Here is a 144,179-nt window from a genome sequence, read left to right as displayed (position 1 = left end):
TTAGTTCTAGCATACGGGCGTCATAGATGTCCCTGGGTGAAAATCCCTAAACCTCCGAGGCCAAGAGACGCCCCAACGTCGAGACCGAGTGAATACATTAGCGCTCGAGTGCCGAATACCAGGAGGCCGCGTCTCCCACTATGTCGTGGTCGGTTGGGAGGGGGTGTGGCCTTACCCACCTGAGGGTAGGGGGCATTACTAGGCTGAATTTGACCAGCTCGTGAATGGGTCCGCTATCGACGTGCTGGATAGGTATTGGCAGACTATTGGCCAAGCGGATAGTGAGGTTTCTTACGCTCACTTGGACTGTACTGCTAGGAGAGAGACGGTGCCATTTGGAGTGTACTAAACCTTGATGATGATCCCAGAGATGAACTGTACTGATATGTGGACTTATTGAGCAGGAGTTGCATACTCATTCATTCATTCATTCACGATCCACTCGGGTTGGTGGTGCGCAACTATTTGTTACTTGTACCTTCGCAATGGCCAGGATTTCGGTTGGGGTGCACGACTAACCTGAGATCAGGAGTTTACCACATTGAGTCTGACTATCTAAATTAGGTATGGGACTAGTTTGGATAAAAGTCCTTTGTGATAGACCCCATAGTTTGCGATACTACATACTATCATCCCAACTTCACTCCAGCATAGTCATTTCATTTGCACCACATATTGCATTGCATTAGTAACATTTAGCATTTCAGGTTACTATGTTTTAGTATTTAGATATGGCTGACGGTATTCGTGAACTCATTCAGAACTATATATTGCATTGCATCTTCGACATCTGATATTTAGTTCTTTATAACTCCTCATTTGCATAGCTGATTTATATTGCGTACTCTAATATTGTATGACTCATGGACTTGTCAGTATTTCTGATATTGTATAATTATGGCATAACAATATGATGATGATGGTGTGATTACGGATGCATGTAATATGGTTATGGTTGTGGTATGATTTCCTTGTAGCATATTTATCTTGCTTGCATGTAGGACACACTGCACACACGTATGTACTCACCAGGCTTTTTTCTTAAGCCTCCTACTTCCCATTTTTTTCAGGGCTAAAGTAGCTTTAAAGACTTTACTTTCTCGATGCATTGCATCTATTTTTCGATTTGGCAATGTTGACATTGTGTACCTTTGGAAAACATTGTACTTGTAACAATCAGGATTTCTATTAGAGAGTGTTGCTTGGTATTTGATCATGGATCTTCATGCTCAAGTATTACTATGTATATAAAAAAAATCAGTAAAAAAAAAATCTTCCTTGTGGTGCGCCGAACTCAGGACTTGGTGAATGGAAGTCGAGTGTCGGATTCGAGGCATCACGGAAGCTGTCCGTTCCTGGGTTTGGGGCGTGATAGACTGACACTTATGAATGTATTTCATGGTTCTTCTTCCGTTCCTAAATTTATTTCTCGCAAACTATTAACTGTAAGTTGCCCCTCATCTTCCATCTGCTTTGGTGTTGTTTCAGGATTTCTGACCATTTCAGAGTCTATTTCTTCTACCTAGTTGACTGTAACCATGTTTACTGAAGCCTCTTCCCCCAGTCCTTGAAACTTTTCTCACTTTTTCTGATTAACTTTGATTGGAATTTGAATTCCCTTTCTGTAGTTTAAGCCAACTAGTTCTTCATAATCAAAGCCCATATTTGTCATGATTTTCCTACTTGCCGAACTATATCTCTCAAGATCTTCGAATGTTAATTTTCCCTGCCTCACATTACCGTCGACTGTTTCTTCTATCTTTACTTCTGAGGGGGGCATGGAATTCAATTGGCATAGGTATTTTGCGCTGGGCTTGACGTGAAATCTTTTCGGGATGAGAGGGAATGGTTTACTCCTTTCAGCATATGGGAGTGGCACTGTATAATTAGACTGTAGAATTTTCAACTGTTCTGATGATAATAATGTTAACGGTGGTTGTCCCGGCTATCGTAGATGCTTTGGTACAAAATAGAACTTCTTTCTCGTCTTTTCTGTTCAAGACGATTTTGTCTCTTCTTCCTTCACTATTTCTGTACAAACATTTTTTGGGGCCTTATTCTCACTATTTCTCTTTTCTTCTCTATTATCAAATTCATTATAATAACTGGCATCTGCGAAGAAGGCTTCAACTTCTGTATATGGCCTCGCATCAGCTAGCACTTTGTGTTGCACCCCGTCTTCACAGTATTTGAAGCACTAGTGTAAGGTGGAAGGTATGATGCCATACTGATGCATCCATGGTCTTCCCAGGATGAGATTATATGTCCTCACTACATTTATAACGTGGTAGACAACATTTGTAGTTAACTCTCCTATTTCCAGTGTTATTGTGATCTTACCAAGTGCACATTGTCCGTCTTGGTAAAAGCCTTGTATCATCATTCCACTAAGGCGCAGGTTCGAACGTCGATAACCTAATTCATTCAACATTGTTAGTGGTAATAGGTTTACCGCAGACCCATTATTGAGCATTATTCTCTTGACCTGTTTACATCGAATATGACCCACGATCATCAATGACCTATTATGTTCCCCATCATAAATTAGGTCATCGTCGGAAAAGGAAATAACTATCATACAATCTCCCTATTCCTCATTCTCAATCTTAGTCAGCAATAGTTCTCTAATATCATTGTCAGATAAAGCTTTAATCAGGCTTTATCGGGAGTCTTCTGATAATCTTAGAGCATCATAGACACTCAGCTGAGCTGGTATGCCTTTCAGGTGGCTTATGATGTCGTAAATCACCTTCCCAGTTTCCTTTCAGGAGCCTTTCATTTTTTTTCTTTCCCCAGTGGAGTCGTCATTTTGTTTCGAACAAGAAACAAAAGCATTTAATTTGGGGGATTTCATTCACTCAATAGTTAACAAAAGAAGATAAAGAGATAATCACAATATTATTCATTCAGAATTCGTTTACATCATTTCTCTCCTTTGATTCCAAAGTAAAATGTTTACAGAGTTATAATACAAAACCCAAAATGCGAATATTGAATCATGATCTTTAATATGCTTTGGTGTATCGGCATCAATATGCCGGTATGACATATGTCTTGATTGCTTCTTTGATCTATTCTGAAGCTTTTCATTGATCTAATGGTTGCCGAAGAAATCATACATATGTCGCTGCATATAGGTAACATTGTGCCTGGAAAATAGCCAATGTGGGCTGGCATGCATTGTGTGCTCACACATGTTGTGCGCTAGCATAGTTGTGCGCCACACAACGCTTGTTCCACACGACAAATGCGGACGCTACCTGTATTCACCTAAGGTCCACTTCTCTCCTTCTCCTTCTTTTGAATCTTGTGCTAATGACTCATATATAGGGGTGATGGGGTATATATAGCCTTTTCACACATGTGAATGTGCAATGTGTCCATTGTGCACTGAACCCTATTACACGGTTACTTCTTTGTGCGGGCGCCTCTGTGCATGATCCTATGTATGCACCCCATTGTGCGGACCACCCTTGCGCGCTGCCCTTTGTGCGGACCACCCTTGCATGCTGCCCTTTGTGCAGACCACCTTTGTGCACTACCTTTTGTGCGGACCACCTTTACACGCTACCCTTTGTGCAGAGTTCATTGTGTGGCCCTTTGTGCAAACCACCTTTACACACTGCCCTTTGCGAGGGCCACCTTTGTACGTTGCCCTTTATGCGGGCCACCTTTGCGCGTCCAGCCTGATGTAGCGCACAATGCTCCTGCGCACAACAAGAGTCTCTCTTTTTATGCCTCAACACCTATTTTATCATGTTCCAATTTAGCTCATAAGGTTATGAAATGATCAATCAAAGTTTACTTATTAAGGTATGATCATCTAGAGGCTAGGTTGTTTTGAGTCTAAGGTTAGGGTCACGAAGGCACCTCAATTTATCTATTCCTTCACTCCTTGATTCTCCAAATCTCTGTGTGTCTTTGGTCTTTGGCTTCCAAGGGCTTAAATGACTCATTGACACATAGACGCATGTGATTGACAAATAGGTGTACAAATCAGTGCACTAACATAGTGGAGGTAGGAAGAGAATTTAGAAAGAAGGTTTAAGTCAATCAGAGGGTCCGCTCATGACCCATCTGAGGTTTTATTTGTTTGAAAAGTTCCCAACAATGCCGACATGTTGCTCGACCTTGGACATAAAAAAAATCCAATAAAGAAGTCACTGAAGTTAAGAGCATGATTGAAATCAACGACATCCGATCATCCATTTTATAGAAAAAAGGGTGTCAGGTCTCTCCTTTTTCTTCTCACATCTTAACTCAGATCTCATTCTACTCTCTATATCCTAGCTACTCTAGCAATAGTCATCTTTATTTTATTTATTACTATTATTTTTCTTACTTTCTTTCCTTTATTTGCATGCTCAAAGCCTTTAGTTCTATAAAGTAAGATTAGGATTACATTTTTATGTTATTTGCCTACCCTGAATCTCTAGCTCTGTTAAATAAGGATAGGATTGCATTCATCTGTACTCCTGAATTTTATTTTCTTTTTGTTTGCAAAGTAAAGGTATATAGTTCATTTTTTCTTTTCTTACCTCATTGTTGGACCCATGTGGGTTATATGAAGCACAATTAGATGTAGTAATATCAAAATTTTGCCGAATCCCTCCAAAAAAAATTTTAAAAAAAAAAACACCGTAAAATAGAAACCGCACATCATGCGGGCAGAAATGGGTATCTAACCCCTTCCTTTTATGTTACTGAAGCCCTTAATGATCATAGAGCTAACCACTGGATCACTTGATTTAAGAAATCTTGCGATTCTCCAAACCCAAAAATGATTCCTCGATTTCTAGTAGGCATAGGTTTTGAGCTTCATTTAGTTAGTGATGACTTCAATTAAGCATATTCCATTTGAGTCAATACTATACCCCATTTGTACAATGGAAATAAGAAAGTGAGAGCAATCGCCGGCAACGGGGACGTTCCCAGTTTGGAAGGCTCCGACGTTGAAATTAAGAAAAATATGATGCATGTAAAATTTGTGGGCCCCATCATGATGTATGAACTTGATCCACTCTGTCCATCCATTTTACTTGCTCATTTTATGGCATGAGGCAAAAAATAAAGCACATCCAAAGCACAAGTTGACCACACATAGGAAACAGGGATAATTGAACACCTATCATTAAAAACTTCTTAGGGGCACAAAAGTTTTGATTGAAGATTATATTTTTGTTTTATCTTCATCCATTTCTATGTGATCATATGAATAGAGTAGATGACAGATATACATCCCTTTGGGCGATGAGCCACATTTCAGCTTTCAATAGTAAATGTCATTAGCCACTTTGTTTCCTATGGTATGATCCACTTAAATTTATAATTTGCATCATTTTGAGGCTAGTGTCCTTAAATGAATTGAACTAGTAAATGGTAAATGAGTTGGTAAAATGGATGGCCCATGTAAATCAGACACATACATCATGGTGGAGCTAACAAATTTAATGAGGTACAATCCATCCGATTTCTATGCATGCAATCACTTTTAAGGCATAATTAACTTACAATTTCCATCTCTTCCAAACTCACGTGAAGAGTCATCATTGCTAATTTACAGCTATTTACCACACGATAATTTAATCCAAATATGCCCCAAAAAAAGTATGACTGAATCGCTGAAATGTTCTCATCGAAAGGTGGGATATGTCGCTTTATGAAAATAGTCTTGGAGTATTATCATCTTCCATCCATGGACAGGTAAATTAACTAGAAGATGGATGTGACTAAAGAAGTACACTGTCAGTGCAATCCCAGCCATTAGATTAGTGCCCTTACAATAGATATTAGGAAAGGATGTGGGTCGAATGTTTAAATTCAGCTATGAAAACTGACCCATTTATGAGCTCATATTAGGAATGCATTTGATTCCAAATCACAAATCATATATACTTGGTAGCTTGTAATTGAAATGTACTGGAATTGTAATGCCCTGAAATTCGGGGTCGAGCATAACTCAGCTCCCGAGTTTCAAAACATCACTTATGCAACATATTTAATGAAAGATGTATGTTGTCTATATTAGTGCATAAAACATGGAATAGATTAAGCCAAATAGCAAATATAATTCAGGGATAAGTGAAGAAAGCAAGCGGAAGACTTATAGAATCATATGTGTACATGTGCACATCCCTGAAATACATACACATACCAGGTCGTAAATCAAGTGTTACTATCAAAATTATAAGTATCAAATTACATCATTTAATTCCCAAAAAGAAATCCCAGCATCCCGTGCATCAGAACAAGGCTCACTAGAACCCGTCTGAAAACTGCATAAAAGAGAAAGCAACCTCATCATCATCCATCTCCCGCTCTGCCTCAGAAGTCGCATCAACATCTGCAACATCAGCAACTAAGACAGAGTCTAGTGGGTGTTTAAACACCGCCCCAGAACGTGGGAGTGAGTGATCAACTCAGTGGAACAATAAAGCACAGGTTAATATGTTATCAATTCAATCAAGCAGTAATGATAAAGCAGAATAATCAAACATGTCCTAACGTGTACACCCTCTTGTTAATGCAAGGATGTATGCAGAATGATGCGTGCCCTCACGCGTACACCCTCAGCGTCTTCACCTTACGTTACGCATGACATCACCTCAAAGTGCGCCACATCTACAAAGCACATGTAAATGCGGTGCATGAACATGATTACCAAGTTATTATTAGTCCTTTTCATACAGCAGGATTGGAAAGCTAAAGTACCTTCCTCATATCACCATCCAAACAGTGATCCATACTAGGGTCGTCAGTCATAGACATCTCATACGATCATATGATTTTAGGTCGTTGCAAAGGGCTCGTCACCAATCAATGCACGCCTATCATACCTTCGTTACTACACTAAGGCTCGTCACCTCAATGCAGTATCCAGGCATGCTCGAGGTCACTACAAAGGGCTCGTCACCAATCAATGTAGGCCGATAGCACGAATATAGTGTCTCATACCACCATAATCGGCTCACGAGTTTGGTTGCTCACTGGTCACTATGGGAAGGCTCGTCACCCCAGCGTAGGCCGACAACTCGACCACGGTGTCCCATACCACCATGTCCGGCTCATGAGTCTTAGCGGATCAAGGTACCATGGTTAATAGGATTTCATCGATAAGTCTGGTACCCTAGATTCAAGCAGTAGCGTCTATACATGGTGAACATACATCGGACAATCGGGTTACTTGACGAACTCGACTAGTACGAGCGCACGTTGGGTTGAACGACATAAAGTGCGCAAACACTCCGCGTGGCCAAACCACTACCGACAACTCTAATACGACTCGGGTTCGTCTAATCACGTCCCACGTGGCGAAAGCAACCTCAACCACGAACTTAAGGCCGATTACCGATTTCCTAGACTAATGCATAGTCCCACACACATTCCACTACAACAGGTATTCATATCTACAATTTAGAATAGTAATGAAACAACAATTCAAATCATATAGTATGTAAGCATCTGAAGAATATCAACTTAACATGGATTTAAGCATAAGTAAGACTTGAAATTAAACAACAAGGAATATAACTTACATGAAGGAAATCATACACACTAGTGGGAGAGTTGAGAATCGCTTCTCAATGCCCACAAATAGTATAATATATTACACTTTAGATCATTCAGGCATTTCTACAAACACTTAGAATACATAGTTCAACATACATGACGTATGTTGAAAACACGCATTTGGACAATTCCTTTTACCAAGGAGTTGTCGCACATACATCTAGCATAAGTACACGACAAATAATCATGGCAATCACATGTTCATATTTTATATGCATACGATACTTTATACATACACATAGAATACACAAATCTCAATGTAACACATGCATATCAGGAACGCAACATAAACATAACATTTGACATGTGAAAGCTCATCCATAACAAGAATAAACCATTCACTAGCATTGAAAGCCTTGAAAACCATAACCTATACGATTAAAGTCCGCACCTTAATCCAGAAAAGAACACCGAACTGATTTCAGACGATATGTCTTCGTCAACGGCGACAGAATAACCTAAGGCAAGAATAGAAATGAGCTACAACAACACAAAGACTATTCTAAGCTCCAACACAGATTAGGGTTAGGTTAACTTACCCAAAGATGAACTCAGAATCGCCGGAATAACGATTCAAAGTGAAGGTTAAAGGATGAAGGAGAACAGGAAAGAATCTAAGATGATTTACCAACTTCTCTCTCACTTTCTCTCTCTTTTCCTCTTTCTCACTTAGCTAGGGTTAGGAAATTCGTATGGAAAAGAGAGCTAGGGTTTTAAGGTCTATATATAGGCCAAACATTGATGAAAATAACCCCAGGGCCAAGGTATACTTAGGGTATAACCAAAACCGGCCTCTCACGATCCAACGAAGCACTTCCGGTGGGCCTATAACCACGAAAGGTCAGACTTAAGCTCACTGACCATGGATCTTGGTCAGGCTGAGTTTTCGTACCGACCGGATCTTCAGATCAGCCATGGCGGACCACACTCAAATCAACGGTCACTGAATCTCGATCAGGTCCACAAGCACAAGGACATGCCTGGGCCACCTTCCCTGATCAGAGGGTGAAATTGGGTCAGAAACCAACGGTCAAATTTCTTAAAATCATCGCGTAAGCGACACGACTCAGATTTCATAAAATCACATTTACTTTCCAACCGTTCTCACACTCTTCACTCCGAACTCAATCAAATCGACCCAGAATATCACCTAGACTTGATTTTTGAGGTGATGACCAAGTCCAGCCAGGCGACCGCAACAGCCTAAGATCATCGCTATCGGACTTTCGACGTGCGGTCCAGGTCCGATCCAGAACTTCCAAAAATTCTCCAGAACAACTGGATTTAGCGATGAATCCCAGATTTCAGAGTAACATAGCGCTAACTAATCTACAAGTTTAAAGCCATGCAGATCGAATTTAAAGTGATTGATGCGAATTTCACAAGCAATCGAGTATAGCGCTAATTACCCCAAAAATAACTACTGGGGAAAGAAAAGCACAAAATTTTCAGGGTCATTACAGGAATCTAAACAAAGATGCATTGGACATGAATTTGTATTTAATTACTAAATTAACTTTATATCCCTAATTAGTGTATATGTGATATTTGGCAGAATCATTGTGATAAACCTATTGGAATATATGCTTTGACTAACGACAATGAAATTCTGAGCCTTGTGTGGCCAACAAACATAGTATTACAAGCGAGCAACTCGCTAGCATTTGTAATTGTCCTGGCCAACGTTTGAATTGTTCAAATTAGTCTATTGATGTAATTTTAGTGATGCAACTAATGATTTGATTGTTTTCGGTATCATCAGTATGCCAAATGTGTTGTGTGGTTCTGTTTTCGGCTATATTGGTGTGGGCTATAAGCACATTGATTTTTTCACCCTACTTGTCAATCACGTGAGTCCTTGTGTCACATAATTGGTTGAGCCTTTGGAAAGTGAAGACCGAAGACACAAGTGAAGACAAAGCATCAAGGAACAAAGAACAGGTAAACAGGTGCCTTGGTGACCCTAACCCTTGACCCAAAACAACCCATATACCTGTAAATGATCTTGACCTAATAGGAATACCTAATTGATCATCCATTAGCCTTAGGTAAAGGTCGGCATCGAGTCAAGTCGGACTAGATTGGGTCCAACTCGACTCGGTCCAAAATTTTCAATGCACTGACCCAAACTCGATCTGATTCAGGACCGAGTCCAGGTCCTCTAACTCTATCCGATCTATTGCACTGTTGGCCTGACCCGAACCGAGTCTGACTCGGTCAGGGAAACCGAGTCGGATCAGATTGGGTACGATTCGGATTGAATCTTCTATTTTATTTTTTTTATTTTTTGAAAATTTTTAAAAAATATGATTTTCACCGTTAAAAAATTGGTAAGGCCCACCATAACTTTTATTTTCCATCCAATCTGTTAATAAGATCACAACTACATGGATGAAGAGGAAAAAAAATTTCATATTGATCCGAAACTTTTGTGACCCTTAAAAGAGTTTCAATGATAGACGTTCAATCCCCCACTGCTTTTTGCAGTGTGGTCCACTTGATCTTTAAATCTGTCTTTTTTTTTACTCAAGCCTTAAGACGAGCCTGCCAAATGGATGGATGGTTTAGATATAGCACATACCTCCACGAAACTTGCTGACGTTAATACACCAGCTGGCCTGGTGCATGGTACACCTGCCAATTCCCTTCCAAAATTAAATTGCGTACTAAGTTACTCAGTACGCTCTTATCGTACTGAGTAAACTCTATTGGGCCCACTGTGAACTCATGTGGTTTATCCATGCCGTCCATCCATTTTTTCAAATCGTTTAAGGGGCTGAGCCTAAAATTTAAGTATATTAAAATCTCAAGTAGACCATACCAAAGGAAACAGTGGAAGTATTGATTTCCACCGTTGAAACCTTTCTAAGGCCCCCGGTGATGTTTAATTGTAATCCAAACTGTTTATAAGATCACACAGACATGGATGAAGGGAAAACACAAATATCATCTTGATCTAAAACTTATGTGGGCCCCCAAGAACTTTTTAGCACTACACTTCAATTCACGTTGTTTCAGGTGGTGTGGTCCACTTGAACATTTTATATGATTAATTTTTGGTTTAAAGCCCTAAAATTATATGATAAAACAGATGGATGGAATTAATATAATGCATGAATGACTGTTGGCCCTACAGAGTTTACTCAGTACGCAATCTGCTTCCTCCGCTTCCTTTATCTTCTTTCTTTTCTTTATCAGAGCTCGATGCTCAATGCACCTTAAGCCATGAGTTGAAAGGACGGATTGGCTTCTCCCCCTGACCACCAGCCAATTGATGCTCTGTGGATCCCACCATGATGTATTTATTTCATCCATGCCGTCTATTTATTTTTTTAGATCATTTTATGGTATTAAACCAAAAATAAGGTATATCCCAATCTCAAGTGGAAAACATTACAGGAAACAGTGTTGAATGAACATTGTATGGATCAAATCTTGGATTAGATTGGTCCGGATTGGCCACTGATCTGAACTCAACTTAATGTACAGTTGAATCTAACTGGGCTTACTCGATCCGACCCTATCCTGGCCTTCAATTCGAATCGGATTTGGTCGGATTCTACCTAGCTATAGCCTTAGGAGACTAAGAGAAACATGATAAATAAAGCTAGAAGAGATGTGAAGCTGATATGTAAATAATAGCCCAAAATAGCAGTTTTCGATGGTTGTTCGATGGCATCGAGCTGCCATAGAAGGGCCTTCGATGGTATCGAAGGCCCCCTCGATGGCATCGATCGAGAGTCAGAGCTGTCCAGCAACTATATCATATTTGTTCTGATTTTCTCGATAGCATCGAGGCTACCTTTGATGGCATCAAAGGCCTCCTCGATTGTATCATTTGAGACTCAGAAATATCCAACAAGAAATGACATTTATTTCTACTTTTCTCAATGGCATCGAAGGTTAAGTTCGATGACCTCGAAGGAACGCTCAATGGCATCAAAGGTACCTCAGATATTTCCAGCAAGATATCGACATATATATACTATTTTCCTGATAGCATTGAGGAGACCTTCGATAGCATCGAAGGTATCTTCAATGGCATTGAAGGACCTTCGATGGCATCGACAAAGCCATTTTTATCCATTTTTTTACCGTTGGAGCTTAAACTTTTTATAAAGGGCATTCGATTCTTAGGCATTTTCATGGGTTTTTGGTGCAATAGAAGCTTAGGTGAATCCATGTTCATATCCCTCATACCAAGCCTCTATACCATTGAATTCTAAGCAATCTTCCTTAAGATTAACACTCTTATGAGGATTCCAACTTCCATCTTAAAGATGTGCTTGAACTCTTGCATTTTTTAGATATTAGACTTAATCTATCTTGGTATACCAGTGTCTAAATCTTCTAGAAGACCCATATAGGTGATTTTCCTAGGAAAACAACTTCCTATTAGTTGTAGGAGATTCAACTAACTTCACATCACCTTAGTCACCATGAAAGAGCATCACATGCAAGGTGGTTGATCTTAGAGCTGATGCCTTGGTAAAGAAGAGGTAACATGATAGGGGGAGTATCAGGGAGCTAATTAAAGCATGTGAGAGTGGTGATCAAGTAACCCAAGAAGGCTCTATAATAGGGGCTCAATCTAACAAGTAAGTTGTCAATTTTAGGAGCTCATTTACTCTCTTTCCTTGTGTCGGATTGAGGGTAAGAGTTTGTTATCCAAACTCGACTAAGTTCTTGTGTAGGACCTTAGCCTTTGTGTAGGGCCTAAATCCTAGGTTCTTGTGTAGGACCTTGGCTCTTTTGTAGAGCCTAAATCATATACAATTGTGTAGGACCTTAGCTCTTGTGTAGGGCCTAAATCTTCAAGTCCTTATGTAGGGCTATAACGGTTAGAGGTTAACCTGATTTAAAGCCTCTGATAGCAAAATCTGGTACACTAATGGGTTGAGTGCATCTGCCAAGAGTGGAGTAGGCAAGTAGTCGAACCATTATATATGATTGTATTTAGGATTGTCAGTTGTGCACTTGTTTAATTATACTTGTGTGTGTGAATGTTTAATTATATATGCATGACTAGATGAATGCCTAGTGTTGATAGTTAGCACATCCCACACACTCATATACACTATTATAGACTAGTTACTTATTTACAAATCTATTATAGTCTATGTCATTGGACCGTCTATTGGCTTGGAAGCCTTAGAGTTATATTGTCTTGCTTAGTTTAATTATTCATTAGTTTAAGTTAGGTAATTGGGTTTACAAAAGGCATAAATTTTAAATGGGTCCGAATCACCCCCTCCCCCCTCTAGGACATAGTCTTCATTCCCTAGCTCTGTCAAGCTTCCGCATGCGCAATCGTGGTAATGTCATTATGTCACAGGCTCAATTTCAATTGGTATAAGAGTAAGTGGCTCTTGGAGGGCTTAATCACTTTGACTTGATCCAAGGAGATTAAAATGATGTCTAACCAAGAGGGATGTGTCGTCACATGACCATCATATTTTGACAGGTCTAACTACACCTATTGGAAGGCTAGGATGAAGGTATTTCTAAAATCCCTTAACCATATGGTTTGGGCTATTATCGAACAAGGATGGACGATGTCCATGGAACAAGTCGTGATTATTAGTAGAACCCTTAGCAATCATAAAGACAAATCCAAATGGAGTGTCAATGAGAGAGTGCATTATACCTATAATGTCAAAGCTCTCAATGCTATTTATCATGCGGTTTCCCTCGATGAATTTAAATTCATATGAACTTATGAAATAGGGAAGGAAGTGTGGGACATCTTGGAAGTCTCCCACGAAGGAACTAACATAGTAAAAAGATCGAAGCTTTAGCTCTTAATGACCAAATTTGAAAACATTAGGATGGAAGAGTCTGAAACTTTCATGGAATTCTACTCCCAACTGAATGATATTTGAAATTTCATCTGGGATTTAGGAGAGAGGATTCCAAAAAGGCGTATATATAGGAAAATACTTAGATCCCTACCGGAGAGGTTCACTCCCAAGATTACCTCAATAGAAGAGTGTATAAATATAGATTAAATGAAACTAGAAGAACTTTTAGATTTCCTACAAACCTTTGTACTAAACTTTAAGATCCCCTCTAAAGTAAAAATAATAATAATAATAACTAGTCATCCTTAAAATATCTCATATGAATTCATATAAATATAAAGAAATTAAATCTGAAAGTGATAGTGTTGAGGAGGATAAGGAGGAGAAATTCTCTAAAACATTTAAGAAATTCCTCAAGTTTTTCAGAGGGAAGAGTTGTGACAAGAAGGTCAGGAAGGACAAGAAGGTGGACAAACATAAAGAAGAATATATCAAACCACCTAAGTAAGTCCAATGTTATAACTGTGAGAGTTATATACATATTGTCTCCAATTTTCCTAGCAAAATAAGATCTAAAGGCAAGACAATGGCTGTAACATGAGATAATATAGAGGAGTCCAAATCCACTTCAAATGACTCTTCTAGTGTGGAAGACCTAAGTCACTTACGTGTCTTATTGGCACACACCACACAATCCCTTCGTAGCAGTTTGGGAGACCATAACTCCACAAGAAGACCTTAAAAGGTCCCTTTGGGGTTGTATTGATGAATCAAAGGATCAAGCCTCTTTCATGATCTAATTGTAAAATCTGAGGACTATAGCCTCATTTTTCTTGTTAATTTAAGCTTTAAAGTTGTTGAATTCTAAATATCACATGTTTATATCTTAGATTATCATTGGTCATTCTTGTGTTTCATTGGTATATCTTTTGAATAACCATAATAAGCATATTCCATTATTTTAATAATAATATGCACCCTTAACCCTTGTTAGTATTAGCATTATAATTGATAAATCTATGACTTATAGAGTTGTTTCAAATATGATTTTATTGGTAACTCTTTGTCAAATACTAACAAAAAGGGAAGAAAGATCAAGTCCCACCAAAACAATTACATCTCTTTTACAGGGTTTGTTTGTTGTTACATGTTTAATCAGGGAAGCAATTATGGGGGAGCATTGCAAGTGTTACATATCTTATTATATCGAGTGGTAAATCATTTATATTTGACTTGTAATATTTTCGAGTTGTTTCGATATGTCACTAGTATGGAACATGACATAGTCTTAAGTTAGGTTTTTGTCACGTAATTGATAAAAGGTGAGATTATAAGTGCACTGATTTTTGCACCCTATTTGTCAATCACATGAGTCCTTATGTCACCTAGTTGTTTGAGCCTTTGGAAAGCAAAGACCAAAGACAAAATCGAAGACAAAGCATTAAGGAGCAAAGAATATATAAATAGGTGCCTTGGTGACCCTAACCCTTGACCCAAAACAACCCATATACCTTTAGATGATCTTGACCTAATAAGAATACCTAATTGATCATCCATTAGCCTTAAGAGACTAAGAGAAACATAATAAATAAGGATAGATGAGGTGTAAAGCTATTGTGTAAACAATCGCCCAAAACAACATTTTTCAAAGGTTGTTCAGTGTCACAAGTTTTCATCGAAGGCCCCCTCGATGGCATCGATCGAGAGTCTGAATTGTCTGGCAACTAAATCATATTTGTTCTGATTTTCTTGATGCCATTGAGGCTACCTTCAATGGCATCGAAGGTAAGTTTGATGGCATCAAAGGCCTCCTCGATTGTATCAATTGAGAATCAGAAATGGCCAGCAAGCAATGACATTTATATCTTATTTTCTCGATGGCATCGAAGGTTGAGTTTGATGACATCGAAGGAAAGATCAATGGCAACGTAGGTACCACATATATGTCTAGCAAGAAATTGACATATATATCTAATCTTTTCAATGACATCAAGGGTAGAGCTGGGCATCGAGTCAAGTCGGACCAGGGCTGACCCAACTTGATCCATTTTTTAAATAGACCTCACCCAAACTCACTCAACTCGGTACCGAGTCCGGCATGTCAGAACCGATCTGAATCTGAGTTTGGCCTAGACTAATCCAAACTAAGTCTGACCCAGTAAAAAGCACCAAGTCGGTTCAAGTTAACACTGATTTAGATCGAGAGATGAGGTAGGGAGGGAGTGGAGGGGAGAAAGAGGACAATGGTGGTGAATCCAGTGATGGTGTGGGTGGCTGTCGTGAAGCTGTCGGGCTTGGAAGAGGAGGGTGAGAGGGAGTGGAGAGAAGAGAGAGAGAGAGAGAGAGAGAGAGAGAGAGGAGGGTGGTGATGGTGGTGGGTGGTTACCAGACTTGGAAGAGAAGGATAAGGGAGGAAGAGACAGTTTGGGATCGGTTCAGGGTGGGTCAGTTCTGGCGTATATGGTTAGATATATTTAAAATTTAGGGTTTCTTATTATATATATATAGAGTCGAGTCGATTTTAGATTGAGTCGAGTTTAACTGAATCAAGTTTCAAGTCGAGTCAGGTCGAGTTATTGGGTAACTCGAACTCGACTCAGTTTGAGTTTAGATTTGGCGAAGGCAACTCGATTCGGACCAACTCACCCATTCAGTTCGGGTTGAGTCAATTCCAAACAAGTCGGACGAGTTGAGTTAAGCGAGTTGAGTCGGTTCTAAAGGAGTCGAACGAGTTGAGTTAGGCGAGTCGAGTCGGTTCGTGCCCATCTCTAATCGAAGGTGTCTTCAATAACATCGAAGGACCTTTGATGGCATCGACAGTCCCATTTTCTGTCCTTTTTTTACCATTGGAACTCAAAATTTTTATAAAGAGCATTCGGTTCTTGAAAATTTTCATGGGTTTTTGGTGCAATAAAAGTTTAGGTGAATCCATGTTCATATCCCTCATCCCAAGCCTCTATACCATTGAGTTCTAAAAAATCTTCCTTAAGATTAATACTCTTATGAGTATTCCAACCTCCACTTTAAAGATGTGCTTAAACTCTTGCATTTTTTAAAGATTAGACTTAAGCTATCTTGACATACGAGTGTCTAAATCTTCCTAGGAAATATAACTTCTTATTAGTTGTAGGAGATTCAACCAACCTCATATCACATTGATCACCTCGAATGAGCATCACATGTAAGGTGGTTAATCTTGGAGCTGAAGCCTTAGAAAATTAGCGGCAACATGATCGAGGGAGAATCAAGGAGCTTATTAAAGCATAGGAGAGCAGCGATCAAGAAACCAAAGAATGTGATACAATAGAGGCTCAATCCGACAAGTAAGTTGTCAATTTTAGGAATTTATTTACTCTCTTTCTTTGTGTAGGATTGATGGTAAGAGTTTATGATCCAAACTTGACTAGGTTCTTGTCTAAGACCTTGGCCTTTGTGTAGGGACTAAATCCTAGATTCTTGTGTTAGGACCTTGTGTAGCGTCTCACTTTCGTGTAGTCAATTATACGCACACCTAGACATATATATCCACATCATAAGGAATACAACATAATGAATCGGTATAAATGGTAGAAGTAATTAAATTTCGGGGATGAAATTTTATCTAAGGGGGGTAGATTGTAACACCTCGACTTTTCAATATCCGAGTACTAAAAATTCCTGAGTGTTACCATGAAATCTAACTTAGTATATACATATGTACGATACCAATTTAACTATCTTAACCTTACGCCTATTCTCCAATACGAATCAGACCGTTGAGAATGATCTTCATCCAAGGGTCAAGTCATCCGACCATTAATTTTAAGACAGGACCATCGTATATCTAAGTATCCTCACCTGTTCATCATAACCGACTGCTCAGTCAAATACGCATTCCTAAATAGATACATCTGACTGTCCTCTTTGATTTTGCACCACCCGATCGTAGTAAACTAGATACTTGATCTCTACATCCACTCATACACATATCAAGTTGAGATTATAATCCGTTCATCTTGTTCATCATCTATGAATATGCTTAACCAACCATCAGAACTACAATATCAGGAGGTGACACATGTGAACAAGTCACTTGAATCTAGCAGTACCCATGCTCTACCTCTTGATCACTTCAAAAACTCACTTGTGTTCATCCATTTACAAAAATGACTGTACACTCACCTACATATATGATTAGAGTATTAACCACCAAGTTTTCTTATTTTTGACTTGTCATCTGGCCGTCCATCATATTTGGATCTGCCAAATTGGTCATCCAAACATCAGAATAAACTACTCAATTCGAAGATCTTAGTGTATGTGTTTAAACTACTAGATAATGTTTCAATTAGATGTATATAAATGTTGCATTAAACCTTAGAATAGTATAATCCATTAAAATGGTATCTTAGTCATCTTTCAGCGATCAACGCTTAAACTTAAGCGTTAGAAAGAGTGTGAAAAATAACAAACATTGGTGAAGTTTCATCTTATTTGCACGATGCAATTAGGAGGTACGGACAACAGAAGTTGTAACGAAGGGGAAGGGTAAAGTTGTAAATAAAAAACCAAAACTCATATACACAGCAGTGTGCATCTCATAATTTTGATGAAAAGTTTTTACGGTGAGTTTTCACTGATACGTTTCTGCAACACTGCAACACCTAGCTCACCTAGGACTTATATATGTCTTATATTTGGGCCCATAGTCGAACATGATGTTGGGAATTTACGTTTGGATACATCGAAAATATAAAAAATAAATCAAAAAAATATTTCACTAGGCTGAATCACATATAAAATACGTTATCCTTAAAGCGTGTTTCGCCCCCTTATCAACTGTTGATGGGTTACAGGCGAATTGCTTTCAGGATTCCAGGATAAGACAAGCCTTCTGGATCCAGCGTGCAGCAATCATGATAAGTCCACTGTGGAACAATTTTAACGTAGTAGATTTCTTCTGGTAGACTCAAACGGTGTAGATGTTCTAAGTATTTTAGAATGGAGCTATGGATTCTCATCTAGTGCTACTACAGCCACACTGCCCATGCCCACGCCCACACCCGTACACGTGCAAGTGCCCGTGCCCGAGCCCGAGCGCGAGCACGCGCCGAGCATCACCTCCTCCAAAAACTCTAAGTAAGAATACTCTTCACAAGTCCACATATAAACTACAAAAGTTTTCTTCTCATTTCCGATGTAGGACAAAGCACACACATCGCACTTTTTAATTCAAAAATTCAAAAAGCGTTTTGGCGAAAAAATCCTAAAATTTTGAAATTTTTGAATTTTCATTTTTATTATTTTAAAAACTATTGATATACAACAATCCCCCATTGGTTTTTTAAAACAATGAAAACTCTGCCAGAATAATAATAGTTATTATGCATAAAAAAAAAGATATCTTGCGATTTAAATCTTTCCTTAGTGTAAGTATTTTAAAGTTATTTCAAAATTTCTGGTTGCCGCAGCATTGAACCAGTTATTCCTATATGATATAACTGAAAATACCACACACATAATAGCTCCTGCATTAGGTGTTCCTTTAATCTCACTTAGCACTTTTAATGGCCATGTGCTTATCCTGTTTTATGAACGATCCCGAGATAACTCTAACTCTCATGAGAAGGCACCACTTCTACATTCACATAGGTGAAATTCTTCCAGTGTTTCCGTTAAAATACTTGTCCTATTTAATTGGACTTCATTAAGAGTTTAAAACTCATCCCTCTTTTAAAACGGCCAACACTATCATCCTGGATGAGGTTATTAATTTATTTAGTGCTGAAAACTTATTACTTATCAGTGAATTGTTGTTACTCATTAAACCCAATATTTAGAGATTTTCTAATTTAGGGTTGGGTTTCTTTCAATGGTGAAACTTTAAGTAAAGAGTTTCAACCCTATCCCTCTAGATGTTGTCCTTACTACCTCTCTCATTAGAGGTTTAGTAAAAGGATCAGCCAAGTTATTACTTGACTTTACATATGAGATTGCAATGATTCCATCTTGAATTAATTGTCTTACATAGTCATGTCTCAAACTTATGTGTCTGGACTTGCCATTATAGGTACCGCTATAGGCTCTCGCTAGAGTGGCTTCACTATTACAATGAAGTGAAACAGCCGGTATAGGCTTCACATAGAATGGGATTTCTATTAGAAGATCCCTTAACCACTTAGCCTCTTTGCCTATGGCAACCAAAGCTATGAACTCAAATTCCATAGTTGAGTGCGTTACGTAAGTTTGTTTCTTGGATCCCCAAGATACAGCTGCACCTCTTAGGGTAAATATCCACCCTATAGTGGACTTGTTGTCCCCTGCACTCGATATCTAACTTACATCGGTATATCCTTCCAATACTACTGGAAATTCTGAGTAAAACAGCCCTAGTTCTTTGGTTTCTTTAAGATAACCTAGAACTCTACTTACAGCTTTCCAATGTTCAACACTTGAATTACTCATAAACCTACTTAGTTTACTCACAGTCTATGCTATATCCGGTCTTGTGCATTGCAATGCATACATAAGATTGCCTATAGTACTAGCATACTCTAGTTGTGCAACTGCTCTTCCACCGTTTTCTTTTAACTTGATACTTGGATCAAACGGGGTCTTTGCCTCTTTAATTTTCAACTGATTAAACTTATTTATTATTTTCTCAATATAATGAGACTGGCATAATGCGAAACCCCCACTATATTTTTTTTACTTTGATACCTAATATGGTATCCACTTGTCCAAGATCCTTCATTTTGAAAACTAAAGAGAGAAACTTTTTTGTTTCAGTTACACCTTCCATTTTATTACTGATTATTAACATATCATCTACATATAAGCATATGATTATAATATAATCATTACACACTTTTAAATATGTGCATTTATCAGCAATATTATGTTCAAAACCATAAGCCAGAACTTTAGAATCAATTTTATCATGCCACTGTTTTGGTGTTTGCTTTAATCCATACAAAGACTTAACAAGTCTACATGTTTTTCTTTCATTTCCTAGTAGAACAAACCCTTCTGGTTGCTCCATGTAAACCTCCTCATCAAGATCACCATTCAGGAATATTATCTTCACACCCATTTGATGGATATGAAGATGATGTATGGATACTAGGGCAAATAAGATCCTAATCGATGTTATTCGAGCTACTAGTGAATAAGAGTCAAAATATACAATTCCTTCTTTGTGTCGGAAACCTTTAGCAACTAATTTTGTCTTAAAGGTTTAAATTGTACCATTTGTGTGATATTTTTTCTTAAATACCTACTTATAACCTATTGGTTTAGAACGTAGAGGTAGATCTATCAATTCTCATGTTTGGTTAGACATTATGGAATCCATTTCATCATTAATGGCTTCTTTCCAAAAGGCGAAGTCTCTTGAAGTCATAGCTTTACTAAAGGCATTTTCTTAATCACCTTCTCTCTATCACCCTCAACTAAATGAAAAGAGAGTCATTGAGAGTCTATTTGATTAGGATCAAGACTCTTTTCTACTCTTGCTTTTTGACTCCTACGAGGTTCACTAGGAGTTTTCTCTACTATTTGTGTTTTTTTTTATAGTTTCATTAGGAGATTGAATCTCAACATTCTTTTTCTCCGTGAATACAGAATTCTCAAAGAACTCTACATCTCTAGACTCTATGATTACATTGGAGTCTAAGTCTGGAAGTCTATAGGCCTTACTATGTTATGCATATCCTACAAGGATGCACTTGATAGCTCTTGGTCCTAACTTAGTTCTTTTAGGTTCTGGTGTTCTGCTGCATGCAAGACACCCCCACACTCTAAGATAACCTATGTTTGGTTTTCTTCCTTTCCATATTTCGTATGGAGAGGTCTTGGTTTTGTTATAAGGATTTCGGTTTAAAACATGACATGTAGCTAACAGGGCTTCTCCCCATAAGTTTAATGGCAACTGTGCTTGTATTAGCATTGAATTGACCATTTCTACTAATGTCCTATTTTTTCTCTCTGCCACACCATTTTGTTGTGGTGTATAAGGTGTTGTACCCTGATGTATTATGTTGTGTTCTTCACAATGGTTAGAAAATTCATTAGAGAAATATTCTCCTCCTCGGTCACTATGAAGCATTTTAATATTTTTATCTAATTGATTTTCTACTTCAGATTTATGGATCTTAAATGCATTAAATGCTTCATCTTTTGATTTTAACAGATATACATATACATATCTTGAACAATCATCTATAAACGTTATAAAGTACCTTTTACCTACACGAGTAAGAACGTCATTTAGTTCACATATGTCAGTATGCACTAGGTTTAATATTTGAGATGATCTCTCAATGCCAGGAAATGGTTTCTTGATTATTTTAGACCGTATGCATACTTTACATTTATCTTTGTCACTATCATTGTATGATATTAGGCTGTTCTTAGCCATGAGTTTTATGGTATTGTAGCCAATATGGGCTAGTCTTCCATGCCATAGCATTACAGACTCAATCATGTAAGTAGAAGAATTCTTTTCATTCAGAGATAATTTGATCATCCCATTACAAGCGTATCCCTTACCCACAAAGTTCTCATTCTTAGACAAGATCAGCTTGTCTGATTCAAATACAACCCTAATCTCAGGTTTGCTTAAGAGATCCCCTGAGACAAGATTCCTCCTTATGTCTGGGATATGCAGTACGTTGGTCAAGATTACCTTCTTTCCAGAAGTAAAGAGTAATTCCACGGTTCCTTTTCCTACAACTTTTGATCGTCCTTCATTTTCCATTTGAACCTCTTGACCATTAGTCTCGTCTTCATAGGTTTTGAAGGCAAATCGATCGTTGCATACATGGACCGTGACACCTGTATCATACCACCAACTCGAAATTTTCTCTTGAACTAGGTTCACTTTTGTGACCATGGCTACGATTTCATCGTCTACTGCATTAGCCTCTTTCTTAGGCTTTTGTTACTCTCTCAAACTCGGGCGAAATGCTCGATCTTGCCGCAGACATAGCAAGCTCCCTTAGGTTTGTAGTTTTTCTTCTTTTGGGTTTTCTTGAATTTCCCTTGATCTTTGTTAGGTTTAAGGGAATCAGCTTTCTCATAGGTATTATTTTGGGATGGTCATTCTACTGCGTTCACCTTGGATGAGGATGCACCATTAGCGTCATCCTTTTTATTTCGATTACGGGATTCTTCTTCAATTCGAAGATGCTTTTGGATTTGTTCCAGGGTGAACTCTTCGGATTTATACAGTAGTTTCTTCCTGTAGTCTTTCCAGCTCGGAGGCAATTTTGCGATTATAGCTCCAACTTGAAAGATTTAAGAAGATCAATTTTTATGGATTTTATTTTGTTTACATTAAGCTACAGTTCTTGGATTTGGGCAAGTAGTGGTAGATTGTCTACCATCGTGAAGTCGAAATACCTGGCAATTAGAAATTCCTGTGTACCTTCTTCTTCAGCCTTGTATTTGTATTCCAGCGCGCTCCAAATTTCTTTCGTTGATGTGGTCCCCGTGCACAAATTGTACAAATGATCAGAGAGCCCATTGAGGATGTGACCACGACACAACAATTCATCTTCTTGTCGCTTGATTCTAGCAGCAACTTGTTCTGGAGTGTCAGTGTCCTTTGCTTCAGGCAAAGGCTGGAGAGTCGGGTCTAGGATGTAGTAGATCTTCAGAGTGGTCAGCAGGAATTTCAGTTTGTCCTGCCATCTAGTGAAATTTGAACCATCGAATAGGTTCAATCAGATCAGATCCTAGTTCATCAGTTTGACTGATGCAATACTTTCGATGTCCATAGAATCACGCTTTAAGATTATTGGGAATTTACGTTTGGATACACTGAAAATATAAAAAATAAATTAAAAAAATATTTCACTAGGCTGAATCACCTATAAAATACGTTGTCCTTAAAACATGATTCGCCCCCTTATCAACTGCTGATGGGTTACAGGCGAATTGCTTCCAGGATAAGACAAGCCTTCTGGATCCAGTGTGCAGCAGTCACGATAGGTCCACTGTGGAACAATTTTGACGTAGCAGATCTCTTCTGACAGACTAGACGGTGGAGAAGTTCTAAGTATTTTAGAATGGAGCTATAGATTGTATCTGATTTGATGGGAGAGCCGGTGTGTTGAGATGATGAAATCGGACTCAAATGGTCCAGTTTATATAGGCATCAGGTAGTGGACCATTGCTAGACTGCTATCAATGGTTCAGAATGTTTGGATTACGTTTCTGACCGTTGATCATTAACTCCAGCCGTTTCCGATCATCGGATCAAAGGATCTGACTGTTGGATCATCATGGTCTGTCCGTTTTCAGACCGTTTGGCTTTCAAGGCGGAGAGTCATTTTTAGAAACTACTGAACGTTTCGGATTTATGATCCGACCTTTCTTAGTCTTCTATAAAACTCAGACCATTTCACACCCACTGCACACAGGCATAGACCAGACCCAGTGTAAGGTCGCGAGGGAGCGACCACTCTGCGACACGAACACGATGCGCACGTGCAAAGTGCAAAGTGTGCCATTTAGCGCCACTACAGCCACATTGCCCACGCCCTCGCCCGTGCCCATGCCCGTGCTTGAGCCCAAGCCTGAGCCCGAGCACGTGCGCGTGCATGCGTGTGTTTCAGTGCTACGCACTAGAACATGCAACCCGAGCATCACCTCCTCCAAAAACTCCAAGTAAGAATACTCTTCACAAGTCTATATATAAACCACAAAAGTTTTCTTCTCATTTCTGATAGGACAAAGCATACACACCGCACTTTTTAATTCAAAAATTCAAAAAGTGTTTTGGCGGGAAAATTTTGAAAATTTTGAATTTTCATTTTTATTATTTTAAAAACCATTGATATTCAACACAAGATCTCACAAAGGTGATGAACGTAGTGGATTGCTCATCAGATATCATGTTTGACCCTAGTGTTGCTGTAGTCATTTACAGAGTTAAAATTACACTTGTACTACAAAATTACACTTGTACTACATCACGGGAATGTCAAAATTATACTTGCACTGCACCACAGGAATTGATTTCCCATGAGGATCGGAACTAGTCTAACAAAATCTCACTACGGCTTAAAAAGCATGTCGCCTTTGATCAATGGGGCCCATCTTTGTATAATCTTAACACTACAACAAAAATTGGATTAGCCGAGGCTTTATATGGCTAATTTACTGGCGCTAATTAAAATGGGCATCGATTAGCGATCGGGTATATATACCCGTACCCTAGCCCTGTTTTTCTCCCCTCCTGAGTCTCTCCCTCTCACTACCCCCGACACTCTCTCTCTAACTCTCTCTCTCTCTCTCCCTTTAGATGCAATGACAGCCTCAATCCCTAATCTATCGTATTCTACATCCTCAATCTCGTCCCTCTCTCGGCGCCCTATCCTTTTGTCTCTCTCCCTCCCTCCCTCCCTTTCTCCTCCCCGATCCCGTCTCTCTCTCTCTCTCTCTCTCTCTCTCTCTCTCTCTCTCTCTCTCTCTCTCTTCTCCAGCTTTCTTTTTGTTTGAAAAGAAGCAACGCCTTTAGATCTGGCGATCTGTGATCACTACCCCTGAAAACGTCGCTCGATGCCACTGCACCTGAACATGTTTGCTATGTCCGCTACACTCGATCGGTACTCTCTCTCTCTCTCTCTCTGCACCTCATTCCTCTCATGCATCTCCCGATTTCTCCAAATCTCCCAAAACCTTAGAGATTTTAGTTGATTTCTTTAAATCTTCTAAAACCTTATTCACATTCCAACTCTACAACTGTCTGAACAGAAGAGACAAGTCAGGTGGTTTTTTTCCTCTCTCTTTTTATCACTAATGGATTTATTTTTTTACTTCACTGGATTTGGGATTTTACATGCCACTTATTTCTTACATAAAGCATGCTTGTATAGAATTTGAGCTATGAGCATGTCATATGTTTGACGAAATTCCTGAAACAAATGTGTGTAATTTTTATGTTTGTTTTTCTTAATGGTTTGGTAGGTCCTTTTTTTTAATGGTTTGGTAGGTCTTTTTTTAATGGTTTTGTTTTCATGCTTTGTTTATCTGTACTAGTACAGTACAAACATGCATCTCTTTTATTCTCCCATCATGCTGAAAACACTTGCCCCAATGAGGAGAAACAATCAGGCCAGAAACTATAGGGGGCTTAGGCTCTTCAGGACCTGCTACAGGTGAGGAGGCATGGAGCACATCGCTATGCCTACACCATGGACCAGAGCACGATTACACAAGGAGACCACAGACATAAAACTTTAGCTATGAAATCATCAGAATTTCTATTTGGTATATGATTGACAAAGCATGATCATACAGCCAACCCCAAAATGGTGGGATGAGGCTAGGATGATGATGATGGTGATGTAAATAAATAAAGAAAAAGAAATTGAAACAAAGATTAGTGACTAACCAGGGAGTGTTGGTGTGAAAATGGAAAATCTCCAACTGTCCTATTTTGGCAAACAAATGTCTGTGAATCAGAGATTAGGATTGTTCAACCAATCTAATCTTGGGATTGTGACTTAGCAGTAGTGAACTACACAATATACTTGTTTTGGTTAAGTTAAGCTTGTTTTGGTTTTTGCAGGGCATAATTGAAGTGCATAGAAGGATTTTTATTTTTTTTTTCATTCATCAATTGCTTGAAGGTGGTGTAAAATATTCGTTTCTTTGGTGAATGATTTTATGTTGGTCTGCCTTTCAGGAACAACCCACTCCCAGTTTTTTGTATCTTTGATATTAACTTGTCAATGTCATTGTCAATTTAATACAAAATCCATGTTCCCCTGCAGTGTTGATGAGCAGGTAGCCAAGGACATATAACTGCTAGATTCCATTGCTGAGAAGTAACCCCAAATCTTCTCTGAAGAATGCAAGTATTATTGAAGTAAAGAGTTTGATTTTTTTCATCGGAGTTTGAAGATCAGATCATAATGCTGGTTGATTTACTTAATGCCTTTGCCATTTGGATGGATTGAAGATTTTTGGGGTCCTAATGCATTTGGTTTATTTTGACTTTTGTTACTGAAATATTTATTGGATGTTGCAGGTTATTAGCACATGGGATGACCAAAAATGAGTGATGCCCCATTGGTTTGACCTGGAAAATTTATTATAACTAACCTTTTCAAGTAATTGGATGATTCATATGATCCAGTAATATTTGTTGTTTCATGTCTACTTGTTGAGGCAAGGCTTTTAAGATTAAATGGTTGTAGCTTGTTGGGAAGTAATGGGATTTTGGTTGTTAAGCTATTAGCGGCTCTTACTTTTTTAGTTGGAGAGCATTCTGATTACAGTATATCTGCATCCAACATGACTGTTCATTTTCTGAAATCTCAAAAAATGTTTATATTTGATCACTTTGGTCTTTTTTCTTTTTTCTTTAGGTGAAATTGAGCAAGTTTGAGTTGAAGCTTATTGAGTGGTTTGGAGTGTGTTGAAATGCATTAAAGCAATTGAAAATGCTGCTTAGTTCTCCTGTTTAATCATTGTCAACTACATATTGAATTCATCTCATCCATTCATCTTGTTTGTTTGCAGGATACATAGTTTTGCTAATTATGTGGACTTAACAATTTTAAGTAAATGGGTTGGGCTTGGATTGAGCCCTAGTCAACTTGTTCTACCCCTATAAGTTATCAATGGGTTGAGTTGGATTGAGCCCAGCTGATCTAATGGTGGCTTATATCTCTGCAGTTTCTTCAATTTACGTGTTCTTGCCTTGAATTGAAATCTCATGTCACTAAAATTTGCTTGATTCTGTGGAAATCTTTAGGAACCCTGAAGAGATCCCATGGGGTACGACTAGTGCTGAGTATGTTGCAGAAAGGAGGTCCATAGCAAATAATGATGAGGGATTGCTATGTGTGCAGAAGACCATGTTATGAATGAGCCGTTCTAAATCCTATTTTCCCAGATAGTTCTTCAAACTTTTTATTCCACTTGCTAATGTTCCTTGATACAAATCATGCAATCCCTGTATTTCTATATGGAGCAGCAAATGAGCAAGCAAGGACCCTTGATTCAACCAATAGAATTGCTAGACAGATGAGTATGTATGCATTCTCCTTGTCACTGGTGGAGTATCATCCAAATGCTCCTTTTGGTTATGGCTTGTGTTTTTTAAACTTAGCAATGGATGGATTCACAAATGCAACTCAAGATTCCATAACTGCAAGGTTTGTCAGTTCATGAGTTGACTGTTTCTCCTCTTGTTGGTGAACTTGTGCTTTCTGAAAATATTATCTTTCTGAAACAGAACATTATTTACTTTGATCTTGCATCTAACTTCAAAATTTCTTTCTCCTTTTCTTGTTACTATCAGAATTTTCTATTCATACTTATCAAAGGAAAATAAAAATATTTTTTCAGAGATGATGAAGCTCTTTAATGTTTTATACCATTTCTAAATGGCACATGACGCATAACATTACTATCAGAATTTGTTTTTATTCCTGAACTTCATCTTGCAGTTTTTGGAATGGGTTGATGAAGTAGCAAATGGATGACAAAAAACATCACTGTGGGGCCTTGGTAGGTTTCCACCATTGACATCATTATCCCCACTGTTTCTACATTGTGGTCTACTTGAGCTGGATATGCTTTAATTTTGGGTCCGTCATTATCCCCATTGTGGGGCCTTGGTAGGTTTCCACCATGGGCATCCAAGATTTTCTGTTTCTTTGCTTTACCTCTGTCTCCCTTTTCATTTTTTCTATTTTCAATGGCAAGAGCTGCAAATGCATAAGATACTTAGAATGGTAATGTATATCTTCCTTTTCTCTCTCTTCCCATCTGAGCCCATCCACCTGAAAAAGGTGAAAGAGCTTCCACCAAATCTCTTGTGCAAAGGGGTAGTGAATCAACAAATGATCTCCTGTTTCTGCATCCCGATGGCACATGATGAACCCATTCAAAATGATCAGCCTCCTTTTCCTTAAGTTTGCTTGGTAAAAAGATTTATATAGACAAAATACCTTGTAGGCAGATCTACAACAAAATTCACATATGTATATTCTACCCTCAACCATTCTCTCAAACTGGAGTGTCACTGAAGATGACTAAGTTTCTTTTGTCTAGATTTTTTTTTCTTCTTTTCTTTGGAAAAAATCTGTGATCTGATTGAAAGATTAAATGTCAACTTTTTGTTTTCACAGATTTCTAAATAGATTTTCTACATTATTAACTTGGAACTGGAAAAGTGGAGTTTATTTCTCACTTTGAAAAATTAAAAAGATATAAAAGCATATTTGAAGATCAAAAATTTCAATTCTTCAAGTAATAATTAAAAAAAAAATGAAAGAAAGAAAGAAAAATGAAAAATAAAAAATTGAACATCTCAATGAGCCTTGATGAACAAAAAAGGTTAAGAGAGAAAAAAGAAACCCTTCGTAGTTTACACAAATATATAATTAATTCCCAATACATGAGCGCTTTCTCAATGGTGACATGGAATTTTGAAACTCACCATCTTACTCCATTGCTGCCCTCAAATGACCTTACCCAGTTTATAACCTTTTCCTCCTTTTCATTCTCCCATGCATTGAGGTCTTTTGCAATGCTATCAAGAACAGGACCTTAATAGTAACTCATTATTGTTTCTTTTCATTATTCACCACCACCACCACCATCATGGCCTTTCTCTAGCTATTCATGGTTGACTACATGATTTGATTGGGAAATATTTGATAATCAGCTGCCAGTTGACATAAACTCTCTTCCTTTACCTTCGCTTGGGACCAACTGGCATGTTGTTATCCAGCAAAGTTCTGGATAATGTTCACCCCTGTTAGGTTTTAAAAAAAGCTAATGCTCACTTTCGTTATGATTCATTAATGTTTCTTTCCATTAATCACCATCATCACTATCATCACAGCCTTTCTGAGCTATTCAGGGTTGGCATCATGGTTTGCTTGGGAAATTTTTGATGACCAGCTGCCCACCTGATATCAGCCCTCCTTTACCTTGGCTTGGTACCAGCTGGCATGTTGCTACTGGGTGAAATTCTGGATTATGTTTACTTTTGTTACATTACAAACATGAACCGTGTAAAGTAAGGAAAAAAATAAAAGAAAATACATCTATAGCCTTTTAGATACCTTTTTTTTTTTTTTTTGGTTTCTATTTTTCCTACTTGTTGAAAGAAATATTTAAATCATGAATAAGAAAAGGAAAATTAATTTATCAATAAGAAAGAAATATTAAATTTTTTTCTAGTTGCTAATTAGATAAATTTTACTTGATATGTCCAAATAAGTTGATCAGATCTAAGCATATTTCGCTTTTAAAAATATTTTAAAAAAAAAAGAAAAAGAAAAAAGCAAGCATATTATTATTTGGTATCTCTCTTCACAAGTTTCAGGTTGATCTTTGTATCTATGATTTTTCCTATTCATGCTATTTTTGCTATTTATAGTAGTGGCTACTAATCGTTTGGTGGCTTTATTAATTTTTGTTTTGTTCTTTATTCTGCAACAAATGCAGAGCTGTATTGCAAAATTGGTTTCTTTAATAAATTTCTCCTGTTGAAAAATTGGAATTCTTGTTTTTATTTTTTCTTTCTTGCAATGTGTATCTGCTGATGAAGATAACTAGGTTGGGTAACTATAAAAACTGATAAATATATTTTTTATTTGGGGTTCTTGTAGTATTTTTTTTTCCTTTCCTCTGATTGTTTGTTATGATTCCTCTGAGTACCTATTTTCTGCTGACACTTGCTAGCTGAGGAGCACCTTCTTAAGATCCTAGCTAGTCATCCATCAGTCAGGTCCCATCATGAACATTCTGTGGTTCCAATGCAGGTGCCAATGCTTGGGTATTGTGTCATTTTGAATGAAATTCTCACCAAATGCTTTAGTTACTCAGTTCTATCATGACTAAAATTCAGTCTCATGCATCAATCAAAATGAACTATTCCTGGGATCTAAATGTATTTTTCAGTCTCTCTATCTACAACTAAAAATCAGGCTAATTAAAATGTAATGTTTTTTTCATGATTGATTGGTAAAAGTTTTGTGAGTAGGTGCTTGCCTGACATCAATCTTGATATAATCTTTGGACCATGTGGTGCATTATTACAGGGTTGAATAAAATATCTAAATACCAGGCATCTTTTTTCAACTAGATCACCTTTTTTTAGAAAATAGCTATGGTGTTGTTGCTTATATCTTAGTTATCATCTCTCAGAAAATACATTTAGCAAAACCTAACCGGTCACATGCTGGGCACTACCAAAGATAATGTATTCCATAGAAACCAACGAATGGATAATCCTTGCAAATGATTGGAAGACTCCTTCAGGGCGGCAATAATCCAAACAATCTGTTGCTTGCAGGGTTCAACCCTATCAGGTACCAGGCCTAAGATTTCAAGCCTAGGCATTGTCCTCAGGCCATGGCAAAAACTATAGAATTTTGGTTTTCTAATTGTTTTTCTGCAAATCAGTTAGTGATTTTTTCCATATTTTGTAACTCTTTCTACAAAAAATCAGTAGAGTGATTTGGGTGATCTCTTGTTTTGATTGCAAACAGTTTTGCACTACAACATGTGGTTAGATGTAATCTTTTAATTATTTATCAATACAGATGCACATTCAGTTATGTTGCCCACATATCTATGCTTGGCCCTGGGGGGGTAACAATGGTGGTTGCACCGATGAGAACACAAGCTGTGAGAGGTGGGCCGCTCTCGGAGAGTGTATGAAAAACCCAGAGTATATGGTGGGATCTGCAGAGGTTCTAGTGCTTGTAGGAGGATCTACAAGGTGTGTTAGCTGACTATTTTGATCATGTTAGCGGTTGTCATAATCTCACTGGGGTTGCTACTAGTGGTGATCTCTTCTGGTGAGTCTGGTTATTTAAGCACCTAGGATGTTCTTCTTTATTTCTAGTCTTCTATCATTACTGACTTTTTCCTTATTTCACTTTCCATTATAACTAACAGTTCTTCCTTATTTTTGCACTGCCAGTGGGTACGCTTTTTGGAAGATGGGTCTGTGAATTACATAGTTGGTAATGGATCTTATTTCTAGTCTTCTATCATTGCTGACTTTTCCTGAATATCCAGTTTATAAAAATATTTCTGGCAACAGGAGCGAAGCAACCTGACTATCTAGTTACTACTGCTGATGTTGATTCATACCTTGCCATTGAAGTACAGCCCCTTGATGACAGGAACAGGAAGGTATTTCACTTGCATACGTTTAGTGGATAAAACTCCCTCCCCAGTGATTTTTTATTCTCATTTTCAAAATGTTTCTTGTGGTTAGCTATTTAATTTACATTTGGAACTTCAAACATTGTTACAATGAGGCAAATGCATTTTAGTGGCTGACCACAAGGGTATTTTGATGCAAACATCAATTGGGCCCCCAGTACCACCACTCCTGGAAGAATAAGTCATGTATCCTAGCCATTTTGTTTTGTTTTGCAGGTCCAGTGGAGCTTGCTGTGTGTAAGATGATGAGCACTGAAGAATGAGGAAATGAAAATCTGGAAGAGGCTTTACCTTTAAGCAGTGAAATGAAAAACTTGCCTTCACATCTTGGTATGCCAACATCCATACAACCTTGTTCTTAATAAGAAGAAATGGTTGGTCAGATAAATTGATGAAATTAGAAAGTGTCTGAATTTTCTTTTGATCTCTTTCATATTAATTTTTTCATGTTTACATTCATTTGGAGTTTATTAGTTCAATTCAACCACCTGGAAAATCAACATGCTTTCTTTCATCATTGCTCTATCAGATTCTGGCAAGGATGAGTACCACCCATTCATTGCTTTTGAAAATCAAAATATGGCAGAAAGCAGGTATTTTTTTTTTGGGTTAGCTTGTTAGTACAACATCCACTCTGTCTATCAGTGTTGTCAGATCACTTCTGTTTTCTTACTGTGTATGTTGAGATTACAGAAAATATATTGTTCTAAACATTTGAACTCTTTTAACATGTCGATAGTTTGATTCTGCTTACATATCAGACTAGATTGCTTAGGGTATTCCAACAATGAATTTACTGTTGGATTCTGCAGTTTTACATTTACTGACGATTACTTGGGGTATTCCATGTACAATTTTTAAGATTCTATCCAAAGATGCTAGTTGAGGATCCAAGCTACTATTGTTGGATATATTATGTTATGAATTATGATGCCCCATTGAACACAACTTCTTTTTGATTATTTTTTTTTACTTGTGCGCAGGATTTTAATCAATTGTGCCTAAATTTAGGCCTACAAACTAGCACTTCAGCCTTTTGACGCTACTCGCGCTGAGAGTATCATATAGAGGATTCTTTTTTTAAATTATTTAAGACCATTTTCAATTTATTGTAATAAATATTACATACATTTTTTTTATTATGAAGTAATATAGATTTTGTTTAATATTTAGTTTAAACTGTATTGTAACATTTTTTATGTTTCAAATATTTTTAAAAAATATAGGTTTTAATTGAATTATATATATATAAATAAAATTTATTGGCCTACGCTGGGCCGACGAAAATCTGTTGAAGGACTTTTAGCGGCGCTTGTACAGATCTTTGTCGGCGCTTTTCCGTATCTAAAAATGACTTGGAAGTCACCTTATAGCGGCGCTTAAATGGACTTCTAGCGGCGCTTTTCTCATAGCGGCGCTTCTGTCAGAAATACCAGCGCCAGCAAAAGCGTTGGTGAAACCAGAGCCGCAACAGACTCTACTATTAGCGGCGCTCTGAGAAGCGCCGCAAAAACTTTTACCAATATACCCTACTGGTGGCGCTTGTCTAGCATCGGTAAAAGGATATGCGGGCGGTTTTGGCCTCCAATTAAAGGGACAATCAAAACTGATCATGGGTCATGAAAAATCGTGCGATCAAACTGTGAATTAATGTCCAAAAATGGGCAAGGAAAGCCGTATAGTGCGCGTGAAGTACGCTTCACACACAATCCATTTCTGACTCTAACTGAAGGAAGGAGAGCTTTGGCAAATCAAAGAGAGTTTCCCTTCCAATCTTAACCATCCATACAAGCTTGTGCGTAGGGTACAAAATCAACAAGTTTTCCACCGTATGTAAAGACGTCATTTGAACAGATATTCTCTCATTTTCTGCATTGAATCCTCCTACAAATTGGAGAGAAATCTTCACCAGTTGATCTATGGGACCCACGTTCCTCTTTCTACCTAAGATATGAATAGAAGAACCAATTTATAATGCCCGAATTCTTTGGTCTTTCGCAAACAGATGCATCGGAAGCATGAGACCGCCTAAAGCTTCCAATGACGAAACCACCAGTTAAACTGCTATAGACCTCTGATTTCTATGATCCTCAAGTTTCCATTGCCAAATCTAGACAATTTAGCAAGTCCCATTCGAAGGAAAACTCAATAAAGTGGAATCCGTCATGATAGCACGCACCATCTTCATCATCTGAACCAAAACTAGGAAAATGCTAGAGGGCCCCAAAATGATATCAAAGACATTCATTAGGTGGGACTCCTGATCAATATTCATCCCTTAAAACCCCATAAGAAACCCTCTGAAAAGAATTAACTAATTAGTATAAAAAAGGGAAAAAAATCTACGTAAGTATAACGTGCGCAACTCGTTTACGCCCTTAACACTCAGCCTTACGCACAGACCTTCTACCCTCTTAAAAAAATATTATAAAACCATCCCTTGTGTAAGGAAAGAGGTCATGGCAACTCAGGAGTGAAAGGAGAGGAAATAGTGAAGTAGAGAGAGAAAGAGAGAGAGAGAAGGGAAATGTTGTGCATAGGTGACTCACTAAGTCACTAAACAAGTCCGGATTCAAGTCATGCTTACACAACACTGCTGAGGTATTCTTCAAGCCGAATTGAACAAAGTCAACTCAATGGAAGTATTCACTGGACTCGTTTTGCCAAGTTGAGCAATGGTGCTGACCAAGGTAGGTCACCTTCTTACACAACAACTTGTGTTAAATTTTCTAATTAGAATGATTATTTGTTTTACCAAGATGTAGAAGAAATATGAAACCCTAGGTCTTAAGCTGAATCATGGTATTCGATGTTAATTATGTAAGAAAGATAATTAATTGATCTAACCATCCAAATTGTTAAAAACTAGGTTAGAATTCAAATCCTACAGAGTATACTCACACTCGAGGTAGAAACAACGTTAGAGGTGAGGGATTCCTTTAAGCTTACACTAATTTGAGTTGATATGACTTATCTTGTTTTTGCATATTTTCATATTGCAGTGATTTTCCATGCAATTGATTGATGGACCATTATGAATTATTTATCTTTTTTGGAATTATGGTTAGGTGTAATTTTAATTATTCGTGATTTTTATGAATTAATGTGGTGATGGATACAAGCTTTGCCCTTTGTCAATTTTAAGAACGATACGAGTTTTCATTCTATATTGAGTTAAGTTTTGCTCATCCCCCTTATTTTGTTGAGTTAGCCATTGCTACTCTTCTCTTTTATTGAGTTAGCCTAGCGCTACTCTTCTATTTTATTGAGTTAGCTTATTGCTACTCTTCTCCTTTATTGTGTTAGCTTTATGCTACCTGTCTTTATGGCTTGGGCACATGTCTTGGAATTTCAAAACCCCCACGGTTCAATTTATTTCTCCATTGATGCAAGTGATGTATTAGAGGTTTCACATCTAGTGATTCATATATTTTATCATAGACGTAATGCACTCTAGGTAGTGACTCTCTTGGTCGATGGGTAATTCTATGAATTTTAGGTAGTGGTGCACAATTCGATATAAGTAATCCGCAATGCGTGTTATATTACTTCCGGGATTAGATATCGTAAATAGTTGCTCCATGAATAAATTGTGTCACGTAATTCATCTGATTCATGTGTTGTATCGCCTTGAGGTGTTCACGTAAATCCAAGATAGCGTTTGACACGCCAATGAATCTGCGTAATGTGAGAATACAGGGTGAGCCAGATTTTCTATGAATTATATTCCACATTGTGATGATCACTACGTATGATGGACCGCATACACTTTGCTAGGCATGCATTCATATATATTGGTTGTGCATACAGATAACACTCGTAGTGGTGGAGTACGAGACGTATCAGAACCCTTATATTACTTTTATAAATCTCTTGAGTTATTGTTAATCTTAAAGGATAGTCATCACTATGAGTAGGGCATTGACCCTCTCAAACCATACAGATGTTGCAGGTAAATTACAGGTTAATGATACGGACGATGACCGTTCTGTGAAAGATAAGTTCGAATAGCGAAGAAGAATGTCACATGATTTACTTTTATTTATTTTTCTGCTGCTTACTTTAAGACAATGTAATAAGCTTTCATTGAGAGGCCATTGGAAAGTTAGTTAAACTCTTTTTACTTTAACGGAATAATAAATACAGTCCATTTTATTCTCCTGAATGGTTACCTTCGTGAATGTAACTGGATGTGATTTATATATATATAAAAAAAGGTGCGATTTTAAAGCATCCAATTTTTACATTATTAACACATGGAATTCTCGGGCATGAGTATGTACTCGGGCTGTGAAAATTCAGGATGTTATACCTTGGCTCTTGTGTAGAGCCTAAATCCTAGATACTTGTGTAAGACCTTAACTCTTGTTTAGGGCATAAATCTTCAAGTCATTGTGTAGGGTTGTAAAGGTTAGAGTTTAACCTGATTTAAAAACTTCGATAGTGAAATTCGGTACACTCATGGGTTGAGTGCGTCTGCTAGGAGTGGAGTAGGCAAGTAGCCAAACCATTATATATGATTGAGTTAGGGATTGTCATTTTTGCACTTGTTTACTTATAATTATATGTTTAAATGTTTAATTATATATGCATGATTAGATTAATACCTAGTGTTGATAGTTAGCACATCCCACACACTCATATACATTATTATAGACTAGTTGTTTATTTGTAAATATGTTATAGTCTATGTGATTGGACCCTCTATTGGCTTGGAAGCCTTAAAGTTACATTACTTTGCTTAGTTTAATTGTTAATAAGTTTAAGTTAGGCATTTAGGTTTACAAAATGCATAAATCAAGCTTTCGTACGCGCAGCTATGGTAATCCAATTACACCACAGGCTCAATTTCATGGGCATGCCAGAATTGAAACTGTGGCTCGATTCAAACCGAACAACTATGACCCCAAGTGCCAAGATATGCAGAAACATAGTGTATGACCGAGATCTGATGAGATCGGTCATCTATTCAGCCACTCGCTCAATGTGTAAACAAGATCATGCGATATTTAGAGGGTGGGGTTCGTCTTCTGATGATGGGTCACACCTTTGCCTTCCATATGAAAGGACTTTGCAATACAGATAAATGGAAATGAGAAAGGATTCTTATAGTCAGTCATGGAGAACAGCTGTAAAACACATTTTCGAATGATTAACCGAATCCAGTGTGCAAGCATGACTCAAATTATAGCTAAAATTACCAGCCACTTGATTAACACTATGGATTACACTATAGAATGTAAATAGTAGGCTGAAAGTAAAAGATTATAGTAAGAAATATAATTTTCTTGACGGGAAAAGTAAAGGATTACACTATGGAATGCAAATTGACTGGTATTTAAAAGGATTATTGAAAGGTAATGTTTGGTTTGATTGGGTGGTATGAGACAAGATTTTCTCTTGCATTCCTCTTTTATTTATAACTTTACCCTAGCTCTCTAGATCCTTCTCATGTTCTAATGATTGTCAGAACCATTTGCCACTACTTGACTTACTCTGTTTCCCCCTTTGCCATCTGCCATCTAACTGTTTCTTTACAAATGCTTCTTCATTGACCGCTTAGCCATCGACGCGGCATTATCTAATACGTCGCGGCTGTTGTTTGCTAAGAAATCTTTTCAAATTTTCAAATACGCCACACGGATTTTGTATAAATCACACGTAATCTACACTGATTGGCTCTTAAGAGGAATGACGATAATGGGATGAACAACATGTACCAACTTTACACTAGCAACACCTTTATTGCATGTGAGATTCTCCGCCCTTTAAAAAGGAGTTAAAAAAGCATGTATTTCATTCCAAATCACAACAAGAGGGAGGGATTTGAAAACCCAAAATTGTATTTCAAATACTTCCAATTCCAAATACAAGCGTGTTTAGATTACTGGAAACCACAGTAAAGTCAGACTCACATCATTACAACTTTCATTTGATTAGATACAACCAACTGTCAAATCACTTAATCCTTTGGAATCTCGGCATGGAATAGTTTCGTGGGCCCCACCATGATGTTTGTGTTATATCCACAAGGTCCACCTAATGAGACAAAAAAAAGAGGCAAATACAAATTCAAAATGGACCATATGACAGGTAGTAGTAGGTATTAGATCTCTGCCATTGGAAATTTTTTGTGATTCTTAGAAGTGTTGGATCTTCCACATTTTTTGGAACATGCCCTAAAAAAATATTGCAAAATAGATAGACCATGTGGATATAACACATATGGACAAAATTATATATAAATATATTTGACCAATGAAAGTATTTTACATGTTGGTAATGAAAATGGAAGAGTATTGCACATGGATAATATTTTATTTTTCTTCTGAATACAATGGTAATGGTAATTATTACTTTCTTACTACCTATTACACTATATTACTATGATTTGATGTGATCCAAACATGCCCTTCACTTTGCCAAATGACTTTTGAATTCTAAATACACTCTAACCCATGCCGCCAAATAACCCCCGAGTCCGGCTAAGATGCCTCACCTATCATTTTGAACAAGAGAGAGTTCGATACAATAGATAGTCCACAGGAATTAGGAATTTGAAATTACATGACAGCATAAAAATGAAAATTTAACCGCCTAAATTATGCTTATTTGATTAACTAACTGTTGGAGCACAAAAAATTAGGAGAAAGAAGTAATAAAAGAATGAAAGACGAGACATGAAAGGAGAAGATTTCTGCCCGTGTAGTGCAAATGCATTGCACAACGTGCAATGAATAAGTGGCGCAGATCAAGAAGCGGTCCATTGCGCAACACACAATAAGCCCTCTACGTGACCGCGCAAAGTGCTATAGTTGAGCGAGTCCACTAGTTCACATGTGTGGTGGCTTATAAATACCCCATTCCTCCTTTATTTGAGACATTCATAAGTGCGGAGCTCCAAAGGAACCAAAAGAAATCCAAGACTTCTTTAAGATCTTCTCCAGGTATTTCGTGAAAGAAGAAGAGAAGAAGAAGAAAAAGATGGTGAAAGGCACCTGTTGCACGGCTATGCAACAAGCACCCACTGCGCGGCCATGCAACACACATATTGCATACATGATATGTTCTGCAAGGGTTCTTCATAAAAATGACTACATGGGATTTAATTATTTCTTTTAAAACTATTGTCTAAAGTCGCATCCCAAGTATATCAGGAAAGAATAAAGGATCTTCGAATTCGCACAACTCCTCTGTCATTAAGACGAACGCGCTGCAAACCGAAATGCTGTTGAAATTACCATTTGAACTATTTTCATTCATACTATTGTTGTCTTCATCAAATATACTTTGTATTGGAATAAAGGGAAATACGATGATGTAAATGAATTCCAGAATCAATAAAATATTTAATGATGATTGTTGTTTCAATTTCTTTTGTTATTATTGAATATAGATATCCCAATCGCAATACATTCATTTCTTGTTGAAATACTAACTACGAGATTTGGTGAACATTCACTAGATGCAGTCCAAAGTAAAGGAAATCCATTCATCCTAATTTAACAAACATGTATCCGCATATCAAGTTATCATTGTTCAAACAAAATATTTTAGAGGCCAATTGTTGCTTATTGTTTTCTGCAGTTTGAATGTGAGCATGCCAGATTTGAATTTGTGGCTCAATTCAAATCAATCAACTATGACCCCAAGCACCGAGATAGGAAGATATGTGGTATATGACCGATATTGGATGAGATCGGCTACCTATTTAGCCACTCTCTTAGTATGTAAAATAGGATTAGGCGATATTCAAAGGGTAGGGTTCATCTTCTGATGATGGGTTACACCTTTGTCTTCTATACGAAAGGACTTTTTAGTACAGATAAAAGAGAAACAATGAAGGGATTCTTACAGTCGTTCATAAAGAACAACTGCAGAGCACCTTTCTAAGAGAAAGAATCGAATCCAACGCATGAGCTAGACTCAAATCATAGCTAAGATTACCACCTACTCGATTAACATTACGAATTACGCTATAGAATGTAAAACAACAGGTTTAAAGTAAAGGATTACACTAAGGAATGCAATTTACTTGGTAGAAAACTAGAGTGATTACACTAAAAAATGTAATTGACTGGTAATTGAAAGATAATGTTTGGGTTTGATTGGGTTGGTGTGAGACCAAATCTTCCTGCTGGATTCCTCTACTATTTATTGCTTTACCCTGGTCATCTAGATCCTTCCCATATTCTGATAGTTGCTATAACTATTTCAGTACTACTTGGCTTTCTATAATCCTTCTTTTATTTTTTGTCCTATAACCGCTTCTATACGATTGCTCATCCATCATCCACTTAAACAATGATGTGACATTGTTTGATACGCTCCAGCTATATTACTATAAAATCCTCTTTGTATATCTTTGCAAATTTTCAAATATACTACATGGATGCGTCCAAACCACACATAACTCACTCTGATTTGTTCCCATGGGAAATGATGACAATGAGGATGAACATTGCCCCCCATGTCGCTCACATTTGGAAAAATGTAAAAGCAACGTATGACCCCACACCCCCCCACCCCCCCCCAAAAAAAAATGCGGGAGTACCATTATATATGTAGCGGCATTACAGTAACCGTCTCTAGCCGATGCATCCTCACATGTCAGACGTAACCACCCTTTTTCGAAATAAAAAGCAAACCCTGCTTTGACACGTGTATCTGCATCATACCAAGCAAGGCCATAATGATGCCCTAATAAATGCTCCACTGCTTCAACCGATATAAGCATCGTTTTGATTATTCTTTCATTTCATGCTTATTTTCTCTTCAGAGTATTTCAATTTTCTTCTCATTCTCATACTCTAGTAATGGCTGCCTCATCATCTTCTGCTCCATCATTCCACCAGGATGATCTAGTCATAATAATGGATGCCCATTCTGAAAAATATTTCAATAATATAGTCTTTTAATCGCTTATGAGGGATTATCTTTGCATGGGACCAGCCTTCTCCCCTATAACTGATGTTGACGAAGCCAGCATGATGGATTCTCTATTTCCCATCTATCTAGGAAAGATTCTACTGATTCAATCCAAATCAATCTCCGAACCCACTAATGCCCTGAAGAATCCTCGATCCTGGCCGAGACCACTATCAAAATGGGATATTTGGTTTGCTCATGTCTCGTCTCAATATGAGACAACATAGAGAAATTTGGGTATTTACGAATGCATCAAACTATCTATTCACAATTACCCATCAAATCCTACCCTTCTCACAGCAACTTCGATATTTTGGAGCTTATCCACCAACACATTTTTCCTCAAGTGCGTCCCTTAAGTCTGACGATTTTGGACATCACAGCTCTGACACAACTTATTCCTTTCAATGAAGTCATCTTCCTTGGTTTCATTAAAAAAGAAACTAAACAATTCAAGAATAAAGTCAGTAAGGCTTATTCTCACTTCATACAGACGTACCGCAAGCACAAAGGACCGGTCAATTATGAAGAACATACGACCTTCCTATTGCTTTGGATCTGCAGAAATCTACTCTGCATGAATGCTTTGCAGGTCACAAATAAATACGTTGAAGTGGCCGAGGTGCACGCACAAGGTCGAAAACTTGCTCTGGTGCCTTTTGTACTCGACCACCTGTACAGAGGTATCTTTAAGATTACCACCAAAGGTCTATATCTTGCAGGAGGATCACTATGACTTCTTTAGATGTGGATCTACAAATACTTTTTTCCTTCCCTTATACATCATTCCCTTCACTCCGATGTTGTTTATTCTTCCCACGGCAAATGCATTATCATTTCTCCCCAAGAAACCTAGACATTTTATGTATATATGAATACTTTATTCTTTTCTTTAGATAGGGGTAAACTGAGTCTAGCGTTCATCCCCATTCATGATAGAGAATGCGGCCCAACTTGGTTCACCAGCTGATAAGAGAGTGAGGATGATCTTGCGGCATCTCAGATAGACCTTGCTTAAGAGAGTTATCTCATCTATAGATATCTCCCTTATGGTAACACGATCAACACTGTCAAGAATGCTAAAGCATGCATCGAGCTGCACTGTCCAAATCTAATCGCTTGTCAGTTTAGTTTCGTCCAATGCATCTCCCATCCGTTCACTCATATGGCCTGCAATCAATGTCCCTTCACTCGGCCGATCATCCATCAAATCAATCTCTATCATTCCCTCAACTCTACTTTTAGTTGGCCAGTCGAACTCTCAATCTTACCCACTATCCAAATCAACCCCAAGAAATGGACACATTCGCACTTGGTGGGATGGCCATTATCAAAAGCTGATCAGTAATTCTCTAGAAGCGATCACTGCCCAACTTTCTTCTTCCATAGAGCTTTGAGGAAAGAAAAGAGTAGCACCCCCATCAGCCACAACTCCCAGCCAAAAAAAGAATAAGCTGAAGACCAAATCAGCCACCATTTCTTCCATGTAAGTTTCGCCGACCGAGACAGCTCCTCAACTAAAGCACCAAAAAGTTACGGTGAAGGTACCTGTCTCCCCCACATCTATACCAGCTCAACCGCCTCCATATCTACTCTGAAGAGGATCCTTGACTTAGGAGCTACTCTCAGCCCCCCTCCTCAACATCTTGTTCTAATCTTTAAATGCTCTAACCCATCTTCTCAATGACTCATAGCAATTCGGCCACTGCCAACCTCATTGTCTGGACGACATCATTAGGTACTTCCTCAGTTGAGGATGTATCGTCATTTGAAAAATACTTCAAAACCAAATATTGGCCAAGGTTCTTCGGTGAAGACTACTCTAAAGAAATTGAGGAACGTTTGAAATATCACCAGGAAGCTCATTATAAAAAATACTGGAATAAATGGTGGCATGATAGGGAAAGATTAAACAATCCCGATATTTCATTTAATGAAAAATACCCTACTCCCTATCATCCCAGTCCATCACCATTCCCCACTTCTATGCAAGCAATAGTGATGATTATAAAAAATTCCTCAAATTATGGATAGATGATTCATCACTTATATCATCCGTTCTAATTTAGGTGGAGATTAATTTCACTTGTATACATGCTCTTAGCCTTTTTCATCCTACATCAGCTAAATATGTCTTTCTTTTATAGTTACTCGAGAACTACCGACCGAAGAGAAGCAACTCATTATGGCACAACCACCACAACAACGTTAGCTACCGATCAATGTTCCTGGAATCCCTAACATGTAGATTGTTGAGTCTGAGGATACGATAAGCACTGAAGCTCTTCCTTCTCATGCTTCTCCCAAAGCTACGACTCTTGCTACATTGTCTGAATATATGGTCGACCTTCCCAAAATGCCACCTACTGTTGTCAACTGAGAAGAAAAAGAGGACGAGCACCCCTTAAGTGCTACTCCTTAGGACTTAAACAGAGAATCATCTCCTCAACCTACTCCATCCTCTATTTAACAACCTCCTCTAATCGTTGAAGAACCTCTTCAAGTAGATGAAGCACCTAAGGAGATTATCCATGATTAGGTAGTAGAAGAGACTCCTGTAGTTAATGTCTCTCTACCTAACCCAGTCCCTGCATTAGCGCCAACAATCATGAATGATGCCTTGGCCTCTTCTGCATCTACTAAAAACACACTTTTAGTTGAGGTGACATTCTCTCCTCCCTCAAACGAGCTCTTATTGATGACCTCAATATCGTCGAGTCTCCTTCTCTCTCCACTAAATTGCAGAGCTTCAAAGAAGAACTCTGTGTCCTTGTATAGTGATCAATGTATAGTTATCAAGCTCACCCCTGCCTATGAGATGATAAACGGCCCCCTCTTTTACATCAAATGAATGCCGAAGATTTGGTAGCAAACTTCTGAGCAGTTTCGGTATTCACCCCTAACTCTAAGAAAAGGTAGTGCCAGAAGTTTCCATTGAACTCGGGGGGTTTACCATTTATCTATAGTCAAAGGTAGTTGAGAACTATAGCCGTAAAAGGGAAAACATCCCAGTACCTTTTTCCCATTGAGCTACTTCCATAGACCCTAATGAAAGATGACGGCAGTGGACAATGTCACTCGAGATGGTTGATATGCTCACTCATTTGATTGATGTATATACGGCATTCTCTTATTTGGATATGAGTGTCATGGCCAAATTACCAGCCCTCGAGGACTTATTGGGATTCTTTAAAGAGAAACATGAACTTTGTGTTATCATTAATCACTTTAAGACTGAGCACGTACTAGTGGAATCCCAGATGACCTCCACCAAGGATATTGCAAGAAAACTCTCGGGTAGTCATACTGAATTGAAAACATCTAAGGCTGAGTTGGAGGTAATGAACGTAAGGATCATAGCTTTAGAGGTAGAGTCGGTGACTCTGAACAGAAGCTACGAGGAGAAGAGTGCTAACTATGATCAAAAGAAGAAGACGGTCGAGGATTTGGCAACATCCGCCAAGGCACAGACAACAAATATCATTCGAATTTGTCGAGCGGCTGTCAAACATGAAGTCACTTTACGTTCGGCGAAAGGTCGGTTGGAAGAGGTACAATCTTCCGTCAAGACTTCTATTTATCATCGATCATCTTACTTAGTATTTTCTTTATTTTCTACTTTTCATAACTAACTTCTGACTTGACCTCCGGAATTCGAGGAGTCATGCATGATCCCTCAAAATAAAGGCCAAGATGGCTGCATGTTCCTAATTTCATGGGACATGAAGCATCTTTACTTCCACAACCACTCCAAACGTGGGCTCTTGATGTTCGTCCCATTGTAGTCGTACTCTACCATGACCAATCAAAGTAGGTTACGTGTGATCTATATGGATGCGCATGGCATGCTTAGAGATCTATAGATATGTACAGAGATTTCTCGATAAGTGGAGCCAGGACATATTAGGTGGTGTCGTGTATCGCTAGAGCAATCAAGAGGAAAGCGGTCAGACTTGAGCAGTCGCATGACAAGTGGTAAAACAAGAAGCAAAGGAATTGAAATGTGGAAAGCATCTAGAAATTAGTTAACCATTGGAACGTGAGAAGGATCCAGAACAATTAGATCAAAGCTATAAATAGAAAGAGCATGTAAGAAAGAAAGGGGTCTCATACCAATCCAATCAAACCAAACATTATCTTTCAATTATCCTGTCAATTTACATTCCTTAGTGTAATCCATTAATTTCCTTATTAATCTAATTAACATTCATTAGTGTAATCTTTACTTCTATGCTCGTTGTTTTACATTCCGTACTATAATCCATAGCGGTAGCTGGTAATCTTAGCAGTAACTCGAGTCTACGCTTACACGCTGGACTCCATTCATCTATCAAAAAGTTGTTCTCTAGTTGTTCCTTACAATCCACTATAAGAATTTTATTTCCATTTCCATTTCATCTGTATTGAAAAGTCATTTCGTACGGAAGGCAAAGAAGTAACCCATCATCAGAGGATGAACCCCACCCTCTGAATATCACCTTATCTAATTTTACACTTTGAGTGAGTAGCTGAATAGGAGAACGATCTCTCCAGATCTTGGTCATACACTACGTGTCTGCCTACCTTGACGCTCGGAGTCATTGTTGTTTGGTTCAAATTGGAGCTGCAATTCCAATTTTAGCACACCCGCGCTCTAGTGCAAAAAACAATAGCAAACGATTTTTTAGCATGCTCAATGGGATAGTGTCTCTAAATTACTGATGTGATATCACCAGCTATGCACAGAAGGAGTGCCCATATTGTCAGGGTTGAGCCTTCAACACCGACTGCACCACCTTTAACTGAAGATGTGCCTATCCTTACACCCCCTAGGACATCAAATCTGAATAATAACCCAACCAGAGACCCAAGAGGGCCGTCCACGTCCCGAACCATGCTCCCAAACGAGGTGTCCATTATGCTTCAAAATGTTCAGATGAGCATTTAGATGGTGCAAGAATATGAAAGAGCCCAAGTGGAGAAATTTTGTATCTAGGCCAAGAGCACCAATCGGTACATGGCTAGCCAAACTGAAGCCATGCAACAACTATTGGCTTTGATAATGGAACGAACACCATTGGCACCATAAAACAATGTTGACAAAAGCTTGGTCAACAATATAGTTCCGTTGCCACCTATGTTGCCACTACAGCGTAATCCATCCCCAATTCCTGCCTCAGAGGTGAGAAACGTGTCACCTCCAATGGATAGGTGACCTGAGTGGGAGGTCAAGCATTTTATGCCTGAGAACATGAACCATGGACCACCAGGTGGATTTAATCCACAATAGGGCCTTAGATTCCAAGATAATCCTAATCACTTTGCTCCGAATCACTCACCAGCAGTAGAGCCTCATTGGGTGGATCGCGACTAGATATCGCAAATTGTCCAGGAAGTGGCTGGCCATATGCTCAGCCACAACACCATTCCGGATTATCATAAGTCATGCCCTGAATGAATAGATCGACAACATCCATTGCTGAGGAACTATCAACTAGATTTTACTCTGTTCTCAGGTGAGCCCGGTCAGTCAATTATAGAGTATGTCGGTCGGTTCACAATGTAATGCGGTGAATTAGCCAACAATGATTACTATAAATTACAACTATTTGGTTACTCACTGACCGGAGCGACCTTCACCTGGTACTCAAATCTACTACCAGACTCAGTATATACTTGGCATGAGATGGAGGAGAAATTCCACATTCAATTCTTCTCCAAGAACAAAGAGATTAGTATGGCTAATCTCGCACGATTCTGACAATTACCAAGGGAATCATTTGAGAGCTACATCATGCAATTCAAGTGGGTGAAGAGCCGTTGTAAAGTTGTCATGACCGAGGTCAAGTTTGTGCAATTAGCGCAAGATGGGCTTAAGTACAAGCTCCATAAGAAATTCATTAGTACGGAGTTTTTCGATTTATATGACTTAACTAAAAAGGTCACTCATTACGAGGAGCCCCTACAAGATGAGGCTAGGCAGAAAGACTAGTCTTTGGGGATGTATTACAATGACCCCAGTAACGAGATTGCAACTTCTAAAGTAGTGGCTAAGAAGCTATTAGTGTGTTCATCATTGGTCAAAGCGGAATTGACCGCTCCGACCACATAAAAGGCCCAAAAGGTGTATACCTTCGATATTACTTAAGCTGAAGAAATATTTGATATTTTATTGGCTGAAAAATTCATTAAAATTTCCATGAATTATAAGATACCTTCAGCCGATGAATTACGAAAGATCGAGTACTGCAAGTGGCATGGAACTCGGTCCTAGTCAACTAATAAGTGCGTTGTATTCAGGAACGTCATTCAAGACCACATCGACCGCAGACTACTAAAATTTCTATAAAAAAAGGGTGAGGAGGCAATGTTGATTGACACTAACCCCTCTAATCCAATATCGAAGTGAATATGGTCACCGCCAATCCGAGAGACCATTTACGACCGAAGATCGACCTCAACCCAGATGGTTAGTGAAGAATGCCTAGCCGACCCACGCAACGGTGTCGATGGGTCCCTCATCTAAGAAATGATCCATTTAATACTGTGTAAAAGGACCACTTTGCGACCGAGAAATCGAGTCTTGGTCGAGAGACTCTCATAAGAAAGGATGGGAGCAGAACTGTGTGGATATCTAACCAAGTAATGGCCACGGTCGAGTCCCAGTCGTCACTCATGATGGGGTCCACCTTAGCCAAGGATGGTCAAGCCTCCTACTACACATGAAGGGGTATGGAAGCGGGTCACTCACCTAAAGTTTCCAGTAGTACTAGAAACTCTGATAGGATCCAAAAGCGTTGTTGGCAGAGACTGCGGGCCACTGTAAGAAGAAGTGAAGGTGATGCTTCCTCGGCCGAAAACAAAGATGTCCCAACCTTTCTAGAGGGTCCCGATTCCTAATGAACAGTTAGCAGTAAACACAGTTGAAGTAGTGCTACCAACTGCGATACAGGAGGGCTCAATGGCCATTGACAATGAAGGTTAGTCGATGAATCCCAAATAGGAAGACAACTGCAGTAATTTGTCGGATTACCACAGTGAAGAATGTTTCCCAGTGAATGAATGGCTAAGTAATGAATTGACATCGACCACTGATACAATAAAAATTGCCTCACCCAACCTATCGACCGAGCCCGAGGCCGATAAATCCTTTAATCAGGTCAAAAAGATGTAGCTTGAAACACTTGGGGGGCAATGTTCAAGTGGTGATATTGTGTTTGGGTCATTGTCACTGGTAACATTTCATTACAACATGATTTTCACGTTATCATCCAGCTTTCAAGTCAGGCTGACTCAACCAAACACGACGACTGGTGACATAGAGGAGTATACTCCCTCAGTGATTCTACAACATGCTTCTTTCCTATTTGAAGTTGGTGATGAAAGCGAGCCTAAGGATAGTAAAGCACCCCAAGTTAATACGGTCACTATTGCAGCCAGGGATGTATCCGAAAGGGTAATTATCGACAAACATACTCACAACATGACACAACACCTCAAGCCGTTGTATATATCAGCCCACCTAGACGGGTGCCCGGTTACCAGGATTTTAGTCGACAATGCGGCCGCGGCAAACTTATTGCCATGGAGAATGATGACCAAGTTGGGAAAGAGCACGACCGATCTGATTCCACCAGAGTAACTGTCAACAATTTCGTTGGCCATGTTACAAATACACATGGTGTCCTACCAGTCGACCTCACTGTAGGTACCAAAATAATTCTAGCACCATTTTTTGTGGTGGATACTTCATCTAGTTATAATGCATTACCAGGGAGGGATTGGATTCATTCATTTGCATGCATCCCATCTTCTCTCCACCAATTTGCAATCTTCTGGAATCAAAATAAAGTCAAGTTGGTTCTAGCCGACAATAAGCCCTTCTTAGCCTATTTGAATGTCAATGAGGCTTATTACTATGGGGAGGAAATGGGCCCCATCAAATTCACTGGGAGAAATAAATTCGGTCGCCCCACTGGAATCATAATAAAGAAGAATCTAGATAGCATTGTGCAAGCTATCCCGGATATCACTCAAGTTAATGATACCCAGCCAAGGGATATCGTCCCATGCTAGACGGTCTCATGTTGCACTCTTAAGGAATTCCCATGATTGAAGTGTCAAGAAATGAAGCAGATATGGTCGACCTTATGGCCAGAATAAGGAGGGTTGAAGATAGCCTGATGGAAGTAGATGATGGTTGTTTTGTGAATATGGCCGAGGTGGAGGAGTCGACCGATGAATACAGCAATGGATTTGAATAAGTTCCAGAAAAGTTAGAAGACTAGTCAAAATCAATCTGAGAACAGAACAGGACCCAAAACCCACAGTTACAACCTCTTAAAAGGGAGCAGTTGGTAAAGATACTCTCTAAATTTGCTGACTGCTTCACATGGATTATCATGAAATTTCAGGGCTCGATCGATCTTTGGTTGAGCACATACTACCTACAAAAGAAGGTTACCGACCATACAAACAATCGCCTAAGCAGATGACGGCTGAAGTCACTCTCAAGATCAAGGAGGAAATCGAACGATTCCTGAAAGTAGGTTTTATTTGACCAATCAAATATGCAGAATGAATGTCAAATGTGGTCCAGGTAATGAAAAAGAATGGTAAGCTAATGGTATGTATTTATTTTATAAACTTAAACCTGGCTACTCTTAAGGACGAATGTCCCATGCCGGTAGCCGATCAACTCATCGATCAGGCTGCTAGACATAGGATTGTATCCTTTATGAATGAACATTCTAGATACAATCATATTTACATTACATTAGATGATGTGTTGAAGACGGCATTTAGGTGTCCGGGGCTGTTGGGAACTTATTGTTGGGTAGTGATGCCCTTCGGATTAAAGAATGCAGGGGCCACATACCAAAGAACAATAAATGTTATCTTCCATGAAATGATCAGCCACTTTATGGAAGTTTATGTGGACGATGTAGTAGTAAAATCAACCGATGCGATTGAACATCTGACCCACTTATGTAAATCTTTTGAGTGAATGAGGCTCCATAAACTAAAAATGAATCCCTTAAAATGTGCTTTTGGGGTTTTGGCCAGTAACTTCCTAGGGTTCCTCGTGCACTAAAGAGGGATGGAAGTCAATCGAAACAAGGCCCGTGTTGTGATCAATGCTCAGCCGTTAGGAAATAAGTCTGAGTTACAAAGATTTTTAGGCCAAGTAAATTTCTTGAGGAGGTTTATATCTAACTACGGAGGCAAAACTAACATTTTTTCTCCGCTGATAAATTGAAGCAGGGATCTGAATTTGTGTGGGAGGCAGAACACCAACTGGCTTTCGATAAGATTAAGGAATACCTTATGAAGCCGCCATACTAATGTCGTCGATTAAAGATTGACCGCTCAAGCTATATATGGCAACCTCAGTAGAGTTGATCGCAGCCCTGATAGCACAAGATGACAACATGTGAAAGGAGAGGGCAATTTACTATTTGAGGAGGACGTTGCTTGATGCCGAAAGATGATACTCCACCATGGAAAGGTCATGCTTATCATTGTATTTCGTGGCCACTAAGTTAAGGCATTACTTATTGGCCGAGAGAGTGAATGTAATAGCAGTTACAAATTTAGTAAAATATATGTTGAACTGGCTAATTTTAAGTTGCTGAATTGGTAAATGGGTATTGTCTTTATCTGAATTTGATCTCGATTATATCCCACATAAAGTAGTAAAGGGTCGAGCCATAGTTGACTTCCTGGCTGACCACCCCTCAGACCTTAAGGAACAAATTTCCCCACGTATCCCAATAGTGAGCTGTAAAGAAAAGGAGTTGTTGGGATTTTACTTCAGTAGCTACCAAAGAAAGAAACCATGCTAACCATGGAGGAGGTCCACAAAGGGACTTGTCGGGCCCACCAGGCTGGGAGAAAGATGAAACTCACACTAAGATGTTACAAGTATTTCTAGCTGACAGTGATGACTGATTGCATCCAGTACATGAAGGGTTGTGAGGCTTGCTAGAGGAATAGACCGGTCTAACATGTGCCTACAACCGAAAAACATTCCGTAATAAAGCCATGGTCATTCCGAGGGTGGGCAATCGACTTGATCAGTCATATTCACCCACCATCGACTCGTATGGACTTATTCATCATTGTAGCGACCGATTACTTTACTAAGTGGGTAGAAGCGAAGCCCATGGAGTCGGCCACCGATAGATTATTAAGTTTATTGAGACTAATATCATCCATCATTTTGGGATCTAATAATTCATCACCATGGATCAAGGTGCCGCATTGTGGACCAAGGAAGTGCGGGCGATGACCGACAAATACAACATAAAAATCCTACACTCAACCCCGTATTATGCCCAGGCTAATGGTCAGGCTGAGGCTAGCAACAAGGTAATTAGGAACATCCTTAGCAAAATGATACGAGAAAATTCATGAAAATGGCATACTAAGCTATCTAAGGCTCTCTGGGCCTACAGAACGTCGCCCCGTATCAGTACTGGGGTAAGCCCGCTCACATTGACTTATGGACATGATGCAGTCATGCCCCTGGAACTCATGGTACCATCCCTTCAGACTGCATATCAAGCTAAGTTAACCCCTCCAAAGTTCATAGAGGCGATGTTAGCCAACCTCAAAGAGCTCGATGAAGTCCAAATGAGGGCTTTGGATTTGATCGTTACCAACAAAGCAGTCGTGCCACGCACATATAATAAAAAAGGTGAAAGGAAAGTCTTTCAGGGTGGGTGATACGGTCTAGAAAATGGTTCTACCGATCGGTCAGAAGGACAGAACTCTCGGTAAAAAGTGGCCCCCCATATGGGAGGGGCCATATATCATTGAGCAAGTCCTCAAGGGAGGAGCTTTGTCCTAAGGGATATGAACGGGAAGGTTGTAAAGGCTTATATAAATGGTTGATTCTTAAAACTTCGATTCCTTTCCCTTCACTGTGGGAAGTCGTTAAAGGATCGGTCAAGCAAAGTTAGCAAAAATAAATTAACTTATTAGAATAAAAGCCCAGGAATGTGGGCCAACTGATTACACAAAAGAAAAAAAAAAGATTTGGCAAGTCAGGTGGTCGAGCTAGAAGTGGGCCAATTTGAGCTTTTCAAATCTCTTAGTGACTGATGCCTTCGCCTTCACCGCTGCCCTTTGTCTTTTGCTCCATGAGGCTTGCTGGGCCGTGAGCTCTTTAAAGGAACAGACGATATACGTGAGACGTTAGTCGAGGGCCGTGCATTCAAAATCGGCTGATCTCTTTGTGGCCTTACTGCATTCCACACGGCCCCAATAAAATGTTATTTGTGACCCAATGAAAGTGACAAAGTCCTTATTTTCAGGCTGATCACGGTCTGGGTAAAGCCGATGGGCCTTGATGAGGTCGGCAGACATGTTTTCAGATACAACCTTCATCGACTGCAACATCTCCTTATTAAGACGATGTTCACGGGTAAAGGTGGGCATCGAGTCGAGTCCGACCGAGTTAGGTCCAACTCGACTCAATCTGGTTTTGCCAACTACCTGACCCGAACTCGATCCGACTCGGGACTGAGTCCAGCAGGGCTAACTCGATCCGAACCAATTCCTGGCTTGCCTGACCCAAACTGAGTCCAACTTGGTTAAGGAAATCGAGTCGAATCGAGTTAGGTACAATTTGGATCGAGTCTTTCGTTTTATTTTTTAAAAAAAAAATTAAAAAATAAAAAAAATATGGAAAAATTCCTGATCCAGGGTGGGGCCACGACCGAGGTCCCAAGCCAGGGTGGGCCACCAACAGCCTGCACAGCTGCACCTGAAGTCTCGAGCCAGGGGGGGCGACCGACAACCTGCACGGCTGCACCCGAGGTCCCAAGCTTGAATCAACACAAAAAAACATATAAAATTAACCTACCTAATGAATGGACGAGGATGACCAATGAAGATAGGGTGTTAGGCTGCTGACTGGCCTAGATTCTGATCAAGTTCGGTGTGGCGCCAGCTCGGGTAGGTTTTTTTAAAATTGACTTTATAGTACCCAATTTCAGATTGGATTGGGTTTTAGATCGGTTTGGATCCGATCGGATCGAGTTGCTACGTGACCCAAACTCAACTCAGTCGAGCTTTGGATTCGAGCGGGTCTACTTGATCCAACCCAACCCTGGCCTTTGGTTCGGGTCGAGTCGAATCCTGCCCACCTCTATTCGCGGGTCCAACATAGTCAGTTCTTCCAAGCCACCTCATGGTAAGATGAGAGAGTTTTTTATTCAACACTGAGGGCTAGTAAGTGCGACAGTGAAGCAGTACATCACTCGATCTCCCAGTTAGCCTTGGAGTAGTCCTCTCCAAGTTCCTAAGTTCTAAAAGGATCTTCAGAATTTCCTGTGGGGGTCTACAATTTTCGAGCAATCCATAAACATCCCTGAGAAAGGGGTAAGGGTCATGTAGGAAGGAAGAATGGGAGAAGGAGTCGAGCCCCTCGACGAAGATCTCCTGCATTATTTGGATAGTTAAAGAATGGTGAAAGAGAATCCATGGCGCTCGGAATAGCGTTAACAGGGGTGCTCATTCGTGATATGCTTGTTTGTGATACATTCTGAATTCTAAAAGGTTGCCCTTGTAGGTATAAAGTTCAGCAATTAATGCACATTAGATGAAGTGTGACGGTTGGGAACCCGAGACTCACGGCTGGTGTGTTGGTTCATTTTCAGGATTGTGGGGGAATGTGGCGAAATAAATGAGATCCCCTAGAAAAAATGTGGCACCATTACTATGGCCGACTCAGTATATACATGGAAGAAAAAAATGACTAAGTATTGTGCGGCCGAGTGATAACGCAGAAAGCCCGGCCGATAGCTAGGAGCACTGTCAAACGTCGTTTAGATAAACACTCAAGCTACATTACTAAAAAGGGTACAACCTATGCTCTAAACAAAACAAAATGATTTTATTGGCATCAAAATTTATTTGCTATGCTGCAAACCATCGACCAAATCTCACCAGGGGGAAGCATAACAAAAAGTTTAACAACGATCAACCGACCTAGGTCTTCAACCCTTTGAACTCCTCAAGGATAGCCTACATCTCTGCTTCATTCTTCTCCTTTGATGAAGCCCAGTTGACCCCTTTTTTTATAATGAGTGGCAGGAGATGGAGCAACTCATCAACATGATGGGCTCTTAAAGAAACCACGTCTTCAGCCGCTCTCCTGGCACTGAACCTTACCTTCGACCATACCTGATACAGGGTGATCTGTTCATCCAGGAATGTAAGGTTTCTTGATTGCCCATCTCCTTGGTGAAGTAGGTGTACTATCACTCCTTCAATTCCTCCATTAGCCCAACTCGGTAGGACTGCAGCGTCATCGGCATAGTTCGGTTGAATTGATGTGTTTGAACGCATTTATAACACCCTAAACCTTTCAATACCTGAATATTGAAAGTTCTCGACTGTTACCATAACATTTAACTTAGTATGTACATATGTACGATACTGCTTTTGCTAATCCTAACCTTACATCTATTCTCCAACATGAATCTGACCATTAAGAATGATCTTCATCCATAGATCAAGTCATTCAACTGTTGATTTTAAGACAAGTCCATCATAACCAACTATTCAGTCAACTATCCACCGATAGGTAAAGATATCTGACCGTCCACTTTGAGTTTGGACCACCTGATCATAGTAAACTACTTAATATCTACATCTGCTTGTACACACATCAAATTGAGATTTTGATCCGTTCATCTTGTTCGCCACCTATGATTACGCTGAACCCACCATCAAACCTGCAATCTGAGAAATGACACATGTGAACAAGTCACTTGAATCTAACGGTATACATGTTATGCCTCTTGATCACTCTAAAAACCAACTTGTGATCATCCGTTTACAAAACTGACCATACACTCACTCACATACATGATCAGAGTACTAACCATCAAGTTTTTCTATTTTTAACATGTCATCTGACCATCCATTATGTTGGTTGATATATGTACGTTCCCTTAGTTAATTTGGTGAATAATTCTTTATTTAGAATTATTTAGACATAAGTTCTTTTGTAAGAATTACTTAGAGATGTGCCTATAAACATGAAGAACCATTAGATTTCCCAAAACTCTAATATCAACAATAATTACAAAAATACTATTAACATAGACCCTTGAATTATAGATCACATGGTTCCCACAATCCGTTTGATGTAAAATTTTATGTTATACCTATGTATCATAAATTAAACATATATATTAAATTTTAGCCCTTAAATCATTGTAAAAATAACCCAATTGACAAATCAACCCCTTAGCCATTGATTTTAGTGTCTATTGAGTGAAGAAATCTCGTGGGTAGTCGTAGTAGAATATTTTCCATCATATGAATGACTTGGATTGCCCATCATATAGAGCAAGTGTGATATATGAAGACTCCACTTTAGTGCGCTTTTCCTTAAGCGCGAAGTTATCCTGTCAAGGCCTGCCAACTCCTTATAAATCTGAATCTTCCGATTTAACCACTTCCTTCCGTTCATCGCAACTCAAATTTAAATCACGCTTTGATCTCATATGACTATGAGGTTATACAAAATTTAGGCCCTGATTTATGATCCTACACCGTTGAAGGTTGAAGCCAATTCCTTTTTTTGGTCAAAAGGTGAAATTTTATATTTAGGCTTTTTCCACCATCAATCAATCACCAAATTTTGTCTAACCATTAGCCTATCCTGACTATAATTTTCTCCAAAATTGGGCCCCGATCATTAAATATGGACCATTAATTGAGATTAAGTTCATTTTGGCACCAGTTAGGAGAATTTTTAAGATAGGCTAATCTAAATTTCGGATCATCAAGAAAATTATATACCCTGACTCTATTTGACGGCCCTGACATAATGAATGAATTAGATTTAAAGAAATATCCTCAAAAAAGAAAATTTTAGAGAAACCCAATCTAAGTGGGATGTGAAACACTCCCCTCTCACACACTCACTCCTTTTAAAAAGGGGTGTGCATTCCCCTCTCCACTCACACACCCAATCTCCCAATGCCCAAGGAGGGAGAGAGAGAGAGAAAGAGAGAGAAAGAGAAAAAAAAAGACAGAGAAAGAAAGAGAAAGAGGAAGAGAGAGAAGGAGAAGGAGAAAGAGAAGGAGAAGCCTAGACGCCCTCTTCCTTCTCCATATGTATGGTGTCTCTCTCTTGCTCAAGAGACGTCGTGATTCATATGAAAACTTTTTGTGCAGAAGCTTTCTTACATAGATATCTACCTAGAGTTTAGATCTAAGGCTAAGGTGAGGGATTCCTTTAAGCTTACATTAATTTAAGTTAATATGATTCATCTTATTTTTACAGACTTCCATATTATTGTGAATCTTCCATGTAATTGTTTAGTTTAGCATTATCAATTATTTATCCTTTGGGAATTATGGTTAAGGTATGATTCTAATTATGTATGATCTTTATTAATTTGTATGGGGCGATGGATACAAGCTTTACCCTTGCCTATACCAATTTTGTTGAGTTAGTCATTGTTACTCTTCTCTTTTGTTGAGTTAGTCATTATTACTCTTCTCTTTTGTTGAGTTAGCTTATTGCTACTCTTCCCCTTTTATTATGATAGCCTTGTCCTACCTCCCTTTATGGCTTGGGCATGTATCATGGAATTCCAAAACTCTCATGATTCGGTTTACTTTCTCATTGGTGCAAGCGATGTGTTAGATGTCTCACAACTAGTGATTCAAATATTTTATTGTAAACGTAACGCGCTCTGGGTAGAGACCCTCTTAGTTGACGCGTAATTTCATTGGTTTCGGTAGTGGTGCATAAATCGATGTAAGTAATTCACAATGCATATTATATCACTTCGGAGATTGGATGTCACAAATAGTTGCTCAATAAACAAATCATGTCACGTAATTCATCCGACTCATGTATTGTGCCACCTCGAGGTGTTCACGTAAATCCACAATAGCGTTGGACACGCCGACGAATCTCCGTAGTTATGGGATGCAGGGCGAGTCTTGTTTTCTATGAATCATATTCCACGTTGTGACTATCACTACATATGATGAGTTACAGACACTGTTATGCATGCATTCATATATATATTGGTTGTGCATACTGATACCTCTCGTAGAGTAGAGTACGTGATGTATCAGAACCCTTACCTTACTTTTATGAATCTCTTAAATTATTGTTAATCTTAAAGGATAACCATTACTATGAGTAGGACATTGACCCTCTCCAACCGTACAGATGATGCAGGTAACGTACAAATTGAAGATCCAAAGGACCATCTCCTAATGGAAGATTATGCTGAATGAATAAAAAAATAGTTTATGATTTAGTTTTATTTATGGATTTTCGCTGCAAACTCAATAATGTAATAAGCTCCCATTAAGAGGGCATTAAAGAATTATTTGTCTGCTTTTTACTCTAATGTAATGATAAATATAGATGATTTTACTCTCTTGAATGATTACCTTCATGAATGTAATTGAATGTGATCTAAATGAAAAAAATAGCATGTGATTTTGAAGCATCCAATTTTTACATTATTACCAACCGGAATTCTCAGGCACAAGTAAGTACTCGAGCAGCGAAACTTTTGGGGTGTTACAACATTGCAACCATTCGTACTACCCTAGTTCGTGTTTTTCACTTATGGTTACAGATTCCTCTTTAGCTAAGGCCTGTCGTCGAAGGTATTCCAAATTCACTTGGTTGGCAAAAGTTAGTTCGTAGAATAGATCTCCCATAATGTACTAATGCTTCAGCATCTGAACAAGCTTCTTAAGTGTGGCATCTGATTCGACCACAGACGAACAACACATGATAAAACCATCAGCATCAAACAATAAGGTGGAATGGGAGTATTATTTCAAACCCCTTTCAAAAATATCCTTCAAGTAACATTCAACACCTGCAATGAGGGAGGAAGAACTAGAAGCCATCAAGGTAGGGCAGAGATTGTAAGGAAATAATAATGGGAATTCGAATAGATATCAAACAATGTTTAAATAGGCATTACTAACACCCACGATATGGAGTGATTGTGGTGATAAAAGCATCACACGATTCTGAGTAATTAGGGACATGAAGCAGTTAAGGCATAAAGTTCGAAAGCAACCCATGTCCCGCCAAACTTTTAGGAACAAGTCAGTAATCAGTTACACACAACAAAAGTGAAAATAAAAGTGAAGGGGCGATAAGTTATGAAAAGTGCATGGCTTAGCTGCCATTTATATATATATATATATATATATATATATATATATATATATATATAAGTAGAATGATTACATTTAAAATTTGAAAGATAAGAAATGTTACAGTGATTCTTTAACCACCCCCAATTGGCCTCTTACAGTTTGCAATGCGCTTCCTTCTTCGCTGACGATTTAGAAAGTCGACCAATATTTGTTGTTTGAGAATGCACAGTAGTGGCCAATTTGATGACATCCTTTTTGTGTTGAAGATGTTCTGCATGCCTTCCCGCAAACTCTTGCTTCGGCACGATCAACTCTGCCTCAAGGGCCGTGATCCTGACTTTTAGATTTTCCAACTTGACCTGGGAAGTTTTCAATATAGCTGCTGAGGCACAAAAAATATTCCATCTCATTGCATGTCCATTGTATTGGTCAGAGAATTCCATGGTACAGATCCTTTCTAGGGCTGTGCACTCCTTATTTTGGTAAAAAGGAGTGAATGGGGATATTTTGGTAAAAAGCAGTGAATGGGGGTATTTTGGTAAAAAGGAGTGAATGGGGGTATTTAGGTAAAAAGCAGTGAATGGGGGTATTTTGATAAAAAGCAGTAAACGGGGGCATTTTGGTAAAAACGAGTGGATGAGTGTTGCCATATAGGAAGAAGTGGTTGTACACCACTATTTAAGGGAGAGATTGGTGAACACCACTATTTAAGGAAGAATGTTGGATGTTGTGTGAAGAAAGAAGTGGTGGTGATCACCACTATTTAAAAAGTGAGGGGCCTGGGATGCTTATAAATACCCCACCCTATGCCTCATTTGAAGGGTTGTTGGTTGGAAAATAAGAAGTTAGAAGACAAGAAGTTGGAAGACGAGAGTTGGAAGACAAGAAGTTGGAAGACGAGAGTTAGAAGACAAGAAGGAAGGAGGACAAGAAGGAAGGAAGACAAGAGAGAGAGGGTTTACGCGACCCCGCGCAATAGAAAGAGTGTTTGCGTGACCCCGCGCAATAGAAATAGGAGAGAGAGGCACTTGCACCACTTCTTGTGGAGCATTGTCTTGAAGGAGGGCTTTTATGCGACCCCGCGCAATGGAAATTGAATAGAGAAAGGACGCACCACCTTTTGTGAAGCTTTGTCCTGGAGGATGGATGGTGCGCCACTTCTCTTGGAATTTTATCTAGACACAAGGCTTATGCACCACTTCCAATGGGACTTTGTGCTAAGGAATTCCTCCATGCGCCACTTCATGTGGAATGTTGTCCAAACAGAAGGCTCGTCGCGCAACCATTTCTGCAAAGAAGCCCTTTGTGTGAGTCCGCACAACCATTTCTGTAAAGAAGCCCTTTGCGCAAGCCCACGTAACCATTCCTGCAAAAAGCCCTTGCTGTGGAGGCATGTCCAAGAGAAACTCCATGCGTCACTCCTCTCTCCCTTTTATCCTAAAGCCAGGCTTTTCTTGTCTTGATGGAAACTCCATACACCACTTATCTCTCCCTTTTGTCCTGAAGGTAGGATTTTGTTGTCTTGAAGCTCTCCTCCATGCGTCACTTCTAGTGGAGCTATGTCTTAAAGCTTGGCTTTTGGTGCCATTTTAAAAGGGACTTTATCCTGAGGCTTGGCTTTTGTGCCACTTTGCATGGAAGAATCTCCTGAAGATTGCCTCTTGCACCATTTTCCATGCTCTCTTATCTTAATGCAAGCCTTCTGCACCACTTTGCATGGAAGAATGTCCTGAAGTAAGACTTGTGCACTCCACCTTGGATAAAATTTGTGCACCCCACTTATGATGGAGGGACTCAAGAAGCTCACAGAGGGAAAGAAGAGTTTGTTTGAGAAGCTCATAGAAGGAAAGGAGGAATCCCTCAGTACGACTGGAAGGATGACTGGAAGGATGATCAGAACATATCGCATGGCCAGATCAAGGGTTTCAAGTCCGCACAAAATATTCGCCTTGGCAATGAACATCAAAAGCGTCGAAATGCCGCCAAAATCGCCATTGGGCTATCTTCTCTATCATTCATTACTTTGATTGATTGTACTTTATTTTCAAAATCAAGGGAATCCGAGGATGTAAATAAATTCAGAATAGATATCTTGTGATCATTGTTCTCTCATCGAATTCTTTGTTATCATTGAATAACTCCCCCAAATCAAACGCATTTTGTTTCTTGTCGAAACAACAGTGTTTTTGGTTGCAAGCTCTCGTGTGATGGTGTGTGCAGAGGCCCTCTTGGACTCGGCTGTAGCTCGTTCAGCCTGAAGTCAGTCGACGATGACACCAACATGGTAACACGTCTTGAATAACCCTTGGAGTTCTTAGAGAGTGGATACCCTGTCGACTAGAGCATGGTCCGACCAAGAGAAGATGTGATAGGACTCGACTAATCGGTTGAGCTTGTCGGCCAACTCAGTGTCAAGAGACCCCACCAAACCTCTCTGCGGGAGGTCATGGAGCTCGGCCTTCACATCTTGCAGATTGTTGAAAGGAGAGGGAGACTCGGCCATAGTCGTTTCCCCAGTGAAAGCTATCTCAAATGAAGAAATGATATCATCCACAACAGGGAGATCTTCACTAGTAGAGACAGGAGCACCATCTATAGGTATAATTTTTGGAACATGCGGCAAATAGAAGCGGACTTAGTAGCCTCGATAGTAGTGGTCTCAGCAACCTCTATCGTGGCAGTCTCTTCGATCTCGACTGCGATCTCCTTGGTCTCTTTGGTCTCGACCACAATCTACTTAGTCTCGATCATGGTCTCCTTAATCTCGACCAGTGCTTCAGCTACTACTGCTTCCACGATAGTAGCCTCGGGCTTAGCTGGAGCGGGAATCTCCATGATGGTTGTGGGGGCCAGTCCGGCAAGGAGAAGCATCAACTAAAGTGGAAGCCTCTCGACTGATGGTTGAGGGGGAGGCACCTCGCCCACTCTCTGACTAACTGGCACGAAAGGACTATGGAGGATCTGAATCATATATTCTGAGTTAGTGGGAAGGTTACTGACTTTGGGTGGACTGTGCGTAGGGAGGCCTTCAGCACTGACCATTGCCTCTGAATCAACGGTTAGGATCTTGATGATTATGGAGTCAACAACCCTTGATGTTGGTTGTTGTTTTTGTGGCTGGCCCACGACCACCTGTTTCTTGGCAACTGTCAACTCCCGAATAACTATAAAAGTAACAGAAAAAAGTAAATTGATGTAAAAGGCAGAAAATTTAATATAGATGAACATATGAGTGAACGATCTCCACGTAGGTTAGATCGGACAACGTAGACGACGGGCCAATCCCTAACGGCCTGAGGATGTTTTATTATGGTCGCCAATGATCGGCTAGAAGTAGGGAATGGCGGTGGATTAGGATGACAAGGAGTGAGATACTTCTCATTGAAGGGAAGATCGGGATTATTCAATCTCTCTCTATCCCTCCACCATTTATTCTAACAGTTATTAAAATGCGCCTCCTGGTGATGATTTAGGCCCTCCTCAATCTCTTTCGAGTAGTCAACAATAGAGAGACCGAGTCAGTACTTAATTTTGAAGTAGGTTTCGAAAGAAGATATGGCCTCGGTCGAAGAAGTACCGAGCGGCCAGCATGGCCCCGCAGATGCTTGCAGTGGTCGATCCTCTATTATTGGAGAAGGTTTGAGAGGATAAATGCGTCCAAAAGATAGCACTGGTACTTTAAGGGGTGGATTAGGCAGAGCTCCCAAATCGGAGATCTTCTTTAGGGCTGAGGATCGAACACCGGAGCATCAAAATCTTCCATTGTGACCTCTTGGCTTGCTAAGACAGCAGCCTCGGTCGTTGAAGCTAGAAGAGGAGAGGAAGTGGTCAATCTGGTCTTCGGCTTGTTTGTTATCTTGGCAGGTAGGGTGACCAAGGGAGCAGTTGTTCTCTTCTTACCCTTCACCTCTAACTATGAGGCAAAAATGGCCAACAAGCTCAGCAAGATCCCTGTTGTTCAGCAACCTAGCATAATGCCACTCCCACCACTTTAAGTTATCAATTGCATGCAGTGAATTATGATAGTTGGGGAGTTTGAGAGCAATCTCCACCTTGCGAAATGAAGAATGGAGAGAGAAGTGAAGGCCTGCATCAATCACCATAAGACGACCATATGGCAATTGGTTACATGACTTATGAGTGAGAGGGCCAGGGTTACACTAGACGAGTCCAAACTGTCAAGCGAAGAGTGAAGGGTAATATTGCTTGACCCCAGACTTGGCGTTCGTACCTTGCTCGAACGTGCCACCATATGGTAAGTCACTATAGAGGAGGTAACTTCCCCTTGGCTGGTGCAACCAACTAGTTGATTCCTCATCATCTGGCTCAAACTGGCCAATAAGCTAGCCTGGCCCATACTTTTCTCCCTCGAAGAAGGGCATGAAAGTCTTGGTTCACTTTGTCTTGTTCAAAGAGAAGAGGGCAATGAGATAGAGCTCGCGTGATAGACTCTACTAAAGGAAATGGAGAATCCTCTCACCAAATGAAGTGTAGGACTTCCCCTCATGCATGGAATGATGGAATAGGGTAGGGCAGTAAACATAAAACCACATCTGCAGGAGCCACAACGGCCCTCTTGCAGAGTACAGGCCCTTATGGGTGATCTCTTAGATACCCTGATATAAGTGGCCGAGCACAAAAGGCGCTAAAGCGATCCTATAGCCCTGGGAAAGCTTCTCGGCCAGAGCAACATACTCTGTGGTGACCTATTGAGCATTCACACATAAGAGATGGCGGCAAATCCAAAGAAGAAGAAATGTCACATGCTCATTCACTTTGACCGGCTCATCGAGCTTGCAGTAGGCCTTCATGAAATTTATATAGGCCTTGACAATCTTACTTAGGAAGTCCTTGTGCTACCCGAAAACAGATCCTGGGTAAAACGCCATGTTAAAAGGCAACAACTTAGTCATAGCCAAGATATCTATTATGGTCGAGCTCATCGAACCGTAACCAAGAAGGAAAGAGTTGGTCGACGTGCTCCAAAATGCCTACATAGCAAGAAGAAGAGTCAAGTTTGCTTGATACTCTCGGATGGAGAGTATGATGCATTTGTAGATGTCAAACCTTCTCTAAGATTCATCATACTGTGAGGATATTTGGACGAACCAAGCTTCCTAGTCTGGAAGGGGCTCCGGCCATGTCCAAGGAGTCTTCAAAGAATTTACGGGATCAGGGATGGATGCAGATCAAATTAGTATGTTTTTCCTAGGGCAGATGGGGAAGAATGGATCCAGTGGCCTGATTTCCTCCACTCCTATCTCGGTGGAGAAGGTAGGACCCAGACAGAGGTATTTACTGCTTAAAGGTGATTTAAATACCATTTTCTTGACACTTTTCTCTACAAGAATGTCCATCACAGCCATGATGTCCATTCAATCGAAAGAAGGGGTGGATGAGGAAGAAGCAGCCATTATAGATCGGAAGAGGAAAACGAAGATTTTTAAGGAAGAAAGTCACAATTAGGAAAGAAAATGAGAGTGTAAGAATGAGAAGTTTCGAAACAGCGCTTATATCAGTTGAGGAGAGAGAGCATTTATTGAGTTATTATTATAGTTTTGATACGATCATTGACAAAGACACGTGTCGACACGGGGTTTCTCTGACACCTCGATTAAACGCGACCGATACTGACATGATGTGAGGAGTCGATCAAAGGCGATTAACACCCAAGTGCATGAACGTCATAAATGCACCATTAATGAGGGGTCTTATGTCGCTGTCACCTCTCTGTCAAAGGTACAATGACGTGGGGGGCAATGTCCGTCCCCATTATGGCTGTACCCTGCCACGACCAATTAGAGCAGGTTACGTGTGATCTATACAGATATGCAGAGCACGCTTAGAGATATGCATATATGTGTGGAGATTTCTCGGTAAGTGGAGCTAGGATGTATCAGGTGGTTTCGTGTATCGCTAGAACGGTTGAGCTCTAGCGTTTGCATGGCAGGTGGTGAAAAAGGAAGAAAAGGAATTGGAGCGTAGGAAGCATCTAGAAATTAGTAGTGGAGAACGGTTTGGTAACTATCGAAACGTGGGAAGGATCCAGAACAATTGGATCAAAGCTATAAATAGAAAGACCATGCAATAAAGAAAGGGGTCTCATACCAATCTAATCAAACCAAACATTATCTTTTAATTATCTTGTTAATAGCATAATCTATTAATTTCCTTGTTAAGCCAATTTATATTCATTAGTGTAATCTTTACTTTCTATGCTCGTTGTTTTGTAATCCGTAGCGGTAGCTAGTAATCCTTAGGCGTAACTCGAGTCTATGCTCGCACACTGGACTCTATTCATCTATTGGAAAGTTGTTCTCTAACTGTTCCTCACGACTGACTGTAAGAATTTCTTTTCCATTTCCATTTCATATGTATTGAAAAGTCCTTTCGTACGTAAGGCAAAGAAGTAATCCATCATCAGAGGACGAACCCCATCCTCTGAATATCATCTCATCTAATTTTACACTTTGAGCAAGTGGTTGAATAGGCGACCGATCTCTTTAGATGTTAGTCATACACTACATGTCCGCCTACTTCAGAACTCAGGGTCTTTGTTGTTCAGTTTGAATTGGAGCCACATTCCAATTCTAGCCCGCCCACACACCAGTGTAGAAACAACAGCTAACACCTGAATCATCTATTTAAATTGTTTTGGATCCCAGCCAAACTTGCACTGAAATCATCATAAATTGTCTAATTTCCCACCCTTGCTATCATGGCTTCCAACTCCTCTTTGTTCCTCGATGGTGCAAAGAGTTATCTGCAAGGGATATTTAACTGGAGTCACGCTGAGTTCTGTTAATCTTCACTGCTTCTCAATGTCAATCACTTTGTCGGGGAGACCGTAGAAGCGACCAAACCAGATACTATGCTGGAATACCTCATGTAGACGTTAAAACGTCTATATTTCACTAGGAATCGCTATTTTCAGCTCATTTTTTAATATGAGCAACTCACTGGGTATTTGTGGCAATAGGTTGCAGCCGGGGAAGATTCCTTGTAGGTCAATGAAACTTATAAACTAGCTTGGAATGAAAGATTGCAATGGACCCGAACCCATCAACTTAATCGTACTATGCTCTGTATATTACAAACACAACACAAAAGGTTGTTAGAGGAAATTAAGGGGAGGGAGCGCTCCTTCGCCAAGGATCTGGCTGTTCACAAGGATCTCTTCTTGATTCACAAAAGGCTCAGTCGAAGGTGAGCCTGGCTGGAAAAAGGGAAGCTAAGAATCGAGTCTCCACTCATGGCATATGCATCAACCAACTTCTACATCTTCTTCCTATCCTCATCGAGAAGGGAGCTGATTGGAAGTCGAACTAGGTGCAAGCCTTGGCCAAGAAGTAATAACTCCTTGAAGAGTTTAAGGGGATAAAGGACAACAATGCCTAAGCGATTGAACTGCTCGACTACTTTGTTTCCCTCTTTTTTCTTCTACTTTCGTAATGCAGCCGATGGCCAGCCTGCTCTTAAATAAACTTTAATTTCATTAATTTTCATGTTATTTACATATTTATCAAGATTCATTTTGTGCCATATCGTAAAATGACATTCCTCTTCATTGGATTGTTGTTCTAAGATATCATTCCTCTTCCTTGCCACTACAATCGGTCACAGCTTAAGATATTTATAGCAATCAACTGACATGAACTACTCATTACTATGACATGAGGCTCATCTAATCACTGCCCTTGGCCAATTGAAGTTGTGATGTTATCTGCCTTGTTGATATCCCTTATCGACCAAACTTTTTATTTGACAACTCTGCCACCCAACACTTAGTTTGTTTTTTTTTTTTGGTAGTCATTTGTTCACTAGACTGTGGTGAATGCACGCCGCTTTCTGAGGACACCTTATTAATTTCTGTTACATTTTCCAACATTTTAGGAATTGAAACGACAACCCAGCCACTTAACTCGAGTTTCTCAACCATCATACCCTATCCAATGCCAGCATTTATTACTCCTACCAATGCTTATAAAAGCATCACTCATCTGGATCCACGTTGCATTTCTAGCTGCCACTTTAATAGTGAGCCTTGACTTCCATGGCTTTTATCATATTTTTCTCGCAATCACTGACCATTCTAAAAGAAATTCTCGAGGAGTGGATTGAATACTTCTCTCGCTCTCCTCTCCTTCACAACATTTATCCCTTTACCAAGGATGTCGCTGAGGCGGTAAAAACTGACGAACCTTTACGAAAAATCCTAGAGGTTCTTTCCAACTTACAACACTTTGGGGACATCTACTCCAAGGCCGATTTGGAGTTGCAGTGGTGCACCACCCTTATGGAGGAACAATCAGCCATCCATGCTAAAAGCATCACTCATCTTTCCAAATGGATGAATGGTGTAGCTATAATAATTATATCATTGTGGGGCCTATAGAAATCGGTCTTCGACGAAGCCGATTAAGTGCGGCCCGGGCCTCACCAGTGGTAATGCTGCCTTTACCGTGGGGCCCAACTTAATACATGTATTTTATATCTACAACAACCATCCATTTTGCAAGATCATTTTAGGGCAGGAGCCCGAAAACAAAGAAGATCCAAATCTCAAGTAGACCATACTATTGGAAATAGCAGTGATTGAATGCCCTACCATTAAACTTCTTAAGGCCCATAGTAATTTCCACCATGATGTTTTTTGTTTCCATCAAGCTCATTGATAAAGTGGCCCATAAAAAGCTTTAAATGGTCATTCACCATTGTTTTTAGTAGCGTAGTGTACCTGTGTAACACCTCGTGTTTTCAGGACCCAAGCATATGACTCGTTTCCTAAAAACCCGGGTGTTAACCTATAGAGAGCCACATTCCATGTATAAATTTTTTTTTTCTTTCAGAGTTATCAGTTTAGCGTAGAATGGATAAAGCAACATAAAGGAAAATTTGCAATTTACATTTAGAATATACAAGAGGCTTCCCATAATGACTTCTACAAACAAATGTCTCAATACTTACAATTTCAAAATGAGATAACATCGCATGTGAAACAAACACATCATAACAAATCTTGAGTTGTAAAATCACGTAACAACTCTTACTAATACAATCATGCATCCTTGATGATTGCACCCTGCTCCTCATTAATATGAACATGAACATCATCTAAGCCACCTGCTCTACCTGTACAGTTATATATTTGATGAATGAGTGGCCAGCTCAGTGTGAATTCCTCTCAAGATTACACACCGCCGCATTAGGTAAGCATAGTTATAAAAAAAACATAACAAGGCATATAAAACATAACAAAATGCAGTCTTATTTTATGCATGGATGTGTGAATGCTTCATCGACCCGGGAATACTCATCCGTTCGGCAGTTGAGCTTGTCACTCATGCAAAGGCTGGCTAATAGCGAAGCACATTACGTACCTCATATTGACTGTCCATCGTACATCATGTACATAAATCGATAGTCGTTGGTCTGACAGCTAGCGAAACAATACCCCAATAACTCGGAGGCACGTGCTACAGCATCCAGAAATATCCACCCTTCATCGTAAATATGTCATATATGCATGATTAGCCAAGCCATTATTAGTCTAATTACAATCAGCCGGTTTAATAAAGCTCAAGGTCACTATGGGGAGCTCGTCACCGAGTGTAGGCCGACAGCTTAGGCATAGTGTCTCATTCCACCATCCCTGGCTCATGAGGCTACCATCTTAAGATGTTTAATGGAAATCCGTTAACTAGTGGTCAATCATATTTTAGTATATGGGGCTTACCATTACATGATTGCACAAAATAATATGTCAAACCCGTGTAGGGCAAATACCAAAACAAAGACACTTAAGGCGATTATCAAAACTACGCCACATAGGGTAATTATCAAAACTAAGCCACATAGGGCAATTATCAAAACTAAGCCACATAGGGTCAATATCAAAACCATGCGATAAAATACCATCCTTAAAAACCACTTCAACACAGCAACCCCTGGATGGCAGACTTACATCAATAATCAATTTATACCACCACTCAATAACCACTAAGTTGAAGGTCCATTACAATCACAGCCAGTCGAGTTACATCCCAAGTATGGGTATACATTTATAAGTAAGGGTTTCCCACTGATGTACCAGTTTAAGTCCCATAAGCAATCCACAAATAATCCACAAATATAAAATAAATATGTAGGATAAATATTAAGCATGTAATATAACAATTCAATTCCAACAATTAATACATGTGATTATAAAATGAAGATATCAATTATTAATCGAACTTAAAATACAAACTATCACTTAAGCTGATGGGAAAATGGAAAACTCAAGGGGAAGAAATCATCACCTTATATTTTAAATTGCCTACCAGCATTACTAGGGAATGCGTGTTCCCTTAGAGCCAAATCCTACCATAAATTGTAAAGTTATACAGTAAGACCCAAGCTTTATTTGCTATTAATGGTTAAGGTCTTAACCTAAGGTTTGGATTTACCTAGGTTTAGGGTTTTATCCATTAATCTCATCTTAGACTTTGGTTTAGAGTTTGAAATTTAACTCCTATAATTAGTTTATAATAATATTAAATTCAAGTAAAGATAAGTAATAAGTGTCTATTAATACTAATAACATTATTCTTAAAATAAATAACCTACTAATGACAAAATAGGAATAGCATGATAAATGTTAATATCTAATATCTATAATAACTAATATTAGCCAAATTAACCTAGCAATGCTTAACCACATTTAGTAATTGCAATAGTTATAATAATACTAATGATGATAATTATGATATGCTATTTATAATAATATTTAAGAGTGACAAAACAAAGCACTAGTATTTAATAATGATATTATTTTTTTTGTCTATAATAACTAGTATTAGTATAGATAATTTATTAACAAGCCATGATAATAATAATAACCATGATGATGATGGTAATACGATTCTGCTAATCTTTTAAACCACGACTTAGAATCAACTCACTTGAATTTCTTGGCGCAATCCAACTTATTCAGATTCGAAGACTCGAACCTATGACAATGGTTTTTGAAATTGTGCGAGCCTAACCACAAAATGGTTTAACATTAGGTAGGAACTGATTTAACTTGGTAAAAGTGTTGGTTCATAACTTGGTCATAAGTCGAGTTCCATACCTAAATAAGATGATGTCCCTTCCATTCAGCAAAATATGGCTGGACAAGATCGACAACACCCGGATCAACCCCGATTCACATGACTCGGCTCGACGACTCGGCTCGATTTGTGCTCAACCCGACAGCCACCATTTCCAACTCTTTCTCCTTTTCCTGGACCGAACCAGTAGCACACTTGGTTGCACTGAGTTCCAAATGAGTTAGTGGGTTAACTCGACAGAATCTAGTGAAGAAGGCAACATCTTTCTCCTTTCTTCTTCTGTTTTTCTTTTCCCTTTCTCAGGCTCAAAGACCCAGCAGAGTTCTGGGGCTAAACCAGAACCCAACTTAGGCTAAACTCAACATGACTTGGGGCGTTTTCTCCTCTCTCTTTTCTCTCTCCCTCACTCTCTTCCCACACGAGGGACATCACCCGATAGTGAAAGCTTGAAAAACGACATGCTCGAACTGAGTCTGACTCGGTTTGAAGAGATGGGGAATACGATCAACGTTCATGGCAAATTCCTTCCCACTACTTCTTTCTTAAATCCGACAACGTGGGAGGGTCCCTAAGGATGCAACAGAGCTTGCGGACGTATTAGGCCATATGTTTGAAGGGCTTTAGGTGGTGGGTTCGCTAGAGGAAGGAGACGATGATTTTTCTTAAGGCTAGGAGAGGAGACGTGTTTGCTCGGTTCTCTCCCATTCTTACGATTTACCCTAACATCTCAGAACCGTTAGGTTGATAATAAACGGTCTGGATTTGATCCAGTTGAAACTATCTTCAAATTTAGTGGGTAGGAACCGAAACCAGACGTGGTTTTGTTTAGAAAACCCTAAGCAATTGGACGGCCAAGATCTCGTCCGTTTGGACGCTCCAGATCATGCTAAACATCCCTCACGCAGATCGCCAACCTGTCGCATGGAGATAGTTTCCATTTTTAGAAACTGATGTGTTGTATGCCTTATTTGGGTTGAAGATGGTGTGCATGCACATGTGCGCCAATACGCGAAAAGGGATAGGTTTTAGTTGGACCTACGCTGTACACACGATGGATGGTTCAAATCGTGAAGATGGGCCCTGGTTTGTGGGCCACAATCAAAATCACGGACACCTGTCCATTTGAATTGAAATCGGGAGGGAAAAGGAGGGAGAATCCTCCTTCTTCGGGTAAGGTCGGGTCAGTGAGCTTTGACCGAGCTTCCTGGACTCGTGCACAGCGAGTGCACGCATCCCACGTGCACACGTGCACTAATGTGAGGTCCATCATGATGTATTTTCCAAATCCACTCCGTCCATTAGGTCCTAGGGGTCTAATTAATGCCCTTGACCAAAGATGGGGCAAATCCAAGGTCCAGGTGGACCATACTCTTAAATTTCAAGTCCCAATGGTGGTTTTCTATCGATCTAATGGTCGGATCATCCCAAGATTGAACGTCACCGGTTAAAAGATCCTAATGGGTCATTTGTGAGTCTTTCATAATAGATTACTAATTAATTACTAATATTAATATTAATTCTTTCATTGTTATTACTTTATCATAAACTATTTATTATTGTAATTGTTTATTTCATTTTATTATTATTATTTTTACTCCACATATTCATGTTTTCTTTTTATCATGTTGTGGATCCCACTTTGTAGGTTATTAGGATTATACATCCCTTGACTTTATATTATTAAATATTTAATTATTATTATTATAATTTTCTAAGTCATTTATTGTGTTTGCATCTTGATCAGCGCCATTCATTTACTTGATCAGACGCCTATAGGGCTTTGATAAGAATAATTATATTATTTTAAATTTGTAAGTGAGCTATACCAAGTGATTCCATAATCAATTAGTGATTCCTACTAGTCTATCATTCTGATGGATTCCTAAGTCTGATCCACTCCGACCAATAGGTTCCGCATCTCAAGTTGGGTCTCAAGCCTAAAATGAAGTAGATCCATAGCTCAGGTGGGCCCCACTACTTAATTTAAGTCATATTTGTTGATTCACATTAATCCAGCGGTCGGATTGATTCTGATATGAATTTCAATGGTCTTGAAAATTGTTCAAATGATTGGGGCCACTTATTCTGTGGATTTACAACATTGAGTGTCACAATTATGACATCTTCAACACTATAAATTATTAGTAATTTACGTTACACTTATAGGGCTTAATCTTTAACAAAGATATCTTTACGGTTGATCAACTGCTATAATTCATGTATCTACTCCTTAACTAACTTTAACTATTATGTGGGCCATAACGTATGAATATCTAATTATTAATTTTGGACATCCTAATCATTCAACTAACCCATCGGTTGGATCGACACCTATCTAGTTATCAATAACCCTAAGGGTCTTAAGGAGTGTTTAGGTGTAATCCAGGGGTTGAATATGAACTCATACAATCTGATTTGTGTTTTCAAAGGATGGACCATTCAAGGAACGTTGTAAACATGACGAATAGTGGATTTTGACTAGAATAAACATAGATGTTCGAATAAGCTAGGTTTGTACATACTAACTTAGTTTACTCGGTAACACCCGAGTACGGGAAAGTACGGGGCGTTACAACCTGAGATTTGGATCTACTTAAGTTCTAGGATCACGTCCTAAAATAATATGAGAAAATAGATGCACGTTGTGGATATACAAATAATAATAATAATAATAATAACAATAATAATAATAATAATCAAAATGGGCCCCATATGGTAAGGGTAGCATCCAACACCTAATCCACTCCCATGAGCGCAAATTGGGTACTGCCCCACAAAGACCTAACTAGATGTGGACAATCTTGTCAGGGCTCTATTAGACTCACCATAATGTTTGTGTTTTATCCATGTCGTTTATCCATTTTGAAACTCAAATTAGGTGATTATCTAAAAATCAAGGTAAATCTAAGGCTTAAGTGGAACACAACAGGGAAAGTAGTGGGGAATGAATGCCTATGATTGAGAAACTCTCGAGGGCCATATAAGTTTTGGATTGGCTTATATTTATGTTTTATCTTCATCCAGGTCTATGTGACCCTATGAGTATATATGTGTACATGTGTGTGTGTGTACATACACATACACACACATATAGGAATGCTCACCTGCACACCTTCTTATGTGAACACCCATGCGCACCTTTGCACGTGTCATGAGCGCAGAATCTGAACGGTCAACGTGATGCCGCACCCCTTGAAACCTCACAAGCCCAACTTTCAGCCCAATACAAAACTCTAGTGAGCCATGGCAAAAGGAAACAATTTTCTCCCTTGATTTACATTTCTCTTTGTTATGGCCCACTATAATTTTGGATCAAGCTGAAAATTGGGCCTATAGAGTTTCAAGGGATGTCACATCACGTGGACTATTCAGATTCTATGCCCATGATACATGTGCAAAGGTGTGCATGGGTGCTCATGTAAGAAGGTGGGTAGTTGAGCATATATATATATATATGGAAATGGTTCTATGCGACGACCTCATGGGAACTTCCCATGAGGTCGAGCTGTGTGGGCCCCACCGTGATGCGTGTCGAACATCAACACTATGCATTTGATGGGTCCCCTTTAAATTATGGGATATCCCAAAAATCAGTCGTATACTGAACTGAGGTTGGCCATACCATCTAAAATCATGTGAAGACATGCCGAAAACATATAAAAGCACTTAGTGAGGTCCACCTAAAATTTGGATGTGTCTGAAACTTGGTAGACTCCTCATCCAAGTGGAACACACATAATGGATGGGCTGGATTTGTGAACCACATCTTAGCGGGCCCAACAAATGATTATGAATGTTTTAATGGGAGGGTAACCCCTCTCAACTTATGTATGTGGGGTGGCCCACACAAGTCATGGATTGACTTGATTTTTAAGCCCGAGGCCCACCATGGAATGGTGCATCTAACTGATGGGGTAGATGTTCGACATGCATCATGGTGGGGCCCACACATTTCGGCATCATGGGAAGTTCCCATTAGGCCAAGCTGTGTGGGCCCCACCATGATGCGTGTCGAACATCAACACCGTGCATTTGATGGGTCCCCTTTAGGTTATGGGATATCCCAAAAATCAGTTGTAAACGGAACTCAAGTGGGCCATACCATCTAAAACCATGTAAAGACAACCCTAAAACATATAAAAGCACTTGGTGGGACCCACCAGAGCTTTGGATGCAGGTGAAACTTGGTGTGAACCCTCATCCAAGTGGGACACACACAATGGATGGGCTGGATTTGTGAACCACATGTAGGTGGGCCCGATAAAATGATTATGAATGTTTTAATGAGAAGGCAACCCCTCTCAACTATTGTATGTGGTGTGGCCCACACAAGTCATGGATTGACTTGATTTTTAAGCCCATGGTCCATCATGGAATGGTGCATATGACTAATGGGGTAGATGTTCGACAAACATCACGATGGGGTCCACGCAGCTTGACCTCACGGGAAGTTCCCATATATATATATATTCCAAGTCTCCTACAAGGGTCTACATGAAGCCATGTTTATTGTCTTAACATGTGGCTGGTTAAAGTAGGTCCCACTATAATTTTCTAGTGAAATCTACCTCGATCACTAAGTGAATCATTCCATTTTAACTGTAATACATAAAAATCAACCATATTCATTATTCAGATGGGCCATTCAAATGGAGATAGTTTTAGTGAGATGTTTACCCTCATAACAATTAGAGGAGATCATTCACTCTTAATTTATTTTAGAGACCACCATGGTAATTATATAAAATGCATGACTCAAATTCGGCTATATTTATAATTTAAGTTGGCCACATAAAGAAAAATAGTTTAGAGAGTGTGTGTTGCCTTATACATTGTTTCTAATTTTGTGATTTACGTAATTCAAATTGTGTCTTGAGTTACTTATAATGCTCTTATCCTACTAAGTAAACTTTGTTAGGTGCACTATGAATGAATATGATTTATCCATGCTGTCCATCTATTTTTCCAGCTCATTTTAAGGGTTGATTCCAAAATTATAGCATATTCAAAGCTCAAGTGGACCACATCACGGGAAACAGTGGGAATATTGATTTCCACCATTGAAACATTCCTAGGGCCCACAGTAATGTTTATTTGTTGCCTAACCTGTTCATAAGATCAAGTAGACATGGATGAAGGGAAAATACAAATATCATATTGATTTAAAACTTTTGTTGCTATTAAGAAAATTTCTATGGTAGGTAGACGTTCAATTTATATTATCCACTTGAGCTTTAGATGCATTTCATTTTTGTGCTAAAGCCCCAAAAAAATCTAGTAAAATGAATGGACATGGTGGATAAAATACATAAATTATGGTGGGCTCCACAGAGTTTAAAGCATACGGTTCAGATTTCATAGCTTCACGATGGGCCCCACCTAGCTTACCAATGCAGTAACTTCGAGCGAAAGGCTTTAGATTTATTTGAAGGAATATCAGAGCGTTGCCATTTTGACTCTTTCTGGTGGAGAAGATTAGATCTAAAGGAAGTTAGGGAAAGGAGTTAGAAATCTCAGCTTCTTCCTGCAAGAAACCCTTCTCATTCTTTTGAAATCATTGGATTCTCATTCTCTAAACCCATGTTCGCCTCTCTCTGCACCGTCCATCTGGTGGGACGTACCCTCGATCAGCACGATTCAAGAGAGCACATGTAACGTCCTAGATTTTTATTATTTTAGATTTTCGAAATTCCTTGAAATTTTTCGATATGACTAGCCTACGTTGTTACTTACTGATACTTGATGCTCGAAGTGAGCCTATATGCAGGTAATACCAGTAAATAACCGCACAAATTCAATTAATCAACCGTAGAAAGCCGACGAATATACTCGATCACTTAAGCATTGAGTTTAACCTCGTGATTTGTTCACATAAGGCCTAAATCTAGCCAACCTATCACTGACAAATGAAGACGACCACGACTAAATTAAAGATCTACCCAAAGCCGAGACAACTAGAGCTCGGATCGTAATTAACAAACCAAAATGACCTAATTATCCATTTAGTCTATGAACCAATGGTTTAGAGTGATTATGATTGAATCGTCATTTTCGCTAATTGTGAATAGGCCACATTATGAACATAGTTAATCCAAACCTTAATCATTGCGCATAAAAAATCTTGATACCTAATTCATTCCAGAAATGTCTTGATTATCCAAACGAGCTATAGACCGCTCGTTAGTGGGCTACTAGTTCCGAAACTATATAATAATGTCTATCTCGTTGGGCTTGACGCCCATCGCGGGTGGCGAACCAAGAAAGTACCTAGAACAACTCAACTTAGGCCAGAAGACAAGTGCTTGCAACGTGCGAATTGCCTAAGCTGAAATCTGAAACTTAAGTGAAATACACCTTCCGCTTTTTTGCGAAGTTGTGGCTTTCTGACTGTTAGATCGCAATCAAACTCGAGGTATGAGTTAAGGATATTTCTCTACTCATATCCATATATATGTGGCCCCGATCGATCACCGACTACCGTCTATCACAAGTGGGGTCTCCATGGTTTATCGAAGCAACCAATTGTCACCAAATTTGTGATGTAACATAAAGCCCATGTTGGGACACCTACCCTCTGGTGCGGATGAGCCTGTGGGCCTCCGTTGAGGCCCTGTAAGGCAGAAACACCCTCCCCCCGGAGCACCGGGGATATTTGTGCACATTATGGCACTATAAATAGCCCCCATTTCCCACTCACTCACTCCCATACGAAATTTCACTTGCAAAAAGAGGGGGAGAGAGAGAGGAGGAGAAGGGGAGAAGGTGTAGGAGGAGGGGGTAGATTAGAGCATTCACCCCATCCTTGCTAGCCTGGGACATAGCCACGACCACTCCGCATTGCCAGAATTGCCCTACAGACAATCAAAGGTAACTAACAAGCCATTTTTTTTATATATAAAAAAGATTTGGACCTTGAGGGTTGATTGCATGTGCCCTTACGAGCTAACCACGTTGGTGCAGGGCATCGATAAGTTGATGTACAAACTCAAATCCTAGGAGTGATGCTAGAAATTCGACGAACCATTTCTAGGTGCGGACTATAAATGCTTAGGTTACGGTTTATCAATGCTACTGTTTCAGTTAATGATTTATGATTGCTAATGTAGGATTTCCATGATAACTTATGTGTATTTCAAATTCTGTCAAATGAATTGCAAATTATAGTATAACGATGCCTACGTGTTTGATGAAATACCTAAATGAGTATGTTACTGAATTTAATTATTAAATGTGAATCATTTTATTTGTAAATGCTATCTGATTTGATTAGAATAAAAAAATAAGACTACAAGAGTAGTCTGATTAGTTGACAAATTCCTATATATGGGTTAATCGAATTAGGCTGGCCACCTCGGGCAAGTTCGATTGGTTCGGGTCGAACACGGATGACCGACAGTGGCTGGGCCATGTAGGGTGCTTACGCACTCTATACCGGTTACGCTAGTGTTCGCCCACATCAATCGAAAATGTCCAAAGAACCAGCTGACCCTATATATGTTCACCATGTATGATCACAATGCTTGAATCTGGGACACCCCCTTACCATTTGCAAAGGTCTACTAATAACCAATAGCGTCACGATCCTTGAGACTCGTGAGCCGGGCATGGTGGTATGGGATACTATGTCCATGTTGTCGGCCTACGTTGGGGTGACGAGCCTCCCCGTAGTGACCTCGAGTATTATTTTTACAACTTCTTTCAAATGTATTTCAGTTGGGAATGACAAACCCAGACGGATCAAGAATACATGCGTAGGACTACTGCGGCCGTCTCATGCCTAGTGATTCAATTGAGACTGATAACTAAAAGGGAAGCGCCCTAACTTCCCTAAATTGCTGGATGAATAGGCTTAATTAATCACTCGACTAACTTAACTATTTATCGCATCGCACTAGAATAGGATGTGGCGAATCAAGAGTTAAAGTCACACGTTGAGGGAGTGTTGTCATTTGCGAACCAGGTTGTCGAAGTCGCACATTGAGGGAGTGTTTGATTGTAAGTCCATGCATCATTTCATAAACCCCATTATGCGCATTAATAAGAATAATTAGGAAGTAACTGTTTGCATTGCTTTATCATTTATGTATCGTTAGACTTGATAATATGTGTAACTCATGCTTTATGGAACCACCAAGTTGTTCACTCGCTCCCACTCTGAGACAATATTTTAAAACACCAACTAGACGCTGATATAGATGCATGGACCACTTGTGGCCGATGCATTGGATTAAACATGCATGGATGAAGAGGAGGAGTTCTCTTACTTCCAGCTTTCAAACGAGCCGATGTAAGCCGCACACTTCTTGATAGGGAGCGTTGAGCGCTCGAGCTTAGCTGGACATCACAATGCTACATTTTTGTTATTTTTGGAATTGTATATTGAACCCAACTGTGGACCCATACTCTGTATAATCACACTATATATGTTTTGATTTACTTATCTGCTTTTATCGCGTTTATTTCAGAGTATGTTACACTGTTTAGTATAATTCTATGCATGCTTCAATACCTAATGTAGAAGTAATCAAGAAATCAGCTTCTACAAATCCTAAGTAATGCCCGGAATCTCGGAAGTTGATTATTTACTTGACCTTCAAAATTCAGGGCGTTACAACAAAAATGTATGTTTCCCCCTCTTTTATTCTTTTTTAAAAATTAAAACATTGGCCTATAAGTCACTTAGGCTGAATTTGGATGCTTGTAAGTTTTTTAAATTATAAGTAAGTTACGGATAATCTACTTACAGGTAGAAAGAAGTTATAAGTAATCTTTTTTTGAGGTGTAATCTGTAACTTACTTATAGGTAACTTAGTTTCCATGTTTGAATAACTTTTAAGTTAGTTATATGTAAGATATTGTATATATTACACCAACCTGAATCTGGAGTATAAAATTGTTTAAAAATCAAATTGACATATAGAAAAACTTAGATAAAAGTATGTAATTTTATTAAGCTCATTTAAATAAATAATTGAACCGATTTTTAAGCTAAACTAATCATTACGTGGGTCATTAAAGTAGGCTCGTGTATTAAAAAATATATAAAAGTGGACCCACCTATATGTAACTTAAAAACTTCTTGAGGCCACAAGCTTAAAATTAAAATAATATTTGTTTTTCCCTTCATCCAGGTCTTTATGACCTAATCATTAGGTAGGACATCAAATAAACATTATAATGGGTTGTATGAGGTTTTTAATCATGAGCATTCAATCACTACAGTTTTCCTATGGTGTGGTCCACTTAAGATTGAGATCTGCCTCAGTGTCCTCATTTTTGGATCAAGCCCTAAAATAATATGAAAAAAATGGATAGATAGCATGGATAAAACATATGCAACACGGCCGTGCCCACGAAGCACCCATTAGTAGTAGTTTAGCTATTTGATAACGTCACTAGTCAAACTGAAGTGGATCGATCGAGGTGTGTGGGATCCCAAATTGTGGAGCTTATTATGATGTATTTTCTTAACATTCACATGGTTCATTTGTGTTGAAAGCTCATCTTAGGACACGATCCAAAAAATAAGAAAATATGAATATCATATGTACCTCGGTATAGGAAACAATAGTAATTAACCATTAAAAACTTACCATGGGCTACAAAAATTTTGAAGATGATATTTGTACGTTCTCTTCATTCATGTCTTTGTTACCTTATCAACTGGTTGGATGGCAAATAAATATTCCCGTGGCCTCGGGAAGTTTTTAATGATCGGGATTCAGTTAAGATTGTTTCTTGTGGTATGGCCGATTGAGATTTCGATCAGCTTTCATTTCTTGGATCACACTATAAAATGAGTTTTCAATACGGATGGACAGTGTGGATGTAAGGAAAGTACATCACGGTGGGCCCGACAGTTGGCGATTCGAAACCCCCTGGCCAAACAGCACTCGATCCGGACGCGGATTAGATACTGACGGGTTGAGGAGCGAGACTTGCTGCCGAAGTGACGCCACAAAGTTCTGTGGGACCCACCGTGATGTATGTGTTGTATCCACACCGTCCATCCATTTGGATATATCATTTTAGGGCATGAGACAAAGAATGAGTCAAATCCAAATCAGGAGTAGACCCCAACACAGAAAACAGTGGGAAGAGTGACACTCACTATTAAAACCTTGGGAAGAGTGACACTCACTATTAAAACCTTCGTAAGGTCCACTGCAATGTTTATCTGAGATTGAAGGTGTTCATAAGTTAAGATAGACATTCAAGAAGGGAAAACACAAATTTCAGCTTGATCGAAAACTTTTGTGGCCCTTAGAAATTTTTAATGGTGGGCATCACTCTCTCCACTTTTTTCTATGGTGGGTCCATTCGAGCTTTGGATCTGACTTATTCCTAGGCTCATGCCTTAAATTGATATCTCCGAATAGATGGACGGTGTGGATACAACACATACATCATGATGGGTCCTACATCACTTGGTGACGTCACTTCAGCAGCGAGTCTTGGTACTCACCCTGTCTCTAATCCGCGTCCGTTCCGCCAAAATTAAAAAAATATGATGACGAGGAAAAAAAACAGAAAAAGTTCAAAGAAAAACAAATGAGGGTTTGGTAGGGCTTACCTTACCAGAGCGGGAAGGAGGCGCTGAGAGAGAAAGAGGGGGAAGGAGACGTTGGGTCAGAGCAGGTAGGTGCACTTTCAATGCAGCTGCGTTTCCACCTCCCTCTCCTAACTTCGAAATGGATAGCCGTTGCCTGTAACAAAGTAACCTGTGACTTGAAAAACACCTAATTCCTCTGTTACATTTCTTGCAATCTTACCTGATAGAAAGTTACAGGTTGAGACTTTGTTACCTGTAACATTTCTCCCCCAAACACAAACTGTAAGAAAGTCACCAGTAACTTTCTTACATTTTACAGCAGTTACAGGCATCCAAACGGCCCCTAAGGTTTTGTTATGGACCCACATAGAATTATATGGGAGTATTGAAGACGAAGGAGAATTTTTTTTTTTTTTATTTTTTTATTCTACCCAAACCATGGATTTCTATTTGCTTCTATCCTTTTATTTTCATTTCTTCCTTGATGGATTTTGGGGCCATGGCAACATTGGTTGCTGGTAGTGATGTTCAAGCCCATCCCAAAGCCGGGTCTGGTTTGTCAAATCAGGCGGGCTACCCAGCCCATTGCCACCCTGAGTTGAATGTGGCTCTGTTCTATACTCATCTGGAACATTTTCAACAAGTGATTTTTTTAGAAAGTTGTCATTCAAACAACATTTAAGAAAACAATAATAAAGCAACAAATAGTGTCATCCAAATAACATTTCTAAAAGAATTCTATGTTAGAAACTGATTTCTCATCCGAGAAAATGATTTTTGGACTGGCATCTAAATGGGCCTCAGTTCTCTTAATGATTGAATTACTCTTGTTCTCTGCTCTCTACCCATTTATCATAATGAGATAGCACTCCATCTTTGATTCAAGAAACCTCCTTAAAACTGCCCCTCTTTTCTTCCTAAAGCATATGATGTTATTTTTGATTGATTTTTCATTGAATATTTAGCTTCCATGTTTCAAGTGGGTTTTACACTAAAGAACAAAAACTTCATAGATTTATAATAATTTAATTTTTGTAGGATTGCTGACTTAATTTCCATCACTTTTGGTGAATTGTTGTGTAGTAGGGAAGCATAGTAAGATGTTGTATATAATTGGTCTTGGTTTGGGTGATGCTGAAGACATAACGTTAAGAGGCCTCAATGCCGTGAAGAAATGCCACAAAGTATACATTGAGTCCTACACTTCACTTCTCTCTTTTGGTCTCTCATCAGATGGTCTTTCTACCTTGGTAAGTTTCCAATCCTCATCTGCTTGTATTTGTTGAGGCTTGCGGTCTTTTGTTTTGTTTTGATCTAGTTCTGTATCTAGCTTTCATTATTTTAAAGGATCTTGTTCTTTGTTGGATTGATGATTTATCGAATTGTATTTATGATTGTCCTGTAACTTATCAATGCGTCAACTTCTTACACATTGCAAGTGTCTAAAACATCCTAACCAATCATTGAAAGGAAATTAGTGGTTTGGAAAAGGAAATTTGTCCCTAGAGGGCAGGACACTTATCAAATCCTCGGTGTTGATTCTCCGAGAGTACTTGTTATGGCTCTTCAACATGCCTCTTATTGTGAGGAAGAAGGTGGAGCAGATTCATAGAAATTTACTCTATGAAGGTATGGGGTGGGGTATGGGTGCCACCTTATGAACTGGCAAGAAGTTCAAAAGTCAAAAAGGGACGGAAGGAAGGATTGGGATTGGTATTTGAAGGAAAGAAATTCAGCTTTTCTTCATTAGTGGTAGTGGAGTCGTGGGGAGGAGGCAAATGGTTTATGGTCATAAATATGGTTTGTCCTAGAGGGTTTAGTTCCATCGGGTGACTCCTAAAGGTGTTTGGTCTGACATGTGGACGGGTATAAGTAAGTTTGGTGCAAAGTTGAGAGGGGAGAGTGATGTAGAACAACTAGAGAACAAATGCAATAAGAGAGACAAATTCCAAGTTGTAAGATTTGATTGAAATACCATGTAGAAGACTTCTTTAATAGCCTGTATAAAGGGTGATTATAAATTAATTTCATCACTATCCTTGTGTCTTCAATCACACTTGTTAGAGTTGGCCTTTTCCCTATTGCTTCGAGCATCAAATCTATTCAGTGAACTACACGTGGCCTAATACAAGTAGTACTTCTTTGTTAGCTCCTTTGCAACCTTTACAAATGTGCTGCAATTATCTGTCATGATCTGGTTGATATTCTGACCCCACATCTTGTATGATTCCTTCATCACTCCATATATACACATGCACACACGAGTGCTCGCATGCACCAAGGGACTTCATAAATATTGTCCTCCCTCTATGGTGTACCATAAAACTTATTGTCGACAATTTAGTGGGCCTTTTCCATCCATTTATCACACATCATCTGTATTTTTCCCACAATGGCTTCATTGAAGCTACATAATACTCCTTCATTTGCTCAGACAAGTGATTGCCCATAATCTTTTATTGTGTTGGAGCCTACACACTTATGCTGGTGCACTACACTTCATCAATCATATCCTTAAAATGTAGGTTGCCAGCTTTATTGGCTGTAACGTGATTGAATATAAAAAGCTTCAAAATAGACGAACCCATCCTCTCTCTCTCATGTTTTCCTTACTTCAAACGTGCTTTAGTTGATTCTGCTTTGTACTCTCATTCCTATAGAATGATGGATCCATGGGTGGATATGAAACCTAAGTGCTCTGGATGTGGTGTATGGCAGACACCCTTGATGCCCCAACACTCCATCTATAACTACTGCTACCACCAACCCCTACTGCTGCTACCTTCCCCAACTGCTACCACCAATCTCTTGTCTAGTCTGTCTCCTCAAATGTAGCTTGGAATCCTCAGCCCATCGCATCTGCTTTATATCCCATGCTGTCTGCACATGGGCATGTACGACCTGTCCATGCACCGATTTGTCCCGCCATATCCCACAGTCATCTAGGTAGTTAATGTCATCATACTCTTCATTCAGGTCTTCCTCGGTGTTGAGTGCTATATAGGACTTTGCAATTATTTTATGATCTCCTTGTCATGTGCAACTTTCTCTTTTCATTTGCAACACTAGAATGTAACACCTCCTTTAGCTGTTCTCTCACCTCCTTCAGAACATTAGGGAACTCATTATGTTCTTGCCGGGGGGATCCACTTCTGTTGATTTTGTTCCCCTCAATTGGCTTCCCATGTCAGGCTCCCTTCCTCCTAACATCTTAGATTACTTGGAGAATGAGAGAAGACAATAAGAACATTAAATAACAGTAGTATGCTTGTTTTCTAATTTTAAATTATTTTAATTAATATAATATTTTCAAATGACTCCATTTCAGGCTTCTCTCCTTACATTTGAGATTGCCTTAGATGATTGTGTATTAAATATTTTTCAAATGATAAGTATTATTTAGTAAACAAACATGTAATGGTCTCCCCATTACATAGTTGTTATATGGTAAGCAATAAGAATGTTTCGTTGTTCACAATTTTTTTAATAAGAAATTATTTCTTGAAAACAATAATATTCGGTTCATCATCATCACCATCATCTAAGCCTTTTCCTAATTAATCGGGGTTGGCTACATGAATCCTATTATGCCATTGCACTGTATCAGGGGCCATACTTTTGTTAGACCAAAGGTTGTTGGGTCTTTTCTTACTACACCCACATCCTTTTGGGCCTTTCCCTTGCCCTTTTAGAGTCTTCAACTTATGCCAACTCCCTCCTAACTGGCGTAGTTTTTGGTCCCTGTTGCACATGACCAAACCATTTAGGTCTACTTTCCCTCATCTTATTACTTATTGGTGGCGTGCTACTCCTAAGTTACCGTAAATGCATTCATTTCTAATTCTCTCTTTTCTTACCACTCGACCATCTCAATATCCTCATTTTGGCTACACCCATCCTATAAACATGCCGTTCCTTAATTACCTAACATTCGTATCCTATAAAATTTCCCTTTCAGTTTGAGTGGTACACGATAATCACATAAAACTCCATTTCTTCTAGCTTGCCTGAATTCTACGACAACATCCTTCTTAATCTCTCCATTCTCATACATTATCAACCCAAGATATCGAAAGTGGTTACTTTGGGCAATGCTTAGCTATTTATCTCTATTAATGTTTCCAAATGTATTTTTAATCATTTAAAAATAATCTTTTCCAAAAAATGAGTGTTCAATATTTGATCAATCAACACTTGTAAATTTATACATATTTTCATAATGTAGGAAATTCGAATTTCTCCAAAATTTGCCATTTTCCACCTTCAAAATTGAAATATCTTACTTAAAACCCAAACCAATATGGCCTCTAGGAGGGGGGTTGGGAGATCAGACACTCATCCTCATACAAAGCCTCCTACATATGGAAATCTATTTCCGCCATTGGTGTGGACTTTGGCGAGGTGTCTCTTTCTCTGTGGGGGGTGGATTTAGGCTCATATTTTGGAAAGATGATTGGTTGGACGACTCTCTGCTCTATGCTCTTTACTTGAACTTGGCCAATCTTGCCCCCAACAATAGCCTAAAGGTGGCAAATTGCTTTTCCTCTTACGGGTCTTCTGTCTCGTGGTCTCCCCCTTGCAGAAGAGCATTGTCGGGCGACGAATTGGATGACTAAGCTGATTTATTGGGTTGTTTACAAGATCTTTGACCTTTAGGCAATGCGAATTCCTTGGTGTGGAAGGATCATAGTTCCGGGCATTTCTTGGTGATGTTTGTCTATAAGCTTCTCACGAGGTATGTATCGGCTACTTAGAAAGAGTTTGCCTATCACTTTTGGTTCTATGGGGCGCTTCTGAAGGTTGTGGCTTTCACTTGGTTGGTGGACAGAAAAAGGGTTCTGACAATCGATAACCTGTAGAAGAGATCCATGATAATCCCAAATATGTGTAGCTCATGCCAAAATGATGCATAATCTATAGATCACTTGTTTATCTTTTACTGTTTCTCATCTACGGTTTGGGACTTTTTTCTAGGGAAGTTTGGGGAAGCATGGGTTATGCCGGGATTAGTAAGAGAGCTTCAGTGGGCTTGGCATGGGGGGTTATGGATGGAAGATAGATCGTCAAAGTTGGTTGTTGACGCTGCCGGCTATGTGGTGGGCGATTTGGGGAGAAAGGAGCAACCGTTGCTTTCAGAATTCATATCGGTCGATTGATGCGATTATTGAGTCAACTAGGTTTTCAATTATCGAGTGGAAAGCTCTCTTGAGTAATAGTTGATCTTGGGTCCTGTCCCTTGGGGGCGGTTTTGTATTCTTTTCGTGCTTCTAGTAGGTTTTTTAATAAAAAAAATTTCAACCTTAAAAAAAAAAAAAGAGAGCATGAAACTACTTTTTCTTTTGCTAATTTGTTGAAAGTACATTGAATTTAAACAAACCATTTTCACCTTTGGGGTTTTGTCCCCAATACATTCTCGAATCACAATTTCTCTGCCAAATTCGTGCTTTGATATGGAACAACTTAAGTGGAGTTATTAAAATTTAACACACATCCAGAAATGTTCCCCAAAAAAGGGCAAAAAAAGTGTTTTCATTTTTAGGATTTGTTTTTTAAACTCTTGGTTGAATGTCTCAATCAGTGTTTTAAATAGCAGTAGTGTATTGCGTAGCATTCAACCCTCTGTAGCGTGTAGTGTGAGCTACACGATACTTCTATTTTTTAATTTAAAAATAGGAAAAACATGATAAATAGTAAGAAAAAAAGAAAAAAAATATAAAAATGCCTAAAAGATGATTCATTTTTCAAGTAAAAGCATGTTAATAAAAGTTATTAATTATTACTTACCAAAAGCCAATCCGGATATATAAAGTTATAAACCAAATCAAATAATCATTATGTCAACAACATTATGAGCAAACCACTTTAATTAATAGTCTAATTGGAATTGCAAGTCACAACTCACGGACATGAAAAATAAATAAAAATCCCACATATTAAGAATATTTAAGTACAATACAAATGTCATCAATTCAAGAGGGATTTTCAAAAACCCTCTTTTGAAACCCTTTTTCTTTTTAGTTTAGTTTTAAAGGTTTTTTAATGTGTGAGTTGCATACCAACTTTAACAAAGGATCACCACCATTTTAAGTGAAAGTATACAAAGAAAAGGTTTGACTTTAACTTTACATTTTAAGTTTTTCATGATGTGAGTTTTACACCATTTTTTTATTTGAGAGATGAGTTTTACACCATATTTAACAAGCAAAACTAAAAATCAAAATAGAAAAAACAAAAAAACATTGTAGCGTACGCTACAAACGCTACATGCTACGTAGTTGTAGAGTTTGCTATGACCTCTGTAGCTACAAGGGATTTACGCTATTTATCTATGCTACATGGCACGACGGCTACGCTACGCTATGGGCACTATTTGAGACACTTGTCGCAATTTATTTTGTGTCGATTGATACTTGTGTGAAGTATCTCACTTTGATCACCACTTTTTATTTAGGATACATTGTTCTTGCTGATATATGAATAGTATTGATATTGCGATACACTGGCATGTATTGACAATATTATTGTTGATACACGGCATTTTTCATATTGCCCTTTAAATTTTGTGGTTGTTTCATTGACTTGCACTACCGAGTGTATCAACCAATACTTTTGTATATTGAACACTAGGTGGACGTGCATGGGCCAAATCGAAAGATTTACATGAGGTCTTTCGATGGTTTGAGTCGTCCTTTGGTTGTTTTGTCAGGGGTGATGAGGTTATGCCGCAGTTGGCATAGCTGATTGAATGGGGAAGGATTCGCTCAACATAGGCAACTACAAGCTAAGCTTAATACAAAAATCACAACTAAATTATAGAATAAATCCAGAAATTTATTAAATTCAAAAGTGCCCAAAGAATACTCATGTGAGGCCCTTAAATAGACTTCTTGGATGTATAAGGAAAGTTTCGTAATGTCATTGACAACTAAGGATTTATTACAAAAATAGAAGACTAATCAAAGAAAAATGCTAAATAGATAAGAAAGATCTAATGGGACTATTGTATGGCTGGCTAATTGGTTTTGTAGAGCTGGTTGATTGGATTATGCTCGATTAGGAGGCTTGGGCCTCCTTGCTGATGGGCCAATTGTGAGGCTTAGGCTCAGGCCTGACCCATGGGTCATAGGCCCAATTGATGTGATTTGGCTTGCATTAGTTCTCCCCAGCTTGGAAGGACTAGACTCCTATGAGTTAATGGCTTGACATTGCTCACAACGGTCAGGATTCAAATGTTGAAAGCAATTTTGTTAAATGGCATAGGCGATCCTTTGTGATCGCTTATACAATTGCATAAGCAATCATAACTTTTTTTTTTGAAAAAAATTAAAAGAAATAAAAAAATTGAAAAAAAAATGGAAAGTATGCGATAAATTTAAAAGGAAAAAACCGGAAGAAAAAATGGAAAGTATGTGATCGCATACCATCCATAAGGTATATGTGACCATATCATATGCCATATGGATGACATTATGCGATTATGTGATCGCTTTTGACAACATTGTCTAGAAGTCTGTAGTTGTAATCCGTGTAGCATTGGATAGAGGCCATCCTTGCCAACAGACGAGAAACTTCTGGTAACCACCTTAACGTGTGGAAGTGATCTGGTTGTCAAGAACATCGATGATTGTGTCTTAGGTGGCAAATTGGTCGGGATTGCGATCATCGATATCATCATCTATATCGTGCCCCATGATAGTTGGAAAGATCTTCTGCATTGAAAGTATGACCAATAGGTAAATTTGGTGGGATATCTAAAATATTAGCATTGACACTAATCTTCTTTATGAGTTTGATGGTCCTACACTATGAGGATGGTGCTTCTTCGAGGACCTGGGGTGTAATCGTTCAAGATGAATATGAACCATAACCATGCTGTCTTTTGCAAAATTGATAAAATGACGTCTTGCATTTGCATGCTACTTATAACTTTTAGTACTTGTGGCAATATCATGTTGAACATTGTCATGCACCTACTGCATATGGCATATGAAATCATCACCTTTTGTGCTTGATCTCGATTGTGTAGAAGAGCCAAATTGACTGGAAAACACGGATGTATACTGGTTATTGCTTCAAAAGGTGACATTCCCGTAAATATGTTGATTGAGTTATTATAGAAAAATTCAACCTTGAGTATTACAAGGTCCCACGTAATTATATGATCACGGACAAGACACCATAATAACTTGTCCAAGCTGCTTTGATTACTTACATTTGCCCATCGATCTGAGGGTGGTAGGCACTTGATGTTGATAACTAAAGCTTGCTTTTCATTGCTAGCCAACGAGTCTTCCAAAAATAGCTCATGAACTTGTTATCATGATTTGACACAATTGTCTTTGGAAGCTCATGAAGATGAACAACCTTTTTAAAAAAATTGAGCAATCTTAAGGGCATCTATTGTAGTCAAACTAGTGTTCGAAGTATCGATATTGCTACAAGTTTTGTTGGCCGGGGATACAGAAACAATATCATTATTGGTGATAACCAGAAATGCGGTGAAACATGGGGAATATGGTGGAATTTTTCAGTGAAATTTCAAGAGATGCTAAAATACACATTTTTTTTTTTTTTATAATTAGGAATAAACAAATTGCAAAAAGAATGCATGCATAATAAGTTTCCGTTTAATGGGAGCCTAAATGCATGTGTTGTCGAAAGAAATCAGTCCAACCATCCCATCTATCCATCCAACCAGCAATCTTACCATCCAACCTTCCATCCAAATATCCATCCATATTTCATAATATCGACAACACGATATTTTACCGATAAATTGTCGACAACTGGAAAGGAAATGAAAGATTGTTTGTGGTCTTGATATCACCCATGTTGCGATAATGATAATATCGTAATATTATTAATATCGTTGACAAATTGAACACTGCATACAAATATGAACCCATAAAAAAAATTGAAATGGAAATGTTTTTAATAAATAGGTTTTTGGTGATATTAATGCATTAGGGCAACACCTGGAATTTACACAGCAGAAAATATTGGCAATACATTGGCGATGTCGATACATTGTCAATACAAGTGACACTTGAAATTTACATGCTTGAAAATATTGTTGATATCGATAAATTGGCAATACTTAGTGATACATCGCCGATACCTAGAATTTTTAATACCACCAACGTGATTGGTATCACTATCAGTGTTATTGTATCGCCGAGTTGGAGATACGGATACTAACAGGGATACTTCAAACAATGTGTCGAACATGTTATGAAATGAACCATCTTTGAAATTCTATCAAACCACTACATAGACTGAGTCAACTTGCCAGGTAGTCTTTAGCAAACGTAGAACGAAGTTCATGCTGCGATTTTCCCATAGAGCATGTGGGAGTGGAATTGATAGTGGTTGATACACTCCACAGTTTTTCTTTTGACCCTTAGTGAGTTGACAAAACCTGCATAATTCGTAGATCTTCATGATATCCAATTTTAGATGAGGCCAAAAGTATCTCTCTAACGAGGGTTAGGGTCTTATCATGACCTAAGTTGTCACGCCCAAATTTTGGAACTTGGGCACTACTACTTCCCAAGCCTGAACTTGGGTCAGAGCAACGTCCTCACCACTCGCCAGACTTGGTGAACGGTTAACGAACTTCCTGAACGCCAAACTCAGTTCATGGTGGAGGAGTTTTTTTGTGTGGAATGGTTAATTTGATTAGGCGGTTACATATTTTATACATGGTATCAACACATATCCAAGAAACGAACCTGTTCGACATGTTACACATAAGAAGGTGCATCAGCTCAACAATAAGGGAGAAGAGATAACAAAGCCCCTATAGCTCCTACTCACACCCTAATACTAGACGCATCCTGAAAAAGTATAAATCATCTGTATGAGCAAACCACAGCTCGTGAGTCTATGGCATGCTGGGAGTAAAACACGGCTTGTTGAGGTGCTCCTGTGAAAACGTACAAAACAACCATCAACATGTTATCATAAACAAGCATATAACCACAAATAAACATGTTATCACATGTGAGCACGCTATCATAAGTGAGCATGTTATTACGGATATGGATGTTATCAAGGATAAACATGTTATCACAACTAAGCATAGTCTTAGGTGGATGTATTGTCACGACTAAGAATATCATTATAGACGAGTAGGTTACCATGAGTAGGCATGTTACCATAATGATCAAATAATCATGGTTCAATTTGTAGATGAGCATATTATCATTACTAAGCATGATATAAAACATGTGACTATGAGTCATGAGAGCAGCAAGCCATCATATAATAGTTAAGCTTTACATGTTTTATCATACGACACATTCTCATGAGTAAGCGTTGCATAGAGTAGCTAAGGTAGGATGCTAGATGAATAACAATGTCAATGAAGGCATTCCATCAACTACGCACAATATACCAAGTAAAGAATGGAGTTAGCACATGTGAGGTTAAAAAGGTAGTGTGCAATCCCACATAGGGAGCTTCTATCCAGATCAGTCCTATACTTGATTTGGATAACAAACCTCAATGTGGTAAACTCTTGATCTCAGGTTAGTCTCATACCTAACCGAAATCTTAGCCCTGCGAAGGGGCATACTATAGACTGCCTATCATAATCTCACCCAAATCTCAATCAATCTACACCGTACAACCCAACATTTATGTATGGAGTACACAACTAGAGCATGGTGATAATGTAATGCCATGTGAAGCCGAAAGGGCATGATGAAGTGCAAGTGATGCAAATGCAAAGGGATGCTGGGTGTATGCAAGCATGCAAGTCCTACTCAGTAAGTCCACATCTCAGTGCAGTTATCATCACTAGAAATCATCGGGGTTTAATACACTCTGACAATGGCCTGCCGCCCCATTGCGCACATGTCTCAGGGAGTGGAAGAGACCTCACTATCCACCTTGTCAGCGGTATGCCAATCCTTATCTGGCTCGCTGATAGCGGACCCATTTCACGAGTTGGTCAGACTCAACCTAGCTTATAGCCCCATTCACTGGGGCGGATAAGGTCACACCCCCTTCCAACCGACCTCGACACAGTGGGAGACACGACCTACTTGTATTTGGCACTTGGGCGCTCATGTTATCAACTTGGTCTCGATGTTGGATCGGGTTTAGGGACTTATACCCAGGGACATCATACGTGCCCAGTAAACGTCACCAGATTTCCGATATCCATACTCAAGCTGTCAAACATGATGATCCTGTGGTGGCGACAACCCTTATGTCGCTAGGGCGTGGATGCAAATGCATCATACAATGCGTGAATGCATGAGTCCATTATCCGAGTCATGCAAGCCATACATACATGCAAGATGGTCCCATCTCTTATGGGTTTCCTGAAAGTGTCCCAAGTTGTAGGGTCATCAATGTGGCCTTGCCACGTATAGGCAAGTCAAAAATCATGAATTGGCAATTATGCAAGCATGATGCGAATGAGATATGATAACGTACAATCATAAGCACTATGCATGAGATGTGTAATACCGCATTAAGCATAAAGTATGGTTAAATCAAAATAAAACAATGCTAAGTTAAATGTAAGAGCAATGCTACCTCTAATATAAAATAAGTGTTGCATCAATATAAAGAAAGTGTCGCGTCAATATAAATAAAATACTATTAGCAAACATCAGTGTAACCTTCACACCAATCACTAATGTAATGCCACAAAAATCATCGAGTGTCATACCAACATTTTACACCGAATTATCTAAGTCATGCAAGCATGTGCATGGAGTACATGGCATACAAGGATTCACATGCATCATTAATATCATGACCATCATCCAACACTAGCATTATACATGCCCTAGGCATTAGGCGTCTATCATGCATGAGGTTATCCTTAAGTTCACCAACATCATTTATTTATCATCATTTAAGCATCACGTAAAACGAGGTTATCGCATGCACGTGATCATCGTGACCATCCACATGTCCATTATTGTCACTTGGATATCAATATCATCTCCTATGTAATCAATATCAAGTAAAGCATAGTGATTATACATATATCATCGTCATGGGCATCAACACATGCATGATGATCAACTAGGATATCAACCTCATCATCATGTAACGATCATCAAGTACAGCATGGTGATCAACTAGCATATTTTGTCATCATATATATGTACATACTATCATCATCATTAGCATGAAGATCACTTCCACTTCATGATTAACATAGACAATGTTACAACTACCATAAACAACAACTCATTCATCAACAATGCATATGCCATCAATTCCCTATCCATTAAGTCATTGCCATAATCGATATTAATCCTACCATGATCACCATCAATTAGATCATATCTATCATTTCAACCAACAATAGGTGGGCCCCACCTAAGTGTGATACCCTCATCGACCTTGGACTACGTGCAAGGCATGTGGTGCCATAGGTCAAGCGTGAGTCTCACTTGGCGAACCACTAAGCCAACTCCAAGGGATAAACTTCCAACCACAAGGCCTTCTATGGTGTGGATCCAACTTACAACTAAGTGGACCTTACGCATCTCACCATCAAGTAGAAACAATGTACAATCTCAAACATAATGGCAACATACTAATATCTTTCACGTCATACATCATATTGGGCCCACAAGCCACATGCACAAGCAACTCAAGAAAAAGCCCAATTATCCAGTTTATACATAGTAATGCCCGGGTTCTGAATTTGGGGCGTGACAGACTTGGTAGGCCAAACACGAGTTTGGACAATTTTCATGGTTTTGATCAAATGGTCATATCTTCGCGCTTGGGTGTCTGATTGACGTGCGGTTTTCGCTGTTGCGACCGCAGTGATGACATGGTTTTCATGACGTAGGTCTCTAGGTCATCTGGGACAAATCACTTGGGTGGGGTTGTTGGGGTGCGCTGGACGGTCTATCAATGGTGTGGGTTGGAACACGTGTGTACACGAACGGTGTGACAAAGGACCGGGATCCTACATAAGTGACCATTACACCCACTGGTGTGTAATTCTCTCACAACATGTTTGTGAATGGACGTGCTTGGTAGGCAAAGCTGTCCCTTGGAACAAGTAGCCATCATGAATGTTGATGTGGATGTCTTGCATGCTCTCCATTAAGAATGTCTGTATAAATATGTCCATTATCCTTGTCTTTCGCGTCCTCGTGTCCTATCTCTTCAAATCCCAAAATAATAATAAATGTTGATGACAATAAATTAGCATGATGGCTTAAGGTGTCAGTAACTTGATTGTCCTTGCCAGTCTAATGACAGATGACAAAGGAGAACTTCTATAGATAGGGGCTCCACTTAACATGATGAGCACTCATCTTTTGTTGAGAGTTTAGATATTTGAGTGCTTCATTATTAGAGTATAAGACACTCTCTGGTCTCTACCACTAAAAAATGCTAGTGTTGTTGAGTCTGAACAAAGGCATAGCACTCTCAAGTCATAAGTGGAGTATAATTGCTTTGCATTGGAGAGCTTCTCATTGAAGAATGCTATTGAATGGCCTCTTAATTGATGACCCCAACAATGCTGATGTTGAAAGTGTTGCAGCTTAGCTCAAACACTTTCTCAAAGTTCGGAAAGCGCAAAATTGGAACTTTTGTCATCTTAGTTTGATTTTATCTAATGCTCTAGTTGTTGCACTTGGCCATCAAAACTCTTGTTTCCTACAATCGGTGATCAGAGCTATGATGTTGCTGAAGCTCAGTATAAGCATCTGTAAAATGTGGCAAGGCCATGGAAACTACAAATTTCATAGATAGTGGTAGGCATCAGCCAATCAACAATGGCTTTCACCTTGGTAGGGTTTGTTTCTACATCTCGTGATGAGACAATGACCCTAAGAAGTTCACAAATGTACTCATGAGGGTGCACTTTTTAAGGTTGACGTAGAAGTGCTTATGACAAAGGACTTTGAAGACAAGGCTCAAGTGATTGAGGTGTTCTTTCCTCAACATACTATAGACAATAATGTCGTGAAAGTAGATAACGACAAACTTGCCAAATCCATGACGTCTTGAATATCCCATAGCGGAAGCAATTCCTTTGGCAAATTATTAGGGATTACATCTTAGAAGTCATGGAGCATGGTCTTGACTTTACTAGGAATATACTCATCCTAATTAGTAACAGGCTCTTGCACCTGTTTTGTCACTAGAGCGACCATTGCACATTTATCCTGCTCTCTTCCTCAAACTTCTGCATGTTGAGAACACTAGAGTGGCTAATGGTGACGATGATGGCATAGATGAATGAGGTGATGTAGTTTGCAATGTCTGAAGGTGGATCTGATGACCTCACCATAGGAAAGTATGTGCGTTAGCCTTATCATTGCTTTGTACCTTTTGCTTAAAGAGCCAAGGTCGACCGTGAAGGATGTGGGTGACATTTATTGCAATTATGTCACACCAAATGTCGTCCCCATAAACATTGGTTTTGACACAAACACCTTTGAGTCATGGGGATGGTAGTGTCATCAAACTACTCAACCTTGTGTGGTCTTGGATGCTTTTCAGTTGGCAAATTGAGCTTAGTAATTGCCTCTTGTGAGACGATGTTCATTGTACTATTGCCATCGATGATTATGTTACAATACCTTGGCACTTTACCTGCGTATGGAAAATAATGGTCTATTACCAGTCTTCCGCTTCTTCATTGGCGGTAAGGAGATGGCATATGATAAGAGTGGGACTTTCAACTTCGGCTTCAATCAGAGTATCAATAGGGGGGGTCTTTTGGCTATAATGCAGGTTTTACATAGGGCCGTTCCATCTCGATGTGCTTGTCGTAATACTTAGGGCTGTCTTAGTAGTAGGGACCCACATTACTGCGATAATGAAGGTTCCTAGTTTGTGAACACGCATTAGAAAAATATGCACATTAGAAAAATGTCCTCTTTGTTCATAATGGTAACAATCAACATCCTACCAATCTTGCCTAATGAGAGGATTAGGATTAGGACTTCTTCTTCTGTTGTCATGCCCCTATAGCACTGGTTGCCTCTGGTATGAATTTTGTGGTGGAGGGCACTACATGAGTTTTGATTGCCTTACAGGTGAAGTTTGTATTTGTGGGCATGGTTGTAAATTGTAGGGAGGTGGCCACTAGCTTTGTAGTGGAGTCTGATTAAGATGTGGATCCAAATCTTTTCTCACAGAAGGCTCCTCGGCTAGAGAACCAAAGTGTTGGAGTGTGTTGTTGCAAGCAGTTGTTGCTCAACTCGTCAAGCCTTCTGATGAACAACGTTGATCGACTTGAAATCATACATGATCATTTTGTGTTGGATTTTATCCTTGCCAGATAGTGCCATAGCGGTTAGCCGTTATGCGGTCGATCTCTGCAAGCTTACAATGTACAATAAACTTGTTGAACTTCTAAGTGTAGTCATCCACCGACAAAGTTCCCTCTTTGAATGCAGGAAGCTCCTGAAGAAGAGTATGCATGTAATCTGAAGGCAAATTCTTACTTTGCAACTTCTCTCATGTCAGCCCACCTAGTGATAACAAGGCACCCTATGATGAGATTGTTGTCATTAATGCTTTGATACTAGATTCTTGCTGAGCCCTACAGCTTGACTTTGACAAGAGACTCACTGAACATCGTCCATGTCGTACCATGCAAAATAATCTTCAAGCATTGTAATTCGGTTAACAAAGTCTTTTTTTCAAGGCGACTCATGAAGTTTGGAGCTTCAACTTGTATTTTCTTGGTGATATCGTCTTTGGGTGTTTCAATTAAGTTGTTGTAGGCCTGTAAAGAGCCGTTGCATGAAGTAATAAACAGAATCCCAAGGACCAATACCGTTTTGATTCACCAAAGGTTCTGGCTGAAAACCTAGTTGCGGATTTGGGTTACCATTGGGATCTCTGGCGGGGTCAAGTTGCTCTGCATGTAGTTGGTCAGCAGTGGTTCCAAGCTGGTTACCCTTGTGAATAGCTCAGTGATGCAATTGTTGTTGATCGTTAAACCTCCCTCAATAGATGTGACCATGGGGAGTAATGGACAGAATATCCAGGCTGATTATCGGCTGTTAATTAGCTAGAGTAAGGGACAAAATATAGGGTGGTTTCTGGGCTAGAACAATGGGTTGGCAATGGGCTGGGATTCTAGGCTATGGGTTGAAGGGGCTGGATTGGACGGTTATTGGCCTAGATTCTTGGCTTTTAATGGGCTGTAATAGGGGATGTATTTGGACTTGTTAATGGGATGGATTTCTGGGCTTTCAGTGGGCTGGAATTGAGGTTAGATTTGGACTGTTAATGGGCTGGATTTCTGGGCTTTTAATGGGCTGGTTTTGGACGGTTAATGGACTGGATTACTGGGCCTTTAATGGGCTGGAATAAGGGCTGGATTTGTACTGTTAATAGGTTGGATTTCTGGGCTTTTTATGGGCTGGAATAGAAGTTGGGTTTGGATTGTCAATAGGAAGAGGTTTAGGACTGGTTTAGGAGGGTAGGCGTCTCCCGAAATTTTACCTATCTCCCCTTGCCAATTGGACTTCTGGGCTTTGTAAAAGAAAAGAAAAATTGATGGGGTAGAAGGAATAGATGCAATGAAAAAAGTAAAGGAAAAGATGCATAGTTATGATTCAAGAATCTGGAAGTAGAATAATGTGATCTGAATGCAAATTTGGGGAGAAGTAATAGAAGCTAGGAATTGGATCGAGAATAAGGGATGATCAACTCAACAGATATTGATTTGGAACTCCAAGCTAGTCATTGGAACTTTTTTTGATATCAATTTGGCAAAACTTGACACAGTTAATCAAATGGAAAGGATCCACCTAACGTAGTCACCTCCAAGCTAAGCTTAACACAAAAATCACAACTAAAGCAGATAATGAATTCAGAATTTTATTGAATACATTGTGGCTTAAGAATACTCATGTGAGGCCCTTAAATGGACTTCTTGGATGTACAAGGAAATTTTCTTAGTGTCATTGACAACTAAGCATTTATTACAAAAATAGAAGACTAATCAAATAAAGATGCTAGATAGATAAGAAAGATCTACTGGGATTCTATTGCATGGCTGATTGATTTGTTTTGCATAATTGGTTGATTGAATTATGCTGCCTAATTAGGAGGCTTGGTCCTCCTTGCCGATGGGCCAATTGTGGAGCTTGGGCCTGGGCCTAGGCCTAGACCTAATGGATTTGGGCTTGGTTGATGGGTCTTGGGCCCAATGATGTGATCGGCTTGCATCAGGTTAACTCCCCATGGGCCAGAGTTTGTGCTAACTCTGTTCTGCCTTGGGTGGAAGCTTTTGCTTAGATGATTATTGCAAACAAAATTCCTATCCTAAAAAATTTGTAGAAAGACAAATTTCATTCCTTAACATCTACTATTTGTGTTGGAGGATGCTGAATTGGTGGACCATATTTTCCACCATTTTATGATAAGGGAGAAGTGACACCATTTCTTCAATCTTGTTGGCATATCTTGGGTGATTCCTAGTTTGGGGGTGGATCTCACTGAAGTTTGGGGAAGGGGGGCTTCCTCTAATAAGGGGGTATCCTTTGGAGAATTCTTATATTCACAATAATGTGGGGGTGTGGAAGGAAAGAAACAGGGGGATATTTGATAGCAAATTCAGTTTTTGCATTTTGTGAAGAAGAGTCGCATCTATGGTCGATTGGGCAAATGATGAGACCACAATTGCGCAACACATGGAGAGTGTAGTTCCTTTGGGGTTGGGGATCCACATCGAGTCGTGGGGAGGAAATGTTTTACCATGGGGAAGGGCCGATCCTCTTTCGTGTATAATCTTTGTTTACCGTGGATTGTATTTTTGTTTTTCTTGTGAGTTGGAATTCCAAGAGGGTCACTCATTTTTGTCTTAGCCTCGAAGCAATCCCATTTTTCTTTCTTGTTTCATTTTCGTTCACTTCAAAGTTGTGGTTACTGTTAGAGTAGATTAGGATAATCTTCTTATAATAGGAATCTTCTATATTTGTTAAGAGGTATATTTGATGAGGTCTCTCTAAATCTCTACAGATCTCCCATCTCTTGCATATGTTCATGTTATTCTCAATGAAATAAATATCTTAATGTAGTCTCTCGAGTGTTCGAAGTATCGGCATCGCTACAAGTTTCGCTAGTCGATGATACTGAAACAATATCGATATCACTGATAATATTGTTGATAACCAAGAATGCGGGGAAACATTGGGGAACATGGGGAAAACAGTGGAATTTTTAAGCAAAACTTAATGAGATGCTAAAATACACATTTGCTTATTTAGGAATAAAAAATTGCAAAACAAATGCATACATAATAAGTTTCCATTTAATGGGGGTGTAAAAGAATGTGCTGTTGTAAGAAATCAATCCAAGCATCCCATCCCATCCATCCATCCAACAATCCAACATTCCATCCAAACATGCATCAATATTTCATAATATCGACAACATGATATTTCGTTGAGAAATTATCGATAACTGCAAAGGAAACGAAAGATTGTGTTCTTGATATCGCCCATGTTGCGATAATGATAATATCATGATATTATTGATATTATCGTCGACAAATTAAACACCGCATACAACCATGCCCCCATAAAAAAAAATTGAAATGGATTTTTTTTATTAATTAACATGCTTTTAGTGATATCGACACATTGGCGAAATATCGTCAATACAATGGCAATACAAGTGACACCTAGAATTTACATAGTAAAAAAATATTGGCGGCCATACATTAACATTACAAGCGACACCTAGAATTTACACAATTGAAAATATTGGCAATAATTAGTGATACATCGTCGATACCTGGAATTTCTGATACTAATAGTGTTATCAGTATTGCTACTAGTGTTATCGGTATTGTCGAGCTAGAGATATGGATAATGTCGGGGACAATTCGAACAATGGTCTCTTATGGGGCAACATGGTATTAGATATATTGTTAAAACCCTAGATCCCATCTCTCTCTCTCTCTCTCTCTCTCTCTCTCTCTCTGCCCCTTCTTGTCACTAGTAGTCGTACTACTGCCAGCCCAGATACCCATTGTCACCATCCTTGACATCCTCTATTAGCAGTTTGCATTGCCCGTCTCACCGCCGTCCACTGCCACACCCTTCTTCATCTTAGGTTTGGCATTCGAACCCATTGCTAGTTGCTCGCACCCATCACTGGTGGAATCCCTCACCATTGCATCAGGCCACCCATAGCAAGCATCAAGATAATTGCATCACAACAACTGCCTCCAACTAGTGTCTAACATAGTCACCACTACCCCTTTTTTTATTTTTTTATTTTTAAATGAACAATTCATTGATAAAGAAGATCTTGTACAAAAGGAGGGGAGTCAGACAAAATAACCCTGAGACCCCGAGAGAGACGCTGCACATTCGGGAGGGCCTGACAAAGTGGCCCTCCTATCATATCGAGAAGAAAGGAAAAAGGACGTAAGACGTGCGCACCACACCAATCCTTGTCCTATCAAGGACAAGCTCCCCACGGGAAAGGGACGGGAAATCAGACGACACATGGAATATCTTGTTCTGCTGATTGATGCTACCCCAACGGGCAAGACTGTCGGCCACCCTGTTGGCCTCACGAGGGATGTACCTTATGGATATGTCACCCGTAGAACTACTATGGTCAAATTGGTGTTTCCAGTAAATTACATACCAAGGGGGGGGGGGGGGGGGTGCTAGCTTTGGAAAAGATATTCACCATAGATAGGGAGTCGCTCTCAACCTCAATAGTGGAGAACCCTGTTCAATGCAGATGGAGAGACCGTGGACAACAACTTTCATTTTCGCCTGGAAACTGGATCCGACGCCGTACCCTATAGAGAAGGCAAACTGAAAAATTCCTTTGTCATCCCTACAAACTCCCCCGTTGCCAGATGGCCCGGGGTTTCCCCTGGACGAGCCATCAACCTTGAGCTTCACGGCGCCCCTGTTGGGTTTCTCCCATCTAACATAAGACATGGAAGTGCAGGGGCTGGCTGGAGGAGCGAGCCGAAGATCCTTCACCATTTCCTTATCGGCCTGGTTCTTGGTTGGGGGGAGGGGAAAGGCACTTGATATTTGAAAGAGCCAAGACTGGACCTTGTGAATCGCTTGGGATGGGTCGAAGTGGGCCCTGTCAAAACGGAGGGATTCCTAGCGGTCCAGATTTCCCAAAGAATCAGGATCGGGGTGAGCCCCCTGAGGACGCCCAGAAGGGAGGAGTCCTTGGCCATGGCCCACCATTGGGAAGCTCTCAGGCCAGTCGATTGGTTAAGGAGGAGGGCCATCGAAAGAACAGAGGAGAAATGGCTCCAAAGAGAAGATGCCAGATCGCCAACCATAAAGAGATGGTCAAGGGATTCCTCAGAGTGGGAGACGTTGCAATAGACACAAGAGGAGGCCAAATGCACGCCCTTCTTCTTGACGTTGGAGTCCACAGGGACAACATTGTTCAAGACTTTCCAGCAGAATGCAACTACCTTAGGAGGAAGGTGCGGGTGCCACGTCCACCTGGCCCAATTACGTTCCTGACCATGGAGGTGAGAGAGCTCCCACGCTGATTTGACGGAGAAATTACCTGACTTTTCTCTCGTGTAGACTGCTTGATCCTTGCCTGATTTTAGCGCAATACCTTCTACGATAACGTGAAGGCGCACCGAGTCTGGGAGCGGGCTGGGGAAAGGAGCAATAGGGCCTTGAGGGCCTATGAAATCCTTTATCCGAAGATTCTAAAGGAGCAGAGGGGTTGTGGCTAGAAACCATCTTCTGAGGGGCCCCAGGCCCATCCAGTTGTCATTCCAAACATTGCTGTTACCGTCTCCCAGCAAAAGACAGGAGTTATCTTCAACAAGGTGGAGGAGCTTCCTGATACCTTTCCACGCAGGAGAATCAGTGTTGCGTTGGCTAGTGGAATCACCGGAGTCATTGATCATGTATTTGGATCTCATGAATTTAGCCCACAGACTGTTCTTATGGGCGAAGAAAATGGTCCAGGCCCTCTTGAGCCTCAGGGTAGCCGAGATTTCTCTTAAAGTTTTTATGCCGAGCCCACCCTCCTTGGTGGGGAAAGTGATTCTTCTCCAACTTACCCAGTGGTATTTTTTTTCTGCCTTCAGACCACCCCCAAAAGAAGTCTGCGAGCTTGGACTCCAGGGCCTGCAGCCTTTTAATGGGAACGTCAACCGCAGCTAGAATATGGACGGGGATACTGGATAGGACATGCTTGATAAAAGTAGTCCTGACAGCCTGATTGAGAAAGCGAGCCTTCCAACCCGTGATCCTGGACTGGATTTTCTCAACAAGGGGGTGGAAGGAGGCCGGGCGGACTCTTCCTTTGGCCAGCGGGACACCGAGGTAGACGAAGGGAGTGGAAGAGCAAGCAATACCAGTCAGCCTTTCAATGCTATGAGTCCTCAACAGCAGCATCTTGGAAGACGCCAGAAAGCTACTCTTGGAGTTATTGATCTTGAGGCTTGAAATGTTCTTGAATTTCTGGAGGAAGGCCACTAGATTTCTGATGGAGGAGCGGCTATCGTTGGTGAAGATGATAGTGTCGTCCGCAAAGAGGAGATGGGATGGAGGCAGGCTTCTACTTCTGGTTCTGTAGGGCTGGCAGGCGTTGGACGCGGTCAGCTTCTTTAGGCCCCGGCTGAGCACTTCCATGACTAGAATAAAGAGGCTGGGAGAGAGGGGATCTCCCTGACGCAACCCTCTCTCGGATTTAAAGAAGCCAGACGACTCACCGTTGAAAAGCACTAAGAACCATGGGGTCGGCCAACATTGTTCAGCAATGGAAATCCACGCCTAACTGAAGCCAAATTTTTGCAGAACCGCCATAAGGAAGGGCTAGCTGACACAGTCGTAAGCTTTCTCAAGATCAATTTTGAGGATCAGGTTACTTCCCCTGACTTTCATGTCCAAGTCACGGAAGATTTCCTACGCCAGGGCAATGCTGTCGGCTATAGACCTACCTTTGACAAAGGCCATTTGTTCCTCTGAAATCAGCTTCGGAAGGATGGAGTTTAATCTAGCTTCAATCACCTTGGAAAAGATTGTATACGCGATTGCATAGGCTAATTGGGTAGAATTGTGAAAAGGATTTGGGAGCTGTACATTTTGGGATTAAGCATAGGAGGGAAGCGGTGATAGCTCGAGGGAACGTACCTCCCTGAAACAAGAATTTTACTGTAAGGTGAATGTCGATTCCGACAATGTTCCAGCAGGCTGAGAAGAAAGCGCCAGATAGGCGTCTGGCCCGGGGGCCCCGTCAGCGGGCAGATCCGAGATAGCCTGCTTCACTTCGTCGAGCGAAGGGATAGCCATAAGATCATCATTATCTTCGGAGGAGACCAGCTGCGGGATAAGGTTGAGGAAGTCTCCAATGGGGTCTGTAGAATCAGCTGAGTAGAGATCCTTGAAGAAGTTAGCCGTAGCCTCTTTTAGTTGGGCTCGATTCGTAATTTTCATCCCGTTTTGCTGCACTATTTCTTTGATTTGGGAACGGCGGATGCGGTTGGAGACAGAGGCATGAAAGAACTTCGAGTTGCGGTCTCCTTCCTTAAGCCATCGGTTTCTAGATTTCTGCTTCCAAAACAGTTCTTCCAATGATTCCAGCCGGGCGAGATTCTGTTTCTCCAAATCCAACTTAGATAAGTTGGTGGAAGACAGGTCCGCAATCGACTCTTGCTCGAGCTTCTCCACCTGCGCCGTGGAGTCCTTGATCTGGGTGAAAATGTTCCCAAACTCCTTTGAGTTCCAATGCTTTAGGGCTGCTTTTGTGTTTTTCATCTTGCAGAGGAGATGGATCATAGGGTTAATGAACACTTCCGATTTCCAAGGGTTAAGAACCACCTCTTGAAAACCCTCATGGCAAACCCACCGCCCCTGCTAATGATTCCAACATTGTCACATCATTGACCGATCTCCATTATTTCCAGTAGCCATCACCCATCTCCATTATTTCTAGTAGCCATCACCTGATTCCATTGTTGCTTGTGATAGCAGCTGATCGTCGCTCCACTTGGCTGCAACTGTTTGTTTACAAAACTCATCACTCGAAACCCACTTTTGTCGTCTTAGATCTCTGCTCCTTGCTATTGTTGTTGCTGCCATTGCCATTCCACTACCAATGCAAAATCCTCTTTCTGTTAGCGATCACCATCATTTTCGGCGTCAGGTCTACAAACCTTTCCCTTCTTTGTTGTAAACCCTAGCTTCCGAAGCCACCACTGCCCATCTTCATTATTTCTGGTATATCTCACCTGATACAACTGTTTCTAGACTCGATTGCCCTAACTTGCTAGCAATCCCTTTTCTACCTCCTACATTATCGATCTAATGGCCATACTTGCCGCCTCGAGCGTCGCACCCAGGCATTGTCCTCTCTAGGTGACTGCTCGTTGGTTGATGTCGTCCACCATTTCTGCTGCCTCATAGGTTGACCTCCATCCAACAACACCCTTGTCATTGCCCATCTAAGATCATTGTCCACCACTCGTAGGGCCATTATTTGCTACCCCATACACCTTTAACGATGTGGCTTCTTCGTACTTGAGCTTTTGGATCGGACTTGTTTGTGCCGGGCGTATGGACCAAACTCGTTTGTGTCAGGCATTTTAGAACAAATTTTTTTTTTTTAAATAGGCGTATGGACTAGACTTGTTTGTGTAAGGTTTGTGAACTGGACTCGTTGGTGCCAGGCTTATGGACTGGACCTGTTGTTGTGAGGGGCATGCAGACCAGACTCCATTATTGTGTCAGCTTGTGCTGGACCTTTTTTTTGTTTGTTTGTTTGTTGCTGGAACATCTAGAGCCAGTGGAAGTATGTATCCACTAGAAGAGTAATGGTTGAAATCCTGGCCACAGGAAGTGCCATTAGATCATTCGTTAGTTGTTGGAGTGCCAATGATTCACATCCTAGAAATTGTCAAAAGTGCCTGCTTGGCGCTTGCCTTGTGCTACTTGTTTCTTTGTTGCCTTATGATACTCATTGTTTTGTTGCCTCGTGCTACTTGTCGTTTCATCACCACGTTATCATTGATTGTTTTTCCTTTTGTTTTTTGACAAATATTTACCATACCTTTCAAATTCAGGTTCCTCCTTTCAGAGCACCTTGAGCTTGATGGGGGGATGTTAGAGTAGATTTGGATAATCTTCTTAGATTAATCTTCTTTATTTTTAAGAGATGTACTTGTTGAGGCCTCTCCAAATCTCTACATATCTCCCATCTCCTCTATATATTCATGTTGTTATCAATGAAATAAATATCTTCCGGTTTCCACGATGTAGTTTCTTATGGTGTAACAATTGCCTTAAAAAAGTTAAAAATAAGACCTCTGAACTAGCCACATATAGGCCCTTGGATGCGCTACATACAAAATTTGCGTCGATTGGACAATTCTTACCCTGGGGTGGCGCATTCTTTAGGTCAATGACTTTGGTTGAGTTTTTGTAATAATATATTTTATTCCCCAAAAGTTGTCCCATGGAATTGTTATGATTGTCTTGATCAATGTATTTATGGATATGGCAAATTCGGGATAGAGCTTGCTTGATGAATGATGGTTGAGGGGATGGAAGTGACAAATGCCATAGGGAAGCCCTTTGTTTTAAGAGGAATTATGGGCGTCATAGTTCAAAAACATGAAAACTCGACTCAACTCGATGTCCACCCAGGTCGGGTCTACTTGAAGACTCGACTTGATATTTAAATATTATATTAATAAGAACACCCACGATTATAAAAATTGACAACATTATCTTGAATGAACTGCATAGCTTGTTGGTGGAGTTGCTTGACTCTTTAGAAAAAGAGAGGGGTTTGAATCTCAGACCGTGCACTTTTATCTTTATTTTTATTTATTTATATTATGAAAGGCAATCACCTAGAGAGTGACTCGGTATGAGTCGTGCCTAATCAACCAAGTTAGCGAGTCAACTCGATGAATTTGGCTGAGTCTCGACTGAGTCAAGATCACCAGCGAGTTTCACTGTGACTTGGCTCAAAATTTCGTTCAGTCGAGTTGACTTGTTGAGTTTCGACTTGAGTAAGTTTTAGAACTATGATAGGCATACTACACATCAACAAACAATATATACATATATATATATATATATATATTGATGTGCATTATTTTGTATGTGTGGTGACTTGTTTGAAGGGTCCAAGCTGTTTATAGGATGGACCTCACTATGGATGGGGGACACTTGAAAATCTCCCCATTGGGATGTTTCTACCTTTGATCGTTGAACTATTTTTATATGAAAATGCACCATCTCCTTAACCAGCTTTTTGTTGATCATTGATTGGAAGGTCAGGATCTTCCAATCTTTCAGATTTTCGATGCAGCTTCCATTGGCTTTGTATCTAGTTAGATATTTGATTTGGTCACCAAACGATAGCCCTACATGTACTGGATCATTTGAGTCAGAAAAATGTATAGTTGGACCCTATAGTTCCTCTTGTATACTCATGTTTTTTTTTTTTTTTTAAATTCTTATTTATCATATTTTCACATATCCTTGTTGGCCATGGTTATCATTTTGGTTGGAAATTGGGTACAGTGGATGTACCTTGGGAAGCTGGGTGGGCAGAATGCACCTGCCAAAATAACAAGTACTATTTTGATGGTGGAGAAGTACAGAAAGAATTACATAACCTTCTTCTTCTTCTTTTTTTTTTTCACCTCTCTAAACGTTCATCATGTTCCAAACAAAGTCAACCCACCAACATATTCAACAAAAAGTCAATTGGAGGGTACTTCCAAACTCGACCTTAAGCATATGCAAAGATATCAAGCTGTTTGATTTTGGATTTAAATTTCGATTCACATTTCAACTAAGTTCTGTTAGGGTGCATTTTGATGCTTTGTTGAATTGAACTGCAATTTGCATCTTGTTGCAGTGGAAATGGACCAAGTGTTGGTGGTATCATTCTAATTCGCGACTTTTAACTTCTTCTGTTGCAAGCTTTCTTTAACTTCATTATCAAAAAGTCAATTGGACGATACTTCCAAACTCTACCTTAAGCATATGCAAGGACATCAAGCTGTTTGATTTTGGATTTGAATATCGATTCACATTTCAACTAAGTTTTGTTAGGGTGCATTTTGATACTTTGTTGAATTGAACTGCAATTTGCATCTCGTTGCAGAGGAAACGGATGAAGTGTGGGTGGTTATCATTCTAATTCGTGACTTTCAACTACGTTTGTTGCGAGCTTTCTTTAACTTCATTATCGAAATGGGTTTTTCTTTTGTGCATTGCTAAGTTAGCTTTTCGGTGTATGGCCAACTTATGGTTAGCGGGGCTTCCAAAGTGTGCTTAATGTGCTTGTTATTTGGGGCAGCGAGGAAAATGGTACCTGCACTAATCAAGCTAGTGACTTCTGACCTTTTCTTCCTCCAAATGTGGTTGAGAAAGAAAATGACCTTTCTGTTCTTATCTCAACTACAATTTGCTAGTAGTGCATCTTGTCAGCCTTAGGAACTGCAAACAGCCAAACATGCATTATAAGTTATTAGTCATGAAGATCTAATCCCCATGAGTTTTCATATTTTTGACAATCCTACATTTTTGTGGCTTCTATTTTGGTTGGAAAAATTTACAATATATCAAAGATAGTGAACTGTTTGGTGCTGGAATTTGGTTTTGCAGGAGGAACTGTATGGAAGGCCGGTTATCCTTGCAGACAGAGAAATGGTAGAGGAAAGGGCAGATGATATACTATCAGAAGCTTGCGAGTCTGATGTAGGTTTCTTGGTTGTTGGAGACCCTTTTGGGTATGTTACATTGTTGATTTGGCATATTTTAATTGTTAACTTTTTGATGTGTTTGGTAGCAGCTTCTCTTTCGGAATAGAAGCCATTCTACACTTTAGAATAGCTTCTATTTTGTAGGAGAAGCTGCCAGAAGTAGCTTCTGGTGGTGTTACCAAACGCAGCCTTAAGAGTACTGAGAATGCAACTGTTATTTAGGAGATACTTCAAAGCAACGTGTTCATTACCTTAGCTTTATAATTCAAACTGATGGAGAGTTCAAAGAGGATCTTTCCAATATAATTATAGCTGAGTGGATGAACTGAGATGTGCCTTTATATGCCGTGTGATTGCTGCATACCTGTGAAACTCAAGCACATTTTTATGGGGTTGCTATTCAACTGGCTATGCTATGTGGGGCGGAGACAATTAGGAAGGAATATCAGCAAAGGATGAGCATTGCAAAGATGAGGATGTTTGATGGTGGGAAGTCCAGCAAGTGGAGGATTTAGAATGAGGTATTCCAAAAAATAAGAGTAGGTCCAATAGGAAGTAAAATGAAGGAGGGCATATTCAGTTAGTTTGATCGTGTACTTGAAAACTGGAGGCCCTTCTTACAAGAAGAGAATTTTGACTCTTTGATTAGAATTGATGGGCTTGAAAGGAGGATGAGTGGAAGTCTGGAAGACCTAAAGGACTTGGATCAAGGTGTATATGAGGGATATGAAGGTTTGTTCACTTGCTGAGGATGGCACCTGTGAAACTCAAGCACATTTTTATGGGGTTGCTATTCAACTGGCTATGCTATGTGGGGCGGAGACAATTAGGAAGGAATATCAGCAAAGGATGAGCATTGCAAAGATGAGGATGTTTGATGGTGGGAAGTCCAGCAAGTGGAGGATTTAGAATGAGGTATTCCAAAAAATAAGAGTAGGTCCAATAGGAAGTAAAATGAAGGAGGGCATATTCAGTTAGTTTGATCGTGTACTTGAAAACTGGAGGCCCTTCTTACAAGAAGAGAATTTTGACTCTTTGATTAGAATTGATGGGCTTGAAAGGAGGATGAGTGGAAGTCTGGAAGACCTAAAGGACTTGGATCAAGGTGTATATGAGGGATATGAAGGTTTGTTCACTTGCTGAGGATGGCACCTTAGATGGGAATGATTGGAGAAATAGGATTCGTAATGCTAATCTCAAAATATCTGGGACAAAGCTATGATGATGATGAACTCACTTTGCCTTTTTTTTTTTTTTCTTTTCTTTTCCGGGTTTCATGTGTTCACTTGATTTGGTGTTCTTTGTTAAACTTAGTGAGATATTAAAAACTGTTGATATTTTATTGCTTAACTAAATTGGAACTGATTACTGCAATCGAGATTTTATTCTGCTCGTGCTACGTATAAGGCTTTGGGCTCCTGTTCTTGCTTCCGCTTTGTACTAGTTTATATTTGCTAACATTTGGAATGGACGCTTCCCCTTTCCCACACCTTAATTTATTGCTTTCTTCACGTCACACTTCATGCAACCATAGTTAAATGCCAAATACATTGAATTTCTTGTAAGTAATGATTTAAAAAATAAAAATAAAAATAGAAGAGGCAAAATTGTGTCAAGGGCAAGGTATTCAAAATTGGTTACATAAACCGTTACACTTTACGGGATCAAAACGACCATTACAGAAAAAACAGGCTGTAATGGCCACGTAACGGTCCGGTAACAGTTTTTTCAAAAAACAAGAAAAGGCCGTAACGGCTGTTACGGCCCGTATCATAACGTTAATGGTGGTGGCCGTTACGGCCACCGTTACCATTTTGTTACACCTTGGTCAAGGGGGCAAGTCATTGATCAAATCGATGGTAAAGAATTCTCCACCTTAGAAGTTGAGGACAACAATATGTCTAACCTCTAAGAAAGGTCGCTAATCTTGGAAAAGAAAAAGGAAAGTCTCCATGGTTTTGGTCTTTTCTTTAAATTTCCTTTTACAATGACTACACTAAACAAGACCTTTTCCTCTAGGTCTTTCTTCAAGGTTGTAAGTCTGAAATATGCAAGTTGGAGAGGGCAGCTTTAATGAGTGTGGGATATTTGGATTAACACATTGTCGAAGAGCATTCAAAATGATGGTATTTCCTGGTTGACCAGAGATAATCTGGTTCCTTGAAAGCTTCATTTCTATGAACATGAGATTAAAGGGCTAATATCAACAGAAAGCCAATGGAGGAATGATGAAGAGTGGAAGAAGAAGATTGTGTACAGGCTCTAAAGGGACCTCGAAAAATGAGTAGAGATTGAGTTTGTTGCAAAGCTAAGGATGTTGAGATGGATGTGTGGGAGACAAGGATCAGATTAAGAATGAGGTCATTCTATTCTAAGCAGCGTTGCAAGATGAGTACAATGATGGAGGGTGAATTGAGATGGTTCAATAATGTGCAACAATAACCGAGACGGCTCTGGTAAGGAGGGAAACATTGATTAGGATTAAGGGCATAGACAGAGTATGAGAATTTAAAAGGATATGGATTGAGGTGGCAAGAAGGGACATGAAAGCCTTTCAAGGATAGAGCCTTACATAGGATTGATTGGCAAACCAGGATTCATATAGCCAATCCTATATACTTGGTAATAGTTTGGTACAAGGCTAGGAGTGGTAATGATGATTACAATGCTACTTAGTTTGGGTCACATTAAGAGTTTGGTTAGAGAAAAGGGTTTGTTAAAATATGTTTTAAAATTTGAAACTTGTTGAGTAAATTAGTGATGGTTTAGAACTAGTTTTGGATTACTTGAGAAAGTTTCTTATAGTTTAACTTCTATGCTTAACTTGAAGTCTATTTTGGAGTGGAATAGTTTGAGCCTTTGAGGAAGCTTTTGTTTTATGAGGTTTGCTATGCCCACATGCATGTGTAAGGCAACCCATCTACATGCCACCACATGTGCATACATACTAAACTGGTGCGAGATCCAAGTCATCTATCCCAATTGTATAGATGGTTTTACCCATAAATTAGGTTGGACAACTTATCAAATGGGTCACAATGTTAGAAATAAGTGGATGGGTTAGAAAAACTTGGTGCGAGATCCAAGTCGTCTATCCCAATTGTAATGTGATCTGCTCTCTCGGCAGATCTATAGTTTTCCTTTCTTTCCTTTTTGTTTTGTTTCCTCTTTTGTGTTTTTAATATTAATCTAAGTTATCTTTCAAAAAAAAAGAAGAAAGTGGATGAGTTAGAAAAACTTGGCCAAATTTTTTTTTTGTTGCTGCCCATCCATTTATTTCATAAATTGTGGCCCACTTGATAAGTGGACCGGCCTATTTTTGGGCTAGGGCATTTAGACAAATGGATCCATATGATGGAGTTCTATAGATGAGCTTCTTATACTTGCACACGGTCTTAAAAAAGCTCTTCTTTTGTAGGAAGTTGCGACTGTTTTTGAATTGTAAGTATGGTTAAAGGTTATTTGGGATGTTTGACAATTTTTTCTCTGTAATTAAAGACTGAGCATTTGGTGACCTTGAAGAGTGCATTATACTTGCCATAATTAGGATTTTTTTCCCGCTTAGAAGCACAGGGCTGTCAACAAGCAAGGACTTTAAAGTTATACCAGGTTAACCTCTAACCATGCAACATAGGCTAGTAGTCTTAGATGTGTGCACTAAGTGCTGAAAAAGAAGAGACTTGGGCTAGAGTTATCTGACGGTGGAGCTTAAAAGGGGAAATGTCAGTGTTATGATAGGAGAAAGCGAGGATAATCTTGAAGTGGCGGCCAAGGATTTTGTAGATAGAGATGATTGACTACATAAAAAAGAGTGGCCAAAAAGGTGTTTGGGGGATCTAGAGGGAAGAAAGGTAGGGACAAAGAAAAGTGGTGGTGGTAGGATGAGGTACAAAAGACAATTAGCAAAAGGAGGTCAGTTATAAAGAGAGACAAAATGATTGATAAAATAAGTGATAAAATGATTGAGAGCATATTGAGATACTTCATGTGCAGTGTGGCCAGAGATGGCTCTAGAGAAACGGGAACATTGATTAGGGTTGAAGCGCCTGGAAAGAGTTATCTAACGGTGGAGCTTAAAAGGGGAAATGCCAGTCTTATGATAGAAAGCAAGTAGAATCTTGAAGCTGCGGCTAAGGATTATGTAGATAGAGATGATTGACTATATAAAAAAAAATTGGCCAAAAAAGTGTTTGGGGAATCTAGAGGGAAGAAAGGCAGGGACAAAGAAAAGTGGTGGTGGTAGGATGAGGTACAAAAGACAATTAGCAAAAAGAGGTCAGTTGTAAAGAGACAAAATGATTGATAAAATAAGAGATAAAATGATTGAGAGCATATTGGGATACTTCATGTGCAGTGTGGCCAGAGATGGTTCTAGAGAAACAAGAACATTGATTAGGGTTGAAGGGCTTGGAAAGAGGACTAAGGGAATACGTAAGAGGACTTCAATCAATGTAGTTAGAAGGGTTATGAAGACTTGTTGACTTACTATGGATAGAACCATAGATGGGAATGATTAGCGAAACAAGATTTTAAATCCAACCCCAAATAGCTGGGACCAATATTTTAAGTATCGACGATCTCGGCCGATATATCCTACGATATATCTTGTATACCGCCTGTGCAATACGAAATGCATAAGTAGTGGGATATATCCCACACTTTTGATCCGGCAAGCATTTTCGATTTTCGATCCTTTTTTTTTCCCTTGTTAATCATGTTAAATTAGTGTCAAATTGTTACAAATCCCCGTGAAAAATCATGGATTAGGAGCTTCGATTTTGAGATTTGGAGGAGATGGGTTGAGTTGTGGAAAATTGAAAAAAAAAATAAAAAAATTTCCAATTTCTCGCAAATCGGTTGCAATCTTTGTGTCCAAACATAAATCCAAACATGTATGTAACCTGATCTAGTGATTCTTCTCTTGCTTTTGAATGTATTGCTCGTGTTTCCACACTTCTTACTTTTGTAAATTATATGAATAGACTTTGAATATACTCGCATCAATTCAGTTAGACAACGCATAGATTAGTACCCCATACAAAGAAAACCTATTATGTGCATTTGTTTTTTGTAATATTTTGATTTATAAGTGTGTATTGATGTCTTGTTTAAGAATCACTGAAATTTCATTGAAAAATTTGACCAATTTCCCAATGTTTCTCCATGTTTCCAACAACAATGATATATTATGCGATGCGACCGATATATCCCATGCAATAACCGATACAGATCCGTATCCCAAGGGTGCGATATGCAATGCGATACTGAACATTGGCTGGGACGAGGCTTTGATGATGGTGATAATGAGGATATAGATTTGAAGACTGCTGGCCTCATTTATATTTGGTTATGTAGCATAAATCAAACTACAAGGTTTTGGGATCATTGGCCTGTCAAGTTTCTAGTTGTTGCATTTACTCCATTTTGCTCTTTGGTTCTATTATCTTCTTGGGGAAGGTTGAGAAGAGAGTCACATATCATACTAGGTGGATTGATGTTTCGAAACTTGAGGAGGGTGGTTTACGGATTGCCAATATTCAGGAAGAAACAAAGTTCTTGGAAAATTTTAGTTTGATTGGTATCTCATGGAGATGGAGAGGAACCAAATATATTTGGAGGAAAGTCACTGAAGCTAAATTTATGTCTGAGGCAGGAAAATAGGTTAGCCATTAAGACATCATATAGATTAGCAGCATCAATATGACTTTATTGCTTGTGTCAGTTGACCTGTCATATTCTGAAAAATAGTGCTCAGATATAATGTCCTAAAAACTTACGGTTTATAGTTGTATCATGCTCAACGGAACCAGAAGTAGCCAAAATAAAATATTCGAGTCCAAAATAAATTTCACTAGTAATTTTCTGCTTCATGTGAGACTTGTTACTTAAGACCTGTTTATTCTTCACCTTTTTTCCCCCTTTCTTGCTGTCTGACTTCCTACCGTGAATACAGAGCAACAACGCACACTGATCTGGTTGTCCGGGCAAAAAAATTGGGGGTGGAAGTCAAGGTTGTTCACAATGCATCAGTAATGAATGCAGTTGGGGTTTGTGGTTTGCAACTTTACCGCTATGGTGAGACGGTTTCAATACCATTCTTTACTGAGACGTGGCGGCCTGACAGTTTCTATGAAAAGATTCGGAGAAATCGCCAGCTTGGATTGCACACACTCTGTTTGTTAGGTGAGTTTTTATCGATGCTTCATTAGCTCTCCAATTACCAACAGCCTTCTGATACTGCTTAGTTAATGGGATGTTTCATAAGAATGAGGTCATTACTTATTGCAGCTGCATGTCACCAGTCCTCCCCCCACCCCCCCGCATTTGGTGTTGCTCCATTTCCGTTACTGACTTTTCTATTTATGTATCAGACACCATCCAGAGGTATCATTTAACTGAACTTGTCAGTCCCCATTCCCCGGATGATTTTCATTGAATGATCACTATGCTATCGAAGGATGGTTGTTTTGTTACTGTGTTCCTATATCATGGTAAATTCTGTTACCATTTTTGTGTGACCCATCAAAAGGAAAAACATTCTGTTACCACTTGAGAAATTCAAAGTGCATTTGGATCTTGAAGGCACTCTCCATAGATAGAGTGCTGGTGGGGAAAATAGAAAAATAAATAATAAAATACAAGCACACTATAATTCTGACAAATAGGATCTGATTTCCTTGTTTCTTTGTAGGAGAGTAGAGCGCATCCGCATGTATGTGCTCCTGAGTGTTTGGGATTTTATATTCATTTGAAGTCTCATTTATAAGGGTGTTGTGCATATGCTTTGCTGTGCCGTCAGCACACCATTCCTTTATGTTCATTAGGGTTAACAAAATATCACTAGGGTGTGAGAGGATATTATTTTCTACACAACCCTTTCCCCTTTCTCCATGGTTCTCTTTTCTTCTTCTTTCTTCTCCACTGTGATTAATTACATGGTATCAGAGCATTAAGATCCCCACCACCTACTTTCCCTCTTGTACCATATCCTTTCTTTTCTTTTGCCTTTCTTTTTTTTTCCTCCTTCCTTTTCCTTTCTATTCTCTCCTTCTTCTCTTTTGCCTTTTGTTTCCATTGTCCGCCAAGCAATCAGATCTTGTAGACAAAGTTACCTCACCACATGCTACAGTGTGGCTATAGTACCGTTATAGTACCGTGCTACAATACCATGCAATAGTGCATGCGGATTGTTGGGTGAGTGGGCGTGCCACTTGAGTAAATGTAGTAGTTGATTTTTTCCCCCTAAATTCATCACGTTGTTAGTGCAAGTCTCTGTTTCTTTTTGGGAGATCATATGAGTTCAAACCACCAGAAAACTAGAGTACTTATGAGGTCCACACAACCAGTTTGCAATCCAACATTAATAATTACCATTATATATTTATTAGGCTCAATGACCATAACTACCTTGATTAGTCTCAATCTACCAAGTTGTTTTTTTTTTTTTCCTGAGAGGAAACGACAATTTATTAAAAAGCCCACAAGCGGGAAAAGAAGAAGCCAGCCATAGATGACCCATCATGAATCCATGATGATTGGGAAAGCAATGATCTGCAGTTATGTCCTGGTTTCTTCATTCTATGTATCCTAACATAAGCCGTGGATTGATGCTCAAAATAACTGAAGAAGTATGGGATAAAGTTGCCAGAACGTATTCTTGAAGGGATGATATTGCTCATGTCTATTAGTTGCATCAAGAGATCACGAGTATGCAACAAGGCGAATCTTCCATAGAGGAATATTTTGCAGCTCTTACAACATACGCAGAAGTAGGAGCTTGATCACTGTCAATCAGCTACTTCTAAGCAGCAAATGGAACAATGATATGTATTTGAGTTTCTGGGTGGGCTACTACCCGATTTTGAGCCTCAACGCGTTCAGCTCCTTGGGAGAGTCTCTTCCTTCTCCAGGGGCTATGTTAGAGGGGAGGCTCATTTTAGGGCCTCTTTGGGTGTGCAACCTTTAATTGTTCATGAAATGTCTGCACTTGTAGTAGGGTCCAAGCCTTGTCATGGTGGACCATTTGAGAAAGTATAGTCTCAAACCTTTTCGAATAATATTGACAAAGACAATTGCTCCAGATAGGTATGTCAGCATGGCGGGATGCTTTTCTAGGGATGGGGAGAAGGTTGTTTGGTCCCCTCCTTGTCGTAGAAATATGTTGGACGCCGAATTTGAGGAGGTTCTCAATTTGTTGGAGCTTCTCAATCCGGTAAAGCTAGATCCACTCCGAGAAGATGGTATTGTGTGGGTTGGAAGCAAGTCTGAGAAATTCTTGGTCAAAGGTCTCTACAACCTCATCTCTTGGATGCCTTTGTCTACTGATCTGTGCCACCCTTTCCATTATTGGTTTTATGGAGCGCCACCTAGGGTAGCGGCCTTTGTCTGGATGGTGGGTCAGAAGAGAATCTTGACAGTCGACAACCTCCAAAGAAGAGCACTTGTTCTTCCCAACATTTGCCTAATGTGTATGCAGAGTGAGGAGACGATTGATCATCTTTTCATTCATTGTCCTTTTGCAACTAGAGTTTGGGACCACTTTCTCTCATGTTTTCACACAGATTGGGTTATGCCTACGTCAGTGGAAGACTTATTATGGGCCTGGCATGGCGGCAGTGGTGGTAAGGCTATGAAATCTATTTGGCGGCTTCTCTTGATGGCAGTTCTCTAGGTCATTTGGGGATCAAGGAATAATTGTTGCTTTTGCAATATTTCCAAATGGGAGAATGTGATTATTGGAAGGGTTAAGAAGGCTAGTTTCAGAGTGGGTGGTTTGTGTTAAGGTAGCCTTGACTGCCCTTCCCTTCTAGCTTTGTGCTTGGGTTTGTATTTTATCCGCTTCAGCATTTTTTCTAATAAAAGTTTTTGTTATCTCAAAAAAAAAAGACAGTCGTTTGCAAATACTGTGGCTAATAGTGTTGAAGTTGAGGGGGAGCAGATTTCAGATGACGTGTCAAGCTCCACGGATCAAATTAGTGCCCTTTGCAAGACCGTCAATGATCTTCCTTAGGAGTTGGCTGAGCTTTGGACTTCTTATTCGGTTGGTACTTTTAGTAGTCATTTACGTACATCTGCTCATTCTGCACAGTCCCATCACATCCTTCCATGTATTGGATTATTCACACCAGTGCCACAGATCATATGGCCAATATGTAAGGTCACGTTTGCCGCATTCGAGATATCAAAATATAAATTGGAGAGGATAGATGGATGGATCTATCTTTCTATGAATAACATGCAAGGATGTAGCACCTCGAAGTGCACCACCACTACATACAGGAGGTGTTAAATGGAGATATCGACCTTGTGCCCATATCCACCGAAGAATCAAAGTTAAAAAAAAAAATAATTTCGAGCACGTTTGGTCGAAGTATATCTTGTCTTTACCACGAGTCATTTTCCTTAGCTCACAATAAATGTTGTTTTGACCATATTCGCAGGTTCTTCAATTGTCTTTCTTCCATGGGTACATCAAACTTGCTAATGGTTCCTTTCCAGGGCTTTTGGGAGAGGAGCTTATCAACCATCCTCATCCATGATGCCATTTGTTCTTCATGTGCCTTCCTTTCCTTCCAATTTATTGTTTGTTAGTGATCTAACTAAATAGCTTAATTATTGTGTTACGCTCTTCCCATCCTACTGTGTTATATAGGATCTGGAAACGAAGACGAGGATTGGTGGTGGACGCGTGAATATCGAGAGATGTACTTGTTTGATACTGGTGACATCTCTACTAGTCGTCTCGGAATTGTGTCTTAAAAATAAAGAGCTTGTCCAACTCCAGATTTTTTCTTTAGGTCATTTGTCCGTTAGCTGCCTTAGATTTTTTCCCCAATAAATTTCAACTAGACATGGAATTCAAACATGGTGTTTGTCAGTTGTCAAAACATTGTCTTACTACATTTACCCCTAAGTTCAACTTCTGTTGATTTAATTCATTTTGCTATGTAGGGCCCTGCCCTTGTTACTTTTATTTTTTGTTATAAGTACTATTTCATTCATTGATGACTTTTCTTGATTCACATAGATTTATTTGATGATATTTAGAAGTGGAGTACCGTCTTACTGTTAAAGTTTTTCATAAAATTATTCTTAGCTTGATCAGAAGATAAAGTTCTTCGATCTGATTTTGTCATGATCTTCAATTTTACATATTTAATCATGTAGGATTCTAGACATCTTTTCCGTGTACTCAGGAGAATGGAGTTGTAGAATGGAAAAACTGTCATCTTTTGAAGGTCACTAGATCCATCTTAAAAAGGGTGCATATTGTGAAGATCTACTAGGATGAGGTAGTCCTTACTCGGACTATGTGCTCAATAGGATGCCATCCCCATTGCTTGAAAATAGTCATCCTCTAAAATTGTTATATCTTGATCTGCAACTATTTTCTGTTCTCACAAAAATAGTTTTAGGATTGTGCATGTTTTGTCCAAGTTTTAGGATCCTCTTGGGACAGGTTCAGTCCTCAATTAATTATGTGCCTGTTCTTGGGATACGTGCAACACCTAGAAAGGATGCAAGTGCTATTGTCTTGTGACTTGAAAAAGGTACATTTCCAAGGGCGTTATGTGCTTTGAAAATGTTCGCTATTTCTCCACACAGACAACTGCTCTCCACTCCTTTTCGTAGTGATGCATTTTCTCTTCCTGTTGTTGATGATCTTATGGGTGCAAGTGAAGTTATTTTTGAGTTAGTAGACAAGTTGCTAAAGGTGTATACTCGAAGGAAGTAGTTGGACAAGCCCTTAGAGCTTCCTGAACACCATATAACCTTTGTTTTGCAGAACACTGTCTTCTTCTCTAGATTTTCCAATCGCATTATGAAAGGCAAAACGTTCTTGTACCTCTCACATATTGGCAATTTTTTGCCTTACCATTCTGTTTCACCTTATTTTAAAGCTTTCGTTTTCTCCATCCCGTCTGTTTCTATTCCCACCAATGTCACAAATGCCTAGGTTGATCGTAGTTGGAAAGCCGCAATGATGGGGCAAAGTGGCTGCTTTTGAATAGTACAATGTGATATTCTTGGTTGTCCCAATGATAAACATGTTGTGGGATGGCTCAGAAACATGATCTAGACGGGTCTATTGGTTGGTAGTTGGTACATGGCTCATCTTATTGCGAAGGGGTTTACTTAAAAATTTGGGTTAATTATCAGGAGACTTGATGCAGGACATGAAAATTAAATATGATATGCAAGATTTCAGACTTTAGATCATACTAATTTAGAAATAATCACAAAAATTCCACATCCTACATAAAGTCAAGCATTTAACAAGGGGAATCTATGAGGGTCCAAGCCTACACATGTTAGGGTTGGATCAATTAAAAATTATAGACCAAACAATGCTCAAAGGAGAGTAAATTCATCCACACATGCAAAGGATTATTCCCCAATCCAAGGGATTCACATGTTTCAATTTGGGAAAACCTAGGGTTGCAAAAGTGGAATAAAACTTGGGATTTAGGATTATCTAGGGTTAAGGTTAGGGAAATAAGGCGAGACAGGAGTGAAATAGAGGAGAGAGACAAACCTGAGATAATTCACACATGTGGACAGCGGCCGGGTCTAGACGCACGTGCGTTGGATCCTGCCTGCACATGTGTGGGGCCCACGAACCCAAAAAGAGAAAGCTTGGGTCTGGTCGGCTAGGGGTGGGTTACCCACACATGAAATTTTAGGCTGATTTGAGGTCTGGTCTGTGCACGGTGGATTTGAAGATTGGATGGCTGCTAGAGATAATGAATATTGAGGGTAGGAGGTAGGGGCGATTTAGGATGGGTGTGGCTTCGCACCACGATAGTTAGCCCTTCGAAGAAGGGAGAGTTTTGCACCCAGTTAGATTTAACTCAGAGAATTAGAGAAGCAGGAAAACATAGAATTTTATTCATAATCTTCAATGAAAAAAACCTACATGGGGTTGCCTATTTATAAGAAAACCCTAAAGCCTAAAAGCCGCGTCATTTGCGCACACTATTACTTAGAGACGAAGTAACAAAAATAACAACTAATCAAAACTGTTTATGATGTTCCTAATAACGATAATAAGCAAAACTCAAAGTCCTATATCATCTAGGGTAGTGGGCCACGATCATGAGATCCAATGGTGGAATCACTACGATGATCAGGTCCACTCCAATGCTCCATAGCACGACTCCCTAACTAAGAGGTCCTCCATAGATGTCGTTGTCGATCCAGATCGATAGTGGGGCCTTCCTCCTTGAGTACGGGCGTAGGGTGGGGGGTGCGTGCGTGCGCATGATGTCCCCATCAACTCTCCTCGGCTGCAAAGATTTTGCCACTGGTGAAACAAAACTCTTGAACCGCTCCAAGATGTCAGGATCATGTCTCCGAAGCTCCTCAGTGAGCTAGGCACTATTTGAAGTTGGGTGTGATTTCCACTTGACCAGGAACTTTTGAAATCCGCTGTCCGATGTTTATACTATTTGGTGGTCCAAAATATCCTCTATCTCCTCTCTGGGTGTGGGAAGGGTAGGTATGGGAGGTAGAGGCTGGGAAGATGGATAGGGAAAAAGCCATGAATCAAGGGAAAGGTCTGGGGAATCAGGATGGTTCGGTGCAAGGCCGGACAATGTATCAGTGGTCCCTTGAAATGCAACTATATCCTTCACATTGAATGTGAAACTAATTCCCATGGAAGGTGGAAGATCTACCACATACGCATTGAGACTATTTCGTTTTATAATTTTGAATGGTCCAGTGCTACGTGCGTCTAATTTACGAATGGCTCCCTGAGGGTACCGCTCTGGCCTGATGTGGACCATCATAGTCCCCTACATTGAATTCCTTTAATCGTTTATGTTGGTTTGCCGAAATTTTGTAATGTTCATTACTAGTATTGATCTTTTGCCTAGTTTCTTGATGCAATGAATGAATGTGATGTGCAAAGAACTCTGCAGACTCTGATGACTTATAAGACAGACATAAGGACAAGATCAATAGGCTTCCTAGGAACAACATCACACCAAAGTGTGGCTTTATATGATCCAAACTGAATAGAAACAAGACATTGGTGCGAGACTAGACTGGAAGTTTCATTAACCCAAGACACTTTATAGTGTTGAGAATGGGCTTCAAGCTCCAAGCCCAAACGACTCACAGTGCCAGTTGATGCCACGTTGGTACAACTACCATTATCCACGATCATCTTGCAGCTCTTATCACGAAATTTTGCGTGAGTATAGAGGGTCGTGTTGCACCTCCAATCGTCGGTTTTCTTTGCTTGTGCAAAGGCGCGACGCACAACTGCAAGGGTCGCAGACTCTTGCGCTCCCTCTTCCTCATCAGTAGGAGTTTCTGCTGGCTCATATTCTTCCTCCTCACCATCACTTTCTTCTACTTGTCCATCAATAAGGAACACCTTGGTGCCTTCTCTCGTGCCACACTGGTAGGCAAAGTGACCACACCCCTGACATCTAAAATGCCTAGTTGCATCACTTTTGTGCGAGCTAGACCCGATAACTCCTTTACCCTTATCATCCTTGAGCCCGAATTGAACGCTACTGGAAGGCTTGTATTGATATACAGTGCTAGGCTTAGCCCCAGAAGGGTTGGCCTTAGCGCTAGAATCGCGAGGCTTAAACCGCCTTTCCACATGTGTTTTGAGGTATTGCTCGACCTCCAACACTACTTGATACATCTGTTCAAGAATGTCTGTCCTTGATGAGCAACTCTCTCCTAATGTCTGAATGGAGGCTCGTCTTAAATCGAGTAAGAGAGTACGGGATCCTCATCAACTTCACACTGGGTCAAGTACTCTTTGAACTTCTCAATGTATTCAGCCACACCCATGGAACCTTGTCGAAGAGACTGCCATTATTTAACCAACCTCAAGTGATAAGAGAAATTGAGGTACTTTTCCTTAAGAGTTTCTTTCATTTCTCCCCAATGGATTATTGGGGGCTCCCTCGACCTTTCTTTCTTTCATTCCACAGTAGCGTAAAACCTCTTGACTTTGCTCACAAGCTTCATCTTAACAAATCGGACTCGACGAGCATCCGACATGTCGTACCACTCAAAATAGTAGTTCATATCTGCCAACTAATCTAGAAGAGCTTTATGGTCCAAGTTACCATGGGCCTCTACTCTAACTCCCTGGAGGAGTCATGCATCTGGGTCATAGCGGTCATGATACCCCTCGCGGGGTGGGTGCACGGGTGCGCGCCCATGACCAATTCCTTAGCCACCTCCATTCCGTTGTCTATCCTCATGACCACCTGCCTGAGATTGGGCATCTTCCCCAATGGTGGGGTTTGCCCAAGCGGAGGTCTCTAGTTGGGTAACATGCACATTAAGTTGTTCAAAGCGTTGGTCAATACGTTGTTCCAAGTGCCTACCCAAAGACTCAAATTGCCAGGTTATATTGTTCATTGACTCTTGCAATTGCTCCATGTTTAGTATAGGGTGCAAGCCAAAACCACGACCAGTACATGTGGGCATACAACTATTCACTCAACTCAAAGACCCTCTAATACACTGTATCTAAATGGGACTAAATGATCCCATAGGACTATATGAGGGAAACTACATAACGCTACTAAAATTCTAGCAACATAACTGCCCAGATAGTTCGTTAACAGAAAATTCAGCCATGAAAATTGGGGATTTTCTGACAACAAAAAATTCAGCAATCCATGTTGTGAATGATGGGTCCTAAACAGTCCTATATGATGAGACTTGATGCAAAATAGACGTGAATAGACTAAACCCTAAACATGCAATGCATTCCTCTATGAAAATCCTAAGCCTTGATACCAAATTTGATGCAGGACATGAAAATTAAATATGATATGCAAGATTTCAGGCTTTAGATCATACTAATTTAGAAACAATCACAAAAATTTCACATCTTACATAAAGTCAAGCATTCAACAAGGGGAATCTACGAGGGTCCAAGCCTACACATGTTAGGGCCGGATCAATTAAAAATTATAGACCAAGCAATGCTCAAAGGAGAGTAGATTCATCCACACATGCAAAAGATTATTCCCCAATCCAAGGAATTCACATGTTTCAATTCGGGAAAACCTAGGGTTACAAAAGTGGAATAGAACATGGGATTTAGGATTATCTAGGGTTAGGGTTAGGGAAATAAGGCGAGAGAGGAGTGAAATAGAGGAGAGAGACAAACCCGAGATGATCCACACGTGTGTACAACGGTTGGGTCCAGACGCACGTGCGTGGGATCCTGCCCGCACGTGTGTGGGGCCCACAAACCCAAAAAGGGAAAGCTTAGGTCTGGTCGACCAGGAGTAGGCCACCCACACCAAATTTTAGGTTGATCCAACGTCCGGTCTGCGCACGGTGCTCCGCCAAAGTTTTAGCCTTCCTGTAGAGCCTGATTTTGCAAATCTGCTGTAGAGGAAGGATTGGCTGCAAAAGGGGGTGGATTTGAAGATTGGATGGCTGTGGGAGATGATGAATATTGAGGGTAGGAGGTGGGGGTGATTTGGGATGGGTGTGGCTTCGTACCATGGTAGTTAGCCGTTCGAAGAAGGGAGGGTTTCGCACCCAATTAGATTTCCTCAACTCAGAGAATTAGATAAGTAGGAAAATGCAGAATTTTTTTCATAATCTTCAATGAAAACAAAACCTACATGGGGTGGTCTATTTATAAGAAAACTCTAAACCTCAAAAGCCGCGCCATGTGTGTACACTATTACTTAGAGACGTAGTAACAAAAATAACAACTAATCAATGCAATCAAAACTGTTCATGATGTTCCTAATAACGATAATAAGCAAAACTCAAAGTCCTAGATCATCTAGGATAGTGGGCCACGATCATGAGATCCAATGGTGGAATCACTATGATGATCGGGTCCACTCTAATGCTCCATAGCACGGCCCCCTAACTAAGAGGTCCTCCATAGATGTCGTCGTCGATCTAGATCGATAGTGGGGCCTTCCTCCTCCTTGAGTACGTGCGTAAGGTGGGAGACGTGCGTGTACGCATGATGTCCCCATCAAGACCTTTGCCCTTGTTGCTGAGTTGAACTCTGTGTGTGTCCTTTTATCTTTAACATCTCACAAACGTTGGTTCTTTATTAGGTTGACATGAAGAATGCCTTTCTTTATGGCGATCTCCATGAGGAAGTTTACATGTCTCTCCCACTTGGCTTTTGGCCATCTAACACGAGAGGAAACGTTTGCAGATTGAAGAAGGCTTTATATGGTCTCAAACATTCACCTCAGGCCTTAGAAGCTTAGGGCATCTCTTAGATTGGATTTTGTAGAAGTGCGTGTGATCATTTTGTCTTTATTAAAGACACTAGTCGATCTTTCACTGGCTTAGCGGTCTATGTGGATGATATTGTTCTCACTGGTGGTTGTGAAAGTACGATTGCTAATGTAAATCAGTTTCTGTCTATATCATTTGGGATAAAAGATTTAGGCTTGCTCAATTGCTTTCTTGGGATTGAGGTTGGCCGATCGATGGGAGGTATGTTATTTCTCAAAGGAAATATGCTCTTGATTTACTTAATGGGACAGGGATGTGGGTGCTCAACTGTTGTCTACGCCACTTGAGGTTAACCACCCTCTTCATCATATGAAGTCTGGCTCTCAATGACCCTGATATGTATTGGTGGTTAGTTGTGGAGCTTAATTAATTAATTAATTTATTTATTTTTTTTCCCTTTTTAAAGACATGCACTCACACCACAATGGGTACTTGAACCCATGACCTTGTGTTAAAACTCTTGTGAGTCTACCACTAAGGCATGAGTAAGGACCCAAAGATATAATGGTCACATGGGGCATTCCGAGAATTGAACTGGGGACCCCTCGCACCCTAATCGAGAATCATACCACTAGACTTAACTCTCTCTCAAACTGACATTGCGTACGCTGTGAACATGGTTAATTAGGTAATATAGTCTCCTTTCCGTCACCATCTGGATGCCGTATACAGAATCCTTTGTTACTTGATATCTGTTCTTTGTAAAGAACTCTTGTATGCCGATTGTGGTCACCTCAACATGCAGGCATATTGTGATGTAGATTGGGCTGGGTTTTCTGAAGAACATCGTTCCATTTTGGTTACTGCCGGTTTGTTGGGGGAAACCTTGTTCTGTGAAAAGATAAGAACAGTTAGTGGTTGCTCGTTCGTCGGTCGAAGCAGAGTATTGATCCATTGAGGTTATTTGGATTCAGTCTCTTCTTGTCACATGTGCATGTCTGTTTATACTTTGATTCTGTTGTATTGTCATGATTTGGCAGCTATTCATATTGCATCCAATCCGGTCTTTCATGAAAGAACAAATCACATTGATGTTGAATGTCATTTTGTTCGTGAGAAGATATCCTTTGGGCTTCTTCATACTCATGTTTGAACCCATGATCAGCTCGCAAATCTTCTTACAAAGGTTATTTATCATTCGCATCTTCAAGCAATTACAGTAAGGCTGGGCATGTACAACATTTTTGCTCCAGCTTGAGGGGGAGTGTAGGGGAGTAAATTGCGTGCATATGTATGTGCATCTGAGTGTTTGGGATTTTATACGCATATGAAGTCTTATTTGTAATGGTGTTGTGTATATGCTTTACTGCTCTCTCAGGATACCATTCCTTTATGTTCATCAGGGTTAATAAAATATCATTAGGGTGTCGGAGGAGAGATTATTCTCTAAACAACCCTTTCTCCAAGATTTCTCTTCTTCTCTTTTTCTTCACCACCATGTGATTAATTACACTTCAATTATGTATTTACTTTTTTCTGCCGCTGAGAATCTCATTAGAAATATGTTACAAATTGCAGATATACGTGTGAAAGAGCCATCATTAGAATCTCTGTGCAGGTATTCTGAACTGATGTGTCTTCTCTCTCTCTCTCTCTCTCTCTCTCTCTCTCTCTCTATCTCTATCTCTATGATGTTCCTATGGCCCTGAATAATGGCTATAAGTTTTCAAGCATGACTTGATATTTATGCTCGTTTGAATGGCCTTCCATTGAAAGCATGTGCTTGGTTTCTTGCTGTCCTTAGTCATTGCTTTCTTCTTAATTTTTTGGTTTCTAGTTTTCTTGTATAACTGATTGTAGTAATGCTCTTCCTGCTCCCTGCACTTTGAATATTTCCAGAGGAAGAAAGCGCTATGAACCACCAAAATATATGACAATAAACACTGCCATTGAACAGCTCTTGGAGGTTGAACAAATAAGTGGAGAATCTGGTAAGTTTCTTGAACCTTGACCATCTTCTTGACTCATGTCAGGTTATGCATCAAGTATCATCTTGTTCATTTTTGTTTATTATTATTATTTTTTTCTCGGGAAAAAAAATCTCGAGAATAATTGGTATTAAAATGAGTAGTCTAAATAAAGAAATGTAACACTATTTATGAAAGGTCCATGTATCATCATATTGAAAAGCACATTGAAACTATTCTGGAAAGTTTTTTGTTCTTCACGCGTCTCTAAACATGAAACTGAAAAAGCTAAATTCAATCTAAATCCCTCAATCAGGGAAGAGTTTTTTTTTCTTCCTCTTAAATGTACTTCACAGTGAACACTTATGATGATTTTTCCATGCAATGAATATTCCATTATCATGATTTAATGTTGCTATTCCAGTATCAATCTTTGACGTATGCTTTCTCCCATCCTCTTCCATCTGAAAAAGGGCGTAAGTTGCAGATTGCTATGATTGTATTGGGCACCATCTTTTGGAATGTAATTCTACAAAGCAATCTCCTTGATGAGGATATGATGTCCTTCACAAGGCTTATGAATAAGTTGCACAAGCTCTGGCTTGATCCTTTTTAGGGCACTGAGATTCAGATGACAATGGCATGCTCTTTGCTAATTTGTTGGAAGCTCAAATTACTTTCAACAAGTCCAACGTAGTGCTTAAAACACTAAAAGAAGGCTGAAGTCATCAATTTCAGCTCCCTAATGCCAGTGGTACCTTCATTAGTTTGTTTGCTGACTTCCTCCTAATTCACCAGGTGGAATCTGCACTTTCCTCTAAACCTTTCCATAAGAAATTCCTATGAATATTTTATAACATGCTGATCACACTCGTTGGGCTCTGGAACAAGGGCATGTAATACACATGCATATTGGACAAGGTCGCCTTATTGAGAATGATTCTCCCTCTTTAAGGAGAGATCTATCTCTCCCCTTCGAACTAAATGAATCTCTCCACAATCTTATCCCAAGCAACCTTCGTTGGTTTCCCAATGCACAATAAAGGCCAAGATAGGATGTTGGCAAATTACTTTCCCTATAGCCGAAGACATTTGCCAAGCCCCCAAATTCACGTTTTCTGGATATTAATTTGTAGCATTCTTCATAGCACTGGATAATTGTTCCCAAATTATCAACCTATCCGTCCTTATCATTGCAAAATAAAAGCATATGATCATCAAACTGGAACCCCAAATTTCTACCTGGGATCCTATCACGCCTAGGCCCCGCAATTTAGATACTGAGTGTGCACCCTTAGGCTCAAGTTACAGTCCATGACTCGTACACTCAATGTACTTAAATTAGTGAGTCACATCATTTTAATAGATGTATAATATAATCATAATTCTATGTTCTTATTAACATCCCCATCAATACACTCATATCAACCACTAATCCATTCACCAACATTCACCACCACACATCCATAGTAATGAAGAATACTAACTAAAATATTTCCGTCTACCCATTTGAGACTTTTATTAAGTCGTTGTTCAGATTTATCCAGGTATTTAAAAATTATAAAATATAAATAAGAAGCTATTTCGAAACAGAAATGAGAATAATAATAGGAAACATGTCCCATTTAATCATTTTAGTAATCCAGCGTAGTAAGCTCGTCTTCGGTTAAATATGGCCACTGTTCCTGTGGATCATCTACTAGTTTGGCATCACGTTCTTACTTTTTAGTCATTGTATTTGCTTCAATTCCATCTGTACAGTTTTTCCATCAATACATTGTCAACTGGCCAGGCCCAGTAAGTGAACCCATTATGGTTCGTGCACGCTACAATTAAAATAATAGACACAATCAAAGCATAACAATCGAGCATAAAAATTAGAAATACAATGCAAATGATGTAATTAATGCGAATGCTATGAATGATGTTGATGATGCATCAAGTGGGTATAAATAGAAACCATCCACTTGCTTGGGTTGGATATCGACAACCTGCATCTACACTTGGAAGGCTTCCACCATTGGTAGGCATGGGCAAGGCCCGCATCCCCCCCATTGGGCAGGCTTCCACATACAGTGGACTTCTAGTGGGTACAATGTGTTGTCCCCTAGGTAACCGTACAAGAGAGTTAACTATGCAAGGCATGAGTGTTTAATGCATCAATAATTATATAAACTGTCACATACATCTCTCTATATGAGAGGAATTTCACATGTTCATAATTCTAATAATATCTCAGCACTAATTAGTCCATAATCAATTCAATCCAGTCATTCACAATCGTAATCATAATACAACCAACCATAGCAATACAACAATTTACTTTAATCATATGGCGAGGAAACATGTTGGGATTACTCTCCTAATGATTTTGTGAGGAAAGTTAGAGAGAAATCTGATGGAGCAAATTAGGGAATACCTATAATCCATATGCAATGCATCACTATATTAAAAATGAATGGATGACAAAGGATCAAGTTCATAAAACCCTTGATTTGTTTTAATCACTGAGGCTATAAATGAGAGTGATTCTTAGGTTCTACAAGGTAATGTACCTAATGGATAGGGTTTATCTTATCTATCCCGGAAAACAAGGCAGGCTAAATATCTTATATGATGACCCACCACATGGATGGCTTGGATCTTGTAATAGCATGCTATGATGACACATATTATAGCATGCGTATGTGCTGTCCTAAACATGTCTGTGGTTTGGATAAGTTTTACCATACATCCACATCCCCTTCTATAATACATATGGTAGAAATATATTATATTATGTACATATAATACATTTTTTTTCCCAACGTGGGTCCTACTACAAGGATCTGAACTGATTACATGGTTACCACCACTGTGGTGAACCTTGGAAGAAATTTCGGTCCAATCTGAAATCTGTGGGAGCCGCAAAAACCTTGAAGATTATCGGACCACCACCATTGTTTTCTTATGGTACGAGCCACACAAATTTTGGATGTCCTAAATTTTGCACCCCGAGCCCAAAGTGGCCTTCCAAACCAAATGCACGGGGTGGATACAACACATCACTATCGGGTCCACAATCTCATGGCCCAAGATGGTCTCCAATGTCTAGAAACTGCACTCGGTTTCCAACGCTGGAATCGAAATTTAATTTAATTTAATTTAATTTTTGAATGGGTCCCATGATGATCTGAGCCATGGGTGAGATGAGTAATCCTCACGTAAGGGGTAAACCCAAAAATCTCCTTGATTATCTAAGCTACGGGGGAATGCGGGCCTTGCCCATGCCTACTTTGCATCATCAGCATCATTCACAACATTCGCATTAATTACATCATTTGCATTGTATTTCTGATTTTTATGCTTTGCTTGTCTATTATTTTAATTGTATCGTGCACAAACCATGAGGGGTTCACTCACTGGGCCTGGCCAGTTGACGATGTATTGATAGAAAAACCGTACAAATGGAATTGAAGCAGATACAATGACTAAAAAGTAAGAACATGGGGCCAAATTAGTGGATGGTCCACAGGAACAATGGCCATATTTAACCGAAGACGAGCTTATAATGTTGGATCAGTAGAATGATTAAATGGGACATGTGTTTCTTATAATTATTCTCATTTCTGTTTCGAAATGGCTTCTTATTTATATTTTATAATTTTTGAATACCTTGATGATTCTGAACACTGACTTAATAAAAGTCTTAAATGAGTGGATAGAAATATGTTAGTATTCTTGATTATTATGGATGTGTGGTGGTGAATGTTTGTGAATGGATTAATGGTTGATATGAGTGTATTGATGGAAGTTAATGAGAACGTAGAATTCAGATTATGTTGTGCCTCTATTAAAATGATGTGACTCACTGATTTAAGTGCACTGAATGTACGAGTCATGGACCGTAACTCGGGTCTGAGGGTACACACTCGGTATCTGAATTGTGGGGCATGATAGAATGGTATCAGAGCGAGGCTTTTTGTAAAACCTAGTGTGACCTATAGGTTATGTGGCCTATTTATTTACATAATTGGTAGGCCCCCTTGAAATTAGAAACATAACGCTTGGGATTTTCTATTGGAAAGTTGCGTGAAATAATGAATGTAGAAACAAAAATTAGGGTTTCATATTCGTTGATATGTAAAAAAAAAAAAAAAAAAAAAGACCTTAGAAGCTAAGTAGGATGTTCCCTGCACTCTAATTTGAGTATATTCTGTGTTGAGATGGGTTAGTTTAAACTATAATGAATTTTTAAGATATTTAGTCCACAAAGTCTTGTTGGACAACAATGGGCAGCAAGAATCACCCAACTTGTAAAATTTGTAACTATAAAGGTACTACTCCGGTCAAGGTGATTCAAAAGCCTGATCGAAGATAGACTAGTCTAAATTAAAATAAAAATAATTAGAAAATTCGAATATGATAGTCACTATGCTGATTCGGGGAGTTAGTACAAGCTGGTCAAAATTTATCAAATTCTAGACAGGTCTAACTGCAAGAATTAAAAAAATAAAATAAAATTGTGGTTGGAAGATTGAGTTAAAATTTTACAAAGAGACTATATACTTGTAATAGGATCCCAGAAAAATTTTAGATTTAATTTAAAGTCCCTAAGTATATTAAACAGTGATTATAACCACATCCAACAAACATAAATTGAATCTGCCCAAAACTGGTGTCCTGTCGGTTTAACTGACAGTGTCTTTCATTTTGATAATTACTTTTGGTTAAAATAACAATTTTATTTGTAGTACTTTATTTGGACATTTGTTATTTTAAAGTGAAAAGTTAAAAGTTAAAAATCCATAATCACTACTAAATTCCAAAATTCCTTTCTTATAGGAAAACCATGGCCCCTAATAAGACACGTAGCATCCGTGACTTAATCCCTTCTACTAACGCTACCCTTCCTCGTGACCCAGTGGTGGACACTACTATTTTGGAAGAAGATGAAATGACAAATACAGAACATGATGAGAATGTAGTCGAAGGGGACGAGGTTGAAGAGGGACCGCAGAATCCTGTACCTCCACCTGCAACAGATCAAGGTGGGGCTTGAGCAAGCACCCAATTGCCTTTGTCCTCATCTGCAATGCGTGCCAATTTCGACGGACCCAACACGCAGTCGTGGGATGTGGCATTTGGATTAGTAAATCAAATGCCCGCCATGTTGAAGCAACAACAGGAACAATTTGTAATTCAATGGAACATGTTGGCCAATTTGAACGAAGCACCTCAAGCTCATCATCAGGCATCACCAGTTGGGATTGAGTAGACACGTGAAGTGGATTTGATTGAGAAATTCATAAAGCTATGGCCATCGTTGTTCAAAGGTACTGTAGATCCTTAGGTGGTAGAAGATTGGTTGAAGCAAGTCGAGAAGATATTATAAGCGATGAATTGCCCTGATGCTGAGAATGTACAATTGGTGTCTTTTATGCTTCAAAGAGAAGTAGATGTTTGGTGGAGATCGGCTAAAAGGATGGTCACAACTGACTGTGTGTGGACTTGAGAGAATTTTAAGGTAAATTCAATGAGAAATACTTCCCTAAGGCCTATTGTAATCAAAAGATGGCTGAATTTTTGAAACTGGAGCAGGGATTGATGATAGTGACACAATATGAGGCGAAATTTGTTGAATTATCAAGATATTCCGAAGATGATGGAAGATGAGGAATACAAAATCACGAAATTCACTGAGGGCCTTTGTCAAAATATTAGAACCAAGTTCTGTTGTGAAGATATTAAAAAGTATTCTAAAATTGTTGACAAGGCTCTTCGGGCTGAAAGAGATAGTGAGCGGTTCTTGAAGTCTCTAGTACATATAAAAGAGATAGGAAGTCAGATCAGGCCAGCAACAGCTGTTAGAGAAGAGGCTGCGAACTAGTGGTTAGTTTCAAGCACATAGTAGTCAGGATCAATTCTTTTCGGTGAACTGTTAATATTGCCGGAAGTACGAAAACAAAGCACATTTTTGCAGAACCCGACTTGGGGATATTGGCTAGATCCAACCATTTCAACAGATTCCCCCTCGATTGCTACTTCCTGCACCGTCTGAGCAGTCTGGGCAGTCTTCACAGGCATTTCTACCATTTCTTTCTTATCCGTAGGCATCACGATCCTTGCCTCCCCGACCACAACAATATCAACAGAATCAGCGTCAGCAAGCAGCTCGACCTCTAGTATCTCAGAACCAAGGAGGACAACCCTTCAGGCAAAAGCCGTCTCAAGCCAAACTAGATGCTATAACACTTGTCAAAGAACCAGAAGTAGATAACAATGTTACAGAAGGTACAATTGATGTAATCGATAAACCTATTGCTATATTACTTGATTCTGGAGCCACCATATTATTTATTGCAAAGTGTCGTACTGAAACAACTAGGGTTGAAACCTATCAACCTTAGTAAAGTAATTACCGTAGAATCACCAACAGGGAAAACGGTTACCTTGAACAAAATATGCAAGTCCTGTGAAATCAATATATGCAGTATTATAATGCCAATTGATGTAGTGGTTATGGAAATGAAAGGATATGACGTCATTCTAGGAACGGATTGGCTCATCGCTAACCATGCTAAGATTGACTGTTGTGCTTAGACCACCACATTTTCTATTCTTGGAAAAGAATCTTTTCAAGTCCTGGGAGTACAGAAAGATAATAATGTGGAGCATATTATGGTGCTGAAGGAAGAGGAGTCGCTAGAGTTGAGCATGGAACAAATCCCTTTTGTGAGAGATTATCCTGAAGTTTTTCAGGATAAACCTGGATTACTGCCCTGACGAGATGTAGACTTCAGTATTGATCTGTTGCAAGGCACTGCCCTAATATCGATGTAGCTGTATTGAATGCTGCCAGTTGAGCTAAAGGAATTGAAGGAACAATTGGAAGGATTGAAGAACCAGGGTTTCATCAGGCCCAGTACTTCATTATGGGTTCACATGTAAGTATGGCAATATGTGTTTATGCATAGACTATTGTCGGCTGAATGAAGTGACGATTAAGAACAAGTATCCCCTACCACGTGTTGGCGATTTATTGGATCGGTTGAAAGGAGCATATTATTTCTTAAAGATTGGTTTAAGATCAAGATATCACTAATTGCATATTAAGGAGTCAGATATTTATAAGACGGCCTTCAGGACATGCTATGGGCACTACGAATTTTTGGTTATGCTCTTTTGGCTGACCAATGCCCCAGTTGTGTTCATGGACTTGATGAATAGAGTATTTCAGCCATATCTTGATCAATTTGTCATCGTGTTTATTGATGATATACTAATCTATTCGAAGACCAGTGAAGATCATGAGACACATTTGAGAACAACGCTACAGACTCTAAAGGACAATCAACTATCTGCCAAATTCTTCAAGTGTGAATTCTGGAAGCAGTGTTAAATTTCTAGGGCATGTAATCACAAAGGATGGTGTTGCGGTTGATACAACCAAGATTGAAGCAGTGATGAAGTGGGAGCAGCCCAAGAGTGTAACTGAAGTTAGGAGTTTTCTGAGACTCGCTGGGTACTTCATGAGGTTTATCAAGGACTTCTCTAAAATTTCCGGCACACTAACAAGTCTGACTCGGAAGGGTGTGCCTTCTAAATGGATTGATAAATGCAAAAAAGTGTTTGTTAATTTGAAGAAGTTTTTAACCCCTACTCCTGTTCTCACTTTTCCAAAGGAGGGAGTAAAATTTGTCATATATATTGACACATTGATTCTGGGCCTTGGTTGTGTACTTATGCAAGAAGATGAGGTGATTCTGTATGCGGAAGGCAACCGAAGAATCATGAGCGCAATTATCCGACTCACCATTTGGAATAGGACACAATCGTGTTCGCTTTAAAGATTTTGTGACAATATTTGTATGGCGAAAGGTTTGATCTTTTCACAGATCACAATAGTCTTCGATATTTGTTCTCCCAGGAAGATCTGAATATGAGGCAACGAAGATGGGTCGAATTCCTGAAAGATTATGATTTTGAGCTATTATATCATCTAGGTAAGGCAAATCTTATGGCAGATGCCCTTAGAAGGAAGCAACATAAGCAACAAACCATAGCTAGCCTAATGGTTCAAGTGCGGTAAATGATGAACTATGTGAAGGACTTCGATGTTGAACTACAATTTCGATAACAACGTATTCGCTTATGTAACATAGTATTAAAGTAGGCATTAAAGGAAAGAATCATAGAAGCACAAGGAAATGACAAGTGGTTGGTGAAAATGGTGGCTAAGCACAAAGGTGATGAGGCATCCGTTTGGAAAGTGTGGGAAGATAAGGGAGTTCGGTATCACAATCGTCTTTGTGTGCCTAATGTTCCAGAACTGAAGGAAGACATTTTGGAGGAAGTGCATGCGATTGCTTGGAGTTCGTAGTTCCATTGTGTCAGATCGCGACCCTCGTTTTACTTCGCGATTCTGGACCAGTTTACCGGAGGTCATGGATACAACTTTAGACTAGCACAACTTATCATCCATATTCCAATGGACAAATTGAACATGTGAACCAAATACTTGAAGATTTGTTATGTGCATGCTTGAAGATTTCAAAGGTAGTTGGGACAATAACTTACATTTTGTTGAATTCGCTTATAACAACAGCTATCAAGAAATTATCGGTATGTCTCCATATGAAGCATTGTATGGACGCCCCTGCCATGCTCCTAACTGTTGGATTGAATTACGAGAGAAATGTTTGATTGGGCTAGATATTATCCAAGATGCTTCTGAGAAGGTGGAGCTCATTTGGAAACGGCTTCAAGCAGCTCAAAGTCGACAAAAGAGTTACGCGGATAACTGAAGAAGTGATTTGGAATTTTCAGTGGGGGATCATGTATTCCCGAAAGTCTCGCCAATGAAGGGTTTGATGCGATTCGATACAAAGGGAAAGCTTGGCCCTCGGTTTATTGGACCTTTTGATGTGTTAGATCGAGTGGGAGCTGTAGCATATAGACTTGCATTGCTGCCATAGCTGTCAGGTGTTCGCAATGTCTTCCATGTTTCAATGCTAAGGAAGTACGAAAGAGACGCTTTATATATCGTCGATTGGCAAGATCTTGAGCTTTAGGAAGATACATCTTACGTGGAAAAGCCAGTTTGCATTTTAGACCGTTAGGAGCATGTGTTAAGAACCAAGACGGTATCATTAGTCAAGTTGTTGTGGAATCATGGTGGAGCTGATGAAGCATCGTGGGAGCAGGAAGCTGAAATGCGCGAGAAGTATCCTTACTTGTTTGAAGAATATTTCGGGTAAATTTCGAGGATGAAAATTTTCTTTTAGGGGGGTAGAATGTAACAACCCCTTTTTTTTTTCCCAAGCAATCCCTCCAATCCTGCTTTCTCCAACATTTTGCTTAGATCTCCAAGCATGACTGCGGGGAAGAATGAGGAGAGTGGGTACTCTTGACACAACCATCTCGAGCTCGTGAATATGGAAATGTAGCCAAACTAACACACTCCTAAATCCACCTTTTCCACCTAACCCTGCATCCTAATCTCTCAAGCATATTATCCGGTAATTTCCAATCCATGTGATCATATGCTTTTTGCAAGTTGAGTTCACATATCTCCAACAGTTCCTTGTCTGTATCTTGGAACTATGCACTCATGTACAACAAGCACCCCATCCAGAATCTTCCTACCATTAATAGTCCCCTTACATCCCCAAGATGACTTACCAAGAACTTTCCAGAATTTCATTGCCAGGATTTTGATCAGTATTTTAAAAGGGCCACCAATTAAGCTGATGGGCCTAACGTCCTTAAGACTCTCAGCTCCCTCAATCTCAGGGATGGGAGCAATAAAAGAAGCTGCCATCTTGCTGGAAAAACAGGCTATGGGTAGGAATTGCGAAGTGAATGCCATCAAATAATCTTTAACCTGTTCCCAAAAGATATGAAAAAAAAAAAAAAAACACAATAGGGAGTTCCAATTCGGATTGGGCACCTTGTCTCTGCCCAATGAAAAGACAGCCATCTTAACTTCCTTGTTGACTGATGCTTCTGTCTCTTCTGCTTCTGGATATTTTCTCAGAAGCAAGGTGGTCCAACTTAGGCCGAACTCACCTCTCATCCTATTGATGATTAGAATCAAAACCCACCACTGAATCACATAAAACCTCCTTATTGTCAATCATCTCCCTATTGACAATAAGACTGAATCTGATTGCTTCTACATCAAGGCATGCAATCCCACGAAGAACTGCATATTATTGCACCTCAATGTGTTTCCCTTTGAGCTATTAGGTCCATTTTCAGCTTATCTTATCACAGCCTGATTGATAAAAGACTTAACTTCATATGACTGTATGCACACTTTGCATTAACATACTTTGTTATTGAGGGTCTTTTTGTTGTTGTTCTTCTTCTATTTCTTCTTTTTTCTTTTACATATTCGAGGAACTTGTGGAGGGAAATTAGTAGTATAATGTTTTGTTGCTACTGCATTACTCTGCAGCTTACAATGAGGACTCGATGTGTGTTGGTTTCGCTCGCCTTGGAAGTGAAGATCAGAAGTTGGTTGCTGGTTCAATGAGAGAATTACTGGCAGTTGATTTTGGACCACCTTTGCATTGCCTTGTCATAGTAGGCAAGACCCATCCCTTGGAAGACGAGATGCTGGATTTCTACACCATCAAAACAGAAGCTTTGGAGCCAAAAGAGAAATGTACTACCTGATCTGGGCTCTGTAAGAGGAACCCGAAAGGAGCCTGCCTCCACTCTTTACAGGTCAGGAAATGTCTAAAACGCCCAGTTCAAGAATTTCCACTGTATGCTTGGGTTTTCAGTTCTAAAGTGGGCCCATGGTTCAGTAATCCAATTGATGATATGATGGTGCCGCTTGGATGGCTCATGCACATGAATCCCAGATTGGAAGATCCTCACCATAGAATCTTTGGCCATTTTTTCATTGAATGTGGACTGTTGCTGCATTTCTTAATAACCATCAATTTTCCGACCACCAATTGAAGTGTTAGGAGGATCTCATTGGGAGAGTTTTGGTGGATGTGTCTTCCAGTGTGGGGCCAATCACATTAATGGATTAGATTAGTGAACCATGGGACCCACTTGCGGAAACTGAAAACCCAAGCTTCGTGTAGATGCTTTGGACCAAGGAATTGTATAATACCACCTTAGGATCATCCTATGACTTCTGACACTCAAACTCACATCCTCTGTACAAACAGGAAACAAGCAACATAAAAAGAGACTGCAAAAGCTAGAAGCATGACTGCATGCTCACAAAGAAATGAGCTAAATTTTTTTTGGGTTGAGGGGAAAAAAGGGAAGCAAATGAAGCCTAGAAGGACCATTTTCAGCCAGTGATTGAAGAACAGACATAATCACTCCTATTCTTTGATACCATTGTCCATGACTTCTTATGTTAGCTGGTGCTTCAATTACCACATTCTAGGATAGATAATTTAAAGTTTATATTTTGCATTCAGTTTAAATTATCTTAGAAGCATGATGTATAATTAAAAGAAGTCATTAAGGGGGTGTTTGGATTGTAAGTTACTTAAGATAAGCTACTTATGCCTCAATTAACTTATCTTGGTTTCTACTTATTAAGCTAAAGCAATCGAGTAACTTTTTAGTAAAAAAGGTTACTCATAATTGATCATAAACCAAACTTATCTCAAATAAGTTACTTATCTACTGCTGTAAGTAGAAAAAACTAGTATCCAAACAGGCCCTAAATATCAGAAGGAACAATGACGATCAGGGGCAGCAAAGAGGCCCAATTGAGCGGGGTGTAGATGGACGTTTGATTGATTGTACTATGCAGAAAGTGTTTGCCATGGGGCCACTTTGAAAGAGATTGTACTGAGTTGAAGAACCCTGATTCTGATGTGCAGACATGCACCTTTAAATATGACAATAGTTATATCTGATGCCTCTGCCTTTCTATTTTCAGTTGGTTTCCTTGACATTAATACTCATCTACATCCTCACAAATGAATGGATATGATTAATCATTTTATCATTTTCTTTTGTTGTGAATTCCAAGTTCCTATCTATAATGTCTGCATTTTTTTTTTTCAGTTTTTCCAGTATTTTCTGTACTTTTTCAGATTTGAAAAATTGAATGTATTGTTTTATTTTGTGCAATAAATATTATGAACTTTGGTTACCAGATGTAGTAGGTCAGAAAAGGTTTCTTAGGTTGCATTTGGATGCACATGAAATGAATTGTGAACATTCAGTTTAATGAAGAGGAAAAATGAAAATGAATGATATTTTCTTAGCACTACCGAGTAAAGTGGACCTCAAGTAAGAAATATTGAAGCTCTGGGAATCGCCAGGGGATATTGCTGAGATAATGCTGAATAGAGAAGAATGGGATGCCTGGCTTGAAGCTGAAGGCCGGATTCGAGAACCCAACAAGGTCATTCTTGACGGTCCTTCCGGCTGCAGCCTGGTGATAGCCTACATAGATTTGGGTCAATGGCATATGGAATTTTGCAACATGGAGGATGACGGGCAACAAGAATCGGAGTGGGAGAAGCTCTCTCCACTTCAATGGTGGTCATGGAGGAATCCTCGGTAATGCTCCGACCATTTTGAAGGCTACAATCTCGGGAGATAGGAGGTCGAAAGATGGGTGGGTCGTCATCAATAGAAGGAAATCAAGAAGGAAGCTCGGGTCCTCAACAAACCTCCGCTTTCGAAATTTGCTTCATTTCCCATGCTATTCGTCTCCAAAATTCCTATTGATTGGGAACAAATATATGTTGAATCCAGTCTTCAGGAAATCGGGGGAAATCAGAGATTGTCTTGCCCTAAAGTGAAGGAACAACGATTCAAAATAGTGTCTGTATGGTAAGGCCTTAGTGAGGATATCAGCAACTTGTGACTTGGACTGAACATAAGATGTGGTAATTTCCTTGGAAGTGATCTTCTCTCATATGAAATGGAAGTCGACTTCTATATGCTTAGTCGTCTCATGGAAGACTGGATTATTTGTGATGTGGGCCGCTGCTTATTATTACAATAATGTATCATAGGACCACTTGAAAATAACTGAAAATAACTGAAGCTCCTGTAATAAGGACTTGAGCCATAGCAGCTCATAAATGGCATAACCCATGGTTCTGTACTCAGCCTCTGCGCTAGAACGACCCATCGTTGCTTCTTACTCTTCCAAGTGACTAAATATTCCCTAACAAAGTACACTATTCCAAAGTGGATTACCTATCTGTGGTAAAACCTACCCAATCAGCATCAGAAAATGGCTCTATTTGAAGATGACCTTTAGCTCTATATAAGATCTCCTTCTTGGCTAGATGCTTTCTTCAGATATCTAAGAACCTAAGAACTGCCTCCCAATGCAGAATTCTCAGTTGGTGCACGTATCTACTCACAATGCTGATGGCGAATGCAATATTTTGTCGAGTGATTGTAAGATATATTAGCTTGCTAACCATCCTTCTATATCTACCTAGGTCGTCAAACAACTGTCTTTGGTCATCCAATAACTTCTCACTAGTCTCCATAGGTGCATCAGAAAATCTACATCCAAGCATGCCCATCTCCTTCAACACATCAAGAACACACTTCCTTTGGAAAAGGTTAATGCCCAACTTTGATTTGGGGACCTCGATGCTCAAAAAATAGCAAAGCAGCTTCAAATCCTGAGTCTGAAAATGCTTCCGAAGAGCTTCTTGGGCTATGAGATGCTAGATGTGTCATTTCCTGTAATGGCAATGTCACTGACATATACAACCAATGCTATCATACTCTTATCATTGCGCTTCATGCAGACTGAGTGATTAACCTTACTTTGATAGAAGCCATAAATCAGCAACACCTTGCTGAACTTGTCAAACCACGCCCTTGGAGATGGGGAAGAGAGGCGAGGGTTCACGGGGGAGTCGGTGATAGTTGTATTTGAAGAGCGACTTAAGGCTCGCCAGTGATAGGGAAGAGAGGCGAGGGTTCATGGGGGAGTCCGTGATAGGTGTATTTGAAGAGCGACTTAAGGCAGGTGTATTTGAAGAGCGACTTAAGGCTCGCCAGTGATAGGGAAGAGAGGAGAGAGCCAGCTGGATCGATGACAGAAATGGATGGCCCTCCGCCAGCACGGTAGGCATCGGAAAACGGAGAAGATGGAGCTAGGGTTTTACCCTCTCTAATACCATGTCAACTTGTAATTTGGGGTTAATTGAGAGATTAGGGTTCAATAACACCCCTCTCTAATTTATATTAATAAACTAATAGGGTAAATACACGGTAGTCCGTAGGACCACCCAAGGTACAAAAGGTCCCACATCAACAAGCAACGGGAGACTAGATGAGAATAATACATTGTTAGATTTGGAGCACCTTGAAAGACTAGAAGATACCTACACGAGTTGGAGACTTGTAATGTAGTTTGAGGATCATCCATTACCGTTCATCTCTCACATGGAGTGGTCTGTTTCCTACATCTTAGTAGAGGCTGTGAACTCATGAAATTTCTGGTAGCGTCCACACAGGGATCTGTGATGCATGTGTGCATGAGTGGCCTCAGGACTCGGGCAATAGTGGGTAACAGGCCTATGCCCGACAAAATGGAAAAATGCAAGGTTTTGAACTAGTGAAAGGAGGTATCCTCTTTTGGGCTCTTTACTCTCCCTCTCTGGGCGTTGCTTTTATTGCTGTTATTTCAAAAGTAGTTGCTTCAGCTTCACAAACTTTTTTTCATCTCCGTTCACTCTTGACAATCTCCACAATTAGTTTGAGAAGAATTTTCATCATCACAACCCCTTCCATCCTCAATCCAACCATTCACAGATGTCCATTGGTTAGCAGACATCTTGGTCGACTGACAGTGGCCTTGTGCCAAATTCCATCACAAGCTGGGGCAGATTAAATGAGAGTTCTTAGTCTATTTTCTACTCATTTGCTCTTTTCACCATGATGCCTGGCTTTCGTTGTTCGCTCTCAACATATTAATTTTGAAATTGTTCTTCCATTCTCTGTCTGTGGTTGGTAGGTATATGATTTCTGGAGTTGTTTGGGATCTGCGGTCAAAGTAGCATTTCAAAATATCTAAGACTGTCCAAATGGTTAGTTGATTGAAGATGCTTTGATTCCTGTACTGATGAACTCACAATGTCCATGTACAGAAATCCTCAAAAACAGAACAATAAAAAATAAAAAATCTTTTTGAGTTTGTTGGTTGGTGTCCTCAATCCACAGCAGGATCTCCAGCCCCACATCAAGCTTCATGTTTGCAATGTTGGTGATTAGTAGGCTGCAGTGGCATCATACGATTGGATGGCTAAAAAATGTTTAGCCATCGGTTTCTCTGATGAACTGTGGCCTACCTGATGAGTGGACCAGCCTGATTTCTTTAGGTCAATGTCTCTAAAAAACATCGACAAAAAAAGAACCTTGGCCATCTATCTGTTTGATACTGCCTTGCCTGATTAGTGGATGGGCATGATTTCTTTTATGTTTGTTAATGGCATCTACATTGTAGGGCCTACCTGATGGTCACATGTCATGTTGCTATGTAGATGCACTGGGTTGTACATGCATGGAGATGGGTTAAGGCCCTATTTGGCTGTCACTTAAAAATGATTTCATCTCATTTCAGTTTGCAGAAATCAATGTATTAGATATCAGTCGATATTATTTTTAGGGTGGAGATCTACTAGTAAGATGGTGGTACCTGACAAATGTTGGGCTGACAATGGTGTTACCTGACAGATGTTGGGCACACATGCTCAGTACATGTTAGCCCACAGGTACAAAAATCGTACTGATCCATGAATCAGGTGGGACACATCACGGGAGGGAATGTCCACCGTTGATTTTCATGGATGGTCCACCTTGTGTATGTGAAATCTAGGACATTCAGACCCTTCATATTGTCTGCATGAAGGGTGAGGAGAAAATCAGGCTGCTTTGAAATTTTAGTGGGCAAGGGTGGGCATTCCCTCTCAATTGTTTCTCGTGTTTTGGCCCACTTAAGTGTTGGATAAGGCTAATTTATTTATTTTTATTTTATTTATTTATTTGTAGCTGCGGTTAATAATGAGGTGATGCATTTGGACAGGTTGGATGGCCCTCATCTATCATGTGGACCCCACATCTTCTTATTGTATATGGACCCGTGGGGCCCACTTGTGGGTAACAACTAGTGGGTGGGGTGGGTCTCATGTGAGTTTCCCTTCCATTCCTCTCTTTCAATTTTCTTTGAGAAATTAAAAAATTGAATTTAATTCAAAGAAAGAGATTGGTATAGGGAAGAGTGATTAGATGTGATAGGGTTAATTCAAACTCCTTTTATGTCATCTCCACTCCTGTAATCGTTAGGTGTATCGCTGGACTTGGCTGTGCATAGGTCTCCAATCTCGTGAACATACCGTTAAATACGGCAGGCTTACCCATCTAGTAGGTCTGTCAAGTGATTTCAAACCAACTTGCGATGGATCTATGATTTGCGTTTACGAACATTGAGCAACGAGGCCTTTTTTCCATTAAAATCTAAAATTTTATTATATATAATTTTATAATGCTTTTTTCATTTCATATATGGATCATCATCTGCCCCTTTCTTTAATTATTAAAACTCAATCACTAAATGTATTTGCAAATGAGAAAAGAAATAGAAAAGAAAACAGAAAAAGAAAAAGAAACTACCAACCAAAAGAAAAGGGAAACAGAAATATGGAAAAGGGGGCTGGTGCGCGTCGTAGCATTCTGTAGCCGGATTGTTGCAACAGTGGCTGCCTTCATGGCATCTCTCTCTCTCTCTCTCTCTCTCTCTCTCTCTCTCTCTAGCGTGCCCCTTCGTTTTCGGTGTAAACCTTGCAGCCATGGTTGCCTTAAATAAATCTAAGAGATGGATTTTCTTTACAAATCCAAGGGAAGAAGAAAATGAGAGGGAAATGGGCCTCAATTGGGTATTTGGTGGGTTTTGCTTTGATTCGGGTCTATTACATAAAGATCTCTACCACGTTCTGGCATTCATTAAGGGCTCCACTTTGAAAAAAAATCATGGATAGCATTAATCGTTGTTTATGCACTATGCATGCTATTTTATTTAATGTGGGCTAAACTCCGGCTCTAGCCCATTAATTCTAAATGTGGCATTTTAATGGTTTTCGAGGTACTGTTCATACGTCAATTTTCTGTTATAATACGAAGACTAACATAAATTCTCTATAGGCATTTGAACAAAGCAGGTAGGCCCCACATTTGTCGGTAACTTGGAATGGGCTCATACCGAAGCCTATTGTCTTTCTCTAGTCAGGATTGAGTGAATCTTGCTAGGGCATTTAATTGACCATTTGTGGGCTGATTTAGAATAATTAAGACTTGTGCTTCCAAGCTAAGTGGTTCCAACCATATAAACTATATACAAATGATTCAACTAATTGAGCTACTAGTTTATGATAGGAGATGTGAAATACAAATTGTGTGGGCTACAATTTAAGTGCACATCATACATTCTAATCATGCATCTATATGAATTAAATACATTCAATCATAAGAAAGAATAAACATGCATCCACATAAGCAACCACGTATAGTTGTTCTGCTACTTCCCTACTCTACTTCCAGCGAAGGCACTCTCCTCAAGAGTATCGGATTTTACTATCTTAGGAGTTTTAAATAGGTTCACCCCTAACCTTTACAAGCGTACAATCCCATCGGAGGCCTACATAAGGTCTTACAAACATATACTATCATCGGAGGCCCACCCAAGAACTTAACAAACATGCACTCTCGTTGGATGCATGCAAAAAGACTTTCATACGTACACTTTTATTGGAGGCCTATACAAGGACTTATTCGAGTTTGGGTCATAAACTTTATACTCAATCATACACAAGAAAAAAATATATAGACTCTAAATTAACAATCTTGTCGGATCGAGCCCCATTGATGGATCTATAATGGTTAGCGTCGATTGATCGAGTGATACTTCGATCAATTGAATTTAATTATATTTTCAAACAGAAAGTTTACTGGACATTTTAGGATCAATCGAACTTGTGCACATGGTTTATCTTTCTTTTGCACACGATCTAGCTAGTACAAACATGATGGCTAAGGATTTTTCTATATGGATCAAGTCATCTAAGGTAGGCTGTTTTGGACGTAAAGGAAATACACTAACTAATTCCTACATGAAGAAGTTGGATACACATGTTAGGGAGATAGAGCCTGAGTTCCAAGAGTTTAAGATTGATGCCAGTTGGTTACTTTAGTATAAGATGCCAGTTGGTTGCTCTATCAAGAATTATCTTTGAAAAATAGAGTAAATGATAAAAGACTTTAGGAATGTTATGTGCAATTGACATAGAATTACAAAATCATCATTATGCACCCATTTCTTTCTCGAGTCATGGGTCCCAATCAAAAGGGTTCCGAACTACATTGATTCTATCCCAATGTTCAAAGACTTTTGCGGAAACTTGGTACGTAAGGTTGGAATAAATACCATTTAGCCAGATGAAGCCTAAACTCTTGTAGTAGAATCCTGCAATAGGAAGGTTGTCAGGAGACAGTTGAAAGTTCATAAGAAGATGAAAAAGAATAACTAGAAATATAAGTCTGCGATACCTCATAATCCCGAGAAGGAAAAAGGAAAGAAAAAGCAAAAACCGTCCAATGTGATATTCTTTTTCTGTAAAAAAGCTGGCAATTATGCCCATCAATGCGCTAATAGAAAATGATAATGTTACTATTACCTAATACTTTGTTTGAAGGCATTTGTTTTAAAATACTTTTCATCGATACTTTATATAATGAGTAAATTTTATATTCAACTTCAATAAAGCAGGTGATATGAGATTACATAGTGTTATGGGCGAATTTGAACCGAGCCACATCGAGGTCAAACTTCGAGGCACCAATGACCAAAGCGTCGGATTGATAGCGTCCAACTCAAGGTGATTTCAAGGGCTCTTGCAGAATTACAACATCGACGTAAGACTCGGAAGAAGTTGTCACACATTAGACAAGTAGGATCTCGGAACGGTAGCAATGCATCCGAGCCAACCTGCCTCCGAGTCCTTTTGCGATAGTTCTCATGTCAACTCGGTATATAGATGAGACTGTCACACACCCATCCAGCATACCTCCGACCCGATCCTCTTAGCGCGTCAATAATCGGCTCATCTGTGGGCTTGGATTGCGCGAACAAAATCTGAGCCGCGAGTTCAGCTCGGACGATAGCTTAGTTAGCAATGACATTAATGGACAAAATCAAGTAACGCACGACATGAGTAATGCTTAGCGCACGATCTCCGGGTAACGGCCGATGACCGCACACGCATAGCTCTTGTGTAGTGGCGATGACCATGCCAAGATTATCAGACACGTTCAGCATGACCCTAAGGTATAAATATGAATCATTTCTATAGGAATAACTACGTAAGATCTAGTACTCTCACCCTACTCTACACTACTTAGACCTAGTTTCTTAGCCTGACTTTGGCATCGGAGGGTCCCTTGCTCTAGCTAGGGTCTCCTTTGTCTTCCATTTATGCAGGACTAGGGTTCACTCCAAGCACACGGAGCTCGGTGGAGGGCGATCTAGATTTTAACATCAAAATTTTGGCACCATCTGTGGGAAATTAAACAAAAAGATGAAAACGCTTTACCAGAAATGGCGAGAGGAAATACGAAAGCGCTCCCAGTAACGACTATGAAGCTTGAACCGAGCGGGCAACCTCACTCATCTTCGCTACTGCATACCGAGTCGGCTCTGACAGGGCCGTCTCAGTGGACCCGAAGCCGAGGAGGTAAAACAGCGCCTTGCAGAGTGAGGTACAGATGTTAAGGGACGAGATCAACCGGATGAAAGAACAGTAGGGACAATAACCACCTCTCAATCTAGAAGAGATGACCCCGGTGGCTGAGGAAGAGCCGTCGCATGTGAGTTCCAGTGCCAGAGCATCCTAGAACTTGTCTGCTCGAGCCCCGAATCCTACACGGCATGTAGAGCCGACTTACATATCTGCGACCTCGGTGCTAGCCCCGACTGACCTCTGCCATGAGCTGGAGAGGAGAAGGGGCAGAACACCTAAGGTTGAAGTTCCTCAGGAGACCGTG

At 39.6% G+C, this 144,179-nt stretch overlaps 1 protein-coding gene and 2 long non-coding RNA genes across 7 annotated transcripts; all 3 read left to right on the top strand.

The window, feature by feature from the left end:
* The first annotated feature begins 25,213 nt into the window (after positions 1-25,213).
* On the top strand, positions 25,214-26,660 carry LOC131229734 (uncharacterized). Its single transcript, XR_009163566.1, has 3 exons — positions 25,214-26,030; positions 26,132-26,226; positions 26,389-26,660. It is a non-coding gene; the product is annotated as an uncharacterized LOC131229734 (long non-coding RNA).
* Positions 26,661-30,369: 3,709 nt separating this feature from the next.
* LOC131229728 (uncharacterized) lies at positions 30,370-32,687 on the top strand. Of its 2 annotated transcripts, XR_009163563.1 has the most exons (7): positions 30,370-30,422; positions 30,528-30,691; positions 30,926-31,183; positions 31,309-31,351; positions 31,432-31,523; positions 31,773-31,886; positions 32,540-32,687. It is a non-coding gene; the product is annotated as an uncharacterized LOC131229728 (long non-coding RNA). The 2 variants fall into 2 exon arrangements; XR_009163565.1 differs by lacking the exons at positions 31,773-31,886; positions 32,540-32,687 and adding an exon at positions 31,609-31,766.
* A 46,551-nt stretch (positions 32,688-79,238) lies between these two features.
* LOC131237309 (probable diphthine methyl ester synthase) lies at positions 79,239-139,271 on the top strand. 4 transcript variants are annotated; one of them, XM_058235011.1, is made up of 8 exons: positions 79,239-79,360; positions 80,358-80,524; positions 105,872-105,996; positions 111,923-112,152; positions 123,751-123,790; positions 124,072-124,163; positions 134,581-134,852; positions 139,102-139,271. In XM_058235011.1, the coding sequence occupies exons 2-7, from the start codon at positions 80,375-80,377 to the stop codon at positions 134,799-134,801; spliced, it is 858 nt and encodes a 285-aa protein (XP_058090994.1). In that variant the 5' UTR covers positions 79,239-79,360; positions 80,358-80,374; the 3' UTR covers positions 134,802-134,852; positions 139,102-139,271. The 4 variants fall into 4 exon arrangements, with proteins under 4 accessions (XP_058090994.1, XP_058090992.1, XP_058090995.1 ...); XM_058235009.1 differs by lacking the exon at positions 139,102-139,271 and adding an exon at positions 135,311-136,018; XM_058235010.1 differs by lacking the exon at positions 139,102-139,271 and adding an exon at positions 135,311-136,018 and having other exon boundaries at positions 79,241-79,360; positions 80,361-80,524.
* The last annotated feature ends 4,908 nt before the right edge of the window (positions 139,272-144,179 follow it).

The sequence above is a fragment of the Magnolia sinica genome, chromosome 2, assembly GCF_029962835.1.
Source record: "Magnolia sinica isolate HGM2019 chromosome 2, MsV1, whole genome shotgun sequence".
NCBI lineage: Eukaryota > Viridiplantae > Streptophyta > Magnoliopsida > Magnoliales > Magnoliaceae > Magnolia > Magnolia sinica.
Note: the sequence above shows the minus strand (reverse complement) of the source record. Positions and strands in the feature narration are given on the sequence as shown.

Bases quoted from the DNA above. Each gene is read 5' to 3' on its own strand.
- LOC131237309 (XM_058235011.1), top strand. From the start codon at position 80,375: ATGTTGTATATAATTGGTCTTGGTTTGGGTGATGCTGAAGACATAACG. The intron at 105,997-111,922 runs GTATGTTACATT...CCGTGAATACAG, and splicing joins GTTGTTGGAGACCCTTTTGG to AGCAACAACGCACACTGATC. The intron at 112,153-123,750 runs GTGAGTTTTTAT...TACAAATTGCAG, and splicing joins GCACACACTCTGTTTGTTAG to ATATACGTGTGAAAGAGCCA.